At 40.5% G+C, this 110,601-nt stretch overlaps 2 protein-coding genes across 6 annotated transcripts; one reads left to right on the top strand and one right to left on the bottom strand.

Moving 5' to 3' along the window:
• The first annotated feature begins 1,706 nt into the window (after positions 1 to 1,706).
• Positions 1,707 to 12,290, top strand: LOC113030966 (beta-galactosidase-1-like protein 2). Of its 3 annotated transcripts, none has more exons than XM_026182776.1 (19): positions 1,707 to 2,037; positions 2,445 to 2,630; positions 2,718 to 2,786; positions 3,177 to 3,272; positions 3,619 to 3,727; positions 3,813 to 3,905; positions 3,987 to 4,068; positions 4,134 to 4,198; positions 4,285 to 4,369; positions 5,229 to 5,366; positions 5,546 to 5,629; positions 5,699 to 5,814; positions 5,909 to 6,055; positions 8,748 to 8,819; positions 8,938 to 9,016; positions 9,120 to 9,207; positions 9,291 to 9,402; positions 10,304 to 10,420; positions 12,045 to 12,290. In XM_026182776.1, exons 1-19 carry the CDS (start codon positions 1,946 to 1,948, stop codon positions 12,129 to 12,131), a joined length of 1,917 nt encoding a protein of 638 aa, XP_026038561.1. In that variant the 5' UTR covers positions 1,707 to 1,945; the 3' UTR covers positions 12,132 to 12,290. The 3 variants fall into 3 exon arrangements, with proteins under 3 accessions (XP_026038561.1, XP_026038562.1, XP_026038560.1); XM_026182777.1 differs by having other exon boundaries at positions 5,702 to 5,814; XM_026182775.1 differs by having other exon boundaries at positions 5,546 to 5,814.
• A 410-nt stretch (positions 12,291 to 12,700) lies between these two features.
• b3gat1b (beta-1,3-glucuronyltransferase 1 (glucuronosyltransferase P) b) lies at positions 12,701 to 78,285 on the bottom strand. 3 transcript variants are annotated; one of them, XM_026181860.1, is made up of 8 exons: positions 77,567 to 78,285; positions 60,704 to 60,949; positions 41,451 to 41,551; positions 28,000 to 28,142; positions 26,496 to 27,007; positions 25,162 to 25,458; positions 24,711 to 24,816; positions 12,701 to 14,150 (listed from the first exon to the last, which is right to left on the bottom strand). In XM_026181860.1, the coding sequence occupies exons 4-7, from the start codon at positions 28,109 to 28,111 to the stop codon at positions 24,730 to 24,732; spliced, it is 1,008 nt and encodes a 335-aa protein (XP_026037645.1). In that variant the 5' UTR covers positions 28,112 to 28,142; positions 41,451 to 41,551; positions 60,704 to 60,949; positions 77,567 to 78,285; the 3' UTR covers positions 12,701 to 14,150; positions 24,711 to 24,729. The 3 variants fall into 3 exon arrangements, with proteins under 3 accessions (XP_026037645.1, XP_026037644.1, XP_026037646.1); XM_026181859.1 differs by lacking the exon at positions 60,704 to 60,949; XM_026181861.1 differs by lacking the exon at positions 60,704 to 60,949 and having other exon boundaries at positions 41,446 to 41,551.
• Positions 78,286 to 110,601: the final 32,316 nt, after the last annotated feature.

Raw genomic sequence — 110,601 nt, forward strand, 5'->3', positions numbered from 1 at the left:
GTGTTAGCAAAATGCAGCACAGCTGGGCCTCGGGCTGTATAACAATGAAAGTTAGCATATTCAAATTCACGTGTGTGTTTGAAGTGAGGACGCCTTGGAGAGACCTCATGCAGAGAAAATGTGTGAAAGCCTGGGAACTGACTGAGGAGCAGATAAAGAAAGGTTGAGGTTAGGGGTGGAGGTAAAAGACTAAAAGCTGCAGCACATATGAGCTTGTAATTGAAATGGAGAAGCTGCAGTGGGGCAGAGAAAGAGCAAGCTGCGTTTGAAACGCTGACCTAAAGCTCCTTAAATACCTGCAAAGTGTCTTTTTTTGAAGCACTGACAACTTCAAGGACGAATATAAAGCTAAAGAAGAGGCCTACAGTCAATTATTTAAAAATACTACAACAACAAACATAACTAATGCAAAATGTGTTATGATCAATCTTAAATTCGATTTGATTATTTTAATAAAGCGCCCAAGAACTTTATATAAATTTGGAATGTAAATATGGGAGTTTTATTATAATAACTTGATAAGGAGCCATTTCTATCACAGAGACATAAACACCATATTGCTTAAAACTGAAAATGCAGTGTTGTCTAGCTGCTCCACCTTTGTAATGATGGTGGGTCCGTGTATAACATATGAACTGTGGCCAGACATCATCTTCTTTTATAAATTAATCCACTGCATACTTTCCTAAAGAAGGGAAAGAAAGAAAGCAATGAAGCAGCATTCCTTAGTTTTTAGAGAATTCCACCAGCTCTTGTGGCCATGCAGATAATTCCAGGTCATGACAATTATTTAGGAACCTTCCTAAATAAAACTCATTAAGAGTTTGAGAAATTTTATGAGTGAGTGTGTTTTCACAGTGGAAGAGAAAGAGCACACCAAAAAGAAAAGGAGGGCAGGTTTACACACGTGACTCTAACAGCTTCTACAGCTGCATATTGAAAATCGACACGACCACTAACCACCACAAAGTTACGTGTGCAGGGCTATTCCGACTATGAAACCAATAGAAACAATTAGCTGTAGCTAGTGGCTCTAACAGCTAACCCTGGTTTGTCTTCCTTTGCTGAGGAGCACAAATAATCATCTTTTCTGTCTTGAAACCAGAGCAGTAGCAACTAAAGTTGAAAAAACGCATCAGGAAAGTATTTACAGGGGTCATAAGATAAGGGATCGAAGAGCCATTTCCCACTTACAAGAGTTGCTGCTTGCTGGCCACTAGCTAAGTCATATATGAGTGTTGTGGTGGTACAGAGCTTGTGGGAACCTGGGTGGATCGTGAGTGGCTGGGAGAGGTTAAGAAATGTACAGGCCTGTGTAGAGTCTATTGGACTACTAATGGCACTTAAAGGTAGGGATAGTAGAGGCAAACAAAGCAAAATACCCCATTTCAACATGTGTCAAGTGAAGAACATGAACTGGGCACCACTGTGGGGTTGTTATGGTCCCCAGCACATGTAGAAATAAGGACCAACTCCATAGAATGAGTTATGAATGACGAATGAAGGGCAGCAATATGCAATTAGCTCCACACATCTAGACAAGTTTCAAAAGAAGATAAAATAATGAACACTTTGGAGATATGATATAACTTGCCGCATTTCTCGTTATTTTTATATTTTAGATTACTAGACACTATTTTTAAGATGGAAGAAACTTTTTCAGGATTAAATGTTTTCATTTTGTTTGTTGTTTTTTCTGGTAAAGCTCTAAAAAAAGAAGAAAAGAAAAAGGAAGCTGTGTAGTAGTTCTTACAAGCCAAACAATACCGAAGACAAACCCTGCTGCTAATGAGGTGAGTTAGATTTCCATGGCTCCGCGCAGAGGCACTCCCACGAGGCGGTGCACTGTTCAGACCAGCATCATGCGTTCATCTGCACACAGATGCTGCTGTGAACTTAACTCGACTGTTGCTTATGTTGCCAGAAGGGATCTCGCTCTCCATCCATGGTTGTCCTCAGGATAAGAAATGTGCACAAAAGGAAATATGCACTCATCTGCCTGTGCATTGCTGGATTCATCATGTACAGATATCTTGGGTAAGTTCTTAAAATGTTACGTATGTTCCAGTAAGAGGCTGTTGTTTTCCCCTCAATGCAACGATTCAGCTTGATGTAGTTTTCACAGACACACAATTCAAACAGTCTCAATAGTAATATTGTTTGTGTGGCTTCTATAACAGTACAACAGTGTCATTGTATTACACACAGTTTGACGGTTGTCATAAGAAACTTTATTTATTTTGGGAAGTGAATAATAAGAAACTAATGGATGATGAAGAAAATGTAAAAGAAGCTCTTATGAGTTTACTGAAGTCTGATGTCCTCCTGCTCAACTCAAGACATCTGCAAATTCCTGCCAAGCATGTCATGTGGTCAGTTAGAGTACAATAGCCTGTGTTAGGCATTAAGTGACTGTGACACACTGAGTGGAACTCCTCTTCCAGCATGTCGGGAAGGGGGAGGAGGATGAGCCGAAAGGTCGGCTTGTGTGCCAACACGTCCCAGTTCACCCTCGAGGGAGAGCCCTTCCGCATCATTGGGGGATCCATCCACTATTTCCGTGTGCCCAGGGCCTACTGGAGGGACCGCCTGATGAAGATGAAAGCCTGTGGGATTAATACCCTCACTACGTACGAACACTGCTCCAGTGATTGAGTTTAGAATCACAAGCACTGTCACTGCTGAATGTTAACTGTGGGCGCCCTCCATCCTTGCAGATATGTGCCGTGGAATCTGCACCAGCCGGAAAGAGAGGTTTTTAGCTTCCAGACACAGCTGGATTTACAGTAAGGAGAATGTTCTTATATGATTAATCACCACACAGCATCCTTCACACCACCTTCCTAGCTTCTCTAACAATATTACCTGCTCTAAGGTATTTTGGATATATTCTTCATTTTCTCCTCATCATCTAAGTCCTCAGTGCTCAGGGGAGATGCTAGAGGCAGAGAGTCCCACCTGACAACAGCAGCATCTCCATAACAAAAGCAGCTTATCGAGCAATTAACTGCACAGCGATGATAAGCGAAGAGAGAGGTCCTGCCTCTGCCAGTGTTGTTGCCAGGCACTTTTCACACTCACCAAACAATAAGAAATGGAGCCTCACTGTGAGTCTAAACTTTGGGTTTGCACAGGAAAAAGTTGCTTGTTGATTTTCTTTTCTGTTTGGATTTCAGAGCCTATATCAGTCTTGCAGCCGAGATGGAACTGTGGGTGATTTTGCGTCCAGGACCCTACATTTCCTCTGAGCTGGACCTAGGAGGACTGCCGAGGTAGTCACGGTGTTCTCTGTATGTAGGTTTATGTAGAAATTCAGAATTTTTTTGTGTGTATATTCATATGGTATGAAAAGGGACGTTAGTTTAAACTGCAAGTCTGTTCAGTGCCTGTCCTGAGTAAATAGATTTGTATTTAAGTGAATTTAACCAGACAGCACAAGAGTTACTTGATCTAACGCACAAAGTGCCATTTTTGCTTTCTGAATGAAATCAGGGTGGAAGAGTCGCATCTTGTTTAAAGTAAAGGCTTGCTCAGTGTCTCAAGCTTTGTCCAGTATTTTAGACTCACTGTGGCTCTGTTGTTAAGTGTTAACTGAGCATGTTTTCTATGTCTTTGCAGCTGGCTCCTCCAAGACAGCAGCATGAGACTGCGGACGACGCACCCAGGGTTCATTCAGGCTGTCAACACTTTTTTTGACAAGCTGATACCAAAACTGGTTCCATTGCAGGTCAGGCTGGAAACATACCAGCTGAAGCAGAGTCTGTTAATCTTTTTAATTAAAAAAAAAAAAATGCTTGTTTGTGTTTTTCTAGTTCAAGAAAGGAGGTCCAATCATTGCCGTGCAAGTGGAAAACGAGTATGGCTCCTTTGCAAAGGATCAGAGTTACATGCTTTTCATTAAAGAGGTGACTACACATGAAACTTGATGGGATAGAACGGATCAATAGGATTATTTTCACTTCTTCCTTTGTGTTTTATTTTGAAAGGCTCTGCAATCCAGAGGGATCAGCGAACTGCTGCTCACATCAGACAAGCACAAAACGTTAAAGTCTGGGGGTGTGGATGGAGGTATATTAATAATCACACACCTAAACATAAACATGCACACACAGAGTTAACCTAATCTCGTGTAGCCCTCAGGACAGTGAAGCTTCAGAAGCTAAATCAGAGAAACATCCAGGAGCTGACTGCTATCCAGGTGAGTCTCACCTTTCCACATCACTTGTATCCATCACTGATGACAGTAAGGAGATGCAAGCTGACTGTGTGCGTGCTGCTTTTCAGCCCAACAACCCCACCATGGTGATGGATTACTGGACCGGCTGGTATGATATCTGGGGAGAGCTCCACCATGTGCTGCCCCCAGAGGGTAAGGAGGGTTCTCTGTGCTGCTAGTGGCATGTTGCTCCCCTGCTATTCATAATCAGCCTGGGTGGTCTAACAATGGAGTGTCGCTCAAGGGAGTCTTCATAATTCAGCGAGGTGGTAAAAGAAGCGTACACATCCTTCTCTTAGTATCTCTGAAAGCCAATGCTACATAGTGATGTTACATTAGCAAAAAACAGGCATAAAGTGTCTTGTGCAAATTGAATTCTTCTTATATTTTATAAAATGAAAAGAAAAATATTGTGGAAATCATTGCCTGTAGTTATTTTATTAGTCTTTCATTCGTTTTTATACATTTGTGTGCAGCTTGTGCAGTGAAATACAAATCGGTCTAAATCTCCTGCTTCAGAAACCAAATTTGGAAATTGAAATCTGTTGGGTTTTTGTCTTATAATTACTGCTTTAAAGCAAATTTGTTTTAAAAACAGTCGTTTACATCAACCAAACCAGTAAACATGGAAAACCTGCTTGTGAAAAGAAATTTGGATACAGAAATCTATACTCTTACTTTACGAATACTTTACTAACCCTTGAAAGAAATGCATATATGAGTAAAACCAATCAAAGGGTAGCGTTATTGTCTGTTTCACTAGTGCTACTCTATCTCCAGTTCCTCTAAACTGCTGTAAATGTGCTTTCTTTCTCACCCCAGTGTAGATTTTTGCATGAGAAATGGCAGCTACATGCCCACAGTGGACATGCAAATGTCAGGGTCATGCTGCTTTTGAATGAGTCACTTAAAGCATTTAAGAAAATGAGTCAGAAGAGTTTCGGGATTCAAAATTTGTATTTGCATGAATCCATTTTTCTAAACACTGTGAACACGTCTCATTTCTTGTCAGATATGGTATCCACTGTAAGGGAAATTCTGAGGAGAGGCATGTCTGTCAACTTGTACATGTTCCACGGAGGATCCAGTTTTGGCTTCATGAGCGGAGCACTCGCCAATCCCTCATACAGAGCTTTAGTCCCCAGCTATGGTTGGTTCCTTTGTACTGTGCTCAGTCTCAAATAGACTCTCATGCAAATTCACAAAGATGTTTGAGTGATTAATAACTGCCGTATGAGAGCTGGAAAATGTCGTGTTCTGTACTGTTGACCTTAACACCCAGCAGGTGGCAGCAAATGACAGTTTTCGCACACTGTTGATGTTCCGCAGATTATGACGCTCCTCTGTCTGAATCTGGGGAATACACTTCAAAGTACCATCTTCTCAGGGATTTACTTTCCCGATACAAAAACAGTAAGAAAAACACGAGATATGCAGCACATTATTTTATTCAGTTACTGACCTCTTTGCCTCTCTGTGCAGCAGGAGGCTCTGACAGTCTCCCGGACATGCCAGTCCTGCATTACAGGGAGGCTTATGAACCAGCCATTATGTACCAGCACCTTTCATTATGGGATGCTTTAAGCTTCACAGAAGGAGTACGTTTATGTGAGATTATCTGTGACGTACGTATCCTGCAATGTAAAGAATTTTGCTTTTCAGACAGTTCAACTGTTTCAATTGTCTCTGCAGCCATTTAAGTCCACCAAACCAGTAAACATGGAAAATCTACCCGTGAACAACAGAAATGGACAGTCCTATGGCTACACTCTGTATGAGACTATCATCACGAGGGGAGGGCTGTTACAGTCAGGGGACAATGTCAGAGACCGTGCCCTGGTGAGTTAATGCACACTATACATGTGCATGATATTTATCCATAAGCTAATTGCTTAGCTTCCATAATGTGTTTGTAGCTGCTGAAAACAAATTTATTAAAAACAAGGAAGTCATGTCTTACTGCTAAAAGATATATGTCTGTTAAATATGAACTGAACTTTAACTGAACAAACACACACATCCACACATGTGCAATAACACTAAGTGCAATAATCTTTTCTGGCATCGTTGTATTTTTACTCAGTTGTATATAGCATTCGTATTCTATTTTTATCTTATTGTATATTTTTATTCTATTTTATTCTACTGTATATAGTATATTATTTTATTCTATTCTGTACAGGTGTGTACTGTATTTATTCTTATTGTATTCTAATTTTTGCGTCATAACTTTTGCACTGTCCACTTCCTGCTGTGACAAAACAAATTTTCCACGTGTGGGACTAATAAAGGTTATCTTATCTTAAACCTAGTGGCATAAGATAGTCAGCATAGAAAAACTGCAAATATGGGAAAACAGCTAACCAGACTCTGTCCAAGGGTTAAAAATATCCTCCTAATAGCTCATTCATTAAACATTTTTGATATTGTTCATAAAATGAACAGCAAATAAATAAATAATAAGAAAAAACCCTGCAAGAACAAAATGATTCCTTCTTGCTGAAAATTTGAACGATCAAATATAAGCAGGAGCCAGAGGACAGTTAACCTAGTTTACATCAGTCACACAGGCCAACAGACAAGTTAACAACCACGCGGCAACTGCTGGTCATTATAAGAAAATTAATATTTCGCAGCCGGCTGTGAGTTGTTAAGCTGTTAAGTATAAGCTATTCATTCCTGAAAAAGACAATCAGTGACTTCATGGTAACCAGTTATCTGAGTGCTGTGATTGCTTTGGTCACTGTTGCCAGGGCCACCTGTAGTTTGTACTGAGATGCCGACTTGTCTGCAGACACTACCTCTGAGTGGTCAGCTAGCACATGTTGGGGAATATACATTTTATACACTTTCCTCTAGAGTTTGCCACTTTAGCCCTGACTGAGGTCTTAGCAGAGCAAAAACACTGGGAAACAGTGACTCTGTCCAGTTCGCTCACTGTTACTCAAGATTACAAAATCTTGTAGTTCCATTAAAGGCACATATTTCAGTTGTGAATTGTTTACCAACAGCTTACTTCAGTTCGATGTCAGAACTGCTTACGTTATTCAACAACTGAACAAATGTGATCAAATGTCACACTGAAGTTATAAACCTAAACTCATCTGTTTGACCATCTTCACAAGTTCTTATGTATTGTTTACAGCTCTCTGCTCGTGGATGTCGTTTCCAGCTTTTTCCTCTCTCACTTTCATTTGTTCCTGCGGGATAGTTGCCCGCTCTGTCTCTACACTTGATGGGCTTCTCTCCCTCACATATTCTCTGGTGAATTTTAAATTCTACCAATTTTCTCAAAGTTAATGTCAGCCACAGCTATATCTGACAGCTCAGGTGCAGCGCAGGATTGAGCCAGAGGAGGACTGCTTTATGACAAACTATTCCACTGTGTAAATCTGAGATTTGTGCTCCTACGGTGTGCAGAAAATCTTCAGACAGTTCATTGTTTTTTCCACAAATAAAAAAAGGATTACAAAATCTTGTAATTCCATTATAGTTCCTGACCTGTCTGGATATTGCAGTTGTGCAAATTACCATTGTTTATATATATATATAACATATAATGCTAGATATTTATTAAAGTAAGCATTAATTGGATCAGTCAAAGCTGAGCACACTGCTAAAACCTTGGCCCTGTCCTCGACCTGCATGCTTGCAGACTCCCTTTCAGTCTATTATTTAATTGAAACCAAACAGAAGTGAACTGAACAGTGTTTTTAGTCACATACATAGAGATCTAAACATCTCTCTGGTAAATAATGTTTAGTGTTCTTCTGCACATCATGCAGGTCCCATGGTTTCAGGTTAATTCAGGGTTATGGTTTATCATAACGCCGCTCTCCTCTGGATAAATCCTGAGGTCCACCTGAGGCTTAGTCCTCAAACTCACACAGTTTTAGCACTTTCACAGATGAGTTCCCCCCAAAGAAAATCATCCTGATTCTTCTTCCTCTTCTTTTCATTTCTCTACATAGTCACACTGTTTTCATAAAGAACCATGTGTACAGCATTAGCTTAAATTGTATTATTTTTGTCAGACCCTCATTCGCTTCTTTTGCACTCCCTCATCAAAGGCCTTTATTTTTAGACACTAATTCGTACACCTCTTGTCAGGTAATTACTAAAATAAGCTGACTGCATCTTTGGATATAAAGATAGCTCACTGTTTGCATCACCATATGATCTTTCCACTTCCATGGACACACTTTTGTAAATGCATCATCATGCTAATTTGCCCTACAGCACTGACACTCGGCCTTTTTGGTAAGCCCTAAAAGAGGGTTTAGCACTGGCCCAGATATTAGTAGATCTGGTTTGAGATATTAAACTGACAGGTTTGACCACTCATGCTGTCTTTACCAGTTTTATTGCATGAAATGCTCTTAAAGTGAGGACCAACCAATTAAACTTCGGCTTAAGTGGATATTTCATTCTTCAAAGAAAAAGGGGTGGAGCGTTGCTCTGGTGCCTTCCAGCAGGACACAGTTTAAACTAAATTACTACAGTTATTTGACACTAATGTTTTTTACTCCAGGTGTTTGTAGACAGAAGCTACATTGGCCTTTTCAAGCGCCAGAGTCTGGAGCTGGCGGTTCCTGATGGTAAGGTATGATATCAAGTTGAACAGTGAAGAGAAAGGCTTCATTCAGTGTGATGGATGCTGGAGAGGCAGCTGTCTGGCTGTTAAAACGATCAAAAAACATAAATGTGATTGATCCCTACAGGGACGTCGTACCTTGAGTTTATTGGTGGAGAACTGTGGACGAGTTCACCAGGGAAGGGAGCTTGACAAGCAACGTAAAGGTGACTGACTGAAATTTTTGCTGTTCATCGCTCTGCCTGCTTTTAAATCACTCAAGCAATCAGTTTGTAGAGGGCAAGCCAATTTCGATTTGTGTTTTTGCAGGACTAGTGGGAGACATTTTATTAAACAATATCCCCTTGAGAGATTTTACAATATACAGCCTGGATATGAAACCCAGCTTCCTTGATAGGTTTGTAGACTTTATTAAATCTAATACGCTGCATATTACTTGCTTTTGTCTGTAATAGTGTGTTTGATGTGGCCTTATTTCAGTCTTTATCAAGCACCCTGGAAAAGTCTTTCTGAAACACCCAGCTTCCCTGGATTTTTCATGGGCAGACTGTTTGCATATGGGTATCCAAGTGACACGTTTGTGAAGCTGCCAGTAAGTAAACAGCTATGTTAAAAAATAAGTAAATGACATTTAAATGAACGGAAAAGACTAATCACATTGTTACACCTTGAAATCCAATAAATTAGAAGAAGGAATTCCGATGACTGAAACCTCCTTGTGGAGTAGCAGGTGGAAACTGACTTTTAAATGTCTGTCATTAGGATCTTTTGTGCTCTATCCTGTTGAAGTGTCTGCCTGTGAGTCTTCAGTCTGGAAGAGGGTATAAAAAGCTCTTCAAATTATTTGAAATAACAAAATTAACTGTAAAGAAAATCAAATTACTGCCAGTTCACCGCTGGGTAGCTTGCAGGCATTGATTCAGCTTTGCATTCTTCAGCATCGCCTGAATATACAGTAATGTGAATCCGTTTATCTGAAAAGTGAGCTGAAAGTGGACCTTTTTGAAAGGATAATGATCTGAAGCACATTCGTGAAAGAATGGCTCAGAAAGAAGAAATGGAAGGTCATGCAATGACTTGGTTGAAAATAATAAAACCTTCAGTGTCACTGAAATGTTGAATGGGCATTTAAACCAAGGAGAATCATTTTACAGGGAAGAGAGTTTAGAAAGCAGGTACTGGTGGACGTACACAAAACTCCTACAAGGAGTGCCAATGGGGGCAAAATGAGCTTCTGATACTGTGGGTGTAATTTATTTCATTTTAAACAGAAGTATCTGAGATCTGTTGGTAATCTTATTCAATGAACCACTGAAGAATTATCATTTGTGCTGTCCTTCAAGTACTATAAAACATCTTTTTTCTGCAGCATTTTTAAAATAGTCAAATGTTTCCTCATCTAAATATGTTAAAAACATACATAAAGAAGCCAGGTGTGTTTATACTTATTTTTTTAATTTGTTTTAATAAATGTATGTGTCTGGGATCTGCAGGGCTGGGAGAAAGGTGTTGTGTTTATCAATGGGTTGAACCTTGGGCGCTACTGGTCCATTGGCCCCCAGCAGACTCTCTACCTCCCAGGTCCTTTTCTCAATAGTGGAATCAATCAGGTATAACTGTTCAGAAGCAAATGATGAATTATGATGATTGTAGCACTTTGTTAGTCTGTGTGAGCGCCGCTTACAGCTACATCCAGAGTCCGTGGATGCATCCTTCAGGTCGGAGAACAGCTAATTTTAATAAAACGAGCTTGTAGTTTGATATCTGCTGTCACAGTATGATTGTAAACAGCTGTTGTTGGCGTTTGTAATGTTGGTTGAGTTGTTGATCCCAAAAGTTCAAATATGTAAATGTGTTTCACATTTTTTTCTCCTTAGTTTAATTAAGAATTTTAATTATTGCTTTTGTTTCTGTATCTGACAACCGTGACCTGATTTACTGTTAAACTGTTTCAGCCTTTGTGTTTTGTTTTGCTTCATTTCTTTTCTTTTTTTGCTTATATACTAAGTTAGCTTTTGCAATAGTGGCTTTGTATGATTGTTTCCCTGGATGCAAGCGATTATCATTTCATATAAGAATTACAGCAGAAGAACTGAAAGTAATTTAAATAAAAAAGTAGAGCAACACAATTTTTTAGGCTAATATTCTGTTCTAGAATATTTTTTATTCTCATAAATACAAAATGGTACAGCGCTTGTGTCCTTTCTTGTAGGTCTTTAACTACACAGCCAAAGCAGACGTGCTTGCATGCAGTCCTCCAAAAAACCTCCACATAGCTTCATCGATCATTGGCGATGATGCTATGTGGAGGCAGAAAGATGATTGGTTTAAAGGTTTGCTAGAATAGGAAATAGATGACAAAGAATTTCTTAAAAAAGTATAAGACAGAATATAGACTTATGTAAAAGATGGTTGCAGCCACCATGATGTCACCCAGGGATGGATCTGGCTGTGTAGCCATCTGGTCATAACTACTTGAGACTGATAGCAATACTCAGAGTAAAAATTGTAGTTTGACTAAAACATGAAGTGTAATAGTTGTTAAAGTGTTGTAATAGTGAAAGTTGTGCCACACAGGTTACAATGTGTCTTATTTTCTCCGTTTCCATATGTTTGCATCTAAAGTGATGGCACAAGGACATACTTCTGATTGGATCACTCCCACTCGTCCCATCTTTCTACACAACTAAATTAGTTCTGATTGGATTTCTCTCTCTCTCTATAATATCTTCATCCCGTTTTAATCATTGATGAAAGAGTCAATAGACATCATCATAGTTTTTGTCCCTGTGACTTTAGCTTTTATGTAGTTATTGTCTTGTTTTTGTCAGAAAAAAGGTTGTTGACTAAAAATATGATGAAAATTATTGGTCTACAAAATTAACACTGCTTACTTGCTCTCTCTTATCTAGTGTTAGACGAGAAGACTGACGATATTAATGTGTTTAGGTTTTCCAAGGCTTCCAATAGCTTAGCCCAGCCTAGGATCACCATAGCTAATTTACATGTTGTTTGTTGTATGTTTCATTCATATTTGCTTGTAAGATGATTTTGTTACCTTCTGGGCGACTCAGGTTAGCCGTTTCCTCCTCTTCACACTCTTTATACTAAATATCTGCTGGCTCTAGCTTTGTAAACTGCTGTACTCTTAATGTATTTTTGTACTATAATTGCAAAAACCAAACAAATCTCTAACACTTGTCTGTGTTTTTTTTTCACACTCAAATAAATTAGGTCATTGTGTTTGAGGAACAAGAGGGAGACTTCAAGGTCCACTTTGAGGATCAGGCTGATCTTGGCATGGCTGCTGACATCCAGTGACCAACATCACGTCACAATTCCAATGTTTGTGTTTATGTGTGTATGTATGTAAAATTTGCATTTCTTTTGTATTACTAGGTGTTTATCATATCAGGAGGAATTGAAATACAGGGAAACAATAAATTCTGTCAAATCCAATAAATTTCACCTACATATATATTGGGGGCTCATTCGGGATTCATTTTGAATATGGCACAGTTTAGTCTGGTAGATTTTATAGCTAATCCTACTTTATAACAGCTTGATGTACGAAGGAAATATGATTTATGTGCAGTTGCCTCACATTTTGAAATCTCTGTGTCTAAATCCATGAAAAGCGAATTTAGAACTCTGGTGAAATGGGCATATACATATATGCACACACACACACACACACACACACACACACACACACACACACACACACACACACATACATATATATATATATATATATATATATATATATATATGTATATATATATATATATATATATATATATATATATATATATATATATATATATATATAGAGAGAGAGAGAGAGAGAGAGAGAGACATGACTCTTTAAATCAAAGACAGAGTCACGATTGTATGGGAGCAGTTTAAACCTATGTACATACAGTACCCTTATTTACAATAAATCTTTACACATACAGCAGAATTATTAAGCAATGATCACGTTCTGTGAATTTACAGTCTTAGAGTAACAATTTTAGGGAGTCTGGCTGTGGCCGGTGTGTCAGATTGTTAAATCTGTATTGCCTATGTGAATATACTTGAGTATGTATCAAGTAGCAGTTACTGCAATCTTAGGTCTGTAAAGCAAAAATCAGCTTCATGAGGCAGTAGTTTGAGCAGCTGTCAAATGAAACACAAGCAACATAGCAGTAGCATCAGACCCTAATCAAGTCAAGTCAAAGTTCAATGTTTCAAGTGTTTGAATGTTTCAAATGTCTGCAAATTAACACTGAGAACTGACGGAACTCTTAAAACGATACAAAGTCATACAGAACATTTGCATTCTTAAGTGGTGTTGCTGCAAGTCAGTGGAGTATGAACTCATTACTCGCAAGCCTTCCATCCACGGTGAGAATAATTAGAATGTATAACACAGCTATTTGAAAGAATGCACTTCTGATTTTCAGAGTAATGGCTTTACATTCCATCGACTCTCACACGTACTGTTCACAACTAACATACCAATGCTACAAATTACTCTGAAACAATAAATAACTGCTAAGAAACCTTCACCCAGCGCAGTCTTAATTAGCTTATGAGGAAGTCTTTGAGTTTGACAGGCTAACAGCAATACTGGATCCTCTTTTAAATATGAGTGCATGTCAGCGCTGTTACAGCATGTTAAGCTTGTAGTAAATGAATGCGAGAGAGGACGCTGCTGTTAATAAGCCACTGCTCCATGTTTTTGTGTGCATGTGTGTCTGTGAGCAGTGTGACAGCTCAGTGTGCGCAAATGTATGTTCAAAAGTAGCAGGGCTCCTAATTAGTACTGGGTTCACTGTTGTACAGTACAAAAAGGGGGAGGGCTCAGATCCCATCAGTGCTGTCTAACAGTCGGTGCTGACTCTCTTGAAACAAGGACTTCTTTTATTTCCCTGTGCAGCTCTTTCCCCGACAGCCAGCTTGCATCAAAACAAAAGGGCCCCATTCAGTTCTGATTGGATGGTTGGCTGGTGTTGATGTCGCTCACAAGGCTCTTTATTGCTTGCTGTACCATCTCTTCCTGCAGCTAAGTCATGTGACATCCCTTATCTCAGAGGAGACCTCAGGTGGCAAACTCCTTTCAGTGCTGCTCCAGAACACACCAGTCGTTTTTGTGCAGTTGTGCTTTGATACTCTGTGGTCGCTCAAGCACACATGGCTTTGCTCTGCCTCTTCAACTGGACACGCGTAGCTTCATGCTAAGCTGTGGTGAAATACAGCTGCTGCGTCCTGGTAATACTTTTGACCGTGACTGTTGCTTTTTCGGAGCTCAGGTTGGTTTGAATCCAGGGAGAGCTCAGTAGAAACATTCCTCCCCTGAAACAAAAAAGTTTACACTTAATAAGTGCAATCAGGAAAAAAAGAAAATGAATTATTAGCCATGATAGAGGCCATGTAAAGCTTTATCAATGCAATATGATGTTCAAAATATCATACTCCCAAGTTTCCAGCATGGCAGTAGCATGCAAACTGACTTCCATGTGTCATAATTACAATGCGAAACCTCAGATTTTTAAGTACAGGTTCTGCCAAACACTGTTTGTATATAATCCCTTTAAAAATACAGCAATATAATCTGTGTGCACAGGCTTTAAATGACCTGTTTCTAATATTGTAACTAATTTGTTTTTATAAGTAATCCATAACTTGTCCAATGATCCATGTGAGCCTGCATCCTAGCTGATGTAGGGGAAGAGACAGGCTCAGTGGTCTATCACAGGGCTATGTTGTTTTGCCACTGCATGGAAAAGAATTACCTCGGGGAATTTGTCTGTAGATGCTCGTAAAGAATCATAAATATGACATTAAAATCATGTATAAAATTTACAGGTTTATTTTTATAAACCTGTAATTTTCACAAGTGCAAATGGTTCACATATTAACAAGCGGTAATTAGCAGTCTCCTTTATGTTTGAAAAAGATGGAGATGGCTGATATTATTATGCAAGAATGGCAACGTTCCATCTTTTCTTTTCTTCTTCTCATTAATATATATTAATAATGGTGAAATTATTACCAGATTTGCATATATTTTCAATCGATTTCTTTTTACTGTGTATGCGCCAAATGCTAACATAGCTGTTTCAACAACACCTGAAGGAGTGTTCATTTAAATGCAATAAATTAGGACTTTTGTGGTGCCAGCTAACATTCACCATTTAAATGATTGCTGAATGTTCATCAGCTGATCTTCTTTCTCATTATCTAATCTTGGTTGAAAAAATTATTCTAAAAAGAAAGTTTCACGGGTGTCTGCAATACCATGTCACTGTATGCTGGACAGCCTTCTTAAATGTTGGCTGGACAAACTGTGCTATGCATCAGGGTTTTTGTCACTTTTTCCATTTTAAGGATGGGTTCAGTTAAAGTTTTACAGTCAGCCTTGTTTATGGTTTCTTGCATTAGGTTCCTCTTGTATCTCCTGTGAGAGCCTGTCAGTCCTTTGTATATGTTTCCTGTGTTATGTCCGTGTCTCCCTCTGTGGCTCGTCTCCCTTTCCTGTTCCCATGTTCTCCTCCTTGTGTTTCATTCCATGTCTTCCCTGCCTGTTATGTGCATGCATGTCTGTACTTCCCCCAGTTCCAGTGTCAAGCCTGTGTGTTTTAGTCTGCATCTCAGTATGTTTCCTGTTTTATTCTGACAGTCTCTCATCCAACGTTCATTTTACCTATGTCATTATGTTTATTACAACACTCTGTAGTTGAGGGTTTATCCAGAAGGCTATGCGTGCAGTTTTTCCCCATCTTTTTTTCTCTCAAGATTTTCTCTCATGATACTGCATCTTTATTGTTTATTTCTTTCAGGGACTGTGTTAATCACACAAACAGAAAACATGATTTGTATCAGATTAAGCTACTGACTAATTTATGAGGCTAGCTCAAGCTCTAAATATCACAGGAGAGCTTATGAGACCACAAACTCTCTGCGGGAGCCTCTGAAAGAAAAAGACACAGAAGAACAAGACAAGGAAGAAAAAGGACTTATTGCCACCGACTGTCTCTACATGACTCTTTGCAAAGAAAGACAGACAGCAAATTTATACTATCAAGCTATCTGAACTCGAAACTGAAACTAAATAAAAAAAGAAGAAGCAAAAGTGGCTGCTTTGGCTTTTCACCTAACTCGTTTCAACATTGTGTCTTAAAAATCATATTTATATACAACTACATGTTTATAGTAGAGATGGCACGATACCACTTTTTTATGTCCGATACCGATATCATAAATTTGGATATCTGCCGATACCGATATGAATCCGATATAGTGTTTTTTAATCAACAAAACTGTTTTTTAAATATCTTGCTGCATTTTGTATAAGTTCATACTCAAGTTTAAAACAACAACTACACTAAAGCTATTCTGTTATACCTGTATGCAAAAAAAAAATTTTATAGTTCAGCAATACTGATCAATCTAATAAACTTAAACCTACACCATCCTCCCTATTCTGGTATTTTAAAGAGTACTTAGCGTAAATATTAAGCAACCTAACTAATAGTGTTCCAACTCCCAGCAACAACAAAAATAAATAAATAAAAAATAGGGAACCACCCCTCACGCTCCACCTCATGATGCTTAATCGACGTAATCAACCTTAATTTGATGCAGTGTGGAAAAAAAATGCACAGAAATCAATTATTTTTCAAGAAATATTAAATAGATTCAACATCTTTCTTCAACAAAATTGCAGACTGCACAGATGGTACCTTCCCAAAGGAAAAAGTACTATAGCTTACTAGGGTATATATATATATATATTAGACTTAATAGTTACTATATACAGTAATTGACTTCTATTCATTTTGCATCAAATTAAAACTTTGGGTGTCAGATAATTATTTATTAAAAGCTCGACATTTTAAATGAGAATAAGAAAGAAAAGTATGTATGTTTGTGCCCCCTTTTCCCTGTTCATGCCCTATCGGCCCCCTGGCTAAACTTTGCTAGATCCGCCCCTGCACAGTTACCAGCCGTCAGCTACGTAGAAAAAGATCCTGGTGTAGAAAGTAGAGATAGACCGATCCGATATTACGTATCGGTATCGGTCCGATACTGACCTAAATTACTGGATCGGATATCGGAGAAAAATAAAAAATGTAATCCGATCCATTAAATATCACGAAAGCACCTCACAAAACTTGCCACACGCCGTAACTCACCTCAGAACGTTAGCACTCGGAGCAGTATGCATCACGTGATAGAGCGGCTGTGGCATGCGGGACCTGTCGGTGGTCTGGATAGCATTTGGAGCTTCGCTAGCAACCCGGCATTTCATCTCCGACAAAGTTATCCCGAGAGAAGTAAAGCAAGTGTGTAAGTCCATCTCTGAATGTTTGTAAAGCATTCCTGCGTTAAGCTTAACAAGCGATATATGGAGCGACTGCCTCTTCTTGCTGCTACTTCAATCATGAAACTGCTTAACGATCAGCTGATCGGCTTTTCTGTCGTGAGTCTCTCTAGTTTGCTTTTGGCCCACTTTGCACCAGAAAGAGGAAACCAGCGGCTGAACAACAGCAGCACGTTTAAGCTTGATCAGCTGTTGTTAGAATTTATTTATTATTACTTTCTACTCGAGGATCTTTTTCTAAGTAGCTGACGCTGGTAACTGTGCAGGGGCGGATCTAGCAAAGTTTAGCCAGGGGGGCCGATAGGGCATTAACAGGGAAAAGGGGGCACAAAGACATACTTTTCTTTCTTATTCTCATTTAAAATGTCGAGCTTTTAATAAATAATTATCTGACACCCAAAGTTTTAATTTGATGCAAAATAAATAGAAGTCCATTACTGTATATAGTAACTATTAAGTCTAATATATATACCCTAGTAAGCTATAGTACTTTTTCCTTTGGGAAGGTACCATCTGTGCAGTCTGCAATTTTGTTGAAGAAAGATGTTGAATCTATTTAATATTTCTTGAAAAATAATTGATTTCTGTGCATTTTTTTTTCACACTGCATCAAATTAAGGTTGGTTACGTCGATTAAGCATCATGAGGTGGAGCGTGAGGGGTGGTTCCCTATTTTTTATTTATTTATTTTTGTTGTTGCTGGGAGTTGGAACCCTATTAGTTAGGCTGCTTAATATTTATGCTAAGTACTCTTTAAAATACCAGAATAGGGAGGATGGTGTAGGTTTAAGTTTATTAGATTGATCAGTATTGCTGAACTATGAAATATTTTTTTTTGCATACAGGTATAACAGAATAGCTTTAGTGTAGTTGTTGTTTTAAACTTGAGTATGAACTTATACAAAATGCAGCAAGATATTTAAAAAAAACAGTTTTGTTGATTAAAAAACACTATATCGGATTCATATCGGTATCGGCAGATATCCAAATTTATGATATCGGTATCGGACATAAAAAAGTGGTATCGTGCCATCTCTAGTAGAAAGTAATATTAAATAAATTCTAACAACAGCTTATCAAGCTTAAACGTGCTGCTGTTGTTTATCTGCTGGTTTCCTCTTTCTGGTGCAAAGTGGGCCAAAAGCAAACTAGAGACACGGACTCGCGACAGAAAAGCCGATCAGCTGATCGTTAAGCAGTTTCATGATTGAAGTAGCAGCAAGAAGAGGCAGTCGCTCCATATATCGTTTGTTAAGCTTAACGCAGGAATGCTTTACAAACATTCAGAGATGGACTTACACACTTGCTTTACTTCTCCCGGGATAACTTTGTCGGAGATGAAATGCCGGGTTGCTAGCGAAGCTCCAAATGCTATCCAGACCACCGACAGGTCCCGCATGCCACAGCCGCTCTATCACGTGATGCATACTGCTCCGACGTGCTAACGTTCTGAGGTGAGTTACGGCGTGTGGCAAGTTTTGTGAGGTGCTTTCGTGATATTTAATGGATCGGATTACATTTTTTATTTTTCTCCGATATCCGATCCAGTAATTTAGGTCAGTATCGGACCGATACCGATACGTAATATCGGATCGGTCCATCTCTAGTTTACAGTGGTTAAAAAAATTACGTTTTGCACCCAGAATTGGGTGCAGGAAAAAAAATTGTCAGTGAACAAATCACTGATGGCGCCCCTCCCTGAGCCTGGTTCTGCTGGAGGTTTCTTCCCATTAAAAGGGAGTTTTTCCTCCCTACTATTGCCAAGTGTTGCTCATATGGATCTTTAGATTGTTGGGGCTTTTTTAAAACCAACCACTGGCATCAAATTTAGGACTTAGCAATTCATCATAAAGTTGAGGTATTATCCTCAAACATATTTGCGAGTCCTTTTTAGTTGTATATAAAAATGATTTCTAGGGCACTAAGGCTAATCACACACTAATTAGAACAATTGGATAACATTGTGAAAAAGAAAAAGAAAATAATGTTTGAAAAACTAGATATGTAATTTTTTCATATAGATTTCAAACAACATACTATTTGATGTCAACATATTTTTGTTACATCTGCTGTGCTCGTTGGTGTGTGTGAGTATATCCTTCTGTCTTGCTTCACATTTTACTTCTGCTTGGCTAGCTTTAGCTATGCTAGCATCAGCACAGGTAGAAACAGATATACATCAGAGAATCGGCCATGCATCTAAACTCAAAAGGAAAACTATAAAAATAAAAATATGGATAACTTTCAGATTAGATCCACATTTCCAACAGTAAATACACATTATTTCATATTATGCTAAAGTCAATGGTTATCCATTTTAGGCTACGTCCACACGTACACGGGTATTTTTGAAAACGGAGATTTTCCGTTTTCGTTTTAAAAAATAATCCCGTCCACACGTAAACGCAGAAATGAAGGAAAACGGTGCTAGGAACATGCCAAAGCAACAGGTGGCGATATATTCCTAACCTGTAGAAATGTTGGCCAATCAGAAGTCTAGAAGCCTCGGTGGGAAATAGTAAACAAAGCTGGGGCATAGAAGCAGAACCGAGTCGTATGTGTGGAGGGACAGTAACTGTGGGTATATGTAAGCATTTAAACACTGCAGAGAGTAGAATTAACAGTATTGTAGAAATTCATTTCACCGAAACAATAACGTGGCGCACTGTGTGACGTCAAAAAAGGCGCACACCTTTGACGCTGCGTTTTCTGCGTTTTTCTCGTCCACACGTAAATGCAAAAACGGAGTTTTCAAAAATATCCACCCTGGCCGGAGTTTTTAAAAAATCTCAGTTTTCAGTGACTGAAAACGCCGTTTACGTTTGCATGAAAGGCGCAAACGCATAGAAAAATCGGCGTTTTCAAAAATACCCGGGTACGTGTGGACGTAGCCTTAGAGAGCTCAGAAATGGCTTCAGGGACTTTGTTGTGACAACAATTTTCATCTGACGTTTGTTTACTGAAAGTCTACCCAGTCAGAAATACAAACTGAACAACACTCATACAAAAGTCTAGACCAGGGGTCACTAACAGGCGGACCGGGGTCCGAGTCCGGACCCAGTCGCCATCCTATATGGACCCGGACCTATAGTTAACAAAATATTAAATTATATTTAATTTTGACGGGGCGATTCAATTTTAAGCAGTAACCTTACATTGTATTAGACCAGGGAACATGCTGTATTAGACCAGGGAACATACAACAATTGTGTGCGAGTTACGCCACCCACGTGACACTACTTAGCCAATCACATCTGCGCATTCAAGGCGATCGCAACGCTGAGTGCAGACACAGACAGACAGAGGAAAGACATGGTGAGAGGTGAATGACAAGCGAGACGATTAACGATACAGTGAGACAAGACGTGAGCGGGAGTCACAAGAGGTAAAACAACTATGGCGCTTTCAAAAAAGAGAAAAGTAGACACCGAAAATAGAACTTTCAAGACTGAATGGACTGACGCATATATGTTCATTCTTCCGGCCGCAAGCAGCAAACCAGTGTGTCTCATATGTTCAGAAACCGTGGCACTGATTAAAAGTGGCAATGTCAAACGCCACTATGAGACAAAGCTTTTGAACAATCATACCCACCCAAGTCTGAACTCAGGTCCCAGAAAATTAGCAGTCTCAGAGCCCAATATGATCAGTCCACAAGGATCTTAACCAGTTCTTTCACCGCCCAACAACGTGCTCATGAATGTTCCCTCAGAGTTGCTTGGATTTTAGGTCAACACAAAAAGCCCTTTGCAGGTGTTGTCAAAGAGTGCATGAGTGCAGTAGCAGAAACATTACTTGAGGGTAAACAAAAAGAAGAGCTTCATGACAAAATAAAGCAAATACCTATGTCAGCATCAACAGCCACAAAGAGAAGTGAATTATTAGCTCAGGATGTGCTATCCCAGCTGGAAGAAGCTATTCATAAGACACCATGTGTAGGCTTGGCTGTAGATGAGTCCACTGATGTGTCTGACAATGCTCAGCTGTTAGTTTATGTAAGGTTCTTCAACAATGATAAGAAAGAGTTCTGTGAAGACCTGCTAGGTGTAACTTCCCTTCACAGCACTACAAGAGGAGAGGATATTTACCTGGCCATTAAGGAAATGTTAACAAAGCGAGGAATAGAGCCAAACCAAGTGGTTTCAATAACCACAGATGGAGCCCCTGCTATGATGGGGAGAGAGAAAGGAGCTGTAGCAAGAATGAAAGAGGACAATCCCGAGCTAATCTCTTATCATTGCATTATTCATCAGTCAGTGTTATGCTCCACCCTGTCAGACGAGTATGCTGAGGTGATGAAAACAATGATGAAAATGATTAATTTTCTCAGGGCATCTTCTTCTTGTCAGCATTACATGCTCAGGGAATTTCTCAGAGAAGTTGATGCACACGCTGATGATCTTCTGCTTCACAACAATGTGAGATGGCTTAGCAAAGGCAGGGCATTGGAGCGATTTTGGTCCATCAGAAGTGAAGTAGCAGCTTTCTTGGAAGAGCTGGAAAGTCAAAAAGCAACAAACTTTTCTCTCTTTTTAAATGATGGGAAAAACATGGATATTGTGGCCTTTTTGGTTGATATCACTTCACACCTGAATGAACTGAATTTGAAGCTGCAGGGCCAGGACAATTCAATTTGTGAACTGATGACAGCTGTCCGCTGCTTTCAGAGGAAACTTGAAGTGTTCAAAGAAGACCTGCAAGGAGACTATGCACACTTCCCAACAGTGAAGGAACAGGTTCAGGGACAGAGAGATGTGTCCTCTTTTGTTGACTTTGTTGATAAGCTGATTGAAAACTTCAGCAAACGTTTTGATAGCTTCAGCTTTGGACAGCAGCTCACCATGTTCATAAAGAACCCATTTGCCATCACTGATGTCAGAGGGTTCTCAAAGGAAGTCACACAGCACTTCAAGTGGGCAAATGCTGGGCCTCTTCAAATGCAACTAATTGATCTCCAAGCAGATGTGGCCCTGAAAGAGCAGTTTGGAAGAACTGAACCTGCCACTTTCTGGCCCCAATTGGTCTCTGAGACAGCTTTCCCAAATCTGAGGAAAGTAGCCCTGTACATCTTGACCATGTTTGGCTCCACATACAGCTGTGAGGCAGCTTTCTCCACAATGAACATAATAAAAACTAAATATCGTTCCAGGATCACCAATGAGCACCTACACATGTGTATGAGAATGGCCCTGACACCATTCCAGCCCAGATTTAAAATCCTAGTAGAGCGAACTAAAGCTCAGTTCTCTCACTGAACAACAGAAAGTTGGGACGTGGAATATAAGGGGGAAAGAAAGAGAAACTGTAAAATTGTTAAAATGTTTTGAGGTTATCTGTTGAAAATGTATTGAGACTGTTTAGTCGAGATGTAAAATGTAAAGAAAAAGGGAAACTTTTTTTTTCTGAAATTAAGGACTTTGTTTTAAGATGCACAATTTAGCCATTTTATTTATTTTCTCTAATTCATTTTAAACAGCAGCCCTATTTCTAATGTAGGCCTACTGTGTGTTTCAGTGTTAACAATAAATTTTGTTGAAATGTTTTAACTTGTATTTTCATTGATTTGACAGTCTATTGTTCATACGTTCAGATATAAATAAAAAAAATAAAAAAAAGGTTGCTTCTCTATCACAATCATAACGTAAGTTAGACATTATGATGTCCCGGACCTCTGCTTGAGAAGATTTTCTCCAACTGGACCTCCTCAAATTTTAGTTTAATACCCCTGGTCTAGACCATACGTTTCCTCTCAGCTCAGTAACCTGGGTTTGGTAAATGAAAAGTGGTTTTGTTACATATGCTGACACTGTCCCTCGTTTCGTTTCTGACACTCCACTCACATATTCACATCATACTTTTCTTCTGTATGGAAGAAAAGTATGATTTTTTACATGCTGTAGACAGCAGAAAACAGTCAGCTGCCTGTGTTCAATATATGTTGTCTGACTTGTTTGAGAAAAATAGTGTAAGACATGCAAAGCCCCATGGAATGAACTATGACACCATGTTGGAGGGTATATTGTCAAAATAATTATGGTGCCCAATGTCCCAAAAGTTATAAACCCACATTAGAACCAAGGTCAACATGACAATAATCAAGGCAACTTCAGTGATCAACAGTAGTGTGAAAGCTTTAAGAGAAATGTGGAGAAACAGCCTTTCAAAATATTTCTGTGGGAATAGTTTTTACAACTCAAAAGAGTTCTATAAGCAAAATATGAACAAAGAACAAACTATACTATATTACAGGTTAATATGTGAATAAAAGCAGAATCTATTGATTTGCATGTCATAAACCTATATTTTATTCACAATAGAACTCAGAAAACATATCAAATATTTAAACTGAGAGGTTTTGAAAAATATTAGTAAATATTTAAATTGTGTTTTTATTTATATTGTTTAAATATTATTTTTTTTAATGTTTTTCATTTCAATAAAAAAACTTCTAAAAAAGCTTCTAAAAAACATTTGAAACAACCTGTAATATCTGTGATTCCACGCGTGGGAAAATATAAGAGAAGCGAGCTCATCCAGGTCACTACTTCTGTTTAACTATGGATATGTATCACACATTTGTCTCAATAGCTGCAAAAATTCTAGAAAACCAAATTTATTGAAAATTTAAGGCAAAATTTGACTTCCTGTGACATTTCTGTTTTGGCACTGATAACAATCTGGAGGGGCAGAATATTATTTGGAGGCTTGAATTTATTAAAATACAGCAGAGCTAAGAGAAAAGCCTCATCCAACAAAGTAGATACTTGACCTAGAAACAGGGTTTCTATTATGGCTGTCATAAAAAAAAATTCTCAGATACCAATAGATACTAAAAATGTAGATGCTCATTTGCAATAGTATCAATAACAACAGTGCAATCTTTGCCGTTTCTATTTGACATAACTTCACACAGCACGCTGCAGACAGGCAGACACGCAGCTCCTCTCCTCTCTAGCAACTAAACTTGGTGACGTTAACAACATTGAACAACAGTTTGAAGAATTCTGGGGGTCAGTACAGCTTCTGTTAGAAGAACAATGAGATACAGATACGTTATCATAAATGTTAATCTGGCTGAAATGGCATGTAAATGTTAGCTGGTTAACAATGAGCAATTGCCGCATAGTCACAAACCCAACCTCAGGGGGTCACAAGCTTCTTGTGCCAGACCCACGCCGAGATACTTGGGCAGACATCCAATGCGGCAGCCCCTTTGGAAATCAGGGAGCGGCCAGTCTGATAGCCGTATTAGCCATCTGTTCAGTTATCATTAAAGTCTTATAGTGGCAACTATGACTAAAAACCCCGGTGAACTATTTCTTCAGGTCTATGCACTGATGGTCCACTAAGACAAAATGAATTGCTTTGAAAATGTATTACATACAAAGGTCAGACATTCATTTCAAATTAGGTGTGTATTCTGGGTGCCCATATTCTTTGGGTTTGAAGTTGCTTTTCCATTCCCGCACACCCAAAGTAATCACTGTGTTGAAATGCAGTAATTTGCATTTCTAAATCTCCGTTATTACCTGTGTCACGTGAAGGATGTCATATCTCTACGTTAGAGTCTGTAAATCCTTTCTTGCCCTCATTTACCAGCACAGGCTTCTCTGTCCTTGTGTGCCATACTAATACCTAGAGGTAAGGAGAAAGGCATGGACGAGCAAAAAAATACTCAATATGATGAGATACTAATACAGACATTTTGGCTAGAAATGCTGTTTGCTGGTAATAGGCTGCCTCATATCTGCTACACAATATCCAGACGCAGAACATAACATATTTAAAATGAGCCTCTGAGCTTAAAGGGTTGGCGCTAAGCTGACAGTTTAATGACTTTAAGAACAAATTCTTCTGACAACACAAGATCCTAAGACTCGTCTTCTTATTCTACCAGCATTTCCAGATGCAGCTTGTTTCATTGTCATTTCACTGGCATTGCATGACATTTTAAACATATAGAAAGCCTCCTCTTCTTACCTTAGTACAGTTAGCAGCTTTAGGCTCCAAGTCACTGAGAGTGACCAGCTCTTTTAATAAGCTGCTCTCCTGATATCCTCCCTTTACCCCACGCAGCTTGAAATAAGCCTGAGGTTTGGACAGAATGAGCTGCAGGTTCACCGCAAACCCAGCCATGTCAATAGCAAAGGGCCGGTGCGGGTCAAATACAGTTTTCCAGCCAAACACCTTCCCCAAGGTGTTTACTTTGGGTGACTCATAACGCAGGCCACCCACAAAAGCCACGGGCCACACCGACACCTTTTTAGTGGAACGCATCTGTTAGTTGAAAACAGACACAGAAATAAACCACTTATGCAAGTCATTTAAAAACCCATACAAAAGATTACATTTAGCTAAAGATCACAGATGGTAAAAAATGGACGTAGTGTGATGTCAGTTTGTGAAATCTGCATCACAAACTTGGTGTTTAGAAAAGGGACTTAAAAAGTTAGAGCTGAGGACACTGCAATGAGCACGGGATGGTGCTTGTCAATGACGTGCTAATGCACACGCCTACTGTCCTCTAGTTGCTTTTTGACTCTAATGGAATCATCATTTAGAAAATATAAGAGTTTTAAAGCAAGTCGCACAGACCTGTCGGCAACCATCTGGCAATCACCAGTCACTAGGGAAAAATGTGCACTCCCCTGACCAGCTGTTAGTAGTTGCTGAAAGAAACTGTTTGCTAAAGCTCCCAAAAACGCAGGGCTGGAGACAGTCACTGACCTGCTGCTAGTCACTGGTTGCCAAAGTAAAAGTGTTTATTCTGCAAACGGTTAGGGTGCGGTTTCTGGCAGTTGCTAGTGTGAAACTGGTTATAAAGAAGAGTATAAAGCTGTACTGAAAGTCTCTTTGTTATTGCTTATTATTAACATATTATTACATTTGCTTGTAGTAACATGAAAAATGCTAGCTTGTTTGCAGGTACTTTCACTAGCTACGCAGCAGTGAAGTGTGTAGCAACACAAAACATTGAGAACGTTTACTTCTCCTGTTTGTTGTGCAGAAACCTCTATGCAATCATTTTCACATAACAGAAGCCAGTAACCTTCTGCAAGCCTTCATCAATTACTTGAGATATACACATTTTTTCCTTAGCTACTGGAGGTTACCTATGCCTATGTGAGGTGTAACACACACACACACACACACACACACACACACACACACACATATATATATATATATATATATATATATATATATATATATATATAAAAATAAGACTTGTAACTAGCAACTAAAACCATAAACTCACTGGAAAAGTGTTTCATGAAGTCGTAGATTAAGAAAGCCAAATTAAATTTCCTCACCTCCTCAAACAGCTCCAAGCTATATGTGTTGTCATCATCTGCAAAGTAGACAACCCCAGGCTGGCTGTTATTTACGCTGAAGGTCTCCCGTAACCACCGGAGAGCTAGGTTCCTCTGTATGGTACCACGTGGTATTCGGGGGTCCCTGGTGTCCCCGCGTACCTTATAGTTCCTAGGTGTCTCCACATTGAGGTGGGTGTAGTTGAGCCCTGTGTTGTGGAGAAGATGACTAACCAGACTGGTCCGCCTCTGGGAGTCTTCTACCAGGATCCAATGCAAGTTGACCACATGAAGCAAAGTGTTGGCCAGCCGTGTCAGCTCTGCTTTCTGCACCGGGCGGCTGTAAGTGGGAGTGATGATGTGGATAGTGGGCAATATATCCGACCAGGGTGGAGGGCGGCTGTATATATATTCCGTGCGTACCACCTCCACAATGTCCCGGTTCTGAAGCGAGCATGACTCCTTAAAAGCAAAGGTGTTTCTGGAGTTGGAGTGACCATCAGTCCTGTCATCTAGTCAGTAAGAAAACACATTACAATGAGCTTCTGTGTGCTCACAAATATGGATTGGCATTCATGCTACAGTATATTTCTGTACAGTAAGATTTATTTCTTGATAATTAATTTTACTATGTGAGACAATGTTAATACTCTTTGATCAGATGCTAAGCTGCATCAATAAAGAGATGTAATATTTTCAACACTTGCTGAGGTACACACTAGAAGTAACTTACTTTCCTGCGTACAACTTTGACGACAATATAAAAAATATGCACTATATCCAACCTGGTCTCCTAACAAATGCATTCCTGTATAAGTGAAATACATTCACAATAACATTTAAAATGTATTTTCTCTCCAAAAGACAAAGACTGCATTAGGAGGCGGAAGACCTTCCTCCAACAGACTTTTGTTTTCCATACTCTATTTGTTAAAAAAAACATGATTACATTTAGGAACAGAGCATGCATTGGGTGAGAAGAGACCCTTGCACATTTTAATCACTTTCAGTAGCTCTCCAGTTTCTTGGTATTTTGAGTAAAACGAGTAAGAAATGACAAAATAGCAAAAATAACGGCATGTTGATAACAAACATATTTATATGTCACATATAGAATCTAGGAGAAATGCATTCCACTCAAAATGTAAGCCACAAAGGCAGTCACAGCTCAGGCCAAATCAGTTAACACTTGTATATAAGATTTTCCAATGAGCAAATCTAATATAAAATGCATGCTTTAAGGTTCTATAACCTGCTCACAGTTGTTGTACAACTGCAAGCTACTTTGTAACCTGCCTCTAGACCAGCTGTTCCTTTAAATCTGTATCTGACTTATTCAGTGTTGATATCTCTTTCTCTGCTATATACTGGGTCTTGCTGCCTTTGACATACTATACTACACTAAGCTACACTATGCCACAAAGTTTAATTTGCTGCAGATGTAAATTTCAGTCTTTTTTGACTGTCTGAACTTAAGTTTTTTCAACACACATTTTTTTTTTACCCTTTCGAGTGGTAAGCAGAGGAGTGAGGGTGCTCTGGTGCCAAACAGTGATGAGTAGTGTCCAAGGCAACACGATCAATATAATGGCAACGATGTCTCGTCTCTTCGGCATCTCCAGGGTCAGACCTGAATCATGTTCCTACCTGCAAGGGTGTGTAACACATGATGGGTGCACAGTTATAAGAACTAGAAAGCTGTGAATTGTCTGAGATCATACTTGCATCTCACTGAACCAATTAAAAGGTCTTTATTTTGTTTCCTATATTTAATACATTGAATAAACTGAGGCATTCATTATGACATAAACTAATTTTACGTCAAAGGTGGGCAGGTGGGACCCAAACAGAAGTCACAGACACATACGAATAAACTAAAAAACAGCCTTCTATTAGCTGGAATGCCAAAGTCCATAAATAAATCCAAAATCTCAAACAGACACACAATACACATGCAGGAAACTGAAGATTGGTTAACAGACACTCAGATAAAGAACAAAAGAAAATTGGGCTAGATATACATCAACACAATGAGGACAAATTATTGTTAGTGGAAACACCTGGAAAACAATAACAGCTGAAACTAATCATGACAAGACAAGGGAAGTAAGACGAAATACGAGACACAGGAAACAAATAATTACCAAAATAAAACATGAAGTAACTAAACAACACATAAAAAAGATATTGGGGAAAATAAACTCAAATTTTAAAGATCAAAGTATAAACAATAGTAAAGTCTAAAAGAAAACCAGATAACAAAGGTAGCAAGAACAAGAAACTAAACACAGAAACTTTACAATAATAAAGAGAATTCCAAAAAAAAAACTCAACTACTTGTAATAACTAAGTCTTAATGTAGTAATGCTAAGTAATACTAACACACAATACTAGCTAAACATGAACAGTCCAAAACTCTGAATTCTGGGTCAAGGACCCAGGACCACGCCAATATGTAAGTCATTTCAATTTGTATTCTAAGGTATACAGGAAGTGCAGAATTATTAGGCAAATGAGTATTTTGTCCACATCATCTTCTTCATGCATGTTGTCTTACTCCAAGCTGTATAGGCTCGAAAGCCTACTACCAATTAAGCATATTAGGTGATGTGCATCTCTGTAATGAGAAGGGGTGTGGTCTAATGACATCAACACCCTATATCAGGTGTGCATAATTATTAGGCAACTTCCTTTCCTTTGGCAAAATGGGTCAAAAGAAGGACTTGACAGGCTCAGAAAAGTCAAAAATAGTGAGATATCTTGCAGAGGGATGCAGCAGTCTCAAAATTGGAAAGCTTCTGAAGCGTGATCATCGAACAATCAAGCGTTTCATTCAAAATAGTCAACAGGGTCGCAAGAAGCGTGTGGAAAAACCAAGGCGCAAAATAACTGCCCATGAACTGAGAAAAGTCAAGTGTGCAGCTGCCAAGATGCCACTTGCCACCAGTTTGGCCATATTTCAGAGCTGCAACATCACTGGAGTGCCCAAAAGCACAAGGTGTGCAATACTCAGAGACATGGCCAAGGTAAGAAAGGCTGAAAGACGACCACCACTGAACAAGACACACAAGCTGAAACGTCAAGACTGGGCCAAGAAATATCTCAAGACTGGTTTTTCTAAGGTTTTATGGACTGATGAAATGAGAGTGAGTCTTGATGGGCCAGATGGATGGGCCCGTGGCTGGATTGGTAAAGGGCAGAGAGCTCCAGTCCGACTCAGACGCCAGCAAGGTGGAGGTGGAGTACTGGTTTGGGTTGGTATCATCAAAGATGAGCTTGTGGGGCCTTTTCGGGTTGAGGATGGAGTCAAGCTCAACTCCCAGTCCTACTGCCAGTTTCTGGAAGACACCTTCTTCAAGCAGTGGTACAGGAAGAAGTCTGCATCCTTCAAGAAAAACATGATTTTCATGCAGGACAATGCTCCATCACACGCGTCCAAGTACTCCACAGCATGGCTGGCAAGAAAGGGTATAAAAGAAGAAAAACTAATGACATGGCCACCTTGTTCACCTGATCTGAACCCCATTGAGAACCTGTGGTCCATCATCAAATGTGAGATTTACAAGGAGGGAAAACAGTACACCTCTCTGAACAGTGTCTGGGAGGCTGTGGTTGCTGCTGCACGCAATGTTGATGGTGAACAGATCAAAACACTGACAGAATCCATGGATGGCAGGCTTTTGAGTGTCCTTGCAAAGAAAGGTGGCTATATTGGTCGCTGATTTGTTTTTGTTTTGTTTTTGAATGTCAGAAATGTATATTTGTGAATGTGGAGATGTTAATAAACTAATCCGTAAGGCCAGTAATGTTGTGGGGATGGAGCTGGACTCCCTCAAGGTGGTGTCGGAGAGGCGGATGCTGTCCAAGATAAAGACAATGTTGGATAACACCTCCCACCCACTCCATGACATGCTGGTCAGTCACAGGAGCACGTTCAGTGAGAGACTGAGATTACCGAAAAGCACCACTGAACGACACAGGAAATCTTTCCTGCCTGTGGCCATCTCCCTGTACAACGCATCCACTTAACACACTGGTTATTGCTACAACTACACGTTTCTTTTCCAGCTATTTATTTATGAGTGACTTATGTATGTATGTATATATATGTATATATTATACTATTCTTAGTTAGCGTATTGTCTGTCTTGTCTTAATGTTGGTTTATGTTGGTTTATAATGGAGCACTCTAACAAAAAATAATTTCCCCCAGGGATCAATAAAGTATTCTGATTCTGATTCTGATTATATTGGTTTCACTGGTAAAAATAAATCATTGAAATAGGTATATATTTGTTTTTTGTTAAGTTGCCTAATAATTATGCACAGTAATAGTCACCTGCACACACAGATATCCCCCTAAAATAGCTAAAACTAAAAACAAACTAAAAACTACTTCCAAAAACATTCAGCTTTGATATTAATGAGTTTTTTGGGTTCATTGAAAACATGGTTGTTGTTCAATAATAAAATTATTCCTCAAAAATACAACTTGCCTAATAATTCTGCACTCCCTGTATAATTGGGTTTGAAGTGCTTTTCAAACATTCCCTTCTTTCAAAAGTAGTAGCAGATTCTCTTTAACATGAGCGGATGAGCTGGTTTTTGAGTCTGTAGATATAATGGCCCTTTGCTAGAGGTGGATTACATTTTGAAGTGTATGTTGCATAGAACACGGTGGCCCTCAATTTAACACTGTCATGCTGTAGCTGCAAGGCACAAACTTCAAGGAAAGAGGAATTTTGTTAATAAATAGTCACAGTCTGCTGGAGCAGGCCGAATATAGGTCAGAGACTGCTCTAAGCTTCCTATTTTATCACAGCTGAAGATGTACTGGTGTACTATTATAGCAATTAAGCTAATGATTTGAAGAGGGCTACCGTGCTTCTCAACACAGTGGGCACAGACAGACAGTAGTTGTCATGAATTCACAATGAATATGTATATACCCATTACACATTATTACATCAATATATATCAATATATATATCAATATATATATATATATATATATATATATATATATATATATATATATATATATATATATATATATATATATATATATATATATATATATATTTATATTTATATATATATATATAAACACCCAGCACGCCCCTGCGAGCGGTTTATCCTTCAAGCTCGGGTCCTCTACCAGAGGAGATATATATATATAGATATAGATATATATAGATATATATAGATATATATATATTTGTATAGTTTAAAAGTGAGCTGACTTAAGCCTTCTTTCCATCATAGCAGTTATTACCATGTTAATGAAGACCATCTTGGACGAGACTGTGGTTTGGGCAAGGACTCAGTAAGGACCAGAGCCAGCATCCCCAAAAGCAGTGATAACTGAGTGTTATGAAGAGTTTGAAAATTGTTTTGAATATATAACTGGTAGGCTTACAATGACCTTGGTCAGGTGGTCAAGGATCTCCTTGTATGAGGCAGAGATAGAATAGAATAGAATACTGTAGCATAGAATTCAACTTTATTGTCATTGCATCCGTCACAAGTACAAGGCAACGAAATGCAGTTTGCATCCATCCAGAAGTGCTTTAGCCAATATAGATATATTACAAAATATATATTAGCAATAATATAGGTATATAGATATATTACAGAAATGGGTCTGTTATAGGGCAGCACGGTGGCATGGTGGTTAGCACTGTTGCCGCACAGCAAGAAGGTCCTGAGTTCAATTCCACCATCAGACCGGGGTCTTTCTGTGTGGAGTTTGCATGTTCTCCCCGTGTTTGCGTGGGTTCCCTCCGGGTACTCCGGCTTCCTCCCACCGTCCAAAGACATGCAGCTTGTGGGGATAGGTTAATTGGAAAATCCAAATTGCCATTAAGTTTGAATGTGCGAGTGAATGTGAGTGCGAATGGTTGTCTGTCCCTGTGTGTTGGCCCTGCGACAGACTGGCGACCTGTCCAGGGTGTACCCCGCCTCTCGCCCTATGACAGCTGGGATAGGCTCCAGCCCCCCCCCCCGCGGCCCTGAAAAGGATAAGCGGAAGCGAATGGATGGATGCATGGAGGGTCTGTTATAGGTATGAGGGTACAAAAATGGGTCTACTATGGGTATGTTACAATGTACACGGTATGAATGTATGTTATGAATATGCTATAACTATAAGTATGTACAGGCTGTAGTGGGTATACAAGCTATCTGCAGGCTATGAGCAGGATATAAATATGAAACTATACAGAAATATGAAATATAAAGCTATACAGAAATATGCATGTTATAAACAGTTATAAACAGTTGTAGAATTATAATTATCGTATTGTACAGAATGATTATTTACACAGAATTATACAGTAGTGCAGTTAAGATAAGTGAAATATGTGGCTAATTTCTACAGAGGCTATATAAAGTGCTAGTGGTTGTGGGTGTGTGTATGTTCATTCCATTATTTTGACATGGGTCAGATGTCAGGTGGCAGAGTTCAGGAGTCTGACAGCTGTGGGGAAGAAGCTGTTCCGGTACCTGGTGGTCTTAGTCTGGAGGCTCCTGTAGCGCCTCCCAGAGGGCAGGAGGGTGAAGAGTCCATGTGATGGGTGACTGGGGTCTTTGATGATTTTCCCAGCCCTTTTCAGACACCGCCTACTGTAGATGTCATTTATGGCAGGAAGTGGAGCCCCGGTGATGCGCTGGGCAGTTTTCACGACCCTCTGCAACGCCTTCCGGTCCGAGACAGAGCAGTTCCCAGACTGTTATACAGTTGGTCAGGATGCTCTCGATGGTGCAGCGATAGAAGTTCACCAGGATGTCTGAGGACAGGTGGTTCTTCCTCAGAGTCCTCAGGAAGAAGAGGCACTGGTGAGCCTTCTTGACCAGCTTAGAGCAGTTGGTCGTCCAGATGAGATGTGAACTCCCAGGAACTTGAAGCTGCTCACACGCTCCATAGCCGTCCCTTTAATGTAGATGGGTGGATGTGGGTCAGCATTCCTCTTGTAGTCCACGATGAGCTCCTTGGCCTTCTCTGTGTTGAGCAGCAGGTTGTTTGTGTCGCACCACTCAGCCAGATGATCCACCTCCTCCCATCGTTGTCACTGATGAGGCCAATCACCGTGGTGTCATCTGCAAACTTGATGATGTTGGAACCATCGGTAGGTCTGCAGTCATGGGTGAAGAGGGAGTAGAGGAAAGGGCTCATCACACAGCCTTGTGGTACACCGGTGTTCATTGTGATTGTAGATGAGCAGCGGTTATCCAGCTGGACATGTTGGGGGCGGTTGGTCAGGAAGTCCAGTAACCATTTGCACATGAGGGAACTGATGCCCAGGTCTGTCAGTTTCCTGATGAGTTGTGAGGGGAGGATTGTATTGAATGCTGAACTGAAGTCTATAAACAGCATTCTGGCGCAGGTGTTGTTGTTGTCCAGGTGTGAGAGGACAGAGTGCAGTGCGATGGAGATCCTCTGTGCTCCTGTTCTGACTGTATGTGAATTGGTGGGGGTCCAGGGTGGGGGGGGAGACAGGATTTGAAGTGTGCTAGGACCAGCTGCTCTAAGCACTTTGTAATGATGGGGGTGAGTGCTACTGGGCGGTAGTTGTTGAGGCTTGGTGGGTTGGAGTTTTTGGGTATCGGGACGATGGAGGTGGATTTGAAGCAGGGCGGTATCTCAGCGTGGGTCAAGGACAGATTGAATATGTCTGTCAGGACTCCTGCAAGCTCCCCAGAACACGCTCTGAGAACACGCCCGGGGATGCCATCAGGACCTGCAGCCTTGTGGACATTAATCCTGCTCAGCACCGCTCCTACATCGGTGGGGGAGAGAATCAGTGGGTGGTGGTCCGGCGTCACATCTGCTTTGGTTGTAGTTGTTGGATTCCTTCGCTCAAAACGAGCATAAAAGTTGTTGAGCTCGTTGAGGAAGGAGACATCAGAGGATGCGGGGGAGGGTTTGGTGGTCCTGTAGTCTGTAATGGTCTGGAGTCCTTGCCACATGCGTCGGGGGTTGTAGTTGGAGAAGTGTTCTTCTACCTTCTTTTTGTAATGGTGTTTGGCTTTTTTTATACCCCTTTTTAGCTTAGCCCTGGCTGTACTGTAGGTGTGTGCATCTCCTGACCTAAAGGCGGTGTTGCGGGCCTTTAGGAGGAGACGAACATCCCGGTTCATCCAAGGCCTCTGGTTGGAGTACATGATGATCCGTTTCTGGGTGGTGACACTGTCTGTAGTTTTGGAGATGTAATCCAGTACAGATCAGGCATACTGGTCCAAGTCTGTGTGGGTGAACGTATTCCAGTCTGTGTTTTTGAATCTGTCCTGGAACACTGCGTCTGTCCCCTCTGGCCACACTTTAATTGTCCTCACAGCAGGTTTCACACGTTGGATGAGTGGTGAATACCGAGGTGTGAGGAACAGGGAGAGATGGTCCGATTGTCCAATGTGGGGGAGGGGTGTTGCTTTGTAGGCTCCAGCCAGGTTGGAATACACATGGTCTAAAGTCTTGTCTCCTCTGGTGTGGCAGGAGACATGTTGGTGGAATCTGGGGAGGACTGTCTTTAAGTTGGTGTGGTTGAAGTCGCCAGCAACAATAAAAGCAGCCTCGGGGTGTTTATTCTGGTGTTTGTTAATGGCTGCAGAAAGTTCTTTCATGGCCAGCCTAGCATTAGCATCAGGGGGATATGCACTGCAGTGAGTATGATAGAGGTGAGTTCTCTGGGGAGATAATAAGGTCTGCATTTGACCATTAAAAACACTGCATTAGGTGAGCAGTGACTCTCAGTGGTAGTAGAGTTCATGCACCAAGCATTGTTAATATAAATGCACAAACCTCCACCTCTGGTCTTGCCGGAGTCATCTGCTAGCCTGTCGGCTTGGTGTGTGTAGCGTCCTGCTAACTCAATAGCATTGTCCGGACAGCTTTTGTTCAACCATGTTTCAGTGAAAAACATGACATTTGAGTCCATAATCCGTCTGTTGCAAGGTTATTATCGTTAACGAAAACTAACGAAATAACGAAAACTAGAAGTGAAAAAACATTTTCGTTAACGGAAATAAAAATAAAAACAAAAAAAGGAAAACTAACTAAAACTGTAATGAGTGTTCACAAAACTAACTAAAATTAACTGAATTTATAGCAAAAATGTGTTTAGTTTTCGTAGATGTGTGCGTGTCATACAATAGTCAAGGGTGAAAATGAAGTTTAGTTTCCAGATTTTTTTTCCTTGTTGTGTCTCATTATGCCAGCAGGTGGCAGTACGTTAGTCGAGTCGTCTGTGTTGCTGCTCCGTCCACGCGCAGAATCATGTCAGGAAAAGTTGGGAGAAAGCGCCAGAGTCCAATTTGGGATTACTTTGAATATGACTGTGCTTTTTTGGGGGCAGCACGGTGGCACGGTGGTTAGCACTGTTGCCGCACAGCAAGAAGGTCCTGAGTTCAATTCCACCATCAGGCCGGGGTCTTTCTGTGTGGAGTTTGCATGTTCTCCCCGTGTTTGTGTGGGTTCCCTCCGCGTACTCCGGCTTCCTCCCACCGTCCAAAGACATGCAGCTTGTGGGGATAGGTTAATTGGATAATCCAAATTGCCACTAGGTGTGAATGTGCGAGTGAATGTGAGTGTGAATGGTTGTCTGTCCCTGTGTGTTAGCCCTGCGACAGACTGGCGACCTGTCCAGGGTGTACCCCGCCTTTCGCCCTATGACAGCTGGGATAGGCTCCAGCGCCCCCCGCGACCCTGAAAAGGATAAGCGGAAGCGAATGGATGGATGGATGACTGTGTTTTGGATAAAGCAAGTGTCTTGTAGTGGAAAGAGACAAATTATGAGGGACATTTCTAAAGGGGAAGAAATCCCACAAACCTTAAAGTGCACTTGAAAAGCTCACACAAGAAGGCTAACCTAGCTTACCTTGAGAAGGTAAGGGAGCGCACTCAAACCTCATCCCCAGAAAACAGAAGCTAACCCCAGGCAAGGCAGCGTGATGCATCCCGAGACAACAGGACTGGGATATCTACATAACTGTGTGAGTCAATTGCCTTCAAAAGGTTTATCAATTCACTTGAACCAAAATTACGAACACCCGGTGCTGCAAGAGTTAATAGTCTCATTGGGGCCAAGATATAAATTTTATATTTGCCTGGTATCAATGGTTGTTCATCTGCCTTTATTTATTTATTTAAAGAACCCATAGGTGGGAATGTGAGTTGTCTGTCTCTGCGTGTTAGCCCTGCGACAGACAGGCGACCTGTCCAGAGTGCAGGGTATGGTAGCTTGAATAGCAACATACCCAAGGATAAGCAGAAGAGCATGACTGATATGATGAAACTGGGATTTTGTTGCACTTAATTATTGCAAACACAACTAAAACTATAACTGAAACTAAGGATTTTCAAAAAAATAAAAACTAAACTAAACTAGCAAACAATTGGTAAAAACTAATTAAAACTGATATAAAATTGAAAATCTGAAGTCAAAACTAAATAAAAATAAAAACTAATGAAAATTGCAAAACTATTAAAACCCTGGTCTGTTGTTGGTGATAGAGAGCCGTATCTCATCCATTTTGTTTGCCAGAGAACGGACATTGGCGAGGAAAATGCTGGGTAAAGGCAGCCGGTGTGGTGGTAGCTTTAGCCTAGCCTGTAGCCCTCCGTACTCATACAGAAAAAATGTTGGGAAAAGCGATCAGGAGAAATTCGGGACAATGAAAAAAGTTGAAGTTTGAGAGAAACTGAATGAGGAAGCAACCTGGCCATACCTAGTGGTAAACAGAGGATATGAAGGGGAAGCATGATGACATTTTAAAGCTGTTGGTAATGGGCTCGAGAGGGCTCAGGAGTAACTTTCTGTTGACATACAATATGGACAGGGGGTGCCCTGACTGGTTACTTCTTACTTCTTTGGAGAATGTGAGGCAAACATTTGAAGATTAAGTGAAGGTCATTGATGTAGAGGTGATGATCTGAAATTTGTAATTTGGTCAAATTACAAAGATGAAGAGAAGTTGAAGGGAGCTTCTGATACTGGAGTTTTTCAATGAGTAGTGATAGCTGAGGTAACGTGGAGAAATAAGCAAGGGGAATCTGTGAGAGATTTTGAAGAAGAAATGCAACTAAGGTAAGATTTTATTGTGGGGATTTTGATAGAAAGGGTTTGATGTGTATTTGAGGAAAAAACTACGCAATGTAATGATCTTGAAGGACGGAAAGAGTAGGTTGAAACAGGAACGAAAGGAATGAAATGAATTCCAAGAGGTTCAGTCAGTGGGCAAAGTGCTGTGAGTAAGGCTGTTAATGATGGGTTCCTGAGATTAAGCTAATGACCTCTGCAAAGCTAGGGTTTAAATCTTAAATATTATGGGTGAATATTAAAGTACTTGGATTGTGTCTAATTCTGCATGTGGGGCAAGGATCTGTCTGGAGAAAGAGACAACAAGAGACGGCCTGGAACATCATCTGCTCTGAGTAAGAATTGGTGGGTGACCGACAGCCACGTAAAGTGATGCATGAAGGACATGATAGATGGGGAGTTGCTTCAGCCTTTGCTATTCAAATTCAAAATTCAAATTTTATTTGTCATGTACACAGTCATACACAGTACGATATGCAGTGAAATGCTTAGACAACTGCTCGTGACCTAAAGAAAAAAAAAGGAAAAGGCTATGAATAAGATAGGAAATAAATATGAAAAATTAAAAAGGGTCAATTTAACTAGGAAGGAATAAAATATAAATTAAGGTTAAAAATGAAATAACTGTACAACACAAATTAGAATGAAGGGTAAATTTAACTGGGAAAGAATAAGAAAATATATAAATTAAAGTTGAAAATAAAATAACTGTACAACAAAATACACAATACACAGTATAGAACTATATAAGAATGTATGAAGAAATATAAATAAATATATATATATATATACACAATAACAGCAGCTGTACAAGTATTAACTGGAAATGAAGAATATAGTGACCAGTGTTGTGCAATCCACATTATGTCTTGTGCAGTGCAAATATGCTTAAAGTGATTTAAGTGATGAATGGTAAATGGCCTGTATTTGTATAGCGCTTTTCTAGTCCCTAAGGACCCCAAAGCGCTTTACACAACCTGTCATCCACCCATTCATACACACATTCACACACTGGTGATGGCAAGCTACAATGTAGCCACAGCCACCCTGGAGCGCACTGACAGAGGACAGATGAAGTGAAGACAATGTCCAGAATGTCCAGTGTGTGTGTGTAAGAACTCTATGTGTGGGTCAGTACTGTGTGGTGGTGTGATTGAGAGACCGTATCGCCTGCGGGAAGAAGCTCCTCCTCAGTCTCTCTGTGTTGGTCTTCAGGGAGCGGAATCGCTTTCCTGACCTCAGCAGAGAGAACAGTCTGTTGTTGGGATGGCTGAGGTCCTTCACGATCTTCCTGGCCTTGGTCCAGCACCGCCTGCTGTAGATTGAGTGCAGGTCAGGGAGCTCGGAGCGGATGGTGCGCTCAGCTGACCACACAACCCTCTGTAGAGCTCGTCTGTCCTGCATGGTGCTGTTCCCGAACCAGGTTAAGATGTTTCCCGTCAGGATGCTCTCTATGGTGCACGAGTAAAAGTTCCTGAGCACCTTGGAGGGCAGTTGGAAGTCTCTCATGCGTCTGAGGTGGTAGAGACGCTGACGAGCCTTTTTCACCACGGTGTTGATGTGACAGGACCATGACAGGTCCTGCGTGATGTGAACTCCGAGGTATTCGAAGCTGTCCACTCTCTCCACTGGGCACTCGTTGATGACAGGGGTCTGGTAGTTCCTCTCCTGCTTAGTGCTGAAGTCCACTATCAGCTCCTTTGTCTTACTGACGTTTAGAAGGAGGTTGCTCCTCTGGCACCAGTTCTCCAGATTCCTAATCTCCTTCAGGTAGGCCGTCTCGTTGTTATCAGAGATCATGTTTAGTGAATAAGGATTAATCTTTCTGCTGCTGTTTGGTGCAAGAGTGAGCAAGTCAAAAGTTTTTGGGGGGTTTAATGTCACTGAGTTTCTCCAAGGGCATAGAAGCCTGAAACCAAATAGTGTTGAGGGTCATGCCAGGACACTACAGGGATGTCCAAGGGCCTTCTGTTTTGTCTTCTGACAAGAGATTGCTTAATTAAGTGAAAACTGACATCAGGGTGGTTAACCCTTGCGCTGGAGGTGATGTGGGAGGAGATAAATCCAGGCTGATAAAAACTCGAAAATCATCAGATGGACCAGATATGATTTGATATACCTTTATTAGTCCCACAAGGGGAAATTTCATAAATTAGATATGGCAACATCTGGTTGTTGTCTTGTTGGTAATTATCCAGCACAAGGCTTTGGAAAGACAGCTGAACATTTTGGGGCTGCTGTCTTTCCAAATGTAAGCCCAACTCTAAAATAGCAAACTGCCTTCCATTTGATTCTAAAGAGGAACCTGAATTCAGGGTGGATTGGCAGGACTTTGAAGGCGCTTGTAATTTTGACTAGCGTGACCTACGATTATTTGCATTTCAGGGAAAAGTCATCTCTAGGAATTAAGCTATTATTGTTTGGGATGAGTCTGATATCTATAATGATTTTTTTCTGGAATATTTTTTTGGTTGCAGTGCCTAATAAACTGTTGAGAAAAGGCGATTAAGGAAAGGCCTAATCATGAATCCCTCGTAAACGTCTTTCATGAAAAACCTTTTATTGAAAAATTGATGAAATATGGTTTAGATAATTTTTTAAGGCTTCTTTCGTTGGTTGAATACTAATAGTAAGTTGTAATTGCTTAGTGGGAATGTGTGGGCAGGCTGGGCAGAAATGGCCACTGGAATGAAGGTAGCAACACTTTGACACTGAGCATCCAAAGTTGTTGAAATTACTGCAAATTGTGCAGTCTCCGAAGTGCATGGTGGATGTAACATTCTGATCTATACTTTGTTGCAGTAGCATGCTATCTTGCTAGCATGCTAACAATATGGGTTCAGGAGTTTTGGGAGGGCACTTGGAGCTAAGTGGGCTTTTGAGTAGGATAATGGAAGCTGTAGTTGGATGGAGGACTGAAAAACTGGAATCTGGGTGTCAGATATGGTAGCAGAGGAAAGCTGTAATGGAGGAATGGTTAAGAATGGAACTGATATTGTGGGGCCAACAGCATAGACTGAATTAGAGGTAAGAGGCAGCTGCATGTAATGGTAGATAGCATTTTGGCAGCTTGGTGGAGGGGAGAAGGAATCTTTTTCTGTTAACTAAACTTGCTTCAGGTTGCTTATGAAGCTGCAAGGCATGCTCTGCTTTTGCCTCTACCTGGAAGAGGATCAGTTTTATTTGTTGTTTGGAACGAGAGTTTTGAGATGCTAAGAATATCTGGAAGAGTTTTGCCTTGTTATTGGAGTTAAAGCTAATAACTCTCTCTTTTAGAGCCAGGCTATGGGACAGTCGAAAATTCTTGATGGCTAATTATTTTCAGGATAATGGAGAAATTTCTGAACCCAACACTGAGATGAACTTGAGTTTCAGGAGAGTTTTATATAGTGAATCATATATATATATATATATATATGTGTGTGTGTATATATATATATATATATATATATATATATATATATATGTGTGTATATATATATATATATATATATATATATATATATATATATATATATATATATATTATAATTTTGCATGAATTAGTCTGATAATGGAAATACTTGAAAAGTATTCTAACTACAAGTCAGGCAAATTTATCTGTAGGAAGACTCAAATGTATACCTTGTGTACCTTGTATGAAAGCTACTTAACTATTATAATGGGTCACAATACTGTGGTTTAGGATTGAACCCATTAGTTTAGAGTCAGTTATTTGTGTGTGTGGTACAGGAATAAATAGGGATGAATGTTGTAGGAATGGATGTTGTATACGTAAATATACAACAACAAATAATGCATGTATGTTGTATAATTATGGATGAATGGAGTCCATAAATGCAAATGCGAATTCTTACCTTACCTATGTTTACAGCTAACAGACATGACCATTCCAACAACAGATGCTGCTCCACTCCGTATGCATAAACTTGAGGACCAGCAGTTCAGTGATGTCATTTAACTCTAGAAAGAAGAAAACATACAGAGGGTTTAGATTCAACTGATGGCACAACAGAAAATTAATGAGACAAAAGATCTGTTAAAGAGCATTCTTGGTCAAATGTCCTGCATGATCAGCATTTCAAGTCTTTAATTAAAATGATGCGATCTCTAATAAAACTAAAGCTGCTCTCAGACATCAATGCCAGGAAATGATGGGAAGATCAGGGTTTAGACATTGTTCAAAAGTCTCACAGCTAACAGGACAAGGGTTCATGTGTCCAGCATATATGATGTCGGACACTCGTTGTGAATTCTCCTGCTCTGTTCTCAAATGAGGTCATCCAGACACTATACTGACTTTCTAGTAGGGAACCCTCAGAGAACCTGTTAAATGTGTTAAAATGAAAGTATTTAATGACCTGAACTGACTGCATTTGATGCATAAAGCAAATGCATGTCGAATATCACCTAGAAAGGTTTGGGCTGCATTGCATATGTGATTATATTTTATAATTGGCTCCCTCTAGACTTCCATATGTGAACCAAATGTTTACCATCCCGCTTAAAATAAGATAAATCACTTTTTCATTAGCATTTTTTGTGTGCTTTTGGTGAGATTCATTAACAGAAGTGATTTATGTTTGAGGACTAGTCCATATGGATGATTGCAAAAACAAATGCTTTATAGAAGACTTTCATCATGTGTACTTGGGTGTTTTAACTGTTTTCTGCAGTCTAGGCCCCACAGCTTTCAATCTACACAGATATCCTGACAATACAGCCATCCACTCTGTATGCTTTCATTTTCCTCTTCTCTTTAGGCCTCTCTTCATGAGGCATATCCTCTGCTGGTTAATCACAAGTCTTTAGACATCATTAATCCTTGATTAAAGAAGATCAATCCCAGTCTGAGATCAAAGGTTATGCCAGCTAATTAACACATCAGAACAGGACTAATACGGTCATGTTTGAACAGCATGTCATTGATACAGACAAGCTAATTTTCTATACACATCAAGCTGAAAAGCAATGACTCCACCTCACCACCATTTTGCAGCCCTATTTGAAGCCTAATTAAGCTCATGGTTGAGAATAGCCACAGATGTGAAATGATATAACATAAAGGTGTCAGCCTAGCAGTGACAAAAGGTTTAATCGCCATCACATGGCTGTTTGCCCTTTCGTGGTAAATGGACTGGTTCTTATATAGCGCTTTTCTACTCTGTCTGAGCACTCAAAGCACTTTATACAACTAATTCATTCACACAATCACTTCTAAGCTTAAGTGCTAAGTATCTAACATTCATACACATCCACACTCCGATGGATGCATCGGAGAGCAACATGGGGTTAGTATCTTGCCCAAGGATATTTGGCATGCAGCCTGGGATCGAACCGCCGACCTTCTGGTTAGTGGCTGATCTGCTCTGCCACCTGAGCTACAGCCACCCCACAGCCACCCCCTTTCAGCCCTTTCAGCTTCAGCAGCATGGTTTAGATGGAGATTCTGAGGCTTACCATGCACTGGAGATCTCCCCTAAAAAAGACTGCACTTTTGGAGGAGAGAATGAAACAAATGGAGCTTGATAATCTCTGTCAACAGTTTGAAGAGGACTCAGGCTGATTTGGAATATCAGCAATGTTAGACCCAGGTGAGAGAAGCTCAATGAATGCAGGAGGAGGCACCACAGGGCAGGGAGACCTTAACTAAGCGCTTTGACAGGAGTCACTGTTTAAAGGAAGCAGAGAAAGAGTTGGAAAGAGCCAAACCTCTTACTTCTCTCCTCAAGTCAGAGAGGAGCGATATCTCACCAGAAATGCCACAATTTTCACAGACAGCTTCCGTACGCTAGCTTCACCCTCCCAAATAAGGACAGGGCATGCTCAAATTGCTATGAGTGTCCCCCAGTTTACCATAATGTTCCTACCAATACTGCTAAATGGGAACATCTGTCCCAACACCTGCCGCTGGGCCACTGGCATTATTCATGAGAGGTACCCCTGCGGCCTCTGTACAACACCCACTGGGTCCTGAAGTTATTTCTCCAGGGAGGTCAGCTGTGGCTGCATCTTCAGCTACTCGGTCACCTGGCTTGGCAAGGCAAATCGACTCTGGACCTTTGGTTTCCATCTCCACATCCGCGAGCATAGCACCAGTCCCACCGGTGGCTCAGTCTGTTCAGTTCAGTTCAGGCCAGCCTTCAATCATCCCTACTCTTCAAACACTGCCGGTTAATGCTGTCTATCCCTCCATACTAGTCATATTCCATCCGCTGGACCAGAACTTCTAATTGCTTCTGTTTATGGCATTCCCAGACCTACATTACCGGTATTTGAAAGTGGAAGGGAGAGTGATTTTGCTCTACTCAAGATGGCATTGGACGACCTGCTGAGTAGTCACACCCACCTTGGTGAGCAGTATAAAAATCAGGTGTTTCTTAGCCAGGCATTTAAAACTCCCTAGTGCTTTACAAATGGCAAACACAACTTGAACTTCCGGCTTGAGTCAACGCTGGTGCATCTGGCTGTCGCTACTCACCGGTACATTTTCGATTATTTGGATTATTTGGATTCAGATTTGAATGAAAAGGGACATTCACACTCAGGCCAGATCAATCTCTGCCAGATATTGATTTGTAACAATTTTCCTCAACGTCTGCTATTTCAGCTGAATGTGCTCTGACATCTTATTCCCAGTGAGCTGCACTAGCTTAACTGTTTGAGCTATTTTAGACTACCCATTCATCGCTCCGGCCAGCACGGCTCCTTTTCCTCCACATCGTCCAAGATGTGGGCGAAGATGTTTTTGAGCTGGTCGGCACTATTGTGGATTCTCCTGATGCTCGTCTGGCTCCTATGGCTGGACTGCTCCGCTATACGGCCACTGAGCTCCTGCGCCTTTGCGGTCAGCTGTCGCTCCCTTCGCCGGCAGAGCTCCACTACCACCCGGACATCACTTTCCAGCCTTGTTGGAGATACATCCATTGTGGGTCCCGCAGGATTTTCCTCTATCCATCCATCCATTCACTTCCGCTTATCCTTTTCAGGGTCGCGGGGGGCGCTGGAGCCTATCCCAGGCTGTCATAGGGCGAGAGGCGGGGTACACCCTGGACAGGTCGCCAATCTGTCGCAGGGCCAACACACAGAGACAAACAACCATTCACACTCACATTCACTCGCACATTCAAACTTAGTGGCAATTTGGATTATCCAATTAACCTATCCCCACAAGCTGCATGTCTTTGGACGGTGGGAGGAAGCCGGAGCCACTAGGTGTGAATGTGCGAGTGAATGGTTGTCTGTCCCTGTGTGTTGGCCCTGTGACAGACTGGCGACCTGTCCAGGGTGTACCCCGCCTGTCGCCCTATGACAGCCTGGGATAGGCTCCAGCGCCCCCCGCGACCCTGAAAAGGATAAGCGGAAGCGAATGGATGGATGGACGGACTTCTATTCTACTCCTGGTGATTTGTTGTTATATTATAATAATTGTTTACTCAATGTCCTTGATTCTCTGGCTCCTGTAAAAGCTCACTCTGTTTCCTTCGCTCGCTCTGCTCCCTTGTTTACCTCTGACCTCCGAGCATTGAAGGCCAAAGCTCGGCAGCTAGAGAAAGAAAATGACACCAGGTAGATACAAGAAATCTGGTTTAATTGTTGATGCAGAAATCTACAAATTCCATGTACTTCAGTATAAAGACTCCATCAACAAGGCCAAACAAAGTTTCTACTCAGGTATTGTCAGTTCTTATGAGGGTAACGCAAGGATTTTGTTTTCAGTTCTCAAAAAAACAAATTCAACCCCCCAGCGCTTTACCACCACACTTCTATTCTTCTGAAACCCGTAACTCCTTGATGCTGTTCCTTTAGTACAAAAATTAATAACATTCACCAGCAACTCAGTTCAAATGTTGTGTCTATCCCCTCTCCAGAACCTTTTCTCTATTTTGAGCTGTTTTCCACTTTTCATCTTCCTTATTTATCTGCTATTTCTGAGTTTATATGTAGGTCAAAGCCTGCCACATGTCATCTTGACCCTATGTCTACAGGGAAATCCTGCCTCTCTTGCTTACTCCCACTCATCTTTGCTATCATCCAGTCTTCACTCACCAGCGGTATCGTTCCCTCTTTATTCAAGATTGCTTCAGTCACTCCCATACTGAAAAAACCTTCTTTAGACCGTAACAACTTTAACAACCTCCGTCTGATTTCTAATCTGCCCTTCATCTCTAAAATACTCGAAAAAGTAGTTGCAGCTGAACTTCATTCACACCTGGTTAATAATAACATCTATGAGAGATTTCAATCTGGTTTTCGTTCATGTCACAGTACAGAAACTGCTTTACTTAAAGTCACTAATGATCTTGTAATCGGAGCTGACTCTGGTCTTCTCACCATTCTCATCCTCTTGGATCTGAGCTCAGCCTTCGACACCATCTCTCCTTCCGTCCTTGTAAACAGACTTTCCTCTCTCGGCATCTCTGACACACCCCTAGCCTGGTTTCAATCATATCTCCTTGACCGCTCCCAGTTTATTCAACTGAAATCATTCTGCTCTTGTCTATTCCTGGTCACTTCTGGTGTACCCCAAGGTCCAGTCTTAGGCCCTCTTCTCTTCATAATATACATCCTCCCTCTAGGTACCATTTTCCGCAAATTTGATCTTCACTTTCACTTGCTGATGACATCCAGTCATATTTCTCCTGCGGACCTGATTCCTCCCTCCCACCTTCTCTCTAACAGAATGTCTATCTGAATTTAAATCCTGGTTTAGCTCTAATTTTCTTCAAGCTCAATGAGGAAAAACTGAAATCCTCCTTATTCTCACCAAATCCAACCTTTCGAAGGCGAACCGTTTCTCACTCACTATCCATAACTCAGTTTTCCCTTCTCCTCAGGTTAAGAGCCTTGGTGTCATCCTAGACAATTCACTTTCCTATAAATCTCACATCACATCTATTTCCATCTATGCAACATTAACAGATTGCTTCCTTCTCTTTCCACCCAGTCTACATCCATTCTTGTCCACAGTCTTGTTACCTTCCGTATTGACTACTGCAATTCTCTTTTGCATGGTCTCCCCCAAAAATCCCTCCATAAGCTTCAACTGGTTCAGAACTCTGCTGCTCGCATTATCACCAGAACCCCTCCTACCAGCACATCAGCCCTGTTCTTCAGGAACTTCACTGGCTCCCAGTGAAATTCCGGATAATATACAAACTTCTTCTGTTCACCTTCAAGGCCATTCATAACCTCGCACCTCCTTACGTGTCTGACCTGTTAAGCGCTACCTTTTCTGACGCTCACTTCAATCTTCTTCTTCTATCCAGCTTTCTGTGCCTTGCTTCCGCCTCACCACCATGGGAAGCAGAGCTTTTAGCTGCTCTGCTCCCAGGCTGTGGAACTCTCTACCCCCACATATAGGAAACACTGGTGCCCTCTCCCAGTTTACATCTCAACTCAAAACCCATCTGTTCACATCTGCATATTCACTGTGAACCCACTGTTTGTTAATTTTATCTTGTGCTTTTGTTTTATTGTTCTTCATTGTGTTATTGTTCTATTATGTGTTTTTATCTATTGTATAGTGTCCTTGCGTGTTTTGAATGTAGAGCAGAAGTATGGCCAGCCAAGACAGCCAGTCGAGTCAGAGTTGAGTGCAATCTGAAGCACTCCAGCACTGAAAATAGGAGATGCAATTGCCTTTGATGCTTTTGCATTATCTTATGCCAGACCTTTGCTGCAGTGGACACCCATCACCAGTCTTTATGCCCCAAAGGAAGCTGTAATATCTAGTCTTTGCGGCACTGAATGTAGGCTTGCTTGGGTCCCCAGCCAGGCAGATTCCTGCTGCTCTGAAATCCACAAACTGGAACAGGAAGACTACGTAGCCAAGATCTCATTGAAAGAAGCTGGCCAGACAGAGGAATCGTGTTTTATTGCACATCACATGGTGCAGCATAATGGTAAGAACAGGATAGTCTTTAACTGTTCATTGCAATACCATGGTCGGTCACTGGATGACCAGCTTTTACCAAGGCCCTAGTTCCTTCACTCCTTGGTGTACTCATTTTATTTTGCCAGCACGCTGTGGCCGTGAGTGGCGAAATTAAAGGAATGTTCCACCAAGTACGCCTATCACCCCAAGACAGACCACTCTTGCGCTTCCTCTGGAAAGAGATGCACAGAGAAGAGGAGCCATCCGTATATGAGTGGCAAGTATTAACATTAGGGAGAAATTGCAGCCCTTGTTGTGCAGTATAGGCCTTTCAACGCCGTGTCAAGGAGAGCAGGGATGTAACCACCAACCTGGCTAACATAGTCGAGTCATTTTATGTTGACAAAAATGTATGACCAAAGCAGAAGAGGCCAAGTGCTTGGTGGACAGCCTGGAACAGTTGTTAGCAGAAGGAGGATTTGAGATAAGTCAATGGTCCTGTAATATTTCCGCTACCACTGAACATCTTCCACCTGCAGCCAGGTCCACAGCTAGTGACCTCTGGCTGTCAAAGAGCAGTAGTGGCCTTCAAACGCTAACCCTTGGCATGCAGTGGAACTGTCTCACACTGGGCTATAAACAACAATCCAGTGACTTTGCGTCTGTCAGGAGTTGCAGTGCGGATGAGGGAAGGAGGACCCAAACGCTGGACTCACAGGTGGGTGAAGGTTGGTGTTTATTGTAGACAGAGTGAACAGAACAGAAGTAGGAAATGGCTGGTTGGCTGGACGGCTGACTGAATGAAAGACTGACTGACAGGACTGACAGAACTGACAGAACTGGGACAACCTAACAGCAACAACATAACATCAATGACGCGACAGTGAACAGAAGGAAACTGAGGACTTAAATACTCTGACTGATGATGACGATTGGAGACCAGTGAGTACACAGCTGAACTTAGTCTGACTAATGATACATGGAAATAACTGGAACACAATACACAGGCGGTATTGCTGGCACAGAAAACAGGAAGTGAGAAAACTGAATGTGGGAAATAAACTGAACATGATAAAACTGAAAACGCTGGGTCAACGACCCAGGAAACCTGACAGCGCCTACTCTCAAGAAACTGTATAAGACACTCGCTAGCCAGTGTGACAATTGTTATCCGGGATCTCTGGAAACAAGACCTAGGCTGGGATGACCAGATTAAACCGCAGCACTTTCTCGACCAGTGGTTGACCTGACAGAGGGAACTTGCTCATCTTCCGCACCTACACATTCCCTGACAATACTCATAGACAACATGGACAACTTCATGTATTCTGTGATGCATCAGAGAGGGCCTATGGAGCTGTTGCACTTTGGTACATGAAAAAGGAAAGACCATCTCTGAATGAAGGAGGGGGCCTAAGGGTACATCTTTCGCCATCTTACAATGCTGTGATCGCAGCCATTAACCCTTTAAGACCTACCATAGAACCAAGTCCGCCAGAGCTTATAGTATATTTTTACATGCTGTGGAGCCATTTTTTGGAGCATTTCAAGTTGCTATACATCAATACAACCATTATAGCCCAAATTTTAATAATATGTCTGCATTAAGTGCATAGTAATTACATAAATTGCAAAAAAGTGCAATAAACTACAAAAAAAATTTAAAATCATTTTTGTTTTTTTAACATATATTTCTAGCTAGAGAAATTTAAGAGGCTTATCCCTCAAAACTGTAAATACAAAAAAGTTGCACAAACTAGTTTCCCACCAAAGGAAATTTATTTTAAGTGTCTTCATAGTTTTATTTTTGAGATACACCAATTTTCATATACTGCAGGAAAAACGAAAAAATATATTATCGTGCAAATTTGCAAAATAACAGCATCTGCATCAAAATAAAATATTTCCAGCAGTGCAATATGAGTCCTCAGCATCCCAGAAACGACACAGAAAGTCATAAAGTCAAACATAACTTTTAAAAACACAAGTATAGGCTCACAAGGCCACGATGGTAAAAAACTACATTTCCGCAAAATGACGTCACTTCCGGTTTCGGGCAGGTCATGCCGGACATGCGATAGTTCACGCTGATGGATCTAGGAAGTGTTACAAACAGCTGATCGGATCGGCAAAGCGTGTTTCTGGAATATTATGTTTTTGTTGCTGCAAGTGCTTTTTATGCAGTTTTGGCAAAGCTATATGTGGAAGCAAACTGTGACCTAGGACAAGCTAACGGTTTCATATGCAAAAAAAATTATTGCGCTAGCTTACGTGGTTGCAGTGCTACCAGGATTTAAAAATAGTTACGCAAAATGAAGCGTGTCCGCTCCGACCGGCTTTAAAGGGTTAACCAACTCTCTGTGAATGTCTTTGATCATTGATCAATGGTGTTTGATCAGTGGTTGTTGATCAACGGTCATGAGAATTTGCATATTAATGATCAAGGAACTGACCTCACAGCCCATTGTTCATTCAGTGGGCTGGTTTCAGTCATTGTGCAAATGTACTGTTTATAAGGGAATGCTATGTCCATATAAACAGAATTACACACACACACACACACACACACGCACGCACGCACGCACGCACGCACGCACGCACACACACACACACACACACACACACACACACACAACATTTTGGGATAATATTATCATGTTAGCCATTCTTTGTATAATGTTGGGTGCTAAAATTTTAGGGTTCGTCTGTCTCTCCATGTGATCAGATAATGAACATGCTCTGTCACTCTGAGGAGAATGCAATGTTGTTGAACATTTCAACAGTTGTTGAAATGTGGAAGACTGCCAGCAACTTTAAAAAGGCAAGAAAGAATCACCCGCAGATAAGATAAAGAAACACGACATTTAGCTAAAAATGACACAAGATGCTGTGGTCAGAGCTAAAAAACATTATTGAAATTAAAAAAAAAAATAGCAGAAACTTTAAAAAAAGCAGTGTCCTGGTCCTGCGTCTATTACCTAAGGTTTTGAGTTCTACTCAGGAGTTTTCTAGTTTACTTATATTATAGTTCTGTATTTTATATTTGTTGTTTTCAGGCTTGTTATTATGTGGTTAAATTGGCGTTTCCTGTCTTCTTATGTCTAGTTTCCTGTGTTAGTTATTGTTGTCTCTCTTTGAAGTCAGTTTTGTCGCTATTTTAATTGTCTGCCACTTCTGTCATGTGTCTGTGTTATCCATGATGTTGTTTTATGAATGTCAAGTTTGGTGTCTCTGTCTCTCTGTCTCTTTGTCTCCCTTGTCCTCGGTTCTCTAGCGTTCGCTCGTGTCTCTAGCTCCCTGGCTCTGTCTGCCTTTCAGCTCTGTCTGCCATGTTTGTGCTTTTGTCTTCCCTGGTCAAGTTGTGTGTCTTAATGTGCTCCTGTGTCTGTTACTTCCTGTTTTACTTTGATAGTCTCCTGCCTCATGTGTACGATGTTCAATTTTGCTTCCATTGTCTCATTAACCTGGATTTGTTCCCTCATTATCCTGTGTTTACGTATTGTCTGAATTTCCCTCTGCTCTTGCTCATGTCATCCATCTAGCTGTGTGCCTGTGTGTCTTGAGCCGAGTAGTTCCAGGTTACAATTGAATTTCAGTTTTTTGTATCTTGTGTTTTGGGAGAGCTCAGCAATAAAGCTGTTTTGGACTTACCCTTGTGATTTTTGGAGACCTGCGTTTGGGTTCTAATCTCCCTGCCACACATCCGATTATGACAAACAGACAAGAGCAGCCAGCAGATAAACTAAAGCATAACAAAATTAAGCTAAAAATTGCAATAACTGGAATAATAAGAACTGCCTCCTCCTGAACAGCACGAACACCAAGAAGCTGCTAATGAAGTTCAGGACCTAAAATACTGTGCCGGTCAATCTGGATAGACAGAGAGCAGATAGACACTGTGCAGAGTAGATGAGGAGGAAGTTAACCAAGATATATATTGATATTTTGCTATATTATGCAATATATATAAAATTTGAAATATTCAAAGCTGAACTTGGTGAATGAGCTTAATTGCAAAAGATTTTCAAAATATCAGCTTAAGTGTGAAAACTGCGAGTACAAAAAAAGAGAAAAATATGCTAAATAAAGCCAACAAAGTATCTAAACTGAGCATTTAGTGAAATTTACATTTTCAAAAAAAAAACAACACAAAAAGATGCAAAACCTGGAACTGAAGCTCATCAAGATGAAGAAGAACTGAAACAAGTGCTGAACGAGTGAAAAAGGCCTGAAATAAGCTCAGCCTGAATCTCTAAACTCTAAACAGGCAGTTTCTGATTGGTGGCAGCTTGTGAACACCCCTCTGACACAAACGCACACGCGTATACATCTCCACCAAACAATGTTTACAAATATGGACACACACACGCACCATGGAGTGAACAGTGATTGTGAGAGTGTGGCCTCTGTGTTTCAATGCCAATCATGTCTGAATCAATGTCTGCCTTCTATACAGTCGTTGGTGTGAATCTACTGAATTTGAATCCACCAAGCAGAAGCAGCTTGTTTACTTTTTCGCACCAAAACAACTGTGGCTACTTCATTTAGGAGATGGGACGACTGGAAATAGAGACTTCCAGCTCTGGTTTGAGTGAAATTTGTATCACTTCCCTTTAACTCCCACATCAATGTATCAAAACATAAAAACCTATGTTTCGGTATATAATTTGTGTTGGACGAGTTAAAATTGAGCGAGTAAGAAGAATTTATTTGGACATGAGGAACAGATTCAGAGAGAGTTGTGCACTCTAGCTTAACTGCAGAGAAAACATAGCAAATCACGTGTTTTATAAAAAATCATCATGATGCGACAAAAAACCTGAGCAGGGATTTTATGAAAACGGTAAAAGATAAGCAAAAGCTGAATTATGCCATAATAACCAAATAGTTTGAGAGCATTTTGAGTTTAAATAGTGCTTCTAAGTGAAAGGATGTGGAAATAGTGACGTTTAAAAAACAGCCACGTTTTAACAGATTTCTGGAAGCTTTCCATAACGGGGGCAGAAAATCCATAAAAACCTGAATGTTTTAAAAAGTATAAAAAGTCAGAAATAGCAGAAAATATGACCAGAAAGAGCAGAAGTAGCAAAATACTGTAAAACTTGAATTGCTAAAAGTATGCAGAAGTAGTTAAAGGGCCCAAAACATACGAAAGCTACTTGAGGACGAATAATACTAAAGAATAAAGAGAAACAGGAACACAAAAGTGCATTCATACGATTGTGTTCCTGTTTCTCAACTAGAAAAATAGCCATTTCCTGTGAAAATGCAGTGTGAATTCAGTAATTTATAATAAAATAAAACTTTTTCAGCTGAAAACTGCTGAAGAAGCTGAAGTTACCGCTAAACAACTTGTTCAACTGTGAGAAACTGTCAGAAAAGTGGGAAAGAACAGCCAGCATATAAACTGAAGCATCACAAAATTCAGTGACTGGAGTAATAAGAACTGAACAGCACCAACACCAAGGAGCTGCTAATGGGGTTCATGAGCAGTCTGCATAGATACAGAGTAGAACGACTGTGCAGAACAGATGAGGAGGAAGTTATATATTGATATATTATGCAATATATATTAAATATTTTAAATATTCAAAGCTGAACTTGAGGAATAAGTTTAATTTAATTGAATAAGCTTTTCAAAAATATCAGCCATCTTAAGTGTGAAAACTAAGAGCCAGTGACATTTTATTTTTCAAATGAAAAAAAAAAGATGCAAAATCCGGAGCTGAAGCTCATCAAGATGAAGAAGAACTGAAACAAATGCTGAACGAGAGAAAAAGACCTAAAATAAACTCAGTGTGAATCTATAAACGCTCTATGTAAACAGCAAGCAGTTTCTGATTCAGGGCAGCTAAACACCCCTCACACACACACACACACACACACACACACACACACACACACACACACACACACACACACACACACACACACACACACACCATGGAGTGAACAGTGACTGTGAGAGTATGGTCTCATGGCCTCTGTGTTTCAAGCACTCTGAAGTCCGCTGCTTCCTTGCTCGTCTGTACTTCAGTGAACGGGAGAACGCAGCGCGATCATTCTGCAGTTGGAACAGCAGTGTACTTGATATCATCACAGCGCCGCTCCAGTGTTTTTTCTGCCAAGCCCCATAAATATAACTTTGATTAATATTTGCAATGGAAATCACACATGATATCCAAAAATTTGTTAAATTAATACAAAATTTAAGTAGAAAATTTGCTAAGGAAAAAAACTCTTTTAAGCACTTTGGCAAAATTTGCTTTTACATACAATCTATTTCATAATGTCTAATAAGCTTCATATAGTTAAGCATAATTACAAAATGGCGCCGGTGAGGTCGGCTGCCGTGCTGGATGCTCTGCCCCAACTTCTCCACTTTTTGCAGTTTTTCGTCACTTTTTGCTATATCTGCGATAATCTTGCATGGGCATCATGCAAAACACACAAATCCGCTACAGTAGAGACACTTTGGTTTCTATTGGTCTACAATACACGAACATTTCACCATGTTTAACTATATATAGATATATATATATCTATATCTATATATAGATATATATATATATATATATATATATCTACACAGCAAATTCAAAAGTGTTAAATTTTTTGGTGTTAATAGTCTCCTTGCAAAAGTAGAGTTAATTTTACTCTAAGCAGAGTCACATTCTTTTAATGTAACTCTGAGGTGTAAAATGATAGTAGTTAAAATCGAGTGTTAAAAATGAGTGTTCCTCTGTCAAATCTGGAGGTGTTACAATGGAAACATTAACTCTTGACCTCTTAACTCTGAACTCCTACAGGGGCTATGAGACCAACAGAGTAAATTCACAGACTCCGCCCCCAGCACGGCTCCAATCGAAGCTGAAGTGAAGCCGTTTCAGAACATTTTGCTCTACATATTTGAGTTGTTTGCCATGCTTGGTAAGTCATTTTTTCAAAGATTGTTTCAATTATTATTATGAGCTTTTACTTCTGTGGCTCTTTGGAGTTGAGACAAAGCTGTGTGAAAGGCATTAGCCATGTTGCTCGGTGATAGCATAATATTCTGTTTTAGCTAGCTGAAAGGTATTGTTTGCGGGCAAATACCACAGCCTTGAAAAAAAGCTTGCATGTGAATTTTCAGTCAAATCTTTGGTCAAATACACCTAAAACAATGTCTAGAATGTGAAATGTTGGTATAATGGTGCTACTTGAAGCCTGAAAACGATCGCCCATAATAAAAAAAAACGAGCAAACAGCAGTAGCTGACGTCCTGACTGGATTCTACGTTAGCATAGATCCCTCCAGAGTTTTGTGCACACGGTTTAGGTAAAAATGGAAAAAGTTTTACATTTAGTTCAGTATTACCTGGCTCAAAGAGGATTCCTTTTTTTTTACTGTGCTGCAATTGTTTACTGGATTATTTGTGCCATTAATTAGTGTCAACTAATTTTTATTCAATCTCCGCACAGGATATGCTTGTGAAGATGGAATATGGGGGAGAGCAGAAGTGCGTTGAAGTTCCACAAAGGGATGAATGAAGGACATGCATATTGTATTGAAGAAATAAGTGTTGAGAATGCTGTTATTTGCATTTACCAGCTCACCTATGTCAGACCTTTTGATAAACAAAATTCTAATGAAAGTGAGAACATGTACACTGTTACATCTTTCAGAAAATGTTTTGAAATTGTGGTGCACAGTTCAGAATAAATGTTTTTCAAAAACCATTGCATCTTTTTAGTAAATGTTTATTTCCAAAAGAAATTTCTAGAAGTTCAGAACAGTAAAATTCCCGCTTTTTAGAATGAATTAGAAGATAACTCTTACGTAGTTAAACTAAAATACTCTTTGAGAGTTAATATATAAACTCTTAACACCAAGTGTTAAATTATCAACTCCAGACAGATTTGGTGTTTAACACTAAATCAGAGTTAACGTACCAACTCTCCAAAAAGAGTTAAATTAACACTCTCTGGTGTGGACCCATATAGACACTTTAATAGTGTTGAAATCAAATCCGACAGTGTTAATTTGGACATGCTGGATTTGCTGTGTATATATATCTATATATCTATCTATCTATATATATATATATATTATATATATATATATATATATATATATATATATATATATATATATATATAGATAGATATATATATATATAAAACACCCAGCACGCCCCTGCGGGCGGTTTATCCTTCAAGCTCGGGTCCTCTACCAGAGGCCTGGGAGCTTGAGGGTCCTGCGCAGTATCTTAGCTGTTCCCAGGACTGCGCTCTTCTGGACAGAGATCTCCGATGTTGTTCCCGGGATCTGCTGGAGCCACTCGCCTAGCTTGGGAGTCACCGCACCTAGTGCTCCGATTACCACGGGGACCACCGTTACCTTCACCCTCCACATCCTCTCGAGCTCTTCTCTGAGCCCTTGGTATTTCTCCAGCTTCTCGTGTTCCTTCTTCCTGATATTGCTGTCATTCGGAACCGCTACATCGATCACTACGGCCGTCTTCTTCTGTTTGTCTACCACCACTATGTCCGGTTGGTTAGCCACCACAATTTTGTCCGTCTGTATCTGGAAGTCCCACAGGATCTTAGCTCGGTCATTCTCCACCACCCTTGGGGGCGTCTCCCATTTTGACCTCGGGACTTCCAGGTTATACTCGGCACAGATGTTCCTGTACACTATGCCGGCCACTTGGTTATGGCGTTCCATGTATGCCTTGCCTGCTAGCATCTTGCACCCTGCTGTTATGTGCTGGATTGTCTCTGGGGCATCTTTACACAGCCTGCACCTGGGGTCTTGCCTGGTGTGATAGACCCCAGCCTCTATGGATCTTGTGCTCAGAGCTTGTTCTTGTGCTGCCATGATTAGTGCTTCTGTGCTGTCTTTCAGTCCAGCTTTGTCCAGCCACTGGTAGGATTTCTGGATATCAGCCACCTCCCCTATCTGCCGGTGGTACATACCGTGCAGGGGCCTGTCCTTCCATGATGGTTCCTCGTCTCCCTCCTCTTTCTTGGGTTTCTGCTGCCTGAGGTATTCACTGAGCACTCGGTCAGTTGGGGCCATCTTCCCAATGTATTCTTGGATGTTCGTTGTCTCATCCTGGACTGTGGTGCTGACACTCACCAGTCCCCGGCCCCCTTCCTTCCGCTTAGCGTACAGCCTCAGGGTGCTGGATTTGGGGTGAAACCCTCCATGCATGGTAAGGAGCTTTCTTGTCTTTATGTCAGTGGCTTCTATCTCCTCCTTTGGCCAGCCTATTACCCCAGCAGGGTACCTGATCACGGGCAGGGCGTACGTGTTGATGGCCCGGATCTTGTTCTTACCATTCAGCTGACTCCTCAGGACTTGCCTGACCCTCTGCAGGTACTTGGTGGTTGCAGCTTTTCTAGCGGCCTCTTCATGGTTCCCATTCGCCTGCGGGATCCCCAAGTACTTGTAACTGTCCTCTATGTCTGCAATGTTGCCTTCTGGTAGTTCAATCCCCTCAGTTCTGACTACCTTCCCTCTCTTTGTTACCATCCGACTACACTTCTCCAGTCCGAACGACATTCCAATGTCATTGCTGTATAGCCTGGTAGTGTGGATCAGTGAATCGATGTCTCGTTCACTCTTGGCATACAGCTTGATGTCGTCCATGTACAGGAGGTGGCTGACAACTGCTCCGTTCCGTAGTCGGTATCCGTAGCCAGTCTTGTTAATGATCTCACTGAGGGGGTTCAGGCCTATGCAGAACAGCAGTGGGGACAGAGCATCTCCTTGGTAGATCCCGCACTTGATGGTGACTTGTGCTATGGGCTTGGAGTTGGCCTCTAGTGTTGTACGCCACATCCCCATTGAGTTCCTGATGAAGGCTCTTAGGGTCCCATTGATCTTGTACAATTCTAGGCATTCCAGTATCCAGCTGTGGGGCATTGAGTCATAGGCCTTCTTGTAATCAATCCAGGCAGTGCACAGGTTGGTCAGTCTGGTCTTGCAGTCTCGGCTGATTGTTCTGTCTACCAGTAGCTGGTGTTTTGCGCCTCTGGTATTCTTGCCAATTCCTTTCTGTGTCCCGCTCATGTATTGACCCATGTGCCTGTTCATCTTAGCCGATATGATGCCTGACAGGAGCTTCCATGTAGTACTGAGGCAGGTTATTGGTATATATATATATATATAGATATATATATAGATATATATATATAGATAGATATATATATATGTCAAACCACAATTGCGACAAACCCCTCACGGAGCATCGGGGACTCAGTAAGTCAACCTCGGACACATCGACTGACGCCGAGGGGATTGCAACAAACTGCAGACCTGTTAACATCACTGAGAACCTTTACACAGGTCCTCGTTTCAAGGACTTGAAGCCTCCCCAGGAGTGACAGAGAGAGGATGAACGTTTACAGAGGTTTCTGTTAACATGAATGTTCCAAATGTTCAATAAACATATTAAGTTCGTATATTTTCCCTTTTTTCTCGAGTCTGTTTGCTTATGCAAAATGAAATCTGATTAATATAGAATAAACATGATATTTAATCAAAATTAATCCACAGTAACCCTGTGATGAATCTGATTAAACACTTTAATTGTTTGGCAGCACTAATATATATTATATATTAATGTATACTTACCTATTAGTATATAGGTTTTTAAAAAAGTTGCATTTCACAGGAGAGAGCCTGTGCTAACAGACTGAAGAAAACTATTCAAATTCTCTTTGAATTTAAGCATTTAACATTCTTTATGTTTATTCTACATTTCCTTCATTATATTGCATAAATGTCTGTTACAAGCTCAAATATAAAGTTGAAAAAGTGTAATTGCAGCCAGGCTATTGATTGATTAATTGATTGATAATACTTTATTCATCCCGAGGGAAATTGGGTTAAGGCTGCCAGCCTTGCCAGCACCATCTTACCCTTCCGACCATACATACATTACACAAACATCACATGGGGAAGGCAGGTCAGAGAGGTATAACAATGGAAACTGCACAACATGAGGAAAGACGAGGAGAAAAAAAACTCCCCCAGACTGAGCTCCAACAGGGAGATCAATTTGAGAACATCACAAAACACCTCATCTATCCATACATCCATCCATACATAGATATATGGTTTCCAGCTGCCTGAGTCCCTTTACTAATGTTAAACCCACAACGTTTAAGTATTTACAAGTATTTGCAATTAAAATCAAATAGCTGAAAGTGTGCGTTGGTCTAACGGATAAGGCACATACCCCATGCTGTGCCTGCAGCTTTCACTGTTCCTTCCAGCAGGTTGCATGTCATACCCTTTCCCTGTTTCCTGTTTCCTTACACCAACAACTGACAAACAGAGCCAACAATGTCAAATAAAAATTATCTTAGGAAAAAGAGAGTAAACAAATGATATTTCTGTCTTTATAAAACTATCAGGCAATCGACCCAATACTGCGACTGATAAGAAAACATTAAAAAATGACAAATACAATATTTCTTATTGAATAATTTTACATGATGAAAATGCGCATAATCAAAGACATGGCTCATGACAGTACCGCTACCATCGCTACTGGAAGCACTTTGAAGGATAAGGAGAAAATAAAATAACATGGGTCGTGCTGGCAGTGTTTGTTTCAAATTGATTTTTTCATTAAATCCCATCAGCTGAGAAAGTGCTCTCTTGATTGGTTTTCAGAATCCTCTTGGCGCAGCACCCGTGTCCATACACATCACTAAGCACACGGGTCTGCCACTTGCTAATGACCTTTGCTGGGGGCAGATGAGTCAGCACACGAACATTGCATGAAACTCAGACATAAAACAATTTTTTAACAATTTGAAGGTTCTTTCATGGAATGATTCATTTTTGATCCATCTACATAATGTAGTATTATTTTCTTCAGCTCAGCCGTGAACAATAGCACTGTGTGCGAGCACTGAAGCATGCCGATGATTGTGCCTGTTAGAACACCAATCAGCAACAACAGGCTGATAGTTTGTTTATATAACACACAACTGACCACTACTACACATTTACTACGGCACCAGTGTTTTAATGTGACTGCAATCTTCTTGTGTTCTTTTAATGTGCCTTTTTTATGGCGTTACCTATAAGAAATGATAGAATAGCTGTAAATCAATTCAAGTACATAATGGGACTTGGCAGTAAAGCTGTGCTGGAAAGAGACGCACATCTACAAATCAAACCAAATGATTCTAATGCAGTGCTCATTATTGATAGACTCTGACTGGTTTAAAGAGCAATGAGTGGAAGGAGGACAGGCAGGCCTCATGCCGCACTTAAAAGGATTGAAAGTGTCTGACCATGTCTTTAAAATGTATGGACGAGCTCATAAACACTATAAATAGGTCTCTCTTGGTATCAAAACTCCCTGAAACATAAATTCGGTTTCAGCTGGGAAATCCATACAAATGTTGTTTGTGCTAATGAGAGTCAAATGGCAGGCACTGCTGGGGGCTATGTGACATGTACACACTGAAGGCATACTGATGAAAGAGCCACAATTTAAAGGGTAACAAGCCTTACAAGCACTGTGTCGCACAGATACACTCATGATATGGAATTTCAATAAATAGCACCATTGACCACAGCTTTGCATTTCTGTGAATGCCCAGCTAACTCTGTGTTATAGCATCCATGTATCCACGGCAAATCCTCATTACAAAGCAGTTCCTATTCCCACCCTACAGTCCTCAAGCCAGGTGGCACACAGACAGCCATAACGGCAACAGTTATTATGTGCTGTGTATTTAATAAAAGTACAATACAGGTATTGCAAAGTAAATTCACTTATCCCTACACACATAACTGCATAATAACCTGAATCCAGATCTGTGCAGGTGTCCGTGTATGACAGATACCTGCATTGCTGCAGGTAGCCTAATGCATTACTGTTTCTGGTTTTTGATGTTCCTGTGTTTGCACTCATCCCTTTCAGCTGGTTTGAGGTATAAAACTTGAGCTGGGTGCCTTGATGTACTGCTGGCTTGGAATTCTAATAATGAGTGTGCTTTGGGATTTTAAGGATGAGTCTCTCTGAAATAGTTTTTCACTTCAGTACCTTTCATTTCAGCCTCCTCTTATGGTGCTGCTAAAACCTCCTCTTTTCTTTTCTTCTAAAAAGGAAGAAATTAATTTGCCCTGCTTGGCAGTTGTTAAGAACAATAATATAATGATCACTGGAGTCCTGACTCTAAAGTATATTGTTAAAAACTACGGTTAAAAAGCATCAAATGGATACTCACAGAAACGAATGATGATCCACAGAGTTGGATCCTGTGTTCTGTGCTAATGGTCCTGATAGCGGTGCTGAGGCTTGGGAGCATCAGCTGGGATGAACAGAGGGATCCCTCGAGTTCTCTTTCTCGGGAATGAGCTTGTGTTTGGCGCACATGTGGGCAGCATTGGGGTGACAACTAGTGGATTTCATTCACAGCATCCGGCGGGTGCTATCCAATCATCGGGGAGGGTCGTGTCCCCAGTGCCAGCCTCTATAGAGACAGAGGAGGTCATCCCTCTGGAAGAATGCTGCTTCTCATTGCAAAAACAAAGGCTGGGATTGTCAAGCTGATGGCAAGGGGACGAGGTGGAGGGGCAGCAAAGGCCGGGGGATTCGGGACAATAGAATAAATCACATAAAAAATGTCACAGCCACACAAATGGAAATTTTGCTTGGGGATGAAGCTGGATTTAAAAAAACTGAGAGTTGTTTATCTAAGGCAAAAGAAAAAAAAGCTAGTCACATGGCCCACTAGTCAGACAGTAAGGGCATTTCTTTTCATTTCCTGACAGGCGTATGAAAGGAGTGCACTTTGAATAGACTCTTTTTGCTTGAAAACTCCTAAAGAGAAATAGGGTAAAAATATGCCTACAATCTGAGGAACGCTCATATCAGGAACTAAGGAGGACTGGTACATGGCTGATGGTGCTTACAGCAGGTGGTTTAGACAAGAGACTCTAACTTCAAGCCTGCGTAAGTCTTTTGACATCACACATGGGACACTGCAGTCATACACATTTGTCTACACATACACTATGGGAAGAAAATGTATGGGGAAACATGACATTGGTAAAATCCCAGATGTAAAGCCACATTCAGGCAATATCAGTAAAACCACAGATGCAATTAGCCAAGAGGAAAAAAACTTACTAGTTCAGCCTTAAAATTGGAAGATACCAGGAGCTGCCATGTACTTTGTGAAAACCACTCATTATGGACAACTGCATTTAAATAAAAGGCAAAAGCTAATTTTAAATCAACAGACATCATCAACAACAGTTAGGTCTGTTTACAAGTAAACAGAGGTATTGGTCCAACTGATAAACCTGTGACAGTGCCTTAGGCGATCAGGACTCACTGATGAACTTGGGAAGGGGGGCCTGTGTAGTCTGATGCCATGGCAGAGATGCTGAAAACCTTAGTACCGTATTTTCCGCACAATAAGGCGCACTTAAAATCCTTTAATCTTCTCAAAAATCGACAGTTTGCCTTATAATCCGGTGCGCCTTATGTATAAATTCTGGTTGTGCTTACTGACCTCAAACTGATTTTATGTGCTACACGGCGCTCAAAAATCTGTCAAATGTTTTAGTACGACTTTGGTGGCACTGCGTGATGGAGCCTCGCTGAGTAATCTGGGTCCTAAACTCCATCGACCTTCAGGTCCCAAAGTCAAACGAACACTGCGGCATCACTGAGAGTTAAACACTGGCTAAATTCTTTCATCTTTAATAAAATGATCAGTGTTGCTGCTTTAACATCCAGGCATCCATGAAAACAGAATTTATTAAATTTAACTGAGTTACACCCAGCATTTGTTCACATCAGTTTAAGAAAAAAGGTCAAAGACACAGATTCACAGGGGTAAAATTGTTGGGGTGCCTGAGTCGCTGACCCAGTATTTTGTTTTTAAATATATTTCTTTATTAATTCTTAGGTTTTGGTTGTGATTTCCGTGTTCCCTTTGTAGTGTCTATGGTTTCAGTGTCTGCCTGTGAGTCTATGTATACAAGTTCAGTCTGTTATGTTTCCTGGTTTACTTTGAAAGTCTGGGTTAATGTATTGAGTTTTGCTTTCCTTTGGTCTCGTCATGTATGATTTGTCCCAGCTGTGTTTCGCTTCTGTCTCTCATTCCCAGAAAGCTCCCTCTGTGTATTTTAGCCTTGTGTTTCTCTGTGTCAGTGTCGCGATCTACCCTCATTCTGTACTGTGTGTTCTGTTTATTTTGTATTCTAATGCAGCCAGTTTTCTGTTTTGCCGTCCAGCATTAAAGCTGTATTTAAGTTCACCTGCACTCAGCCTTCACTTGACATAAGATCATGACCAGAACATGGACCCCGCAGATTGTTCCGCCTCTGAGGTTGATTCCGAAATGGAGAGGTTGGTTAATTTGCTGGACCGCATCTCTCAGGCCGATAGCTTACAGGCTATGTCTGTGGGACTGAGCGCAGTGGACGCAATGATTAAGAACAACCCCGGCTTCATCAATTCTCCTTGAACACTAAACTGAGCAGCACCATAGCTGCATGGAGGGAGCACGTAAGAGCCAGTGAGCTAGCTATCTTTCTTTCCACGCCAACACAGCAGCACCAGACAGAGTTCTCTGTGAAGCAGCTGCGTTTGCCACAGCAGGACGGCGTTTCTGCTGGAGGTTAACCGCTTCAGTGTGAGGAGCCGGAGGATTTGCAGCCCGATCAACTGGAGCAGTCGCAGCTCAATCCGCTGGATGACTTGCGAACTGGTCCGTCCTCTCTCTCGCCGCCTCCCCCTTCCACAAGGGAAGGCGTCGCTCACGCCGCTGTCACTCCAGGGCTGCTGAGCTAACTTCATCGGTGAGTAAGAGTGACTGTTTGCTGAATGTTCCGCTTGAGCATCCCGGTCCCGAACCTTCTGACATTTCATTCACTGTGAATCAGACTGTTTTCCTCTCGGGATTCAGTTCTGCCCGAACCAACAAACTCAGACACTGTATGTTTGGATTACATGAACATTAAATCAATCAGAGACTAATCAATTAAGTCTGGTCCTGCCTCATCTGGTCCTGCTGCTGCCACGCCGTCGTCTGGTCCACAACCTGGCTGGCTGTAACTCAGGACGTAGAGCAGGTTAGTTGCTGATCAGAAGGTTGGTGGTTCGATCCCTAGCTCCCCCAGTTTGCATTAGGGCTGGGCTATATCATACCGTTCACGGTAATACCGGTGTAATTTTGGGCAACGATAGGAAAATGAAATATTGCAATAGAATATGGGTAAAACGCGCATGCGCAGTGCCTTTGTTTACATACGCACATAGCGGTGACGCAGAATGAGAAGAGCGTAAGCGGATCGTTAAATGTAACTGATGAACCAGAATTGGTTTGTAAAAATCCCGGATTTGCCTCGCCTGTGTTGCTCCGGGCAATCCCCGGAGAGCTTTATGGACAGTTTTTTGAGTTCCAGTGCTCTTCACGGACTTTTGGTTTTCTTGAGCTCCTCGGCTTCTTGTGGACTTGTGTTTTGTCATTTTGTTTCCGTGAGTCTGCACTAGAGCAGGGCGATATGACCAAAAGTATTTATCACGATATACGTTTGAAAATTTGCGATAACGATATAACTGACACTAGACAAAATACTTTACAACTCCACAACTTTATTAGTGCAAAAAACCCCATCAATGTATTTTCACTTAAACAAGCAGCTGTTTTTTATGTGCATTAAAGTTATATAAAAATGTAACAGTGCAAATGCAAATTCCTCGCTGACAGTTTAACCAAAAGGCATTTCCAGTGGAAACTGGCCGACATATCCTGAGCATAACCATGTATAACATCCACAAAACTTAAAAAGGGGTTATACACACACAATACGGTAATATTATGTCATGGTCTCCGTGCCTGCCCGGTCGGCTCCACAAGGCTACAATTGCTGTTTCTGTTCTCTCCCTCTCTGCCTGGGCGGAGCTCACTGTGGGCTCCCACCCTTGGCCCACACACACACCTGACAACACTCACCCATCATCACCGGGAGCACTATTTGAGGCTGGAACACAGATCCTCTCGTCGCTGGATGATTGTACCCCTAACGTTAGTGTTCTCACAGCTCTTGTGCTTCATATTCGTGATTTGTGATTAGTTGGTGACCTGCCTTCTCGTCTGCCTCAGATCTTCCCCCCCCCGGGACCTGCGACCTCCCTGCTGCGGGAACGTGTGTGAGTGTGAGCGAAGAAGACGTGAGCGAGTTACCCTGTGATTCCCCCGGAGTTTTGGATCCCTTCACTGTACATATATTGCACTGGCACTGTAAATAAACTACACCTTGGAGATACCTTACCGCTCTGCGTTTGAATCCCTGTACCAGATCGTGACAGATTATGTTGAAGCACAGTACGTATCACTCCGCGAGGCTCCGCCTACGATAGCCGTAACGCTCCGACAATCCATCAAGCGGTGCGGCTTCGTAGCTTAGCAAAGTTGTACTGAAACATTTGACAGATTTTCGAGCGCCGTGCACATAAAATCGTTTCGAGGTCAGTAAACACAACCAGAGTTCATACATAAGGCACACGGGATTATAAGGGGCTCTGTCGACTTTCAGAAAAATCAAAGGATTGATTTTAAGTGCGCCGTATTTTCCAAACAACACGGTAATAACGACGGCCCGCTAGCATGCTCTACCAAAAATAGTGCTTTGTTGTGTATCTGACGGACGAAAGCTAAACCAGTTCCACCAGTGAAGCTGCAGCATTTTTACAAACCAGTTCTGGTTCATCAGTTTCATTCAACGATCCACTTTCGCTCTTCTCATTCTGCGTCGCCGCCATGTGCGTATGAAAGCAAAGGCACTGCGCATGCGCGTTTTACCCATATGCTATCGCCATATTTCATTTTCCTATCGTTGACCAACATTACACCGGTATTACCATGAACGGTATGATATAGCCCAGCCCTAGTCTGCACTTTGGGTCCACCATTCCTGCCTGCACGCACTTGACAAAAATTGTATCGTGGCACCACTAAGGTGATTCCCAAAGAGCAAATAGTCAAAGGTTTAGCAGGGTGTCCCTAAAAAATTCAAGGAAACCGGACAAGTGGTGGTCAGTTGGCAAGTTTAACTATCAATAGCACATCTGGATTTTCAATTGATATATCTACTGTTTACTGAAGCCTGATCAGAAATACTCTCAGTTCTCGGCTTTCAAGAAGCCATTCTTAAAGAAGGGAAACCAGGAGAAAAGCATGACGTATGCTAGTTTATACGAGAACTGAAATGAAAACCGATCTTATGGAGTGATGAATCTTAATTTGAAATTTAGTTCAAATTGTCATCAGCATATAAAGAGGAGGTACAACAGTGAGCGTATCTGTCAAACATGGTTGAAGTTTGGTCATATTTGGGGCTGCATGTCAGCCAGTTGTGTTGGCGGCCTAGTCAATATAGGTCAAATTTAAATGAAGACAATATCTGCTATACAATACCATTCGGAAAAAATCTGATTGGCATCAATTTCATTTTTTAGCACGAAACACAATCCAAATGCAGCAAAAACATGGATGGATGTCAGTGCCTCCACATTACTGAAGCAGCGTGGGATCATCTTGATAGACTGGCACAAAGACCAGCTTTGAATGTCCTTCAACAAGCCTGGAGAACTATTCCTGAAGTCTGCTTTAAGGAATTACGAGAAAGCTTTCCTAAGAGTGTGATGGAGTATTAGGACCACATTAAGAAATAAAAATGTATTGTTCATTTTGAGAATAAGGTTGAAACACTATAACATGAAGATTAAAGTTAGATTGTTATTTCAGGTCAAACAACTGATGCTGAATTATCATTTATCCTTTTCATTGGCAAGCTTAAATATGAAAATTATTCATTCTGAAGATATAAGGCAGCAGTATTCAGGCTCAGTTTTCTTTCAAGTGAATGAACCTTTCATATATTCAGTGTCTGTATCCCTGCATCAAATTCCATTCAGTCATCAACAATATTTCTTATTCATTAAAAAGACTGTTTAGAAATGTGTACAGATGATCACCTGTTTGGATTTTTATTATGTGTGTCAGCCTCATTTTCAGCTGGAAACACCTTCCTGTGTGTTTGTGCATGTTATTAGAGAGCAGATGATGGTGTTTAGAAAAAGAAACTATTCAAAATAATGTGCGCATATAAACAGACTAATCAGAGAAGAACACATCTCAGTCCTCTTGATGTGGGCTTCTCTTCATCAATCAAGAGTGTGAAAAAAACTGTCTTTTTTTCTTTCTTTTCTTCTTTTGACATTTCACTGTGCTTGGCATGTTGAGAAGGTTTTTGTTAATAAGGAAAAGTTGAGTAAAAGTATGCACAAGTTTAACCTGCTAGGAAAGAATGTAACATCCTGTGATTTTTATTCCTGAGGTGAGAATTTGTCAGATCAGATTAATGATACTGTGATACAATTTCAAAGGTGTCATATAGAGAAAGAAGAAGCCTTGATACAGTATTAAAACATAAATCCCTAGTCTCACATTCAATAAATATTTTCTTAAGCTGGCCATGACAACACTGACATGTGCTTTTAATGGCAACATTTCTTCCTCTGAAAGTGTTTTTTCTGCTTTAGAATTTGTATAAACACTTATTGGTTTGCAGAGACGTAATTATTGCATCATACATACAAATCTAGCTTCATTGTTGCAGGACGCTGGAGGGGGTATTCATTTTTGGGTTTCTGCTTCAGAAGCCTTATTATGAATGATTGCATGATTGAATCGACACTTTTTTATTATTTTTTACATTTTTGTTAATTTACCAAAATTAATCCAATTACAGCATTAGAACAAAAGTCAGGGAATCCGGAATGTTAAAATTTCCTAGTAATACATTTTTCTTATGCTTATGCAGAAAGCTTGAGTTACATTTCCTGGCAAACAGACTCACACGACTCCATTCATGTTACAGTTTTAGGATTTGAGTTTTGCAACGAAGCAGCTATATTACCTTTTGTCAAGAACTAGAAATATTCTTTTTGAACTTCAATGCATTTTATGCCCCTGTAGAAATGCTATCTTCAAGGATAGCAGTGCATTTTCTTGAAAAGACAATAACAAAGACTTACATGGACAGACTTGGAATTTTCATAGACTTGATAGACTTGATAATGTAATTTAAATACTAATATCAGAAAGCTTATGCTTAAAATAAAAATGCTTACATGTTGATGTATAGAAAGTAATTTCACTTAATTAAACACAACAACATAGGATGGATGAGTATTGCATGGGAATGCCACCAGTAGCTGGAGTCAGAAACCAAGGTGCAAAGTCTGAATGATGTCTTTAAACTGTTTGTTTTTTTTTCATCTTTAATGACTTTCAACTTGTGCACACAACTGTTGCTTTTTTAAACTCACTGAAAACTTACACTATACAATAACATGCTTTTGATTGCAGCTGTGGATGGCTAATGAATGGGCAGTTAAATGGTGACTGTATTAAATCAAGTGATAATGAACAATCGCATTACTGTTCAAATCACAAGGCAATTAAGGACTTATGAAAAGTTTAGCATCCTGAAATCCTGATCTGCTGAATCTACATTGCACTGACTTTATTCTGATTATACCTGATAGATGAAGCCGTTAACTCTGACCTCCACATACACAAACTTTCTACAGATGAACAGCTCGTATTGCCAACCTGTCCTCACTTGTCAGTAGGACACTTTAGAGTGCATCCTGGTTTGATTTGTTATCATTGTGGACTCAACAGTGACAGGTAAATAGAATTACTAAAGTGAATTTCACATCAGCAAGTGGGATGTTTGGGTTTGGAGGGGAAAAATAAATCAGATAAGCCTGAGATATCTAAAACCTGAGAAATAGTTTTAAAAGAATTTAGTATATATGAGTTATTAAAAAAGTGTAGCAAGTGAGAGTTTAATAATTTTATATGTGGGTGTATGTGATTACAGCTTTCTACTGTGAAGATGTTTACAAGTACAGACGGTGTGAAGTCTAACATTTCAGTGAAAGCGTTAATGAGTACCGGATAGTGCTGTGCCAACAGTACATTTCACAGCTCAGACAGGCAAAATGTTCCTACTTTCAGCACAGTTTGTGTTTGCAACAAGCATCATCTTATTAGTTTAATTAGAAAATCATCAACTCTGGAACCATACACCCTGCAGTCGGGAACCGATGAGATGTATATATCACAGCTCATAATGATACTGAGATTGCTATAAGAAAATATAGACTAAACAATAAACACCGTGACACTAATAAATGAAGTCTTTACAATATTTGTGAAAGAACGTGTTCTAAAGAACATACTGAGAGTGGTATTATAATAGGATACTACCATTGCAACTAGTCCGTTTGGGACATTTCTTCCTTCCTGGTTATTCCAGCATCAGCTTTAAGTGGTGTTATTGCAAAGTGGAAGCATTTAGGAACCCCAGCAACTCAGTGGCAGACCTCATAGTTACAGAGCAGGGTCACTGTGCTGAGCTGTCACCAACACTCTGCTGACTCAATGATTGCAGAGCTCCAAACCTCCTGTGGTATTAACATCAGCACAAAAGCGGTGTCCTGAGACACCTTGGCATGAGTTTTCATGGACGAGCAGCTCCTGTAGGTGTAATGTGTAAATGCACAATAGCGTGAAATTTAAGCTAAATTCTAAAGAACAGTAAGGAAGCATTAGCCTGAAATTGTAATTATAACATTAGAGATCTGAAGCCTTGGCGGCTCTGAGGATTCATTTTCTGTCCACCATTTAACAAGGAAACATGCTGCACTGTTACTGTATCTAATTATGCACACGACCAGCCTCCTCATAGAGTAATGTATTGCCAGCTATCAGCCTTTGGAGCCTGATATAAACAGCAAGCCAAAAACTCCAACTCTACTTGGCAATCAAGTACTTTTTGGCCACTACAGTCCTACATATCAAGGCAAATTGTACACATGCCATTCTACATCTACAGTTTGTTGTGAAAAACCCACATAGCATTGTAATAATATAATTGCCATTTAAAATCATATGTACCAAAAATAAGATGCCAAAGCAGTTGTCACACCTCAGGCTGGAATTAACTGAGAGCTCAGGGAGAGCGAGCTTCTCTGCAATACCTTTATGTAGTCTCATCCTCGCATGATGGGGAACCTTCATCAAACACTCTTAATAAAATTCGTTCAAAGATTTATACAGTCATTTGAAATGAAATGTGGATTTAGATTGTTGTCTGTTTTCATTTCCTCTCTATAGAGAATGCTGAACAACCTTCTTGTGCTGCCTGGGCAAAGCACGAGGCCACCCCACTGACACTAACAATGAGAAGATGAGGAGTGAAAGTGTTACACTGTCAAATAGCAGCAAGACCTTGATGCCAGCTCTTGCTCTTGACGAAGGCGGTCGCACTTTTCTCCTCCTCCTCTAACTTAGCTTTCCTGCTTAGCCTCTTATGTCCTTGTCTAGTCTCGTGTTTTTTGTATTACTTTTCCCTGGAACATTCTCTCACAGTCTGTTCTCTAAAACCTAAAAGAGGAATTATGGATTTGATCAACTGGTCCCTAAATGCAATTGACACCCTTTTCTCAACGAGAAGTTTGGGCTTGGGTGAGCCTGACTGCTGAAGATATCTACCTATTTGGAACCATGATAACAGGGTTCTTGCTGATCGGAGCTGGCTTGGCCCTGACTTATCAAAGAATTAAGAAAGCGGAACCGGCTGTTCAAACCTCCACAAGGCTGCCCGCTGGGATTGAAACGATGGACGAGGCGTGAGTTTCTCAAAACGGGCTCATTGAGTGCAGCACGGATAAGATCTTGGAGAAGCTTACAGCTGCCGTGAATACTCAGAATAAGATCTCTGAGTGCAGACTGGATTACATCTTGGGGAGGCTCACTGTGGTCGTGAGTTCTCAGAATCGGCTCTTTGAGCACAAGAATGACAACATCACTGAGCGCAAGTTTGATAACATCATGGAGAAGCTCACGGCTCTCCAACGGCAGATTGAGAGACCAGTGTTGGACTGTTAGAACTGCTTTGAAATTCATATGAGCTGTTCGCACTAAAGTAAAAAGCACCATCACTTCATGCGGAGACCCTTCGGCTCCCGCCTTGCGACCGCAGCTGCCGCCGAACAAAAACACCCTGATAACGACTGTGTTTAGACTGTTCTTCCCATTCCATGCAAGGCCACCTGGGTTGGCTGGAAGACTGTTTACTTAGCCTAGCAGGGCGAAGGACACTGTCTCAGCTGAACTCTGGACACACACACACACACATATACACTGATATGCACACACTCATCCCCCCCTCCCTTTCCTTCGATGCTTGTTCCCTCCTGGGAACACGGCGGGTCTGAGCCCACGCTGGAATGGTAGCGCTGGGCAGGATGGCTGCTGTGTTTGCTTCGGATTACTCCTCACCCCCCACCCGACCCTGTGACTTGTCACGCGTTCCATAATGTTGTGCTGTGGACATTTATGTGCTTTTTGTGCAGAGGAGTTTTTTTGTTTCCTGTTCTCATGCTGTCCTCCCAGGAGCCCAGCATGAGTAGAGGTCTCTTTTTTTCCTCTTGTACTTTCCCATTGTAGTGTATATTTCAGTGTTTTTTTCTGTAACGCTACCGATCTCCGACCTGTATCCCCATGTGATGTCTGTGTTGTGTGTGTAAGGTCGGGGGGGGGGGGGGGGGGGGGGGGTGCCCTATTTCACTGCAGGGCAACCTGCACATGGCACCGTCTACGCCTACTCTCATTCACTTTGGTTTTGGGCACACCATAATCCGATTACAGCCTCTAGTTGGAGTCCTTCTGTTAATATTCCCTTTTTTTTTTTTTTTTTTTTTTGCTGTTTTGCATACTTGCATATTTGATGACGGAGTAAAAATTTATCTGCTTGTTTTCCCCGAGGCAATCAGTATTCATCAAAATTCATGTCGGTGTATCAATTAATTTAATATGGCCTTAATGAAGTAGTAATTATTTTAAGCTACTTATGTGACCATTCTTATAACAGAAATCAAATCAGCAGCCAGAGGCAAATGACAATCAGTTCCATCAAAACTCAGTGTATACATGAATTGTAATATTCTGCAAGACATGTAATGAGATAATCCAATTATTCTTATGATCAAAGTGAGAAACAACAAGTCTCTGCAAGTGGTTTATGCTCATTTAGCAGCTAGTGAGTTGCAGTGAAGTGACATCACAACATGCTTGTCTTTACATCTGAAAGATAACTGGTAATATTCTCTAACAGGAGATCAGTGCAGATTGGGATGAATTAAAAACCAGTGCTGTCCCGACCTTTAAAAAGAGAGTGGTGCAATCAACATGAAGTACAGACTTAAAACAACTGGAAAAGTCAAACTATAGGGATAAAACCACATGTATTATTCATGTGTGTACAACCCTCATGTTAAATTTAAATAAATTAGCATTCACTCACATTTCGCTGAATGGAAGTTTGTCCCCACCCCCGATATCCACACATAGAGGCAATTTTATCTTTCAGTGGCTTTAAAAATAGACTCAAAACAATCAGAAGCACATATACAATCATCCTACAATCAAGAAGGAAATGTATGCACACAGCCGCAGCCGTTTCCATTATATACAGCCACTTTATCCATGCCACTCATCCTGATTACAAAAACACATAGATACACAATATGCATACATTAACTTGTTTACTAGTTTCCCGGTTGTTGCGATTGCTTCGGGGGGGACTTTAAAAGTAGTGCAATAACTTTTAAGTAGACCGATCTCAGATGCCAGAATGGGTCATTTAGTGGAAGAAGGACACACTGCTGCTCCACTTCACCGATACTGAAGAGGGGGTTTATCCCATTCAGGCCCCGGCTCCTTCAAGTTCAGCTTTAACTGGATGTGGAGGATGTGCTCGGCAAACAGACACGCTGCTGCAATGTTGTTTTTGGAAAAGCAGAATCATTTTAATGCAGCGCTATTACTGCACTACACAGTATCACAAAGCAGCTGATAAACTGCAGCATCTGTTTATCGTTTGTTTCATGTTTAATCATTTATAAGTATCTGGATCGTTTTTGAGTGTGGGAAAATTTGGTCGATTTATAATGTTATGTGACCTCAGAGCAGCTTGGTATTTAGGGGCAACAACACTATGGGGAAACTGCCAAATGACACTTTATCATGCTGACATAATGAATAACAACTGGCCTAATAATAATTCATTTATTTTTTTAAAATATGGATGATTCGAAAAAAAAAGAACAAGTTGAGAAGTGGGCTGGGTAATAAATTATTTGTAAATGTAGCAAAACTACAATATTAAAATAACAAGTCAGGCTAAAGACCCCAATGATCAGCTGATCCCCTATGAGCATATGATACACACATGTAGTTTTGTAGTCTTGTGTAATTCTGTTCCTGTGAATCAAAATTACTTCAGAGATGTTACATTTAATCAAATCTGAGTTCTAAAGAAAAGGGCAGAGTGTAGTTATAGGGGCTGAAAACTGCAGCATGTTTGAAATAAACTCAAACAAGACTTGGCAAACGCATCACACCATTACACTTACAGTATGTTATGCCTATGTTTAATTTGGATGTGTGAAAATATACATGTTGTTGCTCGGTTTCAACACTTTTAATTGGAATCATCAGCCAGAAAATGTGCAATGACACAACCAATGATGAGCCAATCAGCAGTTCCCAATAACAAAATGTGCCAAATATTGTGTTTTCTGTGTTAGTGATCCATCTTGTGAACTACAAAAACACTAGCCAAATAGCACCAGCATGTCCTGTATGAAATGTATCAGACACTGCAATACCATTAGCCTAGATTAAAATATTGCTTTGTTTCTATTTAGCAGGTAAAGTGGGTGCAGTTTTACCATAAGACCTCACAACTTTAGTGGCAAGCTGCTTGTCTCAGGACTCTCCCTGTCTCCAGCCATGTATTGTTATCAATATAATGCAGTCATATTATAAAATCATCCCACAAAGAGCGTGTAAAAATAAAATAAGAAAAGAAATAGTCAGCTTTAGTAAGACATTTGCTCACGTTCAGAAAAAGGCCCATTTTCTGTCTTCCCATGTGTGAAGCTCGTTAGCTCATCATGAATCAGACGTTCTGTATCTTCTTGGCATTTGGTAAGACTGAGTCACAGTCGGGCTGAACACTTTAGTGTCAGTACAAATGGAGAATGCTGCACAAATTTGAGTGTAATACAAAAGAAATGCATTTCTCTTATATCGTCCAAGTCTAACATAAAATGCATTGAATTGAATTACAAAGCTTTCTGGCTGCTGCTAGCGTAGTCAGTCGGGTTTGTAGGTTTGCATTGTTCTGGAGGAAGTGAGGGCTATCTAGCTTGTCAGTATGTTACCTGAACCATACTCTGATCTCCAGCACTAAGTATGCAATTGGTGGTTGCCATTTGTAGTCAGAATATGCAAACTCAGCTCCTTTCTCCATCCTAACACCAGTGGAAATGTTTGTTTGTTTGTTTGTTTTTTACAATAATGTATTTAAATTTCAAATATCTTCAAGTTTTGCTTCTATTTTCTTACCATAACACAAAGTTATTTTTGTAGGTTGACTGTTTTAAGGGAAATCGGGTACTTTAGCAACCTAACTAAAATAACTAGCCACTTCCAGAAAGCTAGCCAGCTACAACTCAAGGACCAAGGAGAAGGTTTTTAGGGCACAGCCTGCAATTTACAAAACAAAAACAAAAAAGTGTTTTTTTGACAGTCACATTCTCACTCACAGAACTCTCAGTCAACATGCTGTCATCCAGCTGTCAACAATAAAATGTCCTGTAACATCCTCAAAGATTCAGAGGAAAAGTTTCCAGTGAAAATAACATGAACTCTGGCATGTTTGGGCCTTAATACAATTCAAGCTCAGTGCTCACACCACTTTCCAGATATGACTCCCCATAACTTTTTTCTCCAAAATAAAATGCAAAAAAAGTTATTTTGATATCGTAATTAATAACAAATGTACACCTACAATTGTTCACAAAAGGACAACCAGGTACAGTGTTTGCTTTCTGAAATCGCGCCCTCACAAACTGTGGTTCACAGTTTCAGCAGTGATCAGGTTCATACTCTACAAGAACTATGGGGAAGCCCTATTTTGAGAGCATTTAATTATACAGAAAAGTACATGATGGAGTTGAGACAAAAAAATTGAACCTTATTAACTAAAGCTGTCAACAAATTGTGAAGAAGTGATTGACCTTATGTCAGAATGGTGGCCTGGAAAAGGCAAAGCCTCTCAAGGAAATGATAAACTAAGAAGAAACAGCAAAACATAACACAACAGCAAGCACACATCTCAATAAATTTGGACCCACCACTAATAAAATAATCTTGCTACTTCGCTGACCCACTTCCACTACGCTGCTGTATGCAGCCACATATGCTGATGCCATAACACTGCCTCCACCATGTTTTACAGGTTATATTATTTCCTCTGTCCAATAAAGTGTTTCATAACTCGCTTTCCGATGGCTAAGAGTGAAAACAGCTGCACCTTACACCTTGTCGTAACCGTTTGTATATCCATTCATGAATGCACCCTTTTGATGTAGACCTTGACAATAATATGCCAGTTTCCTTCAAAGTATTCTTGAGTGCAGGATTTTTCTTCAGCCTCTGAGCTCAACATTCACTTTGTGACTGTTTGATTTTGCAAAGAGTGTCATTGTCCAAAATTCTATAGATCTGTGCTCTTGCTTCGTAGTCATTGCACACAAAACGCTCACTCAGTTAGCACTCTATTGTCTACACTTTTTTTTTCAGTGTATCTGACATGAGAGAGTACAGTTCAGAGTAAACTTCAGAGGACCTGGCATCCTGCTTCATAGCGTGATAGTGCTGGTTTGGCGAGGAACCGCTCTGTGTATTGATCTGCTCATGCACTATTCCCTCTACTTCGTGTGAGAATTTGCCTCTGATCTGAACCAACTTTCAAGTGGGTAAAAACAATCTGACTCAAAGGCACTTTTTTTTGTAATGTACATCAATAGAGTAGCAGAGTGTGCAGAAAAAAAGCAAGCCTCCAATAGTGGTTCAAAGGGTAATGATTTACCCTCTGAATGGCCTATCCATCAGAGCTACCCTTAATTCTGCTTTATACCGATCTAACACAAGTTGATGCAAACTCAAAATAGTTCAGGAAGATTTCAAAGTGAAATGTCATTCCATTGGGGCGATCGTGGCTCAAGAGTTGGCAGTTCATCTTGTAACCGGAAGGTCGCCGGTTCGAGCCCCGGCTTGGACAGTCTGTGTTGTTGTGTCCTTGGGCAAGACACTTCACCTACCGCCTATTGGTGATGGCCAGAGGGGTCGATGGCGCGATATGGCAGCCTCGCTTATGTCAGTCTGCCCCAGGGCAGCTGTAGCTACATCTGTAGCTGCCTCCACCAGCGTGTGAATGAATAGTGGAATTGTAAAGTGCTTTGGGGGCCCCGATAAGCGCTATATAAATCCAATCCATTATTATTATTAATTTTCCAGACAAATCTTAATTCCAGTGAAGATTTTTCAACAAGACTCATTTGTTCGACAACAGAAGGTGAAGCACAAATGGCGAGGTAAATTATTGAACATCGCTACAAATCTTAGTGTGATGATAGTAGTGTATGTATGTATACATGCACCCTATCTCCTACTTAAAAGGTTGAATCCTAGTTTGCAAGAACATCGTCACACATACAGCGATGATTAACATCTATATGTTATTACAAAAATCTTTATATTGATTCATATTCATCATCCCTCAATGTTACACTGTCCACTTGTATCACTTGGCACATTCAGTGTGGAAATTTGTTCAAGTCACCAGTACAGCGATTATTCACACCTCTGTGTTTTTAAAAAGAACTATTATTACAATTATTCAAATATTTATTATAAATATTTGAATAATTATGAATATTTTAATAATTATAAATTTAATATAAATTCTTTGGATTTTCCTGTATATTATGTTCATATTAGTGCTGTCACCGTTAATCTGGTTAAAATGACATTAATGCCATAACCGCCCGTGCGTGGAGCTGCACGGCGTCAAAGCGTTAGCGGGGTTAGCTTGTTTTAACACGATAACTCGCTAACGGAGATTTGCCGCGTTAATGCAGTTATGGCATTAACGTCATTTTAATGAGATTAACGTTGACAGCACTAGTTCATATGTTTTTACCGTATTACCTAATCAGTCTGTGTTTCTTTCATGTGTCATGCTCAGTGTTTGTCGCCCGTAAAATAACTTATTTCTAAACGTGCTGCTGGTTACAATAAAGATAATAATGTACTGTAACTTTTTACAACAAGTTTTCCTCAAGTAATCAGCACACTAATAATTTGCTCCATCATTTGATAAATTGTTGGTGATACTTGAAACCATTAAAGCCAACTTAATCTTTAATGTCGCAAAACTGAAAGTTTCAAACCTGCAAATGAGCAAAACTGAAACACTGACTTGAATAAAACATCTTAATTAGCTCTGATGATATCTTTTTTTTTCAGTTTGATTTACATTTTTAGTGCAGTTTTCTTTATTTATCTTTATTGCTTTTACTGTGCTGTTTATGCCAGTGGTTAAGACACAGTTGATGGCAATATAGTTTTATAATAGTACATCTAAAATGCTGCAAGGCTTTGTGAAACGGTAAAAGATGCTTAAGCGTTATACTGCATATTCATCAGTGCCAGTATTTTGAGAAAGACAAGTTGGCAGCTAAGACTCCTTGAATATCTTCCAAAGTCTAATTAACAGACGTAGATATCAGCAGTACTGTGCAGTCAAAGATGACAGACTGTATCACAAGACACGAATCACTCGGTGTCACTCTTTATTTCAGAATCAAAACAGATTTAATGATCCGTAAAAGTATAAAACATTGACCCCATTAACTCCTAACTGACGCACCTGTGATCCTCAAAAGTTCTCTGTATTTGAGCTATTCAGAGCACCGGAGGATTTGTCAAGATGATCTCTATTACACTTTAGTCTATAGTTCGATAAGCACTGACACGGCGTGGAAAAACCTATAAACATGCAGAAAACGTGTCTTATCTGTTGATCCTACATATTTGAAAAGATGGATGACTCAAAGGAGAAAAGATAAAAAGGGTTCAAACCTTAATTGCAGACCGGAGCTGCTCAGCATCCACTTCTCTGCGTGTTGCCTTCTCCTGCACTGCTTCTGCTTCCAAGCTCAAACGATCTCGCCAAAGCAGATTTCAGACACTCTTTGCTGTCGTCACTGCCGTTCATACACAAACGCTGCAACCCTGAATGAATGAATAGAGCTTACAGGTGTACATGTCGGGAGAGCGCTGCCAGAGCTCATGGCGTGCTCCAGCGCTCACAGACTGAGACGTGGAAGAAGAGAGGGCAGCTTATTTGGCATTATCATCCCACCCCCCCTCTGGTCTACTCTCCTCCCGTTCCTCTCTCTGTCACTGTCTCCTCTCTTATTCACCTTTTTATCCCCTGCCTTTCCCCTCAAAGCAACTGCTCGGCTTCCTCTTGTCTTGCTGTAATTATGAGTGTAAGTAATTGTCTTATTCCAGCAAGAGGGTGTACGTGAGAGAGAGGCAGACACGACTTGAAGCAAGCCATCTGTGAGAGAGTATTTATATGAAACTGAAGGAGAATCTCTGCTTTTGAGGGAAGGACCATCCTCTCTGAGACAAACAGCTACTGGCATGTATCAGAGAGGGATGAACAGCCGACTTCGTACAAGAAGAGGAGAATGAAAGAGCCTCCCGTGTCTTCGAGATCTAAGGTGCACACAATGAGGAGCTGGTGATTTAAAGAAGCATAAAATTACCTTGGACACAATTACATTTTTTGACAGTGAAGAATCACCTCTCTGGAACCCTTAAGTGCTACTTTTCCTCTTTTTGAAAGGTGTGACATTTAGAAGAAATGCTTAGCCACTAAACTTGAATCTAACCTTTACTAAATAATGGATTGTGGCTGTGAATCATGTGACACCTCAGTAATTGAAAAACAATATGAAAATTCCAGAGGTTCGCTTCGACAGTTGTAAGTCCACAGCTGTGTGCACTTTAGTTCACTCAGTCATGTATATTTATTAAACGCAAGAAAACAATGTTGCTTTAAAGAAGACATGCGCTCCAGTCTGGAAGCGATGAGGTGAAATAACTCTCCTAAAGCCATCAGTCACGTTGTGAAATATTTCCACTCTGACGCCATTTTTGCTTCGCTTCACATACACACACTTCTGACTAGAAGCATTTAAACATCTATGAGAGTCTAAATGATTGTCTTTTCCATCTATTATGGCAACACATGTCCAACAAGGCTGTTGCTTAGTTTCCAAAATAAAATGTCACGAGTAGTTGTTATTTGTGCTCTGTCTGGTTGTGTATTTTCTTTTTAAAGCAGCACAGGCATCATCCATCTAGTTTCATCAAAATGAGCCTGGACAGTGCAACAGCTGTGGCATTTCAAACTTTGAATGTTGAACTTTAAAGTTTGTCCCCAGTCACAGAGATTCGTAAGTAAGACTAAATGTGATCAACTTCACTTGTCTTCAGAGATGGGCAGTAACACGTTACTTGTAACTCACAGAGTAACGCGTTACTTATAACGCGTTACTGTAATCCGATTACACGTTACTGTAATCCCTTACTTTACTCAAGTAACGAGTAAAGTAAGGGATTACTATTGCAAAAACGGTAATTAGATTACCGTTACTTTCCCGTAGTAATGCTGCGTTACCACGTTACTAAAACCGTGATTTTTTTGCGAGAGTGTCTCACGACAGTGACGTAAGCGAGTGCGACGTTTGTGACAACAGCTGTGTGCAGATCAACAGTGGATAATATATCGAGTGCGGGAGAGAGTATGAGCGTGCAGCGTTTAAAGCGTGGAAGTACTGACCTTACTTTGAGTTTGATTCCATAAAAAGTGACAAAAACATTAGTGTCCGTTGTGCGTGGGAAGAAAACTTCTTTTTACAGCGAAAAAACCCCTAAACTTCCAAACAAGCACCGAGTAGCTACGACGTAATGGGAAACTCACAGAGACACTCGCGGATTCTTCCACTGACCGCGGCACACCTGCACCAGGGTAAACCTCCGCCTACCCCACTCCTGCTTTACAGGTGAAAATAGAGCAACAGGACCGCTGAGTCTTTGACTTTATTTATTTTCTGCTGTGTTTTACTTGCATCTATTTGAAAGACTGAGTGTAAACACAAAAAATATTTATGTGCTGGAATGTGTAGAAAATAGGTTTAAATGCTAAACTAATTTCTTCCAGTCAGAGAATGTTGCATATAATTAAATTTTTGCTTGATGCATAAAGTTAAAAGATTAAAACTAATAAAACAAGTTTTAAAAAGAGACTTTTCCATCTGATTACATTTTGTATGATGGATTATGTAGAAAAAGTAGAATTGGGCTGAAAGATCTATCACTTTATCACCTCTTCAGGTTGTAAATCGTGTTTTTAAAAAGTAACTAAGTAACTAAGTAATTAATTACTTTTGAAAAATAAGTAATCAGTAAAGTAACGGGATTACTTTTTGGGGGAAGTAATCAGTAATTAGTTACTGATTACTTTTTTCAAGTAACTTGACCAACACTGCTTGTCTTGCAAGGCAAAGAAGAAAAGCTGCAGTCGTTTACTGACATTGGTTGTGTGGAGCTAAAAACCTAATTGCTATTTTTTTTTTCAGCTGTGAGGCCTCTAGTTGTTAAACCATTGTCAATAATGAAAGAAAAGTATTATATAAACGTCAGCCTGTGGCCACTGGCTAAAACAAGTGACTGCTCTGGATTTTTCAATATTAAACCTTTTAAATATTTGATTACAGTTTGTAGCGGGCCAAACACAGTCGGAATGTCATTTTAAAGTTATTTTAAATAATAACTCACCTCACTTACTCACCAATAAATATATGTCTAACAGTTTTTTAATCTCACTCTTAAAGGGGAAAAAAAGCAAATTACTAGTTGTGTTCAGAGAGGAAGGTTTGAGTGTGTACAGCGTGTTGTGTTCACGCTAGCTCAGAATAATATCATATTGCTCTTTTTAGAGTGCTGGTGGTGGTGAAGGATGGCTTTACAATTGTGGAATATTTTCAGTGTGTCTGTGTCTCTACAGTTTGCCTTGCAAGAAGAACAAGTAGGTCAAAGCGCCTCGGGACTCTGTAAGCATTTTGACAGACTTCCAGATCTTCTGGAAGTTGGTCTCCAGAGGGGTGTAGGCAATATTTAGGGCAAACCCCTGCACAGTAATCTCCTTCCTTCAGCTAATGCATTAAAAAACTGGGAACATGAAAGTATTTCAAATAAAGGGAAATAAATGCTCAATGTGATAAAGCTAGGCTAGCTTCATTAAGGTAAGACATACACATGAATCGCTGAAGCACTCATCTGCTTGTTGAGAGATGATACGCATCATTATTATTGTGTTACTGTAAGTACGGTACAATCATTGCATTGCTAATTCTAGTCCCTCACTAAAAGCAAAACCCACCTTGCCACTGTTACCGGACAACAGCTTGCACAAACTGGAGCAATGGTGGTAAGAGGGGCTGCATTGGAGAGAGAACAAGGAAAAGGAAGTTGCAGGGGAAAAAAAGGCTCAGCCTTGCTGAAAGGCCGGGTATTTTGTCTCTGCATGTCTCAATGGGCAGCCCACAATGTGTGTTAATTCATCCCTCACAAAGAGCCTTGAAGCGAGGCTTTCCCAAACCAGCAAACAAATCACTTCTCTCCCTCTCCATTGGTATTCTGAGGATGATTCTCAGGTCTTTGTGTAGGGAAATGAGCAGCGGAATAAGAAACAGATTTAAGTTGAAGGTGCGGTTTACTCAGGGATCGCTTTGATTGAAATACCTCACACACGAACAGAATGTCCTCGTTTTGAGTCTATATCATTTTTTTCCTGTCTATATTGAGACAAATACCACCTCTGTGTTGAGATGAAGTAAACTATTCTGCCGTTAGCAGTCCATTTAAGTAAAATTTAATTAGCTGTTAGCAGCCTGTGATTCCACTCTTTCATTTCATTCATAAATCCTCATTTAATATCTGTTTTGGGAGCACTGCTGCTTAATTTATTATGATATAGCTCTAAAAATGTCTTTATTATAACTGTGTGAGAGAGTGGATATTTTTATAGGCTCTTATTTAGTGCTAATTAAGTTATCCATAAAACAATGCTAAAGGTTAACGTTTTGCTAAACCACATTCTAGTCAGAGTCTGGTCTAATCTGGTTTCCTGCAGCAATAAAATTATTTAAAGTTAATAGTAGCTCAGAAAACCACTGTCATCACCTCATTCATTTTCAGTTGTTTTAACATCAGTTTATTGTTTTGATGTTTTACTTTCCTTCACTATTATTGATTTAGTTCACACTACTCTAATGAGCATCATGAGTTGTTACTGAGATGCAGGTAAGTGACAAGTCAAAGGTGCTTGCAAAGAAAAGCGTCTGGACTTCTTTAAGTTGCTTGAAGACGTTTCAAGCGCCTTTGGCTACGATGACCTGGATGACTGGGAACCTTCACAGACAGGTAAGTGACAAAGCGTTTTGACAAAGGATTCATTCAAGTTTTGGATCCAGTTGCACTTTGGTTTGGGCTGCACAGCTAATTAGTCAAAAATGACTTGGTTTGAGTTAGGAAATGATCATTATAGGTAATTATGATTAGCAAACCTTTTTATGTTACTGGGGAGTGACGTTTTTCACATGGGCCATTACCTATGACTGTAAGTTTGTTTTCTAAAAGCCGCTGCAACACACTGTGCACCTGCTGCACAATTTTATCAAAAGATCTGGAAAAAATAAGAATATCATCCAGATACAAGTACACAAAATTATTCAAAAAGTCCTGTAACACATCATTAGTCAAAGCCTGAAACACTGACGGTACATTAGTCAGACCGAAAGGCATTACCAGGTATTCGTAATCAGTGATGGGAATAATGGCATTACAAGTAATGGCGTTACTTTTTTCAGTAACGAGTAATCTAAGTAATTACTATTCCTATCGTTACAATGCTGTTACAGTTACTAACAAGAAAATGAGCTCTGTTGCTATTTTTCAACAAACAGACGATTGAAGCTGTGTTCAGCTTGCTGCATCTTATATCAGCTGCACAGAAGTAGCTGTAAGTAATGTGGACGCTACAGCTTTGAGCAGCTTCACGCTCCCGCGGACGGTAATCGCGATCACTGTCTAGCACAACACCTGGAGCTCAGGGGGCAAAACAATCGCATGAGTGCTGCTGTTTGACTGAGGAAGAATAAAGTAGTCGTGGTAAGACAATCACATGACCACTTCAAGACAAAGCAACAAGGTGACATATACCAGTTTATAAACTGTGTTGATAGGCCACGTAAAACCAGAGTCATGATAAACAAGATATGCGCCTGTTTTTCCTCAATAGTTTCGTCATGTTTACTGTCTAAGGACAGCGCAGCGAGACCTCTCTGCTTATGAGCAAAAATTAAAAACGGGAAGTTTTAGGAGTGACGGCGAGAGAGAGAGCAGAAAAAGAGAGAGAGAGAGTTTTGAGATGTGGGAGATTTGTGACGTTTAGCGTGTTTGGAGTGTGTCGTTAATGTGTTGTCTTGTGTAATTAGTGTGTAGTGTTGTGGACAGTTTTGTGTTGTGTGTCAGAACAATGAGGCGACTGCTGTCTCCAGGTAGAAACAGACACCTGCTGCTGTCAGACCTGCAGGAATCAGGCTGTGATGTTCTCCTTTATAGTGGACAGAAATTATGTTTTTGGAGTGGCACAAATAATTTGTGCGGCATCTTACTGAATGCAGAACAGCTGATTGTTCTGTAAATAGTTTGAAATGGTTATTTAAAAAATCAAGGTAAAAGGTAAATGGATGTAAATAACTTTGTCTGTGAAGGTTCTCAGTCATCCAGGTCATCGTAGTCAAAGGAGCTTGCAAAGAAAAGAAGTAAGTAAAGAAGTCAAGACGCTTTTTTTTGCAAGCTCCTTTGAATGCAAATAACTTTGTTTGCAAAACTTGTGAATAGGATTTTAATATTGACAATTTATTTTTGCGTTGAAAGTTACGAAATATGATTCATTAAACATGTTTGTGGTTGTTACAGTAAAAATATAAATTTTCTACTCTGATTTTATGTTTTTTGTCTGATTTTAGATCAATTGTGTTAACACAGTAGTCAAAATGAAAACATAACTGTAAATTCAGACATGTGAGGTTGTGCTGAAAAGAATGACACCAAACAAGACAAAGTAAATCGTTTTTAAAGCTAAAATGTGGAGGGAAAATCAAAAGTAGTTAAAAATGGCCAATTATACCCTGGACCCCAGAGGGTTAAACGTTTTTTTTAAAGTAACGCAATAGTTACTTTTCAAGTAATTAATTACTTTTAGCATATTGTAACTCAGTTACTAACTCAGTTACTTTTTTGAAGAAGTAACTAGTAACTATAATTAATCACTTTTTCAAAGTAACTTGCCCAACACTGTTCGTAATGTCCTTGAGGAGTGTTGAAGGCCATTTTCTACTCATCTGGATATGCGTTCCGAAGGTCCTTTTTTGTGAAAATGATGGCTTCCTGTAGAGGTTCAATAGCAGAAGAGATCAGTGGGAGGGGATATTTATTCTTCACAGTTATTACACTGAGACCCCGATAGTCAATACAGAGCCTGAGAGATTAATCTTTCTTTCCTACAAAGAAAAAAACCACCAAAGGCAAAGGGGACAGGCGAATTAAGCCCGCCTCCAGCGACTCCGTGATATACCTGTCCGTGGCCGCCTTCTTAGGGTCGGAGAGGCCGACTGGTAGGCAGCTGGTCTCCAAGTAACAGTTCAACGGAACAGTCATATCAACGGTGAGGGGGAAGTGAGAGAAAACAGGCCCCAGATCACCTCTGGTACGGACAAAAGATCCAAAGTCTCAGGTTCCAGCTTAGAACTGAAGACAGGTGGAGGTAGTAAGGCAGACTGTAAACAGTGTGACAAGCAGGGGCTACTCCAACTCTCAATATGGCGGGTGGACCAGTTAATGTGGGGATTATGGCACTCGAACCATGGGTAACCTAAAACGACGGGAAACTCAAGGGAGGAAAAACAAAACAAAACAGAGAAGCTTGCGATGATTACTGGAACGTGTTAATGAAACAGGTTCAGTCTCGTGAGTGACTGTGGGCAGCGACTTGAGCCAGCGACTTAATGCGGAAATTGATGGAAAACTCGGCTACCGATTGACTGCCCTGCCGGAGCCCGAGCACCTGCCACGTGGCTTCGCCAGTGCGCAGCGATGAGGAAACACGGCCTTAAAACCCTGAACAAATTGTACATAGGTGACAGTCTCGAGAAGATAGAGGGCGAGATACAATTCGGCCCTACTCAGAGCACGATCATGGAGGGCACCGATAATATGCAAGATCTTCGATACTGAGAACCCACACACAAGATCTTGGAGGTGTTATCAGAAAATGCATGAGGGAAATGCTGAAAGAGCAGGGAAACCTGAATCAAAGAGTGGTTGGAGTATTCTGTTAAGTGACTCTAACGGTTGGACTCAAGTTGCAGAAACACACAGAGGCTCAGGAAGTTGCAGTGAATGTTGTTTATTTGCAGTGATAGGAGTATTTACAAGGGTTGGGGCTATTTACAGTGGTACATGTGGGACGGGGAGAAAGCAAAACACAGAGCCAGGGTGTGTCGGAGGATTGGTGGCGTACTGGAGCGATCTAAGGAAGAAGGACAAAACAGAGTTAAGGGGGTGACTCCGAAAGCCGAGCACAAAACGTGTGCCAACAGGGAGAGTTGGAGAGCTTACTTGACACACTGAAAATACAGACATGGACCGTGACCTTCTGCAGCCACAGGCAGAGGCGAGGTAGATTTCTGTTTTAGTTCAGGGAAAACAATCTCCAAAGCAACAGGCAGGCGAGCGGGTAGCGGGACAGGCTAGTGCAAGGAAACACAGGCAAGGAGACGAATCCTGAATACTTAGCAGATGTAGCGTCAGTCTTGAGAGTCTTTATGCAAAACACGTTTCTACTTGTGAAAGCAACAATACACCGACACCAGACGTCCGTCACAGAGCTCTTTAAAAACTCTCCCTCTGATGACGTCTGATGTGTGCCGGGGATCCCGCAAAGTACAGCCCTGCCTACCTGCGCCGAAAAAGAAAAACAAGCCCAAGAACGCCACACATAAACACACCAGCTCCTAATACCTTTCACAATAAAACAGGAAACTGGGGAACATGACACAGAGGAGTGAAGAAGAGGCAGATGAGAGCGAGACATGGTGGACTGGGGAAACATGGATCAACCACAAGAAGGGGGAACAAGACGCAAATACAAATACAGATAGGGAGCAAAGACATGAGGGGAGCCTAAATGTACAACGGTAAACATAGTGGTAATCCCGAGATTATTCTAGATAAGAATAGATTAATAAAGAATAATAAATCATAACACAACAAGTCATAAAAACAAAAGAAACACAAAATGCTGGGTCAAAAGGACCCAGAACCATCACAATCCATCCATATTCAATAGGACTATCACCTAATTATCTAATCATCTAACATCTGTCTTGTCACAAAAATATAACACTTTTCCATTCACCTATGTTGGGTGCTTCATACAAAGCTGCTAAAGTCCCAGCTAAGATATAAAGTGGTGCTCCAGTAAAAGTGCTGCACATTCTGAAACACTGGGCTAACTGGCTCTTTAGCTACAATGCTAAAGCTGCATACAGTAAACAGACAAAGTGGTGATTTTGTAATAAACTTGGTAGTTTAATTGCTTACCTGATGTTGACATGAATTTATTGGCTGATCCCTACAGTGCCAACATTTTTTCTTTTCTTTGCATAATAACGAGTATGTGATTAAAGGAGCAGTTTTTCCCTGGTACAGTAGACACTTGGAAGCAAAACAGAGCAAAACAGAGTCACTGTGGGTCTCGTTGGTATAAAACTGTTTTATTTTTTGTGTGCATGCTGTTTATTTTCTACTACAGCTATTAATGACATGCACAGTAATATAGTTGCTATACAGCCTCTGCTCCCAGCAGTATGTGCAATGTGTCTATTTTTTCTTTGCTCAAGCATCTCAGAATTGAACATGTTGGTCTAAAATAAGCTAAATGATAAAAACTGAAGTCTAGTTTAACACTACGTAGCATCTACAGCTTACAAATTCAAGCACTGCTGGAAAAAGTTTAGGTTTTTGCAACGTCTCTGTCAGGCTGTCGCTTTACACTTAAAACAACATTAGGCTGTGTTAGGATGTGCAAAGCCCCTGCAGCCAAGCTTTCAGAAACACTGATCTTTATTTCTCATTTGAAGAGCTTTAAATTACACAACCGGTTTCACAGTTATCTGGAAGGTGTCTATGTCTTGTTAGAAATGACACCTCTGTGAATGTTCTTTTATTTTTCAGGATGCTGTGTAGCTGTTTCATCTGAGTCTGTTTCCTGGCACTCATAATTTTTTTTTCTGGTTGAAAAATGGTGCTTAACTTTAAAGCAGAGCTCCACAAAAGTGATGAAATTTAATTGGAGTGGTAATTACACATATTCAAAAGGTATTGGTGTTAAAAAGAAGCCAAATGCAGAAGTTTTCAGTTGGCTCTGCCTCTTGTGTTTGCTGCAGTAAAACCACAATCCAGCTGACATTCTTATTTCATCTTTTTAGCCAAGGCTAAGCCCAAGGTTATTTTCTATTGTAGGATAAATTATTAATGAACCAAATGGCCTAGCTTCATTATTCAATAAGAAACAGTGTCTGTCTTGTCCATGTAGATGTGTTGTCGTTTTGGGATCGTGTAAGAATCAAGCCCTAGGTAACAAATCAATATTTTAAAAAAACAAAACTTTTCATGACTGAATTTTTTGATAAGTAAACTACATTTTGAGCCATTCTGAGTTTGAATTTAAGTGGGGGTTTTTGCACCTGTTTCTTTTCTTCTTCATTTTTGCATCATATTTTTTATGATTTTTGTCTGAAATTGCCATTTATTGTGAGCTTATGAGCAATTTTTTTTATATCTACACAAGTTTAAGTCTTCTATAGGAGCAAACGTGGTTACCAAGGAATTTAAATAGACATGTTTAAGTGTAAGATGTGACTCCTTGCATTGCTGTCTATGTTCTTAAAAGATTTATTTCTTAAATCACACTACAGCTCAAAGAGTCATTCACACCATTTTTTGACATTGGAGACATGGTACTCCATGTAACATGATTTTTTATTATTACCAATCAAGTGCTGCCCACTTAAATGGTTGGATGGGCACTTGATATAAATCAGACAGGTAGGCTGTCCCCAAAACAGCTTTTGGAGTAATATCAGGATTTAGTGTCCAAAAACAGTAATTTGATGTTATAGTCCCTCAGTGTGTGTTTACTTCTAAGAAAGAACATTTGTAAATTTGTAGTTTTGATGTGAAACAAAGTCTGATCTGTTATGTTTTGTTAGTGTGATGTAAAATAAGTGGGATCAGTTGTTCTATAACCTATTAGCCTGTTACCATGACAAACCTGCATTATATCTCAGTCATACTAGAATAAAAATACCATGGCAACCGTGCGTCAAGGTAAAATTGATGGTTGTCTGATGATTGCACTGAATTTTTGTAACTTTCACACCACTTTCAATCACAAGGAAATTGCACAGGTGATTGCAATGCATCACCAAACAGCTGAGGTGCATTTCGGGCTGGCTGCAATCACTCTCAGACAGATGGTTGACAATTGCAAGTACATGCTATGTAGTTAATAATACAGATATATTACCAATACACTGTAATTGATCATTACCTAATTCTACAGTATTCTACAGCAATCTCTTTGAGACAACACAGCAATAAATTGTGATAAATCGGCAAAAATCGCAAATGTGGGACTGTCTGTTGCAAATCTCGTTCCATCGACACAAATAGAAATTCACATTAAATAGAAAAAATTACATTAACTAATTACATTCTAGCCTGAAGGACAGCAAATTTTATTTTGTTCTGTAATATTTTGGCATTTGGAATATAACCAGTCAAGTGCCCTACTGCAAAAACATGCATTACAACATGTATGCGATTATACCCATCAGTGTAGATGGACTCAGACTGACTGCAACATGTTGGGAAAAATGCTATTTTTGATTCTGAGTCACAATTCTGAGAAAAAAGAATTCTGGGAAAAAAGTCAGAATTCTATCTTTCCTAATCTTTTAGGTATTGATAGAGAGTAAGTGTAAAAAAATTAGCAGGATATTTTTCATCGATTGTATCACCAGACCTGCGGCCATATGTTTTGGACACTCAGGTAAAGAGATGGGCTGAGCTGTTTGATCAGATGGCGGGGGAGGACGCTGGACAGACCCGATGCGCCTAAACGTATAGTGAGGGTGCGCTGGGAACACCTAGCAGAGGCCCCAGTTCGAAATCTTCAACGCACACCTCCGGCAGAGCTTCAACAGTATTCCGAGAGAGACTGGGGACATTGAGTCCAAATGTACCATGTTCAGCATCTCCATTGCCGAAGCTGCTGCAATGAGCTACGGTCGCAAGGTGGTTGGTGCCTGTAACCCCCGAACCAAATGGTGGACACCAGAGGTGAAGGGAGCCACCAGGCTGAAGAAGGAGTCCTATTGGGCTTGATTAGCCTTTGGGATTTCTGATAGGCAGCTGATAGGTACCGACAGGCCAACGGAATGTGGCTCGGGCAGTGACTGGAGCAAAAACTTGGGTGTGGGAGGAGTTCGGAGAGGCCATGGAAAAAGACTTTCAGACTGCCTCGAAGAGATTCTGGCAAACCGTCAGGCAACTCAGAAGGGGAAAGTGGTGCTCTCCCTGTACTGTGTACAGTGCTGGTGGAGCACTGCTGACTTCGACTGAGAAAATTGTTGGGCGGTGGAAGGAATACTTTGAGGACCTCCTTAATCCCACTGACATGTCTTCCGAGGAGGAAGCAGAGTCTGGGGATGACTCGCCAATTTCCAGGGTTGAGGTCACTGAGGCAGTTAAACAACTCCTTGGTGGCAGAGACCCTGATGTGGATTAAATCCGCCGCGAGTTCTTGAAGGCTCTGGATGTCTTACGGCTGTCCTGGCTGACACGCCTCTACAAGGTTGCGTGGAGATCAGGGGCGGTACCTCTGGACTGGTAGACTGGGGTGGTGGTCCCCATTTTTAAGAAGGGGGACTGGAGAGTGTGCTCCAACTACAGGGGGAATCACACTGCTCAGCCTCCCTGGGAAAGTCTATGCCAGGGTGCTGGAAAGGAGAGTCCATCCGTTAGTCGAACCTCGGATACAGGTGGAACTATGTGGTTTTTGTCCTGGTTAGAGCTGGGCGATATGGACCAATATTCATATCTCGGTATTTTTTAGCTGGATGGCGATATAAGATATATATCTCGATATTTTTTTAGTCCCATAAAGTAAGAGCAAAAATGAGAGTTCTTGGTCAAAGGTACTTGTCCCAGATGTCACACATGTTACTTTTATTAAGATACAACTGTAGATGTACTTGAAAAAATTGTCAAAATAAATTGTCAGCATTTATTAAATAATAATGCTCCATTTTTTTTCTTTTCATACATAACAAAAAGCTAAAAATTGTAAACTAAATGTAAAATGTAAACTAAAAAGATGCAGATCTAAAATAACAAAGTCATTTTGCTCTTTTAAAAGTGCTTACACTGAAGTGAGGTTTCCTAAAGTGCTTCTTTGTTTGTATTCCTGAACAATCATCTGGTACTTTGTGCAAAAAACAAAACATGTAAACAGATTGAATGAAATTAACAAAAAAAATTGTTTGAAAGTTTTGTCACAACTAAGAGCAGAAGTCTAATCCTTTCTCATTAAGCCAAAGATTTTTATGGACTTTTTGTCCAGTTACTCACAAAACATGTTGGGTACTGCAGCTTTAAATATGTTCTTTTTTTTTTTTTTTTTTTTTTTGCCTGTCCCGTTTGGCTCTTTTGCCATCAGAATTATTGTCTAAAGGCAAAGAAAGATGCCCAACGGATTTACTTTACCAAACTGACCATCCCAGCCTTGCCGTAATGGTCCATTTGATTCACCTTTTATTGTTTATTTTATTTTCACTTACTGAATACGGGACAGACTTGACTGGGGGAAAGAAGGGGAGAAAGAAAGAGGGAAAGAGAAACAGCTGAGAAGAGGGACGGGGGAGAAGGGCAAAAAACAAAAACCAACAGAACGGGCAGAGAAAAAAAAATGCATATATCAATCACCTGGATCACCTGCTGAGAAAGAAAAAAGAAAGCAAGCAGAAGAGAACAAGAGTAATAGAATAAACAACATCACAATGATATATGGGAATATGACAGTAAATACTAAATATTAAACATTATTGTGCAGCACATAAGATCAACAGAACACAGTGTGCTTTGAGGTAGGAGCCAAAAAGGGTGTAGTTTGTGGGTGTGATCACCCGTGTGTACACCTGTGAGCATGGACGTGTTTGTTTTTTGTTTTTTAAAAGGTTCCTTCATGTAATAATCTACTAGAGGGTGTGGGGGGGCCACAGCCCCGTCCTCCAGGGCATGAAGCAGGTATGGAGGAGATCAAAACTCCAGACATCCAGAGGCCCCCAGAACACAAGAGACCAAGGAAGACCAACAGAGGGGCAGCTGCGCCACTGTCCCGGAAAGAGCTGAGGAGAGTCCCAGATGAGGGCTCACTCAGCAGCCGCGGAGCAGAAGCCAGGGGGAGTTGCAGTGACGCGCCCCCCGTGAGCTCCGCCGGCAGCCAGCTGCGCCTGAGTGACCGAGCCCCAGGCCGAGAGGCCGGGGGCACCCCACCTCCGAAGTGGCCCGAGCGAGCCCCAGGCTCCAGGCCCCGATAAGCGGCCGCCAAGGAGTGAGCCGGTGTGTACCTGGACGCCCATCCCCGGACACAAAGAACCACCAACGCACCGATGTCTGAGGGGGTCCGCCACTGGCAGGGGAAGTGGTGGTAGGGGGAGATAGGCCTCCAAACCTTGGAGGGCCTGAGATGTCCCCAGAGAGGTGGTGCCTGACACCCAACCTGACATATAGACGCAGACATACAGGCACACACAGATACAAACATCCATTCCCACCCTCATGCTCTCATATGCACTTACTCCACACTCAACCAACGTGGAGACAGACATAAAGAGACGTTGTACACACAAGTGACCCCTCCCTGGGGCCAGCTCCCCCGCTGACCCCAGTAGGCACCCCCATACTCCGAGACCCGCCAGGGAAAGGGGGCCCAGGCCCATCCAGACCGGGCCCAGTGCAGCAGCGCTGCCCGGCCCCACAGAGCCCAGGACAGTCCACCCAACCCCACCACAGAGAAAACTGCACCCACCCCACCATCCACTCATCTTCCAGACTACATAAGACAATAAACACCCAGGCTGAGATCTTCCTCCACCTCTCCTGTATCTCCCCCTCCTGCAGAGGGAGCTCCTGAGGAGAGGAAAGCTCCTGCAAGATGTGACAATCTCCCCCACCAGTTGAAGAGCCCCCCAGGTGGCTCGACGCACCGGCGGCACCCTGCTCCAGGGCTGGGCCCCCATGCACCCACCCGCCCACAACCCCGGCAACACACCAACCAGGACCCAAGCCCCCGAGGCCCGGTCCGGGTCCCAGCCCAGAGACGGAGCGCCCCCAGAACCTCACGCCCATCCCGGACCCACCCAGGGGCAGCCAGGCTACCAGGTCAGTAACCCACGTCCGTCAGCACAGACCCTCCCCTAGCCCCGCTGCCACTGGCGTGCACAGATAGAGACGAGGTGGTGCTGAAGCACTTGCCCTTTTGCCCTCAGTCCAAAAAAGTGCCCTTTTGAAAGACGTGATTTTTTTTTTTTTAAAGCTGCGCGATTTAAAAAGGTGTGAAAATAATGGCTTGATTTGTGCCCCTTCTTCAAAGACACCCGAACCCTGTCGCTTTTTCACTGTCACCGTGTCACGTGAACACGCTTGCAGTTCATTTTTTGTGAGGCGTGTAGCAGCGGCATGACACAGGACTACTTGGAGTAGGCATAGTAGGCTGACTATAGCGACTGGGAGCCACGGCGGACAACACGGCAGCTCTTTCCCTTCCCAACCAGTCAGGTAACCCATGAATCGAGTGAAATTATTCTGTTTGCCCTCTAAGACCAACCTGCAATTGTTTTGTTGTGAAGTAGCCTGTCAGAAACTGCACATGACAAACTTTGCCAGCTTACCCCTCCATCCATCCATATGGATAAACAAAAAAACGACACATTTAAAATGTAACCTAAACCATTTAGGCAACCCCACTCTCCATCAATTCCGACCTTTTTGCATACACTATTGAAAATATCACGTTATGCTATAGGCTAAGGCTACATGCCGTTAGGCAGAGGGCTCTTTTGAGCCCATTTTTCGTTACAAATTTTAGGATGATCTCACGGAAATCTGTGAATAAATACAAAGTTTTCAAACTGAAGTCAGTGACGGGAAGACATCACACTTTTTAGAGATGGAACTGCAGAAAAACCTAAAACCTTGACATGATTATGAATAATAGAATTATGGACGTTTCTCCGTTTTTGTGGATTAGCCTTTCCATAACTAACGTCAACTACTGTCCTACTTTGGTAAGATTGAAATTAATGTCTTTGACTGTCTTTAGTAGGTGTCTCCTGTGAGAAAGTTAGAACACCGTCCAACTGTCTAAAGATGCAGTCTTTAGCCTAACTGGTTGTTACTGACTCAGCGATGCTCGCAGACATTTACGCACTGTGTTGTGACCTGATTGTGACAGAACAGTGACGTTGTTATTGGTAGTTTGAAGGGTACGGTGTTGGGGGTGTTAAAAGTTTTGAGAAGCACCCCAGTCAACACACATATGTGGGGCCCAAATAGGGAGCAGCAGGGCTAATATTTGGGGCCCACTTGGGAAACCCAACTGGGGTCCAGCTAATTTTGTCCTCAGTTTCCATGGTGGCCCCAAATATGTTTTCCTAGATGGGTTTATGCTGGGTCCCAGATAAGCCCCAAATCAGGCCCAGTCAAAAAAAATATGTGGGGCCCAGATGGGTAGAAGCAGATCTGATATTTGGGGCCCACTTGGGTTACCCACCTAGGACCCAGCTAATTTTGTCCTCAGTTTCCATGGTGACCCCAAATGTGTTTGCCCAGATGGATTATTGATGGGACCCGGATGGGCCCCAAATCAGGCCCAGCCAACAAATGAGTATGGGGCCCAGATGGGTAGAAGCGGGTCTGATGGTTGGGGCCCACTTGGGTTACCCACCTGGCACCCAGCTACTTTTGTCCTCAGTTTCCATGATGGCCCCAAATGTGTTTTCCCAGATGGGTTAATGATGGGTCCCAAATCAGCCCCAGACAATAAATGAGTATGGGGCCCAGATGGATAGAAGCAGGTCTGATACTTGGGGCCCACTTGGGTTACCAACCTGAGACCCAGCTATTTTTGTCCTCAGTTTCCATGGTGGCCCCAAGTGTGTTTGCCCAGATGGAATTTTGGATAATGTAAGTAAGCTATAATTTAAATCACCTGTACAACAAAGCCAGTTTATCTTTTTTATTAATACTGATTACTATGAAATTTTAAAACAGTATGCTTTTTTATATAATACATTTTTTGTTTGGAGAACATGTTGACAAAAATGTCCACAGTATACACAAAACAATAACAAATAAATGTTATACCGTTTAAAGGAAAAACAAATGCAGCAAACCACAGCTTCTCACTCATTCACCAATCCATTGGTCCTGAAAGAAATAAAATAAAATAAAAAATTAGTGCATTTTCACAAACAAAATCAGATTTGCGATAGTACTGAAGTTGTTTTGGAGGTTGTGCTGTTCAAGTTGTTTGACCTCCTACATTGAACTCTTTGAAGACCATGAGTATTCATGGAAACAGAAAAGCTATTTACAAAATGATTTACCAAGTAGGCACTCAAAAATTAAATTAATGTGAAACATTTTACCTTAAAACATTTAAGACAAATGTTTAAAAGATGTCTACATAGTTACAATGATAACTGGTGTTGTGGGCTGTCTCAGTGATTGGCACAGAGCTTAGAACAGGCAAGTGGTTAACCAGTTTTTTGCATGGTACAGCACCTCATAATGAACACAAAACAAAATAGTAAAATGTAACAAGGGCTACATCTACCAAGGAGAAAACAGATTCCACTTCTTGAGGTGTGTGCCAGGCGGGCGCCAATAATTTTCATGTAGGGCTGCCACGATTTGTCGACTAGTCACGATTACGTCGACTATCAAAATCGTCGACGACTGATTTAATAGTCGACGCGTCGTTTGAAGCTTTGTAAGATCACAAAAGACGCAGGAATAAGTGGCAGGATTTAAGAGTGTAATAACGGACTGAAACAGAAGATGGCAGCATTGCATGTACAAGGATGCCAGCTACCGTTAAACCCCGAAGAAGAAGAAGCAGCTGTGTCCCAGAATTCATAGCGCGGCCCTGCTCAGTTTCCAACAATGGCGGCAGCTAGTTAGTTTTAATGTTACTCTTATTATTCTTTCTGGGTCACAAAATAAACGTTTAACATATTTTCAGGCGAGAATGTAGCTGTGTAAACCTCAAATATCTGCTCAGTTTATCAGGACACCACATATTTTCGAAAGCGCTCCGACGTTTTCGGAGACGTCTGTTACCCACTAGCTCGTTAGCGAGCCGGGGGCTAGGCTCACTAGCGCCGTGAGAACACCGGACTCCCCGCAAATCGTTTTCAAACCCACCGCCGTCTTTCGCTACTCAGGTTAAATATATATGAGTCACTTAGATAACTTAAAATGTTATTGTTTGGCTTTTTTAGTATTTTATTTGTTCCTGAGTAAATCAGTTTGTCTGAGATTAAAGTTATAGCTTTTACACAGCTGAATAAACGTCAAGCAGACAACTGATTATCAGAAGTGTGAGATGCTCCAGAATATACTCCGGTGTCCTGTTATATTTTAGATAGCAAGGAGTTTATTAAACTTCACCGAAACAATCTGCAAATTTAATTAAAATTGAATAAACTATCATCTTGTCTTTATTTTTAGTTAGCACAGACCATAAACACTTAAAGCTGTAAGCTAATGATAGTTATATAAGAGCAGATGCTGCTGGTGCAATAAGCTGTAGTTTTACGTCCAATGGATGATGATCTGATTAGTCGACTAATCGCAAAAATAATCGGTGACTAGTCGACTATCAAAATAATCGTTTGTGGCAGCCCTATTTTCATGTAAATCAAAAATAGGGCCATCAGATAAATCAGTGTGTTACTAATTACACTGGAAAAAATAGAGGCTGGCTCGGGAGTTCCTGGAGCTTATTCACATTCTGTGAGCAACCAAAAAACTGTTTAGTGAGAGACTTCTTCAAGTATGCTACAAGCCAGAAAGAAACGTGGTCATTCCTTCCAGCAGCCACCAACCTCCAGAACAACATGAGCTGATGGTTTCATCTCCACAATTTGTACAGTCTATCTAAACCACGTGTCAAAGTCAAGGCCTGCGGGCCACATCCGGCCCGGCATACATTTATATCCGGCCCGCAAGATCATTTTATATAGATGTACTATTATTGTTATGCATGGCCCGGCGATATGAGGCGCTAATAATATACAAACTACAAATCCCATAAGGCACCGCTGAAGCCTCCTTGCTGACCGCTAGGCTAACTGGGAACATTCCCGCGTCAATCAAGTCAAACTTATGTTATTGCGAAGCTAGCCGCTCACAATGGTGGAGAGAAAAGTTGTTTCTGAATGACTGCAGCTGTAGTGAGCATCCGTTATTCAAACATCAACAAAATATCTTACAACTAATGAACTTACCATATAGCACTTCAAAAACTTTAAGCCCTCGAAATTCCCGCTTTCCATGGCACCCAACGAAGTTATATTGCCTGGAAAGAGCATTGTCCATAATGAAGGCCATCATTCTTCTTGTGGCTTCATCAACAGTGCTCCCTCTGATCTCTGCCACAACAGCAACCTTAGGACACGCAAGGACAATAATTTTACTGACAGTAGTACCATCAGTCACACCTAAAAGAAAGCAAGCACAGCTACACAGTAATTAGGCTCTATAATATTGATGCTAATTGACTGAGAAAGAGTTAGGTGTCAAAGTCAAACACTGTCTGATGTGAATGCAAAGAGCTAAATGATTCACCAAAAGTAATTTCTTAAGTTTTGGGTTTGGCATGGCACAACTTATAACTAGGTAATGTTTGGAGAAGTTATTTTATTAACAAAAATAGCAACTTTTGTTCAGCTCTCCTCCCACTCCTTCATTGCACTGACCATGTTCGAACAAACAGCAACTTTCCTTGATCATAACTGCTAGCATGAAACACAGACTGATTGAGGCATTAATCATTGAATATTGTTATTACATCATTATTATTTACCACTTCTTTTAGGAAGACAGGGTCTGCCAGTTTTTGCTCCAGTGCTGCCACATCTGCTACTGTCCGGATGGGAAATACAGCACCCTCGGGTAATACTGCAGCAACTGGTCCATCACGTTGTGTAAGGAGAGACTGTAGCATTCGACTGTGGACCCTCTGAGTGTCCTTAATGTCTTCCAGGAGGGTTAGAACACGTACAAACATGCTCGTATTGGTGGCTTGTAGAAGTTGTCTTGGAACTGGTTGTGAAACCACAGGTGAAGGAGTTGAGGGTTGTAGCGGCTGAACAAATGGATGAGTGATGTTCAGGAAGTGAGTTTCACTTGAATGTCTATTCTCCATTGCTGATGGTGGTGAGGTCTCTGGCTGTTCCACAGTGTTGTCCCAATCCTCATCAGAGCTCGACGGGATCACTGGCCTTAAAACAAACAAACAAACAAACAAACAAAATACAACAAACATACACACACAAATAAATAATAATCCAAACACATAATTTAGGGTACTGGTTAGTCCTACAAACTAAAAACATTAATGTATATAATGGCATCAAAAAAAAGTCTAAAACAGATTTTTAAAAGTCAACAAATTATAAAGCGCTATTTTGAAATCATATCTTTTTTTTTTTTCTTTTTTTTTCTAAATGACATCAGAAACAGCAGTATGCGACATTACGTGATGGCAGAGCTTCAGTTCATCCTTTGTCATTTTTTTTTTTTTTTTTTAAATAAATAGGACAGGGGGAATGAATGAGAGAAAGAGGGGGAGAGAAAGAAAGAAAACCAAAGGGGAGAAGAGACGGTGAGAAGGGGGGGGAAGAGAGAGAAAAAAAAAAAAGAACTCCTGGGTCACCTGTATGGAGAAAAAAAAAAACAAACAAAAAAAACAAACAGAGGAGACAGCAAACAACAAAGAGCAACATAATAATAGAGAAAACAAAGCACCATCACAATAAACTAGCTAGTCATAGATATCAATATTTACTAAATAATAAACGATATTGTGCAGCACGCAAGATAGACAGCGCACAGTGTGCTTTGAGGCAGCAGCCAAGAAAGCTTTAGTCCGCGTCTGTGAATACCCATGTGTGCATACCTGTGTGGATCAGCATGCTTGCATTCCAAAGGTTTCTCCATGTAATGATCTGCTAGGGAGTGTGGGGGGGCCACAGCCCCGTCCTCCAGGGTGTGAAGCGGGTATGGAGGAGATCAAAACTCCAGACATCCAGAGGCCCCCAGAACACAAGAGACCATGGAAGACCAACAGAGGGGCAGCCGCGCCACTGTTCCAGTAAGAGCTGAGGAGAGTCCCAGATGAGGGCTCGCCCAGCAGCCGCGGAGCAGAAGTCAGGGGGAGTTGCAGTGACGCGCCCGTGAGCTCCGCCGGCCCCCAGCTGTGCCTGAGTGACCGAGCCCCAGGCCGAGAGGCCGGGGGCACCCCACCTCCAAAGGGGCCCGAGCGATTTTGAAATCATATCTGAACCTGATGAGCAGCAAGGCAAGTGTCTGCTAAAGAAACTGTCAGGTTTTTTTTTTCTTATAATCTCAATAATTTTTTGCTTTTAAGGTGTTTTCAACACAATTACCTCCTTTTCCGCTTCCCTTTCCCAATCTGCTTCCAGAATCCAAATAAATTCCACCAAGGAAGGTTTCTAATGGGAAGCAGGAAATGCTGTCTAAAGGGCCAAACTTCCGTACATCTTGAGCTAGGTGTATTAAAGAATGTATATTATAACCAACAAAGTCAAGACCATAAATCAAAGCAAAATCTTTCACAAACTGCTTCAAAACATCCTCTGCATAATCACAGTCAGTTATCAATATACAAATCAGGACTTAGATGAATTCTTGTAGATACAGATAACAGTATAAAGTATCTATACATTTGGCTTGGTATATTATTCAGTAGAACTGGGCTTGTGTAAAGCAAAACTTGTCTCAATTCAGTTGCTTTCTACGTGCTAATTTCAATGAGAGACCTTGGTTTCCTTGCAAAACTTTAAGGAAGATATTGCCTGACAGAAACCATGAATGCTGAAATCAGTTAGAATTTGCGTAGACTGTCTGCATTTTCGGGGACTTTTTAACCAAAGATAAATAAGCTTGCGCATTACCCCCATATCCCACACCCAGCTCGTTCATAGTGACACCCCAACCTGGTGCTCTTTGTTGGCCATAGCACAAAGTTTCATCAGTCCTTTAGTCAACAGAAATTTCATGATAACATAATCTTTAGCATGTTCATCGCAATCGTAGTGCTCTTCCTCAAGTGTTTTATTCTCAAAAGAATCAGAGTACAATATTAAGTCCTGATGATGCTCTGACTCATTTTACTGTGAAACGAAACTAAAATGTTCAACAACTTTCTGAGCTCTTTGTCCTCTGAGATTGCTCCATTGCTTTCTGAAAGACAGCTCACAGATTCTGAAGCTCCAGGTTTCATCACTCTCCAATCAAAATTCAAAATTAACTGAACCAGCAGCAAAAGAAGATCCAAACTACGCTTCACATTTGATAAATACTGTCATTAATTCCCTCTTCCTGTCTTGTTTCCACCACGATTGAAAAAAAAACAAACAAAAAAAAAACAAAAAACATCATACTTCTTGCACATCTCTCTCGTAGTATACTTCAAGAAAAGTTTCCCCATCTGAAATATGTTTTCCACATTATTCCCTTGCTTATTATACATCAGTGTACAGTTGTGCTTAGCGCTGTTGTCAGTTGTTTTTTGTGCCAAATTGCAAAAAAACTCACCTTGTTCACTAATAAAACCTCTAAAAAAAATTTCTGTAACTTTGCTCTGCTTTACTTCAGCAGCATCAGGTAATGTTCATATATTGATTCATGGTTTTCTTCAGTTTTTGTTCAACTGCAGAATATTTCTAAGGCTATCTGATTTAAAAAGCCACTCTAGGAAAATCTCCTTTTTTCTGTGTTTTATCCTCAGTTACTTTGGCATAAAGACATCTGCTGTGATGCTTACACCAGCCTTAAAAGCTGTTGTATTACAATAAAAGACCCTGACATCACTTTATAAAGTAACAATTCTAATTGTTACAAACTCAAAAAAAGATTCCTACTAGTATATTTCTGGCATGCATCAAATTTTAAATAGAAATGAATTTTGAAATATACACTGCTTCTTATGTCAAAGTCTGTAAAAAGAAAGAAAGAAAGAAATCACACATAACCCTTGCTACTATTCACTCCACTGTCCAACAGCAAAATCAAACCAATATACAGATATTAATAACATATTATTGTAATAGTGTGACTATGCAATTTATAAGTAGCCATAGTCATAATCAAAACAACAAACATCTCAAGTTTTGAGATAATTGCTATCCCTCCTGGCCAATAACCACACAAGCTGTCCATGCAGGAAGGCTGATAAAGGAGCATGCACAAAATTCAAACAAATTTAAGCCATAATGAAACAAATTAAAATAACAGCGCGCATGCACAAATAAGGCATCAGACAAACACTTAAAGATCACAGATCTTTAGGACCACATCCAAAGAGCAATTGCTTTTCTTTTTTATAAATAAATAAATGTGTAGATTCTAGCCAAATATACATTACAAAAAGGAAAAAAGGAGGGCCACAGCAATCATAGTAAAAGGAGTTGGCACTGTGGCCCTAACAAGACCGACCAGTTCTGCTTAAATAATCAGTTTCCCTCATGTACAGAGCTTGCACAACAGTAAGAGGCAGATTCTTGAGTCAGTACAGTATTTCTGATGAAGTTCTCACTAAAACAACTACACATATAAAGTTGCATACTAAAGTGTGTATAAAAAAAAAACCCCAAACAAATCAAGGATACCTATATTTTCTTTTTTGCTTTTTCTGGAAAAATGAGAACAATGGCAAGAAAAATGATGATTATGTCTTCTACAGAAATAGAGTGCTCACTGATCTGCCTCTCTGACTGCTGTGCATGCTCCTGACACAGCGGCAACAGCTGGGCACTAGTTGCTCATGGCCATGGCCTACCCTCCTCACTTAGCTGTGAAGAATGAAGCTAATAAAGACAACACCAAAGCAATTTTGGTTGCTCTGATAGTGAAAATACCCTCCCATATTCCTCCTAAAAAACTAGAACTTTGTTAAATTGGTCTAATACAGTCCTTTATTAATACTAATCATAGAGAAAAACCAAGATAATGTTTAAGTACAACTTGATGTTAAGTACACGCAGTAATTAATTTTGGTGCTAGTTAAGCAGTATACAGGACACCAGAAAATGCTTTCAAACTGAAAATTGGCTAAATCCAACATTACCTAAAAATTTAAACTAGCTTAGCCTTGCCTGAGTGCTAGGAAAAAGTTCGCCAGCACTTGTGCCATACATTACTTTGCAGCATCATAACTTTGTAAACATTTCATTTATACTTAGGGATTCAAATTAAGTCAAAAAGTTCTTACCGTTAGTGCAGAAAATAAGTCCGTAGCTCAAAGATGAACTTAATCCAAAAATTGCCAGCTTAACTGTCAGCTTTGTCCAAGGGCGCGAAATGAAGAATGTTCCAGAATGGGGGGACGAGTTTGAGAAAACCTCGTGATATTTCATGAAATAATGCGAGATTTCGAAAAGCACTCCTACATGGAGTGAAATTTTTTTCCCACTCAAATGTAAAACCATTTTTTTATTTTATTAAGCGTCTTACAATTTTAAGTCACATCTATTCTTTGTGTTTCACTTATATTAATATATTTTATATGTATATTTTGTTATTAATTAAATATACATATGCTGCCTCTGGCATAATTTATTATCAGTTATTTCATCTTAATTCATGTTTATACTTACACATGACTAATAATTATACTTAACTAAGATCGTTAAACTCAGTTGCCTGTTCATGCAACTTCCCATATGTTACCCATATGGTGCCCATAGAACATAGCCCATCTGGGCTGGCTCAAGTGGGTCCTACTTGGCTAACCCAGGTGGGTCCCAGATTGGATGCCCATTGTAAGCCCATCCCCACTTGGAACCCCCATAGCCCATGTGGGGCCCACATACTGGTGTTTACTGGGACTGGTTAGACATGTTAATTTTTTTTGGTGTAACATATTGGCAACATTAACACATTAATTTGCTAAAGGAAAAATAGGCAGTTCCCAATTGCCTGTGAAAACGACCATTCTGCCCTGTTCTTGTAATGACCACAGTCAGTCTTATTCGTTCTCATACATTTTGGTCTATTTATTTACTAATTTCAGCAAGCATAATGTCTAGGAAAGAGAGGCTGAGAAAGGAGAAAATAAAAGTCAAATTGCATTTAACCTGTGCGATTTTTTTATTATACAAAGAAAAGGTTTTCCACATATGCAAAAAGTGCCCTTTTTTCCCCCTGGAGCACTTGCCCCCCAAAATGTCTGTGCACGCCACTGCCCGCTGCACGCAGCCGCGAGGAAACAGTCACCGGAGAGCCAACAGAGCCCCTAACCGGACATGACCGCTACCCCGGGTTGAGCCCCCCAAGGAGGTGCCTCCGGGGAACCCCCCGACGCCCTAAGCCTGTCCCTACCCCCACACCAAGCACAACAGTGAAGGCGGGACCAAACTATGACCCCCCACCCCCACTAGGTGATGGAGCTGATCAAAGGAGCCCAGAGCAATTGATCTGATGTGGTGGCAGAGGCTGTATCAAGACTAATGTAATCTAATAGATAATTTCTATATTGGTTAGAATTAAGATTATTTTTATTTTTCCAGTTCATGAGGACAGTTTGCTTGGCTATGCATAGGGCAGTGAAAACCATATGGGCGATATTCTTTTCTGAAGTGACATTATCTAAGCTGCCCAACAAACACACTAAGGGGGAAGTTGGAATGTTACATTTCAGACACTTCGATAAGTCTTCACATATCTCGCGCCAAAACTTCTGAACTGGTGGACAGAACCAAAGAGCGTGGATATAATTGTCCGGTGAATTGGTTTGGCAGTGTGAGCAGTTGTTGGTAGACGTAAAGCCCATCTTGAACATCCGATGACCTGTATAGTGTACTCTATGTAGTATTTTGTATTGAATTAATTGAAGACTGGGATTTCTAATTAGATGAAAGGTTTTTAAGCAAATCTGAGACCAGAAGTTTAGGTCTAAGTTAACTGATAAATCCGCTTCCCATTTTGCAATAGGAAGTGATATTGATTCATCTGTTTTAGAAAACATTCTGTATATTTTGGATAGTAATTTGGGGGTTTTAAGAGTAAGAAATTGAACCACACTTGGTGGTGTTTGTAGTTCAACTTGACCCGGTTTAAATTTCTTTTTTACTATGGATTTAATTTGTTGATATTCTAAAAATCTTTTCTTGTTGATCCCATATTGTGTAACTAGTCTGTCAAATGAAATAAATTCTGTTCCTTCTAGTATATGTTCTAAATATTTGATTTCTTTACCACTCCAATCTGAAAAGTTTATCATATTATTGTTTTGTAATATGTCAGGGTTGTTCCAGATAGGTGTACGTTTGCATGGGATTAATGAAGACGCCGTCAATTTTAGAAACTCCCACCATGCTGTCAGAGAAGAGCTGATGTTGATGCTTTTAAAGCATTCATGTCGTTGGATGTTTGAGCTGATAAATGGTAGGTCTGAGATCTCTAGATTATTGCAGAGTGCTTGTTCTACATCTAGCCAAGGTTCATCTAAGAGGGTATGTTTTAGCCATCCTGAGATAAACTGAAGCCTGTTGGCTAAGAAGTAGTGCTGAAAGTTAGGCAGTTCTAGTCCTCCTTTATCCTTGGTCTTTTGTAGTGTTTTTAAGCTTATACGTGGGGGTTTATTTTTCCAAAGGAATGTGGACATGTATGAGTCTAGAGATCTGAACCAATCTTGTGGCGGTTTAGTTGGGATCATTGAGAATAAATAATTTATTTTTGGTAAGACCATCATTTTTATAGCGGCAACCCTTCCCATGAGTGATATGGGTAGACATTTCCATCTAGCCAGATCATCTTCTACCTTCTTTAAAAGTGGGATATGGTTTAATTTAGTTAGATCTGCAAGCTTGGGAGAAACATTAATACCTAAATATTTTATATTTCCCGATTGCAGTGGTGTAGAAGAGGAATTATGGAGGGAGCAATTAATCGGTAGAACTGTAGATTTTGACCAGTTAATTGAGTAATCTGATATTCTTGCAAAAGAGTTTATCAATTCAATCACCCCAGATATATTGGTTTGTGAATTTTGGAGAAAGAGTAACACATCATCCGCATAAAGGCTGATTTTATGTTCCACGTTCTTGCATTTTATGCCCTTAATTACTGACTTCTGTCTAATTGCTGCTGCTAGTGGTTCAATAAAAATTGCAAATAGTGAAGGGGAGAGTGGGCATCCCTGCCTGGTGCCCCTCAAGAGACAGAAGCTGGAGGATGTCTGGTCATTTGTTCTGACACAAGCTGTTGGGGAATTATATAATATTTTTAACCAGTTTATGAAAGAGGATCCAAAACCAAATTTGTGTAAAGTTGCAAATAGAAATTTCCAGTTAACTCTGTCAAATGCTTTTTCTGCGTCTAAAGAGAATATTGTAGTTTCTAGGTTTTTATCGTATGAGTAGTCTATCAAATTAAGTAATCTACGTGTATTTGTTGATGAGTGCCTACCTTTTATGAAACCAGTTTGGTCAGGATGAATTAAGAGGGGGGTTATTTTCTCCAGTCTCTTTGAGAGAGCTTTGCAGATTATTTTAAGGTCTACATTTATAAGGGATATTGGACGATAGCTTGAGGGATATACAGGGTCTTTGCCTGGTTTTAGCAGGAGATTAATGTTTGCAGAATTCATATTTGATGGAAAGTCTGCCCTTTTCTTTAATTTCCAACAACGTTCTGTAGAAAACTGGTGCTAGAATCGACCAGAATTCTTTGTAGAATTCTGCAGGAAAGCCGTCTGGACCTGGAGCCTTATTATTGGGCATACTTATCAGGGCTTCCTGGAGTTCACCTGGTGTCAGTGGTGAATCCAGTGCCATTGCTTGAGTGTCCAATAATTTTGGAAGAGTTATGTTGTCCAAAAACTGATCAATTTCTTTTTTAGATGGGTTTATTTGTGGTGAATACAACGTTTTATAGAAATCCCTGAAAATGTTGTTTATTTGTATTGGATCATATATTGTGTTCCCAGATGAATCTTGAACAGCACATATAGTTGTTTTTTCTTTATTTATTTTTAGCTGGTTTGCTAGAAATTGACCGGATTTATTACCATGTTCATAATTTTGTAGGCGTAGTCTTTGTACTAAGAATTTTGTTTTTTTTATCAATTATCTCATTTAATTCTAGTTTTGTTTTGCGTATTTTGTTCAATGTTTCCTGATCTTGGTGGGACGCGTAGGCTTCTTCTAGTGATTTGATGTTTTTTTCTAATTCCTGAATATTTTTGTTTTCTTTTTTCTTTTTATGTGATGAGAAAGAAAAGCTTTAAATATGTTCAGTAGTAGATGCTGAGTGGATAGTTATAATGCAAAGACTGTTTAACAGAATTGTCACTGTTCTGTGCAAAGATTATAAATATTTTATGTTTTATTGCCTTCTTCACTCTCACGTCGCTTTTTATATGCCTGCAGTCCATCCCATATGGAAAAGATATATATAAATCTTATAAAGTTTGTATCTGTCTTGTGTGAAACTTGTATGAAAAGCATATAAGAGTGAAAACAGATATAAGATCCCTTGAAAAATTATATAATGAAACTTGTATGTTTTGGATACTTACTAAAACAATGTATGAAAGTAATGAGAAAGTGGCCACTTTCATGAGTAAATCATATAAGTTTTTACTATTTCTTTTCCATATGGGATCACATGTTTACTTTAATAAAGCTCTGATATCAACCTGACTGTGATTGTCCGCCGTTTCAGCAAATGGCAGAGTTGTTATAAAATCAATAGACCCAGCATTCCTGCGCTACTGTCCTGGAAAATGATGATGGATGATGGATTTCTGGTTAATAAAGCTGCTGCTGTTATTGCAGTATAACTCTAAATTGGATTTCACTGTACTAAAAGACAAATGACCCAGCAAGCTCCCGCTACTACATCTGCTTTTTAATATTTAATTTGAATAAAACATAACACTGTAGTTGCCCCACAATGAGTCAACTCTGTCTGTTTGTTCACTAATGCCATGGAAATTCACAGCAAGCACAAATTTCCTGTCTTTTCCTGTGGACACAGGGGCATGGATTTAACTTTAGAGGCTCATTAATAAAACATATCCTAGCGGCTCCTGTTTGATGTTGGATTCAGGAAGTATAATCTCATACCTGAGCAAACAAAGCCTCTAAGCAACAAACAAAACTTAGCAATGCTCACTTCATACCTGGAATATATATCACGCCCTCATGGCTTAAAAGTGACCTCTTTTCTTATACAGGTACATTTGGATACTTGAAATGATCATGTAACTGGGGAGGGAAACTTTAACAGCTGGATGAGACGGTTCTTCTGTTAGATGAATAATAAACACAGATGATCTAATAATGCATCCTCCCCTCTTTCTGGAAAACAGATGATTTGAACAAAGTTGGCAAAATTTTCTTTTCTTTTCTTTTTATTCAATTAAATTAAATTAATTTCAGTTTTATTTATACAGCAACAAATCACAACAACAGTCGCCTAAAGGCACTTTATATTGTAAGGTAGACCCTACAATAATACATACAGAGAAAAACCCAACAGTCATATGACCCCCTATGAGCAAGCACTTTGGCGACAGTGGGAAGGAAAAACTCTCTTTTAACAGGAAGAAACCTCCAGCAGAACCAGGCTCAGGGAGGGGCGGGGCCATCTGCTGCGTGGGGTCAGAGATGAAAGACAAGATATTTTTATGAGTATAGGGAGATGTTAGGTTAGCAAAGTAAAAACCTAAAGCTTTTAAATCTAAAAAAAATCTCCTAATAGCCCAAAAGAGCACTTTGCTTTCAGATGGCAGGCTTACTTGTGCTTTCTAGACTCTCCAAAGGTATAAGTGAAGAAAGAGTATTCAGCTGTCTTTTTCTCTAACCTTGAACAGTCAATTGCATTATTCAAAGGATTAAGTAGGCCTACTAATCAGAGTGTTACTCAAAAATACTAGTTAGCAAAACAAACTGAACTTACATAACGAGAGAGAACTCAGCCATATATCCTGGTGGAGCCAACTATTCACAAAGGGTAAAAACCACAGGGACAATAACGAAATTCAATAAAAAATAAACTCAGTTTCACCCATGCTGTCACAGCAGAAGGTTCAGTGCTCCCCTGTAACTGTGTGGGTTGTCTCTGGGCTCTCTGGCTTCATACGTATGTTAGGTTAATTGGTGGTTTTGAACACATTTCTTTTTGTGTAAGAACCTGAGTTTCCATGAAATTAAATGTTCTGTTTGAATATAATTTCTATTCTCTCTTCTGTTCATATTCAAGGCACAGATTTAGTGGTAGACAATTTTTTAGGTATACAGACTGTAAACCAGGTTAAGGCGAATTTAGATTGCATCACCCCCTTCACTTCTTCTACCATTTCCAGATCATGAGTGAAAGCTGCCATCAGACCTAATCTCTCCTTCTCCACTGGCACTTGGATTTGACATAAAGCATTCGATATAAATGCTGATAAGAGGTCAGTATGATGAGATTTGGCCAATCAAACAGGCAAGAGTCCTAACCCAAGACCTTTACACCACTCCCACTTTTCTAACTGAACCACCATGGGCACCATGGACAGGGCTGGCATCTTTTCACATCCTTGATTCACATCTTGAAAGATGCCGGCTCTGTCCTTCACATGGCTCTGTAAAATGAGATTAGATTAGATTAAGTGGTCTTTTTCATATTCCCTGTTATTTGCAGTAATTTCTCCAAAGTAGAGGAATGAATTTGCTTATAACTTCTTGTAAAGCATCTTGCACCAGCCTCGTGTTGTCCTTTATTGCCCGACAACAAGCTGCTTTCTAACTACCTTAAGTTATGCTCATGCTCAAAATGAATAAGCGCCACATTAAAGTAGACCCTTAGCTGTTATTTTCACCTCCTCCTCCAACATTAGGAGACAAACAACCCTGTGTTTAATAATGAGAGGCCGAGCAAGAAGACCTTTATCTCGGGAGAAGACTGGGAATATAATGGCAGTAATTAACTGAACGTTACCCCTCAGCAAGTCCTCCTGAGAACCCTGGCAGTCTTTCCAGCCACCTCCTCCTCTACCTAAATTGACATTGCTGTCTAGTTCGACATGCTTGCTCACAATGGTGACTGTTTTCAAAGAACGGGAAAGCAAAGTCGATAATAGAAAACCAGACTGCTTTTAATGAAGTACTGGATCTGTGCTTGCATTTACTCTTCGTATTTTCTTTTATTAGATTTGAATTTGCTATAGCGTCTGTTGTAAAATCCACCTTAAATGAAAAACAGAATTTACACAGCAACGGTAACTTAAACTGCGTCTCAGACATGAACGAGGAGAAATAAGTCATCTTTGTAAAATCATCAACTTGGAGTTAAATGTTCATTTAATGCTATAGCTGTGTCACATTACTGCGGCACACCTCGTGTCACTGGAGCAGCCTGCAATAAATCACCATGTCTGGATAATTTATGAATACCAACAAAAAGGGAGGCGTGATCATTATCTTTTGACAGCTCACACAGCATATATTAGATCAGCCAGGTTAACGCCTTTATCTAGGCCACTTTACCATGACAAATAGAGGCGCACAGCTGCATGGCTGCTTAATGTGGAGGATGGCTTTATAGTTTGTTGTAGCTTACGTGCAATAACTACCTTTGGCCACATATGATTCTAATAAAACTGCAGTCCAGAAAAACAGGCAACACACAGCTTTCCACATTTCCTTAGAAACAGCATGTGGTCATGAGAGGAGAATGTAATATTGATTTCAGTACAGTCCTCAGCTCTCGAATAAAAACATGTTGAAAGAGTCTGTTGCTTGAAGAGCTCGAGACATCAGAAGCTCATTGCAAATTAGCTTGAAAGTTTGGCTGTAATCAGCTATTGAGAAGTGGGTTATTTTTGACAAGGCGAGCATCCCCTGCTGTTTTGTAAATGGCTCTGCTATCAATGGTGAAAACAGGTCCAGAAATCAACCTGACATTTTCCTCCTACTGCATGTGGTTCGCTGCAGGAACACATGTTTATCATCTACTATTTTGCATTATCATCACCCTGGCAATCTATTATCGAGCTTCCAGGAAATTGTTGATGTTATTGAGCCTCACAGCTTGAACTGTTATTGTCATTTCAATAACATCCCTTAACTCAACAATCTAACTCATTCATCCTACAGCATTTTTGTCACGCTCTCCTCTTTGCGACAATCATCTAATGCAGTTCTCATACTGTCAGCAGGGATTTTAACCTCCTAAGACCCGAACTCTTCCACAGCATGCATTTTTAATTTCTCTTTGATATTTGGGCACATTGGGGCCCGATGAATGTAAAAACAAAGAATTACCAGATAATTTTTTTTTACCTTATTTTTGTTTTTAAGAAAAATGAGAGCCACATATGAGGATATTCGTTTAAAATTTTGATAGAACAGTAGCATATAATGTCCTCGTAAGTGGATATCAGGCCCTTGTAGAGCAAAATTGAGTATTTTAGTCTAAATAACCCAAAATGTGATGTCCACACATGTGGACGCAGGTCCTAGGAGGCTAATGTAAGATAAATATGTCTCCATATCACTAGTATGACTATTTCACACTGACAGCCTCCCACAAACACGGACTGAAATTGAAATGTAATCTGTCAAATGTGAAAGAAGCTCTTGTGACAGCTGTCATGTCATGGCAAGTGTGTTTTTATCCCCCCCCCCCACCCCACACACACACACACACTAGTTTTTTAAACTCACACATAAGTTAACAGAGGTTTGAAGTGACTACTAATATGTCTCGTGAGAAAAACTACAAAATCCTCAAGAGATCCTCAAAGAGATTTGAAACAATAATAAAATGATACAGAGCAGGCAAATTATGCAAAAAAGATTCAAAACAAGCAACAAAAAAAAAGAATCCATACAAAATACTCACAATTTGATGCATAAAAACAGGGAGATGAGAAACGGCAAGAAATAGATACAAAAGAGATACAACAAAATTCAAAATAGTCAATAAGATGCAAAACTACAAAAATAACCAAAACAACCAAAGAGATTCATAACAACTACAGAGAGGTGCAAAACAGCCTCAAAAAGATCCAACAACAACAAAGAGACACAAAACAGCCACCAGAAGATGAATAACAACAACAAAGAGAGCAAATGAACAAAAGAGAACTTCAAAACAGCTGCAACGAGATACAAAATAAACACAATGATATGCAAAACAACAACAAAAAGATGCATAACAGTAACAATGAGGCGCAAAAAAGCCAGATATAGAGTTTTTGAAGCCATGCAGAAATGCAAAATAAATACACCGATGAGAAAGAAGAAGAAATTCAATTTAACAACCAAAGGGAAATACAGAGATGCAGAACCCTGTGAAACCATGTCAGAGACACAATAAGCACAAAGAGGTGGAAACATTTCCTGTTTCTACACAACTAATCTCACATTGAGCACACACATTTTTCTCAACCGTACATTTTCTCTAGCACTGTCCAATTTTGAGACAAATTTAAATGTCCTGCTTTATATTGTTTATGTTTATTATTATTATCATCAGCATCATCACTGGATACTTGTAAAATTCAGCCACATATCTAAACACAAGTAGATTAAGAAGTTGAAACA

This window comes from Astatotilapia calliptera, chromosome 10 (genome assembly GCF_900246225.1).
Source record: "Astatotilapia calliptera chromosome 10, fAstCal1.2, whole genome shotgun sequence".
NCBI lineage: Eukaryota > Metazoa > Chordata > Actinopteri > Cichliformes > Cichlidae > Astatotilapia > Astatotilapia calliptera.

Coding starts and splice junctions, on each gene's coding strand:
- LOC113030966 (XM_026182775.1), top strand. CDS start 1,946: ATGGTTGTCCTCAGGATAAGAAATGTGCACAAAAGGAAATATGCACTC. Junction 2,631..2,717: donor GGGATTAATACCCTCACTAC/GTACGAACACTG, acceptor CCATCCTTGCAG/ATATGTGCCGTGGAATCTGC. Junction 5,815..5,908: donor CTTTAAGCTTCACAGAAGGA/GTACGTTTATGT, acceptor TTGTCTCTGCAG/CCATTTAAGTCCACCAAACC.
- b3gat1b (XM_026181859.1), bottom strand. CDS start 28,111: ATGCCGAAGAGACGAGACATCGTTGCCATTATATTGATCGTGTTGCCT. Junction 27,008..27,999: donor TCTGCTTACCACTCGAAAGG/GTAAAAAAAAAA, acceptor CTTACTGACTAG/ATGACAGGACTGATGGTCAC. Junction 24,817..25,161: donor AAGCTGCTAACTGTACTAAG/GTAAGAAGAGGA, acceptor CCTTACCTCTAG/GTATTAGTATGGCACACAAG.